Genomic DNA, 144,179 nt, shown 5'->3' with positions numbered 1-144,179 from the left:
GAAATTAATAATGTAACGGAAGAAACACTGATAGAGAGGGATAAAATGAAATTTTTTAAGTAGCTGAGATCTGGGTCATGTTTCGACAGGTAGAGTATAGCTCGTTAAAAGCAGGAATGAAGTATTTCGCACTTGTTCTTTCTTTTACGTTAGGAAGGAAGTGGTAGGATCTTCTCCCTGTTTCTGCCCGTCCCAGATTCCTTGCCATTCTCTATCGGTGTATTATTTCCTTATTCGACACGGCTCTTGTGCTCCGTATCTCCTTCACTTATCATTTTCGGGTGTTTTGAGCCAATAATGTGCACCTCTCTTTCTAACTGCTTGGTCTGGAGGCAGCAAAACTACACTGGTCTTCAAAATTAAACGAACTGCTATTTCCCCGTCCCGTGTCTAACTCACGATATAATCAGAGAAACTGTTAACAGATGTCGTTCCGACCGTGTTCTGCACAGAAATGGCATTCAGATCAAAGGACAACCACGGCAGCAATGACGTCAGGGCACCTATCAAGCGGGGTAGTGTTTGCAGGGTAGCCCCACATCCCCAATCGCTGTATATACAGTCACAGACGGTGCAGTAAGGCACAGAGTAGACGCCTACAGACCCTATATCTGCATTATCTACATCACACTCCGCAACCAACATAATGGTGTGTGGCGGAGGATACTTTCGGTACCACTATCTGATCCCTCCAACCCTGTTCCACTCTTGACTAGTACGTGAGGAGAATGTTTGTCGGTAAGCCTCTGTATTGGCTTTAATTTCTCCAGTTTTCTCCTCGTGGCCAATGCGCAAGAAGTATGTGGGGTGAAGCAATATGTTGTCCGCTTCCTTCTGAAAAGCGCTGTTCCGAAATTTCAATAGTGGATCTCTCCGTGGATGCATAATTCCTCTCTTGCAGCGCCTGCCAGAGGAGTTTGTGTAGCATATCAGTAACGCTCTCTCGCCAGCTAAACGATTCCCGTGATGAAACGCGCCGCGCTTCGTTGGATCTTCTCTATCAGACCTACCTGACAGGGATCCCATGTAGACGAACGAAGCTTAAGAATCGGGCGAACAAGCGCCTTATCAGCCACTTCTTTCGTGGATGAATTACGTTTCCTTCAGATTCTTCCGATGAATCTAAGTCTGTTGTCTTGCTTTTCCCACTATCTGTTTTAAGTGGTCATACCACTTAATGTCGTTCTGGATAGTTAAGCCAAAATATTTTACGGCAGACGCTGTCTTCAGCTGTTTATCATCAATAGTGTAAATGTAGAGTAGTGGATTTTTTTTCCTATGTACGCGCAGTATGTTACATTTATTTACGTTCAGCGTCAACTGCCAGAGTCTGCACCATTCATCAATTCTCTGCAGGTAGTTCTGCAAATTCTTACTATCTACTGGCTTTGCTACTTTGGTATATATATATATATATATATATATATATATATATATATATATATATATATATATATATATGGTAAACAGTAACGGTCCTACCCCACTCCCGGTGGTACTCCGGATATTACCTTTACATCTGTCGATTAAGTTCCGTGAAGAGCGAGTTCTATCTGCAAGAAAGTCTCAACACCGATACTCCGTATGCTTATATTTTTTCATTAAACGGCAGTGCGGGACGGTGTCAAATGCCTTACTGAAATCAAGGAACTTGGCATCAACCTGAGCGCCGTTGTCCACTGCGCTGTGGATCTCATGGAGGAACAGAGCGAGCTGAGTTTTGCAGGATCTCTGTTTACTGAATCCATGTTCATTTTTATAGAGGAGATGTTCATTGCCCAAAACGTCATAATTCTTGAACACAAAACATGTTCCATAATTCAAGAGTTGACGTCACCGATACAGATCTATAATCTGTTCCTACGGCCCGTCTTAAAAATGGGAATGACCTGTGATTTCTTCCAGTCGCTAGGTACCATTCGTTGCTCAAGCGGTCTACGATAAATTACTGCTACAAGTGGAGCAAGTTCTTTGCTGTCATCTTTGTAGGATCTTATATGTATCTCACCTGGTACTGACGCCTTTCCACTACTAGGTGATTGTGGTTGCTCTTCTGTTCCGAGGTCGGTTATCTCAGTATCTGCCATTTCGGCATTCGTACGACGATTGAAATGAGGGACCGTGTTATGATCCAGGATGAAACAATTTCGGAAGACCGAATTCAGTATTTTGACCTTCCCTCCATTATCTTCAGTTTCGGATCCAGTATGTTTATTGAGTGAATGAAGAGATGTTTTTGACACGCTTACTGATTTTACATACGACCAAAACCTATTAGAGTTTTACTCAGCTCGGTTGACAAAGTTTTACATTCAAGTAATTGAACGCTTCTCTCATTGCTCGTCTTAAGTTCATTTTCTCTTCGTTCAACGTAGTTTACTTCTCTTGAATCTGAGATCAAGTTATCTTTTTTGTTTCTAACACGACTATTAAACCAGGGTTATCTTTCCCATACCTTAAGTCCTTAGTCAGAACATACTTCTCTTGGAATATATTATGCCTTTGAATTTTTTTCCACTTGTTCTCCACATCTTTAGTCATCATCACCGAATATTGGACGCTGACTACTCAGATAGTCTGAAATTTGTATGCTGTCACTCTTGCTAAACAAAAGTATGTTCCTACCTTTCGTAACATTCGTTGACAGGTTGTCATACTTGCTGTCACAGATTTATGATCAATGATACATTCCCTTATGTTAACTGATTCCATAAGTTCAAGTCTGTTTGTTGCCAGGAGGTCTAAGACGTTATCCTTAATAGTTGGTTGAAACGTCCCCTTAGAAAAATTATAAATGACTGTGCTTAAACTGACACACAATATTTTGAGCTCAACGCAATCTGACTTTCAATAATCCCTACAAAAGAATGGCCCTTACTAACAATAACCTATACCTTTTATGAATCACTTACCTCACAAAAATCTTCGTTTCTCAAACTACTGCAATATAGAGAGCGCCACTACTGCCACCTAAATAAAAGATTCAACCTACTGAAGGCACTAACTACTGGTAGGCATAGTTAGCAAATGAAAGATTTTGATAGAGAAAAACAATGTATTTACCTTAATAGTGTTCAAAAGTCATAATATATATATATATATCAGTCCATGATATCCAATATTACAAATTTACTCTTTCTGATGGACACACGTCCAGATCGACCGCTCTCATAATTCCGCTGTCTCTCTCCCCACATCCACCACTGCTAGCGGCTCACCTCCAACTGCGCAACTCTACGCGCTGTTAACAGCCAACTGCCCAACTCAACAATAGCAAATTCCAACAATGCCACCCAGCCACAGACTGCACACAGCACAGCCAGTGATTTTCATACAGAGCGCTACGTGACGGTGGCGTTACCAATATAAGAACCTAAACAGCCTACTAACATGTTTCTCTGACTATCTGTTCAATGTAATTTCCGGGCAAGACATCCAGAACGATCTCACACGAATCCCTATCTCTGGCATCAAGTTTGGTAAGCATGACACTCCCACTCTATATCTCTGAAGTTGATGTCACCTCCTATTACAACGGCTGATTAGGAAAATTGTTAACGATGTTTTACACGTTCTGTCTGAAGCGCGCTAGCATTGGAGCTCCTTATCCAGGTGGTCTATAAAAGCATCCGATTACCATTTTTGACGGAGATTTCATGCTTAGCTTCACCCGATCAGTTCTCAATCTGAATCCGTGATAACCGCGCTCGATTTTAACGAATTATTTACTCCAACGTACGCAACGCCACCACTGGCGACTTCCCTATACTTAAGATAAATTTTCCAACCTGGGCTTAGAATTTCTTTGTCATTGACGGTTCGTTTCAATCAGCATTCTGTTCCTAATTCTATGTGTGCATTATACCTTCAGTAAGTGATACTAGATCTGAAACCTTGGATGCTTCTGCAGTTTACTGAAATCATATTGATCTTCTCTATTTATGATCTGCGACGATGAAAATTCTCTGAGGACTTTATGGCTAATTTATCAGGCAAATTGTCTTTGTTCCCAAGGGAAGGTACTTCTAACCTAAAAGAAGCCCATGTGCACGCTACACTTACTCCGTACCCTAGTAGCCGCCTCATACATGTAGTGTGCGACTGACCAATTAAGGAGAACCCTATAGTTCTGCCCACGACAGTGGAGGAGTCGTCTGAGCGTCCAGTCCACGCCTTCCACTCTGCTCCAAATCAGAGGACCGCGACGCTAGAATTTTTTTTTTTTTTTTTTTTTTTTTTTTTTTTTTTTTTTTTTTAAGCCATCATTGTTCTGACTGGACTCCGGACTGATGCAGCCCGCCACGAATTTCTCTCCTGTTCCAGCCTCTTCATCTCAGAGAACTTCTTGAAACATACTTCCTCAATATTTTCTGGTTGTATTCCAACCTCCATCTTCTCCTAAAGTTTTTGACCTCTCCAGCTCCTTCTAGTAGCATGGAAGTCATTCCCTGATGTCTTAACAGATCTCCTAACATCCTGTCCCTTATTCTTGCCAGTATTTTCCACATATACTTTTTCTCCCCGATTCTGCGAAGAACATCCTCATTTCTTACCTTATCAATCTATCTAATTTTCAACATTCGTCTGTATTACTATATCTCAAATGCTTCGATTCTCTTCTGCTCCGGTTTTCTCTCAGCCCATACAATGCTATGCTATGCTGCAGAAGTACATTCTCAGAAATTTCTTCCTCAAATTAAGGCCTATATTTGATTCATGTTATCATTGATATCCTTTCACCTTGAATTTTAGTTCCACTCCTGAACCTTTCTTTTATTTCCATAATTCCTTCTTCGGTATACAGATTGAACATTTGGGGTGAAAGACACATCCGTGTCTTACACGCTTTTCAATCCGAGCACTTGGTTCTTGGTGGTCCACTCTTATTATTCTCACTTGATTCTTCTACATATTGTATATTGCCCGTCTGTCCCCATTTTTCTTAGAATTTCGAACATCTAGCACCGTTTTACATTGTCGAACCCTTTTTGCAGGTCATCAGACCCTATGAACGTGTCTTGAGTTTTTTTTACTCTTGGTTCATTACCAATCGCAACGTCAGAATTGCCTCTCTGGTGCCTTTACCGTTCCTAAAGCCAAACTGATCGTCATCTAACACATCCTCGATTTTTTCCATTTTTCTGTATATTGTTCTTGTAAGTATCTTTGACGCATGAGCTGTTAAGATGATTGTGCGATAATTCTGGCACTTGTCAGCTCTTGCAGTCTTCAGAATTGTGTGGGTGATATTTTTCCAAAAGTCAGCTGGTATGTCGCTAGACCTATACATTCTACACGACTATATGTGTAGTTGTTTTGTTGCCACTTTCCCCAATGATTTAATAAATTCTGATGGAATGTCACCTATCCCTTCTTTCTTATTTGTTCTTAAGTCCTCCAAAACTCTCTTAAATTCCGATTCTAATAATGGATCCCCTATATCTTCTAAATCGGGTCCTGTTTCATCTTCTATCACATCAGACAAATCTTACTCCTCATAGAGGCTTTTAATGTACTCTTTCTACGAATGCACTCTCTCCTCTGCATTTAACAGTGGAATTCCCTTTGCACTCTTAATGTTAGCATTCTTGCTTTCAATTTCACCGAAAGTAGTCCTGACTTTCCTGTGTGCTGACTATGTCCTTCCGACAGTCATTTCTTTTCCGATTACTGCACGTTTTTCATGAAGCCATTAAGTCTTAGAATCCCTGCACTTCCTATTAATTTCATTCGTCAGCACCTTGTATTTCTGAATTCCTAAATTTCTGTATTCCTATATTTCCATGAATATTTTTGTACTTTCTGAAGCATTCTTCTTTTACCCATGGTTTCTTCGCAGTTACCTTCTTTGTGAGTATGTTTTTCTTTCCAACTTCTGTGATTGCTGTTATTAGATATGTCCCTTCTTCTTCAACTGCACTGCCTACTGAGCTACTCCTTATTGCTGTATCTATAGCCTTAGAGTACTACAAGCGTGTGTCGTCATTCCTTGATACTTCCGTATCCCACTTCTTTTCGTATTGATTCTTCCTGACTAATCTCTTAAACTTCAGCCTACTCTTCATCATTACTACTCTGTGACCTGAGTCTATACCTGTTTCTGGGTACCCCTTACAATTCAGTATCTGATTTCGGAATTTCTGTCTGACCATTATGTAAACTAACTGAAATCTTCCCATATCACCTTCTCCTCTTGTGATTCTTGAACAGAGTATTCGCTATCACTAACTGAAATTTACTACAGAACTCAATTAGACTTTTTCCTCTCTCATTCCTTGTCCCAAGCCCATATTCTGTGTAATGTTTTATTCTACTTGTTCCAGTACAACTATACTTCAGTTCCCCATGACTATTAGATTTTCATCTCCCTTTACGTCCTGTATTACCCTTTCAATATGCTCACATACTTTCTCTATCTCGTCACCTTCAGGTGAACTATCGTTGTCAATGTTGGTTTCCCGCCGATTCTTATAAGCACACTCTTATCACTGAACTGTTCGCAGTAAACACCCTCTGCCCCACCTTCCTATTCATAACGAATCCTACGCTCGTTACACCATTTTCTGCTGCCGTTGATATTACCCTATACTTATGTGACCAGAAATCCTTGTCTTCTCTCCATTTCGCTTTACTGACCCCTGCTATATCTAGATTGAGCCTTTGCATTTTCCTTTTCAGATTTTCTAGCTTCCCTACCATGTTCACGCTTCTGACATGCCACTCCCCGACTCGTAGAACGTTATCCTTTACCTGGTTATTCAGTCTTTTTCTCATGGTCACCTCCCCCTTGAGAGTCCCCTTCCAGATATCCGACTGAGGGCTATTCCAGAATCTTTTGCCACTGGAGAGATCATCACGACACTTTTTCAATTCCAGGCCACATATACTTTAGGTACGGGTTTTTTGTATCTAGTGCAGTGGTTTCCATTGCCTTCTACAACCTCATGCCGTTGATCATTGGTGATTGTTCCACCTTTAGAAGCAATTTCCCACCCCAAGGACAAGGGAGAGCCCTTTCCGTCTGTCTGCTCCTCCGCCACCTTTGACAAGGCCGTTGGCAGAATAATGGTGATTTCTTAAGCCGGAAGTCTTCCTCCGCCAGTGCTGATTATTAATCGAAATTGAACCGGTGGCTGGTGTCGAAGCTGGGACCGAGAACATTTTCATTACTAATCGCAGACGGTACGCCTGGATCACAGGTGAAAACCCAACCATGCCTACGATGTTACATATAAACAACTTAGCCTGCATCCAGCATACGATGCCAGTTGTCTTCACGCAATCAGCCGAAAGGAGCTGAGGATGGCCTCAGAACGCAAGCGGCAGGCGTCATTCGTGCCGACATGTGCTACTGCATGCACCCGGTTGCAACCACTGCACTCAATAGTCACCGGCAGCGCCTCCTCCACATCACGGACGAAACCCTCACGGCAAACATACCGAGTGCACACTGGCAATGTTTCCCGCGTTGCCTGCTATGTCTTTGAAGGGCTCCATCATCCGCCTAACATTGGAGCTCCCTATGACAAGCAGAGCCACCCTCTGCACTTAGGGACCGATGACCGTAGCAGTCTGGTCCATTCCATCCCACGAACAAACCAACCTCTGCACTTGTTCGTACTGGGCAGGAAAATCGGTCACTGGCCCAACAGGAGAGTCATCCCGTGCTGGTTCAGAGTTATTATCACCTCGTATATGTTGCTAAGACGTAGAGAGCCAGCGGCGCGGCCTGGTCCCTCTTTGACCTGCCGTCCAGTGACACACGAAACCACCACTGACCGCCACCAACTCTCGAATGAGGACGGACCGGTCAGATGTTGAATATCAAAAGATGCAGGGACACCTGGGTCATCAGGGAGTTCCGACGGCAGCGAAGGTGTCGCAGGTTTTGTCACCAACACCCCGATGTCGCCGCAACTTTGAGCATTTGCCAAAAGCTCGTCGACGTTAGCCAACCCAAATTTCAGCTGTTTAAGGACAGCAGCCGATTCTCCTTGTGTCCGCTCACGACAAAAAAAAGTCCCTAAGCATATCGTAGTATGTAAAAAATGGATACAAGGTCTCAAACCACGCACTGTCTGAAGCGCCTTGCCACAATTCGCGCGGCTGCCCCCTTCGGATGTTCGAGTTCTCCCTTGGGCGTATGTTGATCTTAGCGTAAGTTACTTTAAGTTAGATTAAGTGGTGTGTAAGCCTAGGGACCGGTGACCTCAGCAGTTTGGCCCCATGGGAACTTACCACAAATTTCGAAGGTCTCACATGCCGCTACTGCGTTTGGAATGTAAGCAGAATATAACGCGGAGAATAAAGCAACAATAAAAACTATTCTGCAGATTTGTCCTTACACCCTGTTTCTTAAACAGAAACAAATTTCTCTACTGAAGTGGATGTATCTATAGTTACCTGTTACTAGAAACTCTGTTTACCCAAAAGCTACTGCACGAGGTAAGTATGCCAACGTGAAGGCACGGATCGAAACTATATGCTGTGTATGAGCATGAGATTTGAACTTAGTGGCGTGACGTGGAGCTTCTGGCGGCGGGAAAATTACACTAGGAAACAGGTTTACATAAGGATATACTCCAAGATTCACGCACAAACAAAAACTTGGAGCAATTTGCTAACCACTAGTCTACAAAGTAGAAAACAATCTTTTGCAGACGCACGTGAAAAAGAAAAAACAGAAACTAAAATAAATTACTGTGTGTCAGACAGTTGCTGCAAGCGACGTTACGTCTCAGTGACACATCACGCGAAAGTTACTTAAGTTTTGCGCACCAGTACATTAAATATATAGTCTCGGTGACAGGATACTTCCGTCACGCAGAGCTTCCTTTTTCCCTCTTCCATTGTCTTCCAGATCTTTGAAATCCACAACGTATGGACAAGGGTTTCTAAAATTGGAGTAAAATTGAAGTGTTTCGTTATTTCGTAAACTTTTTAAATATTATCCTGTAGTTGATCGTATTATAGGCCCCCGTAATTTTCTGTTCCGCAAAACAGTTATTTGCTGCATCAAATTCAGAACTTGGTACGTGTCGCACATACCTGCTCTAAACCTAATTTAATGAGGTATTAAATATGACTCGATGGTAACCAGTAATCTATTGACAATCATTCTCTCCAACAGTTTATACACATGCCAGGTTAATGATATAGGTCCATAACTTTTCAGGATCACCGTGAAAAGTTTATGCATAAGGTCTGAAAAAGGTTATCACTAGGCTTTTCCTCCAGGTTTTCGGTAATTTATCTGATTTCGTGCATTTGTTCAAGGACTTCACCACCCATTTCCTTGCTGTGCTACCAAATGTTTTGATTTGCTTATCTCCATGTCGTCAAGAATTTTAACTTTACCACTTTTTCACTTATTTACTAGTTTTTCAAGATTCTCTATGTCAGATGGCTTTGATAGATCTTTTGCACTTGTTCAGCTTCCTTCTCGAATTTCTTTTTCCAATTTATGACGTTTGTGTTATCGCTTTCGTTGGATCAGAGGCGAAGCGTTTAAGGAGTGACAAGACGTTTAAGGTGTTTTATTCTGCATTAAGGATCAGAAATTTTATCCATCCTTCCTTGTGTCAGGAATACTAGAGACGGTATTTTGAGCTTTTGTGATGGTTACTTGGCTGAAGGGATCTTGTTCACAGAGATCATAAGATTCCTGTAGCAGCTTTGGGAGCAAATCCTGGTATGTACACTGATCAGCCAGAACATTATAACCACCTGCTTAATAGCCGGTGTGTCCAGCTTTGGCGTGGATAACGGCAACGCGTCGTCGCATGAAGCAGTGAGGCTTTGGCAGTTTGCTGGACGGAGCTGTCGCCGCATCCGGACAGGCAAGTCACCTAATCTCCGTAACAGTTTACGGGGGCGACGAGCTCTGACGCCACCTCCCATCACATCCCAGATGTGTTCGATCGATTTCAGAGCTAGCAAACTGGGGGCGCAGCACATCATTTGGAACTCACCACTGCGTTCCTCGAGCCACTCCATCGCACACCTAGTCTTGTAACATGGTGCATTATCTCGTTGAAAAACACCACTGGCGTCAGTAAGGGGTGTACGTAGACTGCAACCAGAAAGCGACATTCCTCGGCTCCCATGAATGCCCTCGTGAATGTTCTCGAGAGCATAATGTAGCCGCGGCCAACCTGTTTCCGTCTCGCAGTACATATATCAAGTGGCTGTTCCCCTGGAAGACGACGGATTCGCAACTTCCCGTCGGCTTGATGAAGAAGATACCGGGACTCATAAGACCCGGCAACACTCTGCCACTGTCCAACGACCAGTACCGAACGTTCAGTGTTCACTTCTATCATAGTTGCCGATGCCATGGTGTTAACATAGGCACATGCTGAGATCGTCGGCTGCAGAGGCCCCTTCATTCGGTGCATTGGGTGTTCAGACAGACGTGTTTTCTGCCCGGCCTTAAAGTCTGATGTTGCACTGAAGAGTCAAAGAAACCGGTGCACCTGCCTAATATCGTGCAGGGTCCCCCGCCGCCGCGAGCATGCAGAAGTGCTGCAACACGATGTGGCATGGACTCGTCTAATATCTGAAGTGTTGCTGGACGGAACTGACACCAAGAATCCTGCAGGGCTATCCATCAATATGTAAGAGTACGAAGGGGTGGGGATCTCTTCTGAAAAGCACGTTACAAGGCATGCCAGATATGCCCAACAACGTTCACTCTGGGGAGTTTGGTTGCCAGCAGGATTGTTTATACTCAGAAGAGTGTTCCTGGAGCCACTCTGAAGCAATTCTGGACGAGTGGGGTGTCACATCGCCTTGCTGAAATTGCCCAAGTCCGCCGGAATGCACAACTGGCTTGAATGGAAGCAGATGATCAGACAGGATACTTACGTATATACATTCGACCATTTCACGAGTATACCGTGAATATCACGAATCCGGTAAAACATCAGATCTCCGAAATCGCTGCGGCTGGAAAAAGATCCTGCAAGAACGGGGCCAACAAGTAATGTAGAGAATCGTTCAACTTGACAGAAGTGGAATGCTTCGGCAAATTGCTGCACACTTCAGAGCTGGGCCATCAGAAAGTGCCAACGTATGAACCATTCATCGAAACATCATCGATATCGGCTTTCAGAGGCGAAGGCCCACTCGTGTACCCTTGATGACTGCAGGACACAAAGCTTTACGCCTCATCTGTGCTCGTCAACACCGACATTGATGACTGTAAATATGTTTCCCAGTACTGTCAGAGTCAGGAGTCCCATATCACTCCAACTGCACAGTATCTACACCATTACAGAGCCTCCACCAGTTTGAACAGTCCCCTGATGACGTGCAGGGTCCATGGATGTATGAGGTTGTCTCCATAGCCGTACATACTCTCGATACAATGTGAAACGAGACTCGTCCAACCGGGCAACATGTTTACAGTCATCATCCAGCCACAGACTGCACACAGCACAGCCAATGATTTTCATACAGAGCGCTAGGTGGCGGTGGCGTTACCAATGTAAGAACCTAAACAGCCTGCTTACAATATCTCTATACTGGAATACGCGTGCCTAAACCAGTTTCTTTGGCGCTTCAGTGTAGTTCAGCCACGGTTCGCCGCCTGTCCTATTTTAACAGTCTGCCCACCCTTGGACGACCAACATCTCTAATGACGGCTGGCCACCCAACCCCACGACGTCTGGACATGGATTCACCTCGGTTTCGCCACGTGTTGGAGACACCACACCATCTACATCTGCATCTACATCTACATGTACATGGATACTATGCAAATCACATTTTAGTGCCTGGCAGAGGGTTCATCAAACCACCTTCACAATTCTCTATTATTCCAATCTCTTATAGAGCACGGAAAGAATGAAGACCTGTATCTTTCCGTACGAGCTCTGATTTCCCTTTTTTCGTGGTGATCGTTCCTCCCAATGTAGGTCGGTGTCAAGAAAATATTTTCGCATTCGGAGGAGAAAGTTGGTGATTGGAATTTCGTGAGAAGATTCCATCGCAACGAGAAACGCCTCTCTTTTAACGATTTCCAGCCCACATCCTGTATCATTTCTGTGACACTCTCTCCCATATTTCGCGATAATACAAAACGTGCTGCCTTTCTTTGAACTTTTTCTATGTACTCCGTCAGTTCCATGTGGTAAGGACCCCACACCACGCAGCAGTATTCTAAAAGAGTACGGACAAACGTAGTGTAGGCGGTCTCCTTAGTATGTCTGTTACATTTTCTAAGTGTCCTGCCAATAAAACGCAGTCTTTGGTTAGCCTTGCCCACAAAATTTTCTATGTGCTCCTTCAAATTTAAGTTGTTCGTAATTGTAATTTCTAGACTCCTCGAACAACCGACAAGTCGTGCAGTTCCCGAAATGCCGGGCCGAGCTTCTGTGTCATCACAATCTGCCCTCGGTCAAATTCAGATAGATGGCGCGCCTTCCATACTCCACACTAAAGCTGTGTATAAAAGAAAGAACGGCCATCCTTTTTCCCTGCGTTTGCCACCGCCCACACTTCAGGATTGGCTGAAACCGTCTCACGTGACATTACCAGTCATTGTGGGCCCAAGCGTTATGTGTGAGGCATAGGAAATGTTGTGTATCTTCGAAGTTATAAGTAGAATAATGCCTCACTGCCGTGCTTTTGGCTGTTGGTTTCGAAGCGAAAAGAGAGGAAAACTGTACATAATTCCTTCGGACGGAGAGATGCAACAAGAAGGAGAATATTTTGAGCAATGGGAAAGGTTGGAGGAACTCGACTTAACCATTCAGTTAATTTTATTCATTTCGGGGGTTTTGACTTTGTCTCGTTTTTACATTTCCATTTGAACAGCAAAAAAGTCCGAAGAGCTAATAGGATGATTTAATGGTAACTTAATTACAAAATATAAATCTTGGAGATATAACTGCCACTGTTATCACATAAAACGAAAATAGTGAATGGTACCGTAAGACCTTATCATGACTGGTAAAAAATTTGACCTGACTGACTGTACTTATATTTACTATGCTCAAAATAATAAATTGTACTTTGTTCCACACAATGTAATGTGAAAAAAAGAAAAAAATGCACTAACCAAATACCGACCTTACGACATTTCATCCAGGAGACTACTATCATTGTTGCAACCTGGATGCTAATATACATTACCTTAATACAAATACAGTTGTTACTATCGTACAGCCTACTTTCGATTGTAAAGCATGTGTAACCATAAAGGCACGTTCATCAATTCTATTTACAAAGGTACCACGCGTGTATATTTGAATCCAGTGCCTGATTTCTTGTAACAAAGAGACATAGGGCGAATTTTCGTAGTACCGAGTAGCAGGAACAAGAAGTAAGTCGATGCAGAGCTTTAAATTAGTGACGGATTTTTCCTTGCACTTGCGAACTATTATATGTTTCCTTTTATCCTGGTGACTATTGTATAGCACCAATTTAACGCTAATTACAAAAATTAATTATGGATAGCAGTGAAAAAGCTTTGTTTCATGCTTGCCACAGCAAATGCTTTTCTACTCATTTAGTTTAAATTTGTTGAGGGCTTTTTTTTTAGTGCACTTCTTTAGCATACACGGCTAAATATGCTGCAGAAGTCAATGTATGACCAATGGTGCAGTGGGCCCAAAATGGCAGCCACTGGCATTGAACAGCGTAGAAAGAAGCAAGGGTTGGTGAAGAAACAGTCAAAAGGCTGTAGTGTTAATATATGCAGGCATTCCTGCTCAGTTGCTACTTCAGTCATGTTTATCATAAAGATAGGAATAAATATTGGAAACTGAACGTTTGTTGTTATTTTCGACCGGACATGTTCTATCAATTTGTATTAGACATCATCTAGTGGTTTTTATGTCCCTCATTATTTGCGTATGTCCAACGGCTCGGGTGTAAACACTAGATGAACACAGTACAAGTTTAAGTATGTGACACAGTTTGGCGTTTCACTGAACATATGGTTTTTCGCTGTACATTGCACTTGGCCTTGCTGCTGGAGTTAACCCACACGAAGTGTTAAGGAATGTAATCCAGTGAAGTTCTTAGATTTGATGCACAGTTAATCGGAAACTTAAAATGTGTTAATCTAAGGCTTATGCAAAGCCAATGAGTACACTAAATCAAAAGGTAACGTAAGAACTTCTGATGATGGTTAATACGATCAAGAGAAGTTCAGTTGGAAACAATAACAGACCCTCAGTTGCAAAAAATACGTGATATTTATTCTTTTCTACACTGATGAGCCAAAACATTATGACCACCTGCTTATTAGCTTGCTTATCGGTTTTTGGAGCGATATACCTCACTGACTCTACGTATCAGGGATCCGACTGTTTGTTGGTGGGTTGGGGGAGGTATGTGGCGTTAGCTGTACACGAACAGGTTATGTAACTCGTATAAAAAACGGACCGCTGACTTCTGTACGCGGTGATGGCGTCCGATAGCGACCCAGATGGGTTCCACTGGATTTACATCAGCGAACTTCGTCGCCGGGACATCAGCGTGAGTTCACGATAATGCCCCCAAAACCACTGTAGCAAGGTTCTGGCTCAGAGACACGGCCAGTTATACTGCTGAAAGATGACATCGCCGTCGGGAAAGACATCAAACATGAAGGGACGCAGGTGGTTCGCAGCCCTCAGTATGTCTTCGATTACTACCAAAGGTCTAATGCAAGCGCATAGCATAATAGTGCTCCCACCAGCCTTCATCCGTAGCGCACTGCACATTTCGAGCCGTCGTTCACCTCGATGACGGCGTTTTGGAGACGACCATCGACCTAGTGTAGCAAAAATGTGACTCACCCGAAGAGACGACACGTTTCCATTGATCGATGGTCGAATCCCAATGGTCCCGTGTCCACTGCAATCGTAATTGACGACGTCGGTGGATGAACATTTTAACACATAGACGTGGTCTGCTGAACGTTCACGCTCTTTGTGCGTGTAAAGATCCCACAGATCACCTTCTATTCTACTTTACAGAACAGGCAAGGCCTCCGAACCTCACGTTCTGTGAAGATTCGTTCACGTCCAGCCTTTCAGCGCCTAATGGTAGTTTTACAGTCCTTCTACCTCCTTCAGTAAATGCTCACGACAGTAGCACGTGAACATTCGAGCATCTTTGCCATTTTAGAGATACTCGTTCACAGACTCTGCGCAGTAATAATTTGCCCTGTAGCAGCGTCTCTTATCTCAACGGATTTTCCCATTTGCAGCCCATATATTCGCTAGGTTGATCCCCCGTCCACCTTTCCTCCGCTGACATACTCTTGTTGTCGCGTCACGTGGACGCAACGGCATCAAACGGCAGCAAACGTCGCGGGGACAGCGGTCATAATGTTTTGGCTTACATTATAGCTTAAAGTCTGTTAATACTTCGTTCTCTTTATAGCTGTGACCTTTTAAGTGCTACGTTCGTAAAACAGTGAGTTGTGGGACACGTGTGCATTTACCTTCGAGATAGTGTGCTAAGTAGCTTCTGTTTAAAGTGGTGTCATAAGTTGACAGTGGCTTCATCGTCAAGTTCTTCTGGAGAATTATAGGATTTGTGTTTATGTTAACCGTAATTTCTGCGTTTCACACTGCTCATTTCCTGCTACGCCTTAAATTTGCTTTTCACGTTCTAGAGTCATTATTTTGTTAAGCGGTGGAGCTACATTTAGTATGTTCTTACCACGTAGTCCACTTATAGTAACTTTACAGTCTATTCAAACGAATGGAAGTTGGCACTCCGGTGTGTACTAACAGTGTTTAGAACCTCGGTAACCGCCATACTTTAATTCAGCGGAACCGGTTCGCGGAGTTATGAACGGCTGTTGTGGTGGTACTGCAGTTTCGGCGAGGATTCCTGTTCGTTGCTTTGTATCTTAAGCCAACTTAACACTTTCAACGTACACGATGTCATGTGGTAGGCATCCTAAATCCAATGAAATCAAAAGTAATCTGCAAAAGCTGGACTACAACGTATCCAATCGTATTAGTGAGTTCATTTACTGACGTCGTCCTATATGACACGAGTCTATTAGGCTCAGGCTGGCGATTCGTTAAATTTAAATTTTTGTTGATGCATTTGAATCTATATGCATGGGAGAAATGCTTTGTGTGTATTCATTTCAGCGAAATTAAATTTCGTTGCTATGAACGAACCGACAAGTTCAAAAATGGTTCAAATGGCTCTGAGCCCTGTGGGACTTAACATCTGTGGCCATCAGTCGCCTACAACTTAGAACTACTTAAACCTAACTAACTTAAGGACACCACACACATTCATGCCCGAGGCAGGATTCAAACCTGCGACCGTAGCAGTCGCGCTGTTCCGGACTGAGCGCGTAGAACCGCAAGACCATCGCGGCCGGCGAACCTACAAGTCTGTACTTATTGACAATGCATAGCAATTTCCAAAATGCTACGACAGAACAGTACACAGAGAAATATAAGTCGACAAAGTAGTAAGTACCCGACGGCATTAACGAGAAATCTCGTGGAATAGTTACCACTGGAACTGATATGTGGAAACTCTGATGATAAATAACGTGAACTTCATCGATAGCTAAATGTTCATTTTAATTTCATGGCCTTCCGCCATCAAAGAAATCTGAAGGCAATCTAGTCTGTCAGTTGGACCGTAGCATGGGAGCAACGAGCGAAGGTTGTCAAATAAAAAACACAGAACGCTCAGGCGCTTGTTCCACTACGTGGAATATCAACATTCTAAATGTAGTGTAGACATTAAAATAAACAAATAAGTACATATGTGGAAGAAAGTATGCTATATGAAATTATATGCAATCAATTATAATGCAATTTTTAACTTAACAAGGCATTGTGAACGAATGGAATTTTTCGAGCGTTACATTATTATTTAATCTTATGACTAAAATCTGTGACACATGTTTCACATTTGCGGAAAAGTAATCATCTTACACGAGTCGATGGATACATGAATCACCTCTAACCACTTTGTATTTCAACTATTGACTCAAATCGTATGCAGAAGCACAGTGAGAGTAAATAGGGATTTACATCGATCAATTTGCCTCCTCATGAAACTTGGTTAGCGAGGAATAAATCTGAATTAACATAATTGGAATTTTAAGGTTCCATTGATTTGGACGACACTATAGAGAGATTAATAATTATGATGGTCAAAAACGCTTAGATTCAGGTGAGACTTACTGAATTAATTATGGTAGAGGTAAAAAATAATATTATTGAAGACTGATCTCCGATCTGATCTAAAAATAAGGCGAACATACGTTGTCGTCATCATCTCTCTTTAAGAGAAGCTGGTGAAAAGTAGCAATGAGACCGAAAGAAAGGGCTGCGTAGGCCACCTACGTATAGTTTCCCCACGTTCATTTTGCAATCGAGGAGCCTGTCCGGAGCATTGTAAACGACAGGAACGAGAATTGTGTGTTCTGTGCCGCGGTCCCACGATTCACACGGAGCTGTTATCAGCCTAGGGATCTTCGTCTACGAAATCTGCAAGGTTGGGTCGTTGAGATCTTGCCGTGATGAAGCCAGAAACCAGACTTCTGGAGAAAGCTTCAGTTTGTTGATTCGTTGCCGGCAAGCAAGAGGTGTTATGAGGCATCGCCTGTTTATACAGTCGTAAACTATCACAACAAGCTTTAATAGTCTAATACACCACGCCAGAAGACGATAATAACAAAATCACACCGAGAACTGGTGTACATTCACGATCTGAAGTGAATAAAAGACCTGTAGAATTAAAAATCAGATCGGTTTCTCTATCAGAAAGTATCTTAGTATTGTTCAAAACTATGTAGTTTGCCGCATCTGCAGTGGACTCTCTTCGTCCATCATAGCAATAATCAGGAAAATACTATAACCCTCTTTATTTATCTATTTATTTTCTTTGTTCACTTTACAGGATGTCCTTCCCATGTTTGATGTCAATAACAAGTTCATCATTTGATACCATAAATCCCCCTTGGCGCAGATTTGTTCCATTTTTTAATACTTCCGGAAGTGGTCGGAGTCCTGTAATTGTCTACCTGTGCTTTTAGTACTTCTCCCTTCATGGAGAACTTTATTTTTGAGGCACCAAAGCGAAGTTCTGCTCCTGGTTTCCTGTGCAGGAAATTCATGGTTTCTCTACTATAGTTCTTCCGTTAGTGTGAGAAAACGACGTTCTGTATCAGAGAACAGCTTCCGAAGTCTTTTTTAAAAACATTCTCATATTAGCCTTAAAGAACTTCCAAGTTGTTGGGTGAAGTATTAATTGGGCAATGTGGCGTCTTCAAACGGGAGAACTCAGCGACAAAGAGCCAAAATATCACATCAATGAATGTCTTATTTCGGTTTTATTGTTTTATAATGCATTCACGTGAGAGTAGTGATTACGAGAATTGCATGATACACTGAGCGCAGCCAACTAAAGCAGGCCATTTATGAGCATGTTCTGGCAATGCCTGATACTAATGGGATGCTGAGTTCGATCTTTCAGCGACCTATCATAACAAGTAAACAAAAGCACGAACGTTGCGTACTACGCGGACAAAATTAAAATATGTTAAACATTCACATTTCGATTACGCTCGCTTGTTAATTGGGCCTTTTACTTTCAGTATAAAGACTAGAGAGGCTATCGAGACAGACTAGCGGCTCACCATGGTTACCGGCTTTCGTTGCCTCGGCAGCCGGCACACGAACAGCCACACAACGTAATGACCTTTTCAATCCAGCAGCGGACGCCGCCAGAGCACTGACACGTCACAAAGGCAGCGTAGACCAATAAAAGAATATCTTAAGCTACAATCAAGGAAGAATATCAGCTCACTTCCTCTACATTCCCAACATTCAATCGTACTATGTATTTTTTATTTCATGCTCCCGACATTCAATCATCGTACATTTTTTCTGTTTGCTGTTGTTAAGGAACTATACCGTCAGGAGAGGAGAAAGCATATTAAAGTTGCACTGGCAAGTAGTATTGTGTAACTTAATGAAGACCAGTGGTAATAGTAACTGAAATGTTGATAGGGTGTTTTATAAGACGGACCCATACACAACGCAGAAAAATTTTACACTACTGGCCATTAAAATTGCTACACCACGAAGATGACGTGCTACAGACGCGAAATTTAACCAACAGGAAGAAGATGCTGTTATACGCAAATGATTAGCTTTTCAGAGCATTCACACAAGGTTGGCGCCGGTGGCGACACCTACACTGTACTGACATAAGGAAAGTTTCCAACCGATATCTCATACACAAACAGCAGTTGACCGGAGTTGCCTGGTGAAACGTTGTTGTGATGCCTCGTGTAAGACAAGAAATGCGTACCATCACGTTTCCGATTATTAAGATTATAGGGTAGGCCAATGTCTACTAAATATGAGCTCTAAATTGCATGCCTTAAGAGTTATGGACACTTGTTCAGTAGAAAAGTGTGTTTCACAGAAGCGATGTTCAACAGGCGCTCGTAGCTATTAAGATATTCATTTTGGGAGCTCATGTTTACCATACTTGTTTTGGTCCGTAATAAAACCTCTGACAGTTGTCTGTCCGAAAATCTTAACAACAGCAGTTCCGGTACATCTATTCCACAGGCAGATGTATCAGAACGATTTTTGATTATAACTTTCAAATTGGTCGTTTCCTGGTAGTAGTCCTTTACCTGTGAATGATACGTTTATCCCTCCCCACAATCCCTGAAAGTTAGTACGAACATCACGAAATTACCATGTCTGTAAACGTTGTGACATACTACTGGTCTATCGGGGCACTATCTTCCACCCAACCATATTCTGAGTGAACCAACGTTAAGGACAACGAATGGAAATACTGTTCTATTGCCCTGCATACTCGGACTGTCATCCAGGGGCGATATGTACCTGTAGCCATCAGCATCATCGAAATGATCAATAGTTTACTTCTATTGAAAACCTTAGCTTTGCTATCACGATTTCTTTCAGAATCTACATCTACATTTAAACTCCGCAAGCCACCCAACGGTGTTTGGCGTAGGGCACTTTACGTGCCACTGTCATTACATCGCTTTTCTGTTCCAGTCGCGTATGGTTCGCGGGAAGAACGACTGTCTCAAAGCCTCCGTGCGCGCTCGAATCTCTCTAATTTTACATTCGTGATCTCCTCGGGACGTATAAGTAGGGGGAAGAAATATATTCGATACCTCATCCAGAAAGGCATCCTCTCAAAACCTGGCGAGCAAGCTACACCGCGATGCAGAGCGCCTCTCTTGCAGAGTCTGCCACTTGAGTTTGCTAAACATCTCCGTAACGCTATCACGCTTACCAAATAACCCTGTGACGAAACGCGCCGCTCTTCTTTGGATCTTCTCTATATCCTCCCGTCAACCCGATCTGGTACGGATCCCATACTGATGAGCAATACTCAAGTATACGTCGATCGAGTGTTTTGTAAGCCACCACCTTTGTTGATGGACTACATTTTCTAAGGACTCTCCCAGTGAATCTCAACCTGGTACCCGCCTTACCAACAATTAATTTTATATAATTATTCCACTTCAAATCGTTCCGCATGCACACTCCCAGATATTTTACAGAAGTAACTGCTGCCAGTGTTTGTTGCGCTATCATATAATCATACAATAAAGGATCCTTCTTTCTATGTATTCGCAATACATTACATTTGTTGTTAAGGGTCAGTTGCCACTCCCTGCACCAAGTCCCTATCCGCTGCAGATCTTCCTGTATTTCGCTACAATTTTCTAATGCTGCAACTTCTCTGTATACTACAGCTTCATCCGCGAAAAGCCGCATGGAACTTCCGACACTATCTACTAGGTCATTTATATATATTGTGAAAAGCAATGGTCCCATAACACTCCCCTGTGGCACGCCAGAGGTTACTTTAACGTCTGTAGACGTCTCTCCATTTACAACAACATGCTGTGTTCTGTTTGCTAAAAACACTTCAATCCAGCCACGCAGCTGGTCTGATATTCCGTAGGCTCTTACTTTGTTTATCAGGCGACAGTGCGGAACTGCACCGAACGCCTTCAGGAAGTCAAGGAAAATAGCATCTACCTGGGAGCCTGTATCTAATTTTTTCTGGGTCTCATATACAAATAAAGCGAGATAGGTCTCACACGATCGCTGTTTGCGAAATCCATGTTGGTTCCTATAGAGTAGATTCTGGGTTTCCAAAAACGACATGATACTCGAGCAAAATACAAGTTCTAAAATTTTACAACAGATCGACGTCAGAGATATGGGTCTATAGTTTTGCGCATCTGATCGACGACCCTTCTTGAAGACTGGGACTCTAGAGACTTGCGGTACACGGCTGTTAGAAGGGGGCAAGTTCTTTCACGTACTCTGTGTAGAATCGAACTGATATCCCTTCAGGTCCAGTGGAGTTTCCTCTGTTGAGTGATTCCAGTTGCTTTTCTACGCCTTGGACACTTATTTCGATGTCAGCCATTTTTTTCGTTTGTGCAAGGATTTAGAGAAGGAACTGCAGTGCGGTCTTCCTCTGTAAAACAACTTTGGAAAAAGGTGTTTAGTATTTGAGCTTTACACGTGTCAACCTCCGTTTCAATGCCATCATCATCCCGGAGTGTCTGGATATGCTGTTTCGAGCCACTTAATGATTTAACGTAAGACCAGAACTTCCTAGGATTTTCTGTCAAGTCGGTACATAGAGTTTTACTTTAGAATTCACTGAACGATTCACGCATAGCCCTCCTTACGCTAACTTTGACATCGTTTAGCTTCTGTTTGTCTGAGAGGTTTTGGCTGCGTTTAAACTTGGAGTGAAGCTCTCTTTGCTTTCGCAGTAGTTTCCTAACTTTGTTGTTGTACCACGATGGGTTTTTCCCGTCCCTCACTGTTTTACTCGGCACATAGCTGTCTAAAACGCATTTTACGATTGCCTTGAACTTTTTACATAAACGCTCAACATTGTCAGTGTCTTAAGAGAAATTTTCGTTTTGGTCTGTTAGTTAGTGTGAAATCTGCCTTCTATTACTCTTGCTAAACAGATAAAACTTCCTCCCTTTTCTTATATTCCTATTTGCTTCCATATTCAGGGATGCTGCAACGGCCTTATGATCACTGATTCCCTGTTCTGCACGTACAGAGTCGAAAAGTTCGGGTCTGTTTGTTATCAGTAGGTCCAAGATGTCATCTCCACGAGTCGGTTCTCTGTTTACTTGCTCGAGGTAATTTTCGGATAGTGCACTCAGTATAATGTCACTCCATGCTCTGTCCCTACCACCCGTCCTAAACATCTGAGTGTCCAGTCTGTATCTGGTAAATTGAAATCTCCACCTAAGACTATAATATGCTGAGAAAATTTATGTGAAATGTATTCCAAATTTTCTCTCAGTTGTTCTGCCACTAGTGCTGCTGAGTCGGGAGGTCGGTAAAAGGAACCAATTATTAACCTAGCTCGGTTGTTGAGCGTAACCTCCACCCATAATAATTCACAGGAAATATCCACTTCTACTTCACTATAGGATAAACTACTACTAACAGCGACAAACACGCCACCACCGGTTGCATGCAATCTATCCTTTCTAAACACCGTCTGTGCCTTTGTAAAAACTTCGGCAGAATTTATCTCTGGCTTCAACCAGCTTTCTGTACCTATAACGATTTCAGCTTCGGTGCTTTCTATCAGCGCTTGAAGTTCCGGCACTTTACCAATGCAGCTTCGACAGTTTACAATTACAATACCGATTGCTGCTTGGTCCCCGCAAGTCCGGACTTTGCCCCGCACCCTTTGAGGCTGTTGCCCTTTCTGTACTTGCCCCAGGCCATCTAACCTAAAAAACCGCCCAGGCCACTCCACACAACCCCTGCTACTCGTGTAGCTGCTTGCTGCGTGTAGTGGACTCCTGACCTATCCAGTGGAATCCGAAACCCCACCACCCTATGGCGCAAGTCGAGGAATCTGCAGCCCACACGGTCGCAGAACCGTCTCAGCCTCTGATTCAGACCCTCCACTCGGCTCTGTACCAAGGGTTCGCAGTCAGTCCTCTCGACGATGCTGCAGATGGTGAGATCTACTTTCATCCCGCTAGCGAGACTGGCAGTCTTCACCAAATCAGATAGCCGCCGGAAGCCAGAGAGGATTTCCTCCGATACATAGCGACACACGTCATTGGTGCCGACATGATCGACCACCTGCAGATCGGTGCACCGTGTACCCTTCATGGCATCCGGAAGGACCCTTTCCACATCTGGAATGACTCCCCCCGGTATGCACTCGGAGTGCACATTGGTTTTCTTCCCCTCTCTTGCTGCCATATCCCTAAGGAGCCCCATTACGCGCCTGACGTTGGAGCTCCCAACTACCAGTAAGCCCACCCTCTGCGACCGCCCGGATCTTGCAGACTGAGGGGCAACCTCTGGAACAGGACAAGCAGCCATGCCCGGCCGAAGATCAGTATCAACCTGAGACAGAGCCTGAAATCGGTTCGTCAGACAACCTGGAGAGGCCTTCCGTTCAGCCCTCCGGAATGTCTTTCGCCCCCTGTCACACCTCGAGACGACCTCCCATTCTACCGCAGGTGAGGGATCAGCCTCAATGCGGGCAATATTCCGGGCAGCCACAGACGTAGTCAGATCGGGGGATGCGTGGGACGAGCTGGCCGTCCCCAACAAACCCCCATCCGGACCCCCACAGTGATGCCCATTGGCAACAGCCTCAAGCTGTGTGACCGAAGCCAACTCTGCCTGAAGCTGGGAGCGATGGGATGCCAACTCAGCCTGCATCCGAACACAGCAGTTGCTGTCCCTATCCATGCCAAAAACTGTTGTGCAAAGAAAGTTTGAACTAAACTACAGAGAGCACAAACAAATCGACACAAAATTTTACGGTTATTAAAATACAAGATTGCCTAGTAAATGCAGTAATGCTTCTCCTTGCGCACTGCTGACACACTGCTCGGCGGCGGAAGGAGACTAAGCGATTTTACACTATTCAGGTACTAAAACTCTCGAATACTATAATAAGCCCCAAATTTATGAATTAAATAATGCAAGTAGCAAAAACACGCAAATAAATTAAGAATGTCTGTCGTTACTTTCGTTTGTGTGTAGCACTGCGTTTAATTACCCAAAACTTCTTCCTACTAAATCTCTTATCACTTGTTTGTGTATAAACTTCGCGGCATCGCATTTTGGTTATCAGTCGCCATTTTGCTCAAACGTCGAATAGCCAACCGCTGTGACCGAGCGGTTCTAGGCGCTTCAGTCCGGAACCGCGCTGCTGCTACGGTCGCAGGTTCGAATCCTGCCTTGGGCAGGATGTGTGTAATGTCCTTAGGTTAGTTAGCCTTAAGTAGTCTTAGGGGACTGATGACCTCAGATGTTAAGTCCCATAGTGCTTACAGCCATTTGAACAATTTTTAAAATGTCGAATACCTTTCGAAAATCTTGGAAGACTGAATTCAGCATTTGATCTGCGCCTGCTACTCGCAAAACATCTCGTGCGAGTTGTGTTTAGCACTAGTGTATGTTCCTAATATGTGCAAATTTTTATTTGTAGGTTTCCAGTAACGCCATAATATCTGTGTTCAGAATATTGTCTAGAATCCTGCAATAGAAAAACATTAGAGATACAGATTTGTAGTGCATTGCATCGTTTTTTTACCCTTTTTACAAGCAAGGGGTGACCTCCGCTCTTCTCTGGTCATGCGCGAATATTCGTTACAGTGAAAGCTCTACCTAAATACGGCCAGCAGGGTATTCAACGCAAAAACTAATGGGAATTCTATCAGGCCAGTGCCTTGTTTGCTTTTTGTACTATTAAACAATTTTCAGTACAAAGGGTGTCTATATCAATATCATCCATCTGTGCGTTTGTGCGATGGTCAAACAGCGGGACTCTAGTAGAATCCTTACGTGTCGATTCATTTTTCGTTGTTCAGACTAACTCATAAAAAGCTGATCAGTGCAATAGCGAAATCATGACACACGTCAATACGCACACGTCAATACACACACTGACGGTAATAGCAAGTGTTACACTACGAAGCACCAGCGCGATAGTATCACAGAAAGACCAGGCGACAGTTTTAGCTTGTTATGGCCACGCGCATCGCACCACACAAAGTACGATATTTCTTGGTGGGTCTTCGTTCACTGGGGCAGGAGTGCTGACTATTGCACCAGTTTGGAGCTTTTATGAATCACACTTTGATGTAATATAGTGAGATACATATCAAGTCGCGCATTGCGTTTTTTCGTTTCAGATGAGCTTCACCGAGCTAGCGGGTGTTTATAAAATAGTCACTGTCTCAGGCTGCTCTCCACATGGTAACTTCATGTGTTAAATGTGGATGTTTTTCCTACTTAATTCTTCGTCTATAGCAAGTATGACCAGAAATTTACTTCAATGATACGCTTCTTATATCTCAAGTTTTTTTACACTCAGCTTATCTCACTTTAAATTTTTTTTTTTTAAATTTCAAGTACAATATTATTTTTCTAGTGTGACTTTGAGACACTGTACAGAAAGCATATGAAGTCAGTTCATTTCAGTGTGTGAGCGCAGCCATCAGAATTTAATTGTTTATTTCGTTATTCAATTATAATAACTGGCAATTTAGATTGCCAACCCTGACAAACATGCCAAGTGGCACGGAATCCATATTAGATTTTTAAATGAACGAGCTCATGTAATGCATTGTACCTTGTATGTATGGGACAAATTGTACTTGCGTGTTCCTTTCGAATGTATCTCCTGTAACTGATTCTCAGACCGTAAGGTAAGTTTGATGCTGATGGAGTTAGTCCAAGATCTTCAGGCGGCGGAGAAGAATGACCTAATTTATTAAATTGGTCATACAGCAGAGACTTTCAATTGTTAAGCATAAATGGGCCATGGATATCAATATACGTTTTTGAAGTTTACATATTCGATTTAGATGCTTTTTCTTACGCTTCCAGATAGTGAATTTATCTTTAATGTTCAGAAAGCCTTTACTGCCAAAAGATTTCCGCCTCTCCCTGCCGGTCTGTTCTGTGTAAAATTTCTCTTCCCATCATTTTTCTGCTCTGACTGCATTATCGTTTAAAACTGTGTTTAAAACTGACGGTACATTTCTGGACATTAATAATGATTTTAATCTTGCATGGATGCGAAACTTGTACTTCACAGGATGGAGGATGACTTACATATGTTACATACTTTGGTATTGTTATGAGTGTCAGATGATGAGGTTTCTGCCTTGGAATATTTTGCGTAAATAAAATTCAAGTAGTGTATCAACAGATTGTGTCATAGCGCCTGCTGAAACATGTATTAATTTCCCGCACATTCAGTCGAAAGAGTGACATTGTGGCTATATATAGTAATGTACTGACTATTATGTGTTTGCAGTTCATTCATGAAGCAGCTGATGTTTTATGTAAAAAAAAAGATTTGATTTATTTTCATTGTTTGAAAGTGCAAGTGATGGGTTTGTAACTGATGTGCTCTTTTGCTTCTCTTATTGACTACTTGCAACGTATCTTAATGCAAATAGACACTGCAACTTTCGATCTGGATTAGTCTGTCTTACAGAAAGAAGGCCTCTTCCAGTATGTGACGCCCATAACTGTAGTAGCGATGCCATCATACTGAACACAGCCTTTAAGAGAATTAGTCAATAATAATTTCCAGAACACAGACTGTCTGCATCCTTGATCTGCAACTCGCAGACTCGTTCTGCGGCAACGCTTACCTTACAGACAGACATAAAAAACATGAAATTGATTTGCCACCATCTTTTGCCACCTCATGAGGGTAAGTGCGGAATATTGTATTCAGGTTAGGAGATTCTATCAGCGACTGTTGTGGTTTATTCATTCATATTATTCCCAAAATCACTTGCAACGTATTCAGGGCATTGCAGAGGTGTCGTTCGGGTCAAATATCATCTGCGTTTATGTTCAACCGTGGTTTCTCGCGGTGTTCTCATATCTTTGTCCAGCCCCTGTATCTATTTGCGCTGAGCTGAGCGGAAGCTGATGTAACGATACTCATCCCCAACTATAAGAAGTCTAATGCTCGCGTGGACTAGTTTCAAAGATAATCTTGCTTCCAGAGGATCGATAACAGAAACAGTTCTCCGTTTATTTAAATAAGTCGATCAGCTGTCGATTTGAAAAAGTAGTGGAAGTAAAGCTGTATCCTTAAATTTGTGTTCCAAATCTTTTTATTTCTTGTGAAATGTTAGAGTTACGAGAGGTGTGTGCACATGAAGAAACCTTAGACTTTTCCGATATGCCGCCCGCTGTAAGTATGGCAAGCCAGGATGTAGAAGGGAGTGGAAACATTCGTCGTTCGTCCTCTGAGTATCTGTACAGGGACTCGACGATGTCGTCACTCACGTAAGAAGCAATTGTACGTTTTAACTGCGTTTCAGAAGAGCGCCTATCAGAAGTGCCAGCCTACTCGGCCTCGAGACGCCTGCTGGGTAGGCCTCCCACCGCGCACAGGTATACATAAGGCGCGGCGCGCAGGCGCCCGCTGACACACTCCGCCCTGCGCCGCTACCGCCATGACCACCGCCGTGCTCTTCGCCTTCCTGCTGGCTGCTGCCGCCACCGCCGCCTCTGCCGCTCCCAGAGGTCCGGAGCAGCTCGTCACCAAACTGCGTGAGTTCCCCTTCTCACTCTCATACTGCACACAACACTAAACTGTGATTGCAGAAAGGAGCATTCTGTAACTGGAGAAGCCAATGATCTTGTTTCGTTATATGCACAGTACAGACTAGATCACATTTTCTGTACATTTTATGACCGGTTTCGGCCGCAAAAGGCCATCTTCAGATTTGCAACTGAAATACAGAACGGTTGCTACCGCTGGCGTCAGCTCATATGCGTCGTTACAACTGAAACGGTGCTGTATTTTACTTGAAAACCTGAAGATGGTTTAATCGGCCGAAACTCGTCATACGATTGACATAAAACATGATTTAAACTATCTTCTTCTTCCTTTCTTTCTAGGTTAAACCCTGTTTTATTCGATACCTCTCTGACTACCCTCAGTTTGTCACTTCATCTTTTCCTTGGATGACCAAGATTTCCTTTACCGGCTGATGATTTTTTTTACGATTTTCGCAACCTTCCATTCATTCACGCTGTTTAATTGTCCGCTTATTCACGTTTCTCTTACGTATCCACTCATTAGTGGAGTCTCCTTCACATCCTCTTCTAATTCTTTCACTTATCCCTCAACCTTCCAATGTCTTCCTTGTAATCCTTGGCAGAATTTTCATTTCCCTGGTTTCCAAAAGTCTCTTTGTTTTTTACATTTACGGTCTTGCCTCAACTGTGTATATCATAACTGGTCTAACTCTTGCTTTGCATGTTCTTGCTTTTGCATCTTTTCCTCGTACGCTTGTTTTTCCGGACAGCATCATTTAAACACCCTGTCACTTTGTTTGCTTTAGCTACTTGTTCTCCAACTTCCTTTTCGACTTTTCCTTTGCTGGACTGTTCAATACCAAGTTATTCAAATATCGTTACTTGCTGAATAATTTTCCCTTCGCTTTCAGTTAGCCGGCCATGGTGGCCGAGCGGTTCTAGGCGCCTCAGTCTGGAACCGCGCGACCTCTACGGTCGCAGGTTCGAGTCCTGCCTCGGGCATGAATGTGTGCGATGTCCTTAGGCTAGTTAGGTTTAAGTAGTTCTAAATTGTAGGGAACTGATGACCTCAGCTGTTAAAGCCCATAGTGCTCAGAGTCATTTTAACCATTCACTTTCAGTTTGCATGTAACTGGTTCCACAGATGTGGTTGGACATTTGATTTTATGAGTGGATATGATCATATTTACGTTTTTGACTGCCACGTTAAGTGTATGTAAAAGTTTCTGCAGGGTATCTTCACTGTTTTCCAGCAGAACCGTGTCGTCAGAATTCCAAATGATTTTCATTTCTGCGCCCCCCTTTTCATAATGACTACCAGCCAATACCTCATCACCTTGTCGATCATTATATTTAAAGATGACGGGCTCAAAGAGTCACCTACTCTAATACCACCATTAACTGCTCTGCAGCTAGTTAGACTGGGACCAGTTTGATTTAGACTATATTGCACATAAACAATCAATTCCTGTGGACTGGACTGGAGAACTCTGCATCTACTTAGATTCGCAATGAAGAAAATTATTTTAAATAGAGAAAAATTAGGATGCATTATGTCAAAGTTTCACCGATTCAACATGTTATTTACCCATAATTACCTCTACACCTACACGAGTTTCCAAATTTAAGCTTGAAACTTGCAACACCAGCACAAATCCTTCATTCAATGAAACTCCGACAAGTTGTGATGACTTTGTCACTGAAGAGCATTTGAAATTTTTAGGTAGTGACTCTGAATGTAAAAATTTAATCAATGGTATAGTTTTGTTTTAGACCTTCAGGTAACTTTATACTAAAGTATTCGTTATTACATGTTCCTCGGCATTTTTACTTTCCATTATACGTGTTTTATAATAAAATAAGTTAGCCGTGACCGTAGGTAATACAAAATTTCTCTTGGATGTATCTTTATCCATTTACACTATGTGGTCAAAAGTATCCAGACACCGCCAAAAACATACGTTTTTCATAATAAGTGCACGGTACTGCCACCTACTGCCAGGTACTCCGTATCAGTGGCCTCAATAATGATTAGACATCGTGAGAGAGCAGAATGGGGCGCTCCGCGGAACTCACGGACGTCGAACGTGGTCAGGTCACTGGGTGTCACTTGTGACATACGTCTGTGAGCGAGATATCCGCTCTCGTAAACATCCCTAGGTCCACTGTTCCCGATGTGGTAGTGAAGTGGAAACGTGAAGGGATACGTACAGCACAAAAGCGTACAGGCCGACCTCGTTTGTTGACTCACAGAGATAGACGACAGTTAAAGATCCTCGTAATGTGTAATAAGCAGACATCTATCCAGACCACCACACAGGAATTCCAAACTGCATCAGGGTCCACTGCAAGTCTATGATAGTTAGGCGGGAGGCCAGAAAATTCGGATTTCATGGTCGAGTGGCTCTCATAAGCCACACGTCACACCGGTAAATGACAAATGACGCCTCGCTGGGTGTTAAGAGCGTAAACATTGGACGGTTGAACAGTGGAAAAACGTTGTGTGGAGTGACGAATCACGGTACACAAGGTAGCGATCCGATGGCAGGGTGTAGGTATGGCGATTGCCCGATGAACGTCATCATCAGCGTGTGTAGTGCCAACAGTAAAATTCGGAGGCAGTGGTCTTATGGTGTGCTCTTGTTTTTCATTGAGGAGGCTTGCACCCCTTATTGTTTTACGTGGTACTATCACAGCACAGGCCAACATTATTGTTTTAACAATCTTGTTGCTTCCCACTATTGAAGAGTAATTCAGGTATGGCGATTGCATCTTTCAATACGATCGAGCATCTGCTCATAATGCACGGGCTGTGGCGGAATGGTTACACGACAATAACATCCCTATAATGGACGGGCCTACACAGAGTCCTGACCTGATTCCTATAGAATACTTTTGGGATAATTGGCACCCCTACTTAGTGCCAGGCCTCACCGACCAACATCGATACCTGTCCTCAGCGCAGCACTCCGTGAAGAATGGGCTGCCATTCCCGAAGAAACCTTCCAGCACCTGACTGAACGTATACTTGCGAGAGTGGAAGCTATCATCAAGGCTAAGGGTGGGCCAACATCAAACTGAATTCCAGCATCACTGATGGAGAGCGGCACGAACTTGCAAGTCATTTTCAGCCAGGATACTTTTGATCACATAGTGCATGTATCTCGTTGTGTGATCCATATACTATACTACACCACTACACCACCGAATGTGGTTTTATACAAAGATACTATGATTTCGGGTCTTGTCGGCATGAAGAGAATTTCGAAGGATGTTAATACATCTCCAGTCTTGTCTGTAAATAAAGGAGCTACAGTTGAAAGTAGGGCCTCATTGCTGCCGCGAAGCAACGTAGTCTTCGACGTGTGGTATTTTCTTCCAGCAGTGTATATCCACATATATGTCCCTTCGCTTTTTAAACAACTTATCGATTTCTGGCTGTTCAATACACAATGTTAGATTGTTTTATGTGGGGCTGTCGATCGGATATATGTCTAAAAAGTTCCGTGTATTCTCATGGACATTGTGGTATGTGATAAATCTACCATCTGAGTGTAACACGACAAACACTTCTTTCATTTGAATCTGATTGTTAGTTTTTCCTACATGCGTTGCAAAATATCCGCAATTAGGTCTCAAATACCTGAAGTTTCTGACGTACGCACAGATGAAAAAAATGTCTGTCAAGTACAATTAACACATGGCTAATACCTTTTTCCACTACATAACAGTCGCGGTCTATGTATAAAATTAAAATAAAACAAAGTAAAAGTTACGTTTGATGGATACAAGGATCACATACGGTGATGTGTTCAAGCACATAATACATTCTTAGTTTCGTTTGCAAGATGAATTTCTAAAAATTTGCTTCGACACACAGCTACGCTGAGTCACTAGATCCTCTAGCTTGTAGCGTAAAATGGCAATGATAAGACCTTCAGAACAGCACGCGATTGCAGACGTTTTGCTTCACGGATGTTTAATGGTTGATTAACACGTTTTACAGTGAGTCTTAACCACGGATAAGCGGTAATCTTGTAACAGTATTACATACCTCAACAGCTCATGGCTTGTTCCGCAAGCTACTGTACAGTGCGTAACGGAGGGTATTTCGCACCACTGTTAGCTATTTTCTGTTATTATTTTCGCGCATTGGGCGATGAAAAATTGACTATTTACATTCCTCTGTAAGCGCCCTAATAACTCACCTTGTTCTCAAAATCCGTACGATGGAGGCATCGCAGTTATCACAAAGTCTTCCTTGAATACCGTTACCCTAAATACAGTTATCATTTTCTTAGGGTCTTTGTCCCACTTCACCGCAGGGTCGACCTTGTTACTGTAGATTCGGCGCTGTTAGTGCGGAGGGTGGACGGATGAGCTTCCTGTCGCCACGCCGTACCTCCCGGGACGGGATTAGTGTGCCCCAGCTGTCTGCGTCTAGTGTAAGCCATGAAAGAGTGTGAAAGTTTTCAAATGTCTGCGAGGCGTGTAACTGAGGTGGGACATACGGACCATCCCGGTATTCACCCAGTGGAAAAACCGCGTAAAAATCACGCCCAGGCTGGCCGGTACATGTGGCCTCGTCGTTAATCCGCCGAGCGGATTAGATCGGGGGCCGGCGCGCCTACCCGAGTCCAGGGAGCACCGCGTTAGCGCCCTTGGCTAACCTGGCGGGTCGTTTATCTAAATACAATATCTGATCAAAAGTATTCGTACACCAACATTTATATGGAGTGTGTCCGCCCTTCGCCTTTACGGCGGTTTGAGCTCTGCTAGGAACATTTTCGATATGTGAATATCTCTCTCAAGAGCCGAAACTAGACATGATAGTGATGCTGGACGCTTAGGTCTAGAGCCAAGTCGAAGTTCTGACTCAAGCCTTTCATTGGGTTCAGGTAGGCACTCTGAGCAGCCCAGTCCGTTTTCAGGAATGTTTTTGTCCACAAATCATTGGCTCACAGACGTTGCTGTATGACGGAGTGTATTGTCATGTTGATACAAATAATCGTCGTCTCTCATCTTTTTCTCTACTGTACGCAGTTACATTGCTGTAAAATGAGATTCTACCGCATTTAGGTTTTCCTTAAGCGCAATAAGGGGACTACACTCTAACCACAAAAAACATCTTTGTACCATAAACCTATCTCCTCCATGCTTCACTGCAGGCACCACACATTGTGGCAGGTGACGTTCACCAGACATACGCCAAACCCACATCATTCCATCTCATTGCCACTGGTCATAGGGTGATTCATCACTCCAGTTCAGCCGCTTCCAATCGTCCACCGTCCTGCGACATCGCTCTTTATACCACTTCGTGCGTCGTCTGGCACTGACTAAGGCAACGTGTGCCTTACGAGGAGCCACTCAACCATTGTACTCTATTCTTTTTTAATGTCTGTCCACAATCGTTGTGCTATCTATACGTCTAGTAGCACTTTGGAACTCACGAGTGATTCCTTCCATCGAATTTAATCGATCTGTACAATCATATTCCTTAATGCTCGACGATCCCTGTCCACCAGTACAAGACGTCTGCCGGGTCTCAGTATCGCTTTGGTAGTTCCTTAGCGTATCCACTTCACAGTCACTTCACCAACTGTCGACTTGGACAGCTTCAAACTGGGTAAAATGTCTCTGATGTATTTGTTACTCAGATGACATCCTATGACTAGTCCACGTTGAAAGTCACTGAGCTCTCCAGACCGAACTGTTCTGTTATCATTGCTTTTCTACTGGCAACACGTACTCCCAGCCTGTTTCTACTCTGGAGGGTCCAACTCCCGTGACATTTGGTGCTCAGTTCCCGAGACATAGCTGTGTCCAGATACTTTTTATCAGATTATTCTCAACGTGGTTTCATCAGAACACCGTCGCTCTTCCTCCAGAGATTTTGATGTAAATTCCCCGAGCAATTCTTTACATTTTCGTATGGGCTGTGTCGACCTGCTAGGTTCTATCAGTGCATTTCTTAATTCTTTCAATGTCTGCTTTTATGCCTACTTAAAGGGGACGCCAAACACTGGAGCAAAACTCTACAGGTGAAAAGTATTTAAACCGACAAACTCTAAAGTCATTTTTTCCTATGAGAAGTATTTAAACCTGTGGAGGCCGTATTATGCTCTTCAGTTGTTAGAGGTCCGTACTACGGTCTTCAGTTGTTAAAGGGCGTATTACGCTCTTCACTTGTACGCAACTGCTGTCCACCAGTGTAGTAGTGCATTGTCTCTGTTTACTAATGGAGTGAGTACACTGACATGCTTGGTGCGTACTACGTAGCGCACCACAACGGAAGAGCTGCACAGCGGGTTTATCAACAACAATATCCTAATCGCCGTATCCCGCATCATACGACCTTTGCTGCTGTGTACCAAGGTCTGCGTGAGACCATGTCATTTAGCAGATTACCTGGACATGGACACCGTCGCACGGTAAGAACGTTGCAATTTGAGGAAGCTGTCCTGCTGCATTTGTGGAGCGCGATCCTTCAATCAGCAGTCGTGCAATTGCACGTAACATGGGGACGAATCAGACGAATGTAAGAACAGTCCTTCGGGAGCAATTGTTACGTCCATTTCACTTACAGCGTCTCCACAACCTGGAACCAGTTGATTATCCACCCAGAGCACAGTTTCCGCAGTGGTACCTGGGACACTGTGAAATGCATCCCACATTTCCATCCTCTGTGTTGTTTACCGATGAAGCAACGTTCGGGCGTGATGGAGTCTTCAACATGCACAATTCGCATGTTTGGAGTGAGGATAACCCACATGCCACAGTCACTAGCGCTCATCAAGTGCGGTTCTTCGTTAATGTGTGGGTCAGTGTTGTTGGGGGCCGTATCCTCTACCTAGGCCATTAAATGGCAGGCACTATTACAATTTTCTCACCAGAGCATTGCCAGAATTGCTGGAAGACGTCCCGCTCCCTATAAGACAACGCATGTGGTTCCAACATGACGGAGCGCCGGCACATTTCAGTCATCGTGTGCGTCGATTCCTGGACCGGCGGTTCCCAGAAACGTGGACTGGCAGAGGTGGTCCTGTACCATGGCCTGCTTGATCCCCAGATATGTCCATGTGGACGTTTTTGTTGGTTTAATTAATTTCTCACCAGAGAAATCTTTCTCTACCGGTTTAAATACTGCTCATACGAAAAAATGACATTAGAGAAAAATATTTGTGTTGATGTCCCCTACAACCTCCCAGAGTTTGTCGGTTTATATACTTTTGACCCTGTGTAATTGGTCCCACATGCTTCTTGTACGCGATCTCCTTCACAGATGCACTGCACATTCCAAGAACCCTAGCAACAAATCTTTCTTTTTCTGTCACTAATACTGATTTCACGTATTCATCCTGTTCAATAGCAATTTTTAGTATGAGCCTAAATATTTAAAAGACGTGACGTACTCTGGACGTTTGCCACTGTTGTTGCAACCGGATACCATCGGTGTCACCCTCTCTGTTCATGGTGCTGATTTGATTCTTGTCCTGCAACACTCATCTGCAAAGTAGACTGTCACATCAATGAAATGGCTGCGTCTGCTTATTTTCAGCCTCCTGGTTCAAGACTTGCAGCGGGAATGATCCCAATCTGAATGAGTGCATCAGGCAGATGATTATGGAGACAGTCCGCAAATCAAAGGATGGTGAGTATAGAATTCCTCTTTACCTGTAATTGCAGTTTATAAATTTGTTGTGTCTGTAATGGGAACTGTGTAACTGAAGCGATATTTTATTTCCAACAGATCTGGGAAAAAATTTTTATACGTTCCTCTTACTAATGTAATTTACCAAAACGTCGAAATTATCTCATTTTGCTAGTGCTAGATTTATTGGAAGTTACTAACACAAGGGTTCTTTTAGAGATGGTAACAGTGCGTTATATGATCTGGAAGCTGACTATATAGGAATGAGTTAAGCTTACGAAACTTGGAGTACCTAACTGATGCATGTATAACTAAGACGGTTAGAGTTGTAACTGCTGTTCTTGTTCACACAAAAATTAAGTGCGATATATACGTTAATGTTTCCCAAACAAGCTTTTGATTTTTTGTAAGCACTGCAGTGATACTAAGAGTTGGAATCTTAACTTGATGAGTCTCAATATAAAACAAGTGCCACACTGTAATTTGTACTTATCATAGGCATGTACACCAAAACACGCCAAAGATGATATCTTTACATCTCTCAGCAAAATGTACAAGTGTGAGTTAAGAAAACTTTTATCTTTACAGTGCCTGAGGCACACGCCAGGATCGGTCGTAAGACTATAGAAAGTAACTTGACCTTGTTTTTAGTGAGTTTGACATCAGCATAAATAACCCTCTCATAGATAGTTGAGGATATCCCAAATTGAAGCAGAAAATAGTGGTGATTTGTTCTACTGAAAAATTAAGTTCTTCTCCTGAATTAACTTTCGAGCCATTTAAATCTTAAAAAGATGTAGTAGATATTCACAGAAGCTTTTTTGAAATAGTTATATATTCATTCCATGAATCGGTTTTGGAGCCTTTATAGGATCATCTTCAGATGGTTTTCCAGAAGTTAGATAGCTGTTAAGCATAACGCTGGGTACTGGCTTATGACAGTATGGGCGGGGTTTTGTTGTTAGTTTCCATCTGTCTGCTTCCATTGTGATGACCAATTTGTATCACATCATACACTTTTACTCAATATGTATGCAATATACAGCATGATAACGAAACTTTGCCAGCATCCAGCATGCGCTATACAACAGTTGTATAGCACGTGGTGTGGGACTTAGGACGAACGTATCCGTTACGAAAGTGCGTCGTAATTTGGCATTAACGCGCTGTGGCAGCAAACGACTTTACGTTCCCAATCAACGATGGAATTCTTCTGGATGACAACGCGCCATGTCACTGGGGCACAATAGTTCGCGACTGGTTTGAAGAGCATTCTGGACAATTAGTGCGAATGATTGCCCACTCACATCGCCCGATATGAATTCCGTCGAACATTTATGGAACATAATCGAGAGGTCAGTTCGGGCACAAAATCCTATTACCGGCATCAATTTCGAAATCCCGACCGGATAAGGAGGTAGTATTCAGTGGTTCTGCATGGGAGTTCCGTCGGCTTCATGAGTCCATGTCACATCGACTTGCCGCGCTACTCCGGCCAAGAGGAGGTCCGATACGACATTTGTCACCCCAGTGTATGTCCGCCTTACAGAAATCATCTTTGAATAGCAGCTTTGTTAGCCAATATGGGTGGCGTCTGCAGCCATCTACGAATTCACCTCTTACCCTTTCTTGTTTTGATCTTCCTTCCCGTGGCTATAAATATTTAAAAAATTCAGGCTCTAAATTGCGTCTCGCTGTAGCTACTGCCTCCGTTTTCCCCACATAGTATTCAGCTGCCTGCAGAATATACAAAGTAAGTCGTTTAGATTGATTGCATGAGTTACAAATACACCCTCATTCTTTCCGTACATTGTCCGTGATTTGAATGGGGGGAATGACTAGAGGAGCACAGCTGTGAAGAGAGGGACCAACGCGGCAGGCCGTTGCGACACCAGCGCCACACCAGCTGGGCAGCGCTCGCTGGCCTCAACTCTCAAGGCTAACCACCTCGCCAGGCGACTCGTACACCTGGTCCCATCGAGTTTTACGACTGTTTTCAGCAATATCGTCTACAGTCTTTAATGGAAACGCATAGCCCTACAAATCTAAGTTTGTGCCTGAGGGGCCGAACTGCATCTTCGAAAGATCTGAAGAATATTATGCCTAGGACTTAGTTCCTCGCCGGCATCTCGTGGTCGTGCGGTAGCGTTCTCGCTTCCCACGCCCGGGTTCCCGGGTTCGATTCCCGGCGGGGTCAGGGATTTTCTCTGCCTCGTGATGGCTGGGTGTTGTGTGATGTCCTTAGGTTAGTTAGATTTAAGTAATTCTAAGTTCTAGGGGACTGATGACCATAGATGTTAAGTCCCATAGTGCTCAGAGCCATTTGAACTTAGTTCCTCACTCTTTCGGGTTCTTTATAAACAAAAGTTTTATAACAGTAAACTCGACAATGTACTGCATGTCACTTAGTATTGCGCCCACTTCGAAACCCATTTTACTATTAAGTACCGACGTTCAATGTACACTGGTGTGAAAAAGAAGTAACTTTCGCATATGTATCACTGATAAGTAACACAGTTCTATAAAACTTGGAACATACATAGAAAGAACTGCTCCAGTATAGTACAAAAGATAACTGGAGGAAATATGCAGTGAGATGGATAGGAAATGACGCTCGTATTCAAAGAGACAGTAACCACAGTTCTGCGTTTTAATTACTGTATAGTCTGCAGTTCTGTTTTCTTTCGTGTGGTTAGCGATTATTACTGTTGCGGTCATATGCTTGCTGAGTTGGAGACTCTTCGCTCAAAGCTCCGGGGGATGCTGGCTTGATGCAGACTGAGGCTGTTGCCAATGGGCATCACTATAAGGGAGGGGAGGGGAGGGGGGACGGCAAACATGTTGTTCTGATGTCCAGCAGATCCCACGTATCCCCTACTGTGAGCGTCCCGGTTACAGCATGCACTGAGGATGGCTCCTCGCCCGCCGTCGAATGGGAAGTCGTTTCGAAGTGTAGCAGGCAACGAAAGATTTGTGTGTGTGTGTGTGTGTGTGTGTGTGTGTGTGTGTGGGGAGGGGGGGGGGGGGAATCGAAAGACTTCTGCGGAAGGGGGGATTGAAAGACCACCCTGGTTCGTCTAACCAACGGGTTTCAGGAGCTATCTGGGGCTGACAGACATCCTGAGCCAGATGCAATCGCTCGCCCTGTTTCAGAGAAAGTCTCTCGGCCTGGGCATTCACTGAGGGGTGGGATTACTGATGGTTGGGAGTTCCAATATCAGGCGAGCAATGAGGCCCCTTAGAGATACGGCTGCAATCTCGTGTGCACCCTGTGTGCATGCTGGGTGGAGGTATTTCAGATGTGGAGCAGGTGCTTCTGGAAGCCTTGAAGAGCACAGGGTGCAGCCTGCTGCAGGTGGTGGCTCATGACGATAGCAATGATGTGTATCTCTTCGGATCGGAAGAGCTCCTGTCTGGTTTCGGGCGGTTAGCTGAAGTGTTCAAGACTGCCAGGCTTGCTCACCAAATGAGGCAGAGCTCAGCACTGTTGACAAAATCTATTGCACATCTTTGGTACAGAGCCGAGTACAGGGCCTGAATCAGAGGCTTATGCTGTTCTGCGACCGTGTAGTAGACTACAGATTTCTCGACTTGCACCATAGAGTGGTGGTGTTCCGGGATCCGCTTCATACATCAGGGGCACACTACACTACACACAGGAGGCTGCGAGGGGTAGCGGGGCCTTTGTGGAGGGGATTTGGCGGCTCTTTTAAGTTAGAGGGTCTCGGGAAACTACAGAAATGCCGTCAGTCTAAAAGGGTGCAGGGAAAATACAGGAAAAGGGTAGTCATAATAACAATCAGTACCGTAACTGTAAATCATCGTAGCTGCCTTGGGAAAGAACCAGAGGTCCAAGCGCTAATACAAAGCACAACAGGTGCCGTAAGCTGGCTAGAGATTGAAATAAGTTCATTCGAAATTTTTACGAAAGACCTAACGGCTTTCAGGAAAGATAGATTGAATACAGTTGGAGCCGGCGTGTGTGTTTCTGCTAGAGGTAATTTACCCTCTAGCGAAATTGAAACAGTTAGTTCCTGCGAGTTTGTTCGAGTAGAGGCTATATTGACAACCGAAATAAATTAATAATTGGTTCCTTTTACCATCTCCCAGATTCATATGTCACGTTGCTGAGCAGTTCAAAGAAAAACTATCATCTCAAACAGGTACTCCGTTAATACAATTATAGTCGGTGGTGATTTCAACCCACACTCGATTTGTTGTCGAAACAACACGTTCATCGCCGGTTGTAGGTATAAAATAGTCCGAAATTATATTAAATGCTTTATCGGAAAATTATTTTGAGCAATTAGTTCAGGAGCCCAATCGAAGTGTAAATAGTTGCGAAAACAGTTGACCTTCAAGCAACAAATAATTCTGAGCAAATAGGGAGCATCATGACGTATATAGGGATTAGTGATCATAAGGTCGTTGCAAGAAGACTGCCCACGGCAAGATCGAAATCCACCATAAATAAACGCAAAATACATCTATTTGAAAAGACAGATAAATATTCGCTTCACCTCTCCCCAAGGATCAGTCTCCACACATTTCTAACTATGTAAGCTCGAAACGTAGCACGCATTTCAATGAGAGATGCATTTAATAGCTCCCACGTCGAAACTCTTTCTCGAAATCTGACAGAAAATCCAAAGAGATTCTGGTCGTATGTAAGATACATTAGTGGCAATACACAATCAATACCTTCAATGCGACTGCAGTGGTAATATCACCGATGACAGTGTCACTAAAATGAAGATATTAAAAATAGTTTTCCAAAATTCCTCCACAAAAGAAAACGAAGTAAATGTTACAGAATTTGGATCAGGAACAGCTGCATACATGATAATCTTAAAAGTAGATATCCACAGTGGAGATAAACAGCTTAAGCCACTTAATAGAGCAACTCTTCCAGTCGAGATAGTATAGTAATTAGGTTCTTTCAGAATATGCTCACTCAATAGCCCCATACCTAGCAATCATATACAACCGCTCACTCGACGAACGAACAGTGCCAAAACACTGGAAAGTTGCACCCGTCACGCCAACACTCAAGAAGGGAAACAGGAGTGCGAAAATAAATCCGTTGCATTTCGTCACACGATAAATAACGTACTCTTAAAGGCTGTCGATTCAACTAAACATCTAGGAATTAGAATTTCGATCAACTGAAATTGGAACGATCACACAAATGATGTTAGACAAAGGCAAACGAAAGACTGCATTTTATTGGTAGAACACTTAGAAGATGCAAAAGACCTACTAAAGATACTGACAACTCGCTTGTCCGTCTTCTGCTAGAGTATTACTGTCCGTTATGAGAGCCTTACCGGATACGATTGCCTGAGGACATCGGAAAAGTGCAATGAATGGTAACTAGTTTTTCGTTATCGCGAAATACTCGAGAGAGTGTTAAAGGTATGATAAGCGAGCAGAGGTGGCACTCATTAAAACAAAGGCGTTGTTCTTTGCGGCGTGATCTTTTCAGCAAATTTCAATCATCAAATATCTCTTCTGAATTTGAAAATATTGTGCTGTCGCCTATCTATATCAGGAGAAATAAGAGAAACCAGAGCTCGTACAAGAAGCTTAAGTCTTCTGTTCCTTCCGTGCGTTCTTCGACACGTAGTCTGGTGTGATTCGAAGAAACTTGTACTGGGCACTTAAATGTGGATTTCAGAGTAGCTATATACACACACCAAAAAGGGTTTTGCATCACCTCGGTTCCGAGGGTTCCGGAACCGGTACGGAAAATTGGAATAGAGGTCAACATAAATATCATTTCCGCCCTTTTTACTGCTCATGAAAACCACACATTGCATGTTGTACGACCATACAGCGAAACCTTCGGAGGTGGTGGTCCAGATTGCTGTACACACCGGTACCTCTAATACCCAGTAGCCCGTCCTCTTTCATTGATGAATGCCTGTATTCGTCGTGGCATACTATTCACTAGTGCATCAAGGCATTGTTGGTCCAGATTGTCCCACTCCTCAACGGCGATTCGGCGTAGATCCCTCAGAGTGGTTGATGGGTCACGTCGTCCATAAACAGCCCTTTTCAATCTATGCCTCGCATGTTCGATAGGGTTCATGTCTGGAGAACATGCTGGCCCCTCTAGTCGAGCGATGTCGTTATCCTGAAGGAAGTTATTCACAAGATGTGCACGACTGGGGCGCGAATTGTTGTCCATGAAGACGAATGTCTCGCCAATATGCTGCCGATATGATTGCACTATCGGTCGGAGGATGGTACTCACGTATCGTACAGCTGTTACGGCGCCTTCCATGATCAGCGGGGTACGTCCGGCCCACGTAATGCCACCCCAAAACAGCAGTGAACATCCACCTTGCTACTCTCACTGGGCAGTGTGTCTAAGGCGTTCAGCCTGTCCGGGTTTTCTCCAAACACGTCTCCGACGATTGTCTGGTTGAAGGCATATGCGACACTCAACGGTGAAGAGAACGTGATGCCAATCCTGAGTGGTCCATTCGGCACTTTGTTGGGGCCCATCTCTTTCCCGCTGCATGGTGCTGTGGTTGCAAAGATGGACCTCACCATGGACGTCAGGAATGAAGTTGTGCATCATGCAGCCAATTGCACACAGTTTGAGTCGTAACACGACGTCCCGTGGCTGCACAAAAAGCATTATTCAATATGGTGGCGTTGCATGTCATCGACAGTACCTGGAGACGTCTGGACACTTCCCTCGTTGAGAGCCCTTCCTGGCACAAAGTAACAATGCGAACTCGATCGAACAGCGGTATTGATCCTCTAGGCATGGTTGAGCTACAGACAACACGAGCCGTGTACCTCCTTCCTTGTGGAACGACTGGAACTGATCGGCTGTCGGACCCCGTCCGTCTAGTAGGCCCTGTTCATGCATTGCTGTTTACATCTTAGGGTGGGTTTAGTGATATCTCTGAACAGTCAAAGGGACTCAGTCTGTGATACAATACGTACAGTCAACGTCTGTCTTCTGAAGTTTTGGGAACCAGAGCGATGCAAAACTTTTTTGATGTATGTAGGTCTAGATGTAAATGTAGATGTAGACAATAATTACAATGAAGTCACGGAGATTCGTGGTGATCCCCTGGACATAACAAAAAACGGAACATGCTCTGCATCCTGCCCACACGCTGGCCACAATGTTGGTAAGGGGTTCTTGTGGCAGGGCGTGCCATCCCTCCACCAGTGTGGCTCACAACTGCTGGATGGTCTTTGGTGCATGTGAACATGCTCCATTGCGTCTTCCCAACACACTCCTTGTGTTCTCGATGGGACTTAAGTAGGGGGAACGCACAGGCTAATCCACCCTCTCGTTACAAGAACTCCTACGGCTGCGGCTTCCAAAAAAATGAAGTCAAGGCCGAATACACTCTCGAAAAGACGCACAAGGAAAAGGAGTACAGCGTTACAAAATGTTGACCAGTGATTGTACTGTATTCGAAGTTTTGGACGTCAGTACGGCCATGGAACATTTCGTTCCTCCACACCCAACCGGTCAAATTCAACAGTGTTCCTGGGTGTATTGCGTGTTTCCAATCTCTCGCCATATGAGGGTACGTCCAGACCCTCTACTCAGACGGAATCTTGTCTCATCCGACAAGATCACGCGACCCCATATCTCGTTAGTCCAGTCCGTGTGCTCCGGGCACCATCGCAATCGTTGGCGCCTAAGTGCGGGAACCAAAGGAACACAACACACTTGTCATCGTACAAAGAGACCACCACTGAGGAGCTGAGACTGCGTGACTTGCAGTCCCGGGCATGATGGGAATTAGTATGGGCATGTATGGTTCGGCTTAGCGACGAAGCCCACTTTCATTTAGATGGATTCGTCAATAAGCAAAATTGGCGCATCTGGGGGACTGAACGTCCGCATTTCGCGATCGAGAAGTCTTTTCACCCTCTACGGGTGACAGTGTGGTGTGCAATGCCCAGTCATAGGATCATCGGTGCCATATTCCTTGATGGCACTGTCACTACCAAACGGTACATGAAGATTTTGGAAGATGATGTCATCCCTATTATCCAAAATGACACTGATTACTACAAGATCTGGCTCATGCAAGACGGAAAATGGTTCAAATGACTCTCAGCACCATGGAACTTAACATCTGAGGTCATCAGTCCCCTAGAACTTAAACCTAACTAACCTAAAAACATCACACACATCCATGCCCGAGGCAGGATTCGAACCTGCGACCGTATCAGTTGCGTGGTTCCAGACTGAAGCGCTCGGCCATCGCAGCCGGCTGCAAGACGGAGCTAGACCCTACGGAAGCAGTAGAGTTTTTGATCCCCTGCAAGAGAACTTTAGGAACCGCATTTTGGCCCAGGTGTAGCCAGAGGCCACTGACTCTGGCCTCGATTCGCTGCCATATTCTCAGGATCTGAACACATCCGACTCTTTTCTTGTGGTGCTATATTAAAGACAATGTGTACAGAAATAACCTCAAAACCATTGCCCAGCTGAAAAAAACCGTTAATGAAGTCATCAACAGCATCGATTTCCGACACTTCATCGGGTCATGATGAATTTCGCCATTCGTCTGCGCCATATCATTGCCACTGATGGTAGGCATGCCGAACATGTCGTGACCTAAATCCGAATATGTGTAGTGACGTTTACATGTTGAATAAAGAGTCTGCACGCCGTAGTTTGTAACTAATTTTATTTTTTTGTATATAGTTCAATAATTGTCACTCCGTAAGAAGGTAAGGTAGATGGTAGCCAGCATGTCCCTCGGCTGTTACCGGAAAGCAGCCTGTGTCGAATCAGTGCTACTGAGCGGCCGGATACGCGAACGATTCGCTGGCAGTGGCGGTGGCGCGGTGGCCCAGTCCGCGACGCGACAGGTGAGTGGGTCAGGGAGACCGCGTGTCGGACAGCGAAAGTACCCGCAAACCGTGCCGAATCCGGACCGCAGGTATCCTGTGGTGGCGAGGTCGAAAGTGAAATGGAGAAAGCAATAAAAATGTGACAAAGAGCTGCAGCTAGGCATCCAAACGAATCTAGAAGAGCTCCAAAAGACTTAGTTCTGGAAACATTTTCCTTGAAAATTGCAATCGTAAGCTGTTCTTACTAAAATGCTGCTTTGAGTGTATATATTACTACGACTGTTTCTAATCCGACGTTATTGGATTTGACTGCTGAGAAGAACAGCTAGCCCTTGACGTCGTGTGTTATGCTGTTTATAGCATTGTAAGTTGCAGAGTGAGGGACAGAAAAGTGAGGCAGCAATTGACAAAAGACTGAGACAGTGTGGCGGCTGATTCGCTATGTTATTCCATCTTTACAGTGAGAAATCGGTACACTGAGTTAACAGGGACACCAACGAGAATTTTGAGAATAAATTAAAGTTCACAGATATTAAACAAAAACTTTTAGGTTTGCCGATGATATTGTAGTTTTGTCAGAGACAGAAAGGGATTTGGACACTCAGTTAGATGGAATGGAGAGTCTTGATAAGGTGTTCTCAGGTGAAAATCGAGAAAATTAAAACAAGAGAAAAAGAGTGTAGCCGACTTAACTCACGTGTTTATGGAGGAATTAGATACAGAAAAAGACATTAAAAGAAGTAGACGAGTTTTGCTATTGCGAAGGAAAATATAGCTGATGATGACAGAAGGAGATTTAAAATGTAGACTGACCACAGCAAGAAATACTTTTCTCACAAATTGACGTTTATCATCAATTCATACAAATTTAAATCATATGAAGTCTTTCCTGAAAGTATTTGTGGAGTGTGATCTTGTATCTCAGTGAAAGGTGGAGGACAAACCTACCAGACATGAAGAGTATAGAAGTCTTTGAAATGTGGTGCCAGAAAACAGTACTGAAGTTTATATAGACTCATCAGTAACTAACAAAGAGGTACTAAATGTGACTGGTGTGAAACGAACTTTATCATACAATTTGACTAAAAGAAGAAGTAGTCAAAAGAACACATCCTGACGCAACAAGAAATAGTTAACTTGGTAATGGAGGGCAGCGAATTGTAGAGAGAGACACCAAGGCTTGGATACAGTACGCAGTTTAAAACGAGTATGCCGGCCTATGTGGCCGAGCGGTTCTAGGCGCTACAGTCTCGAACCGCGCCACAGCTACTGTCGCAGGTTCGAATCCTGCCTCGGGCATGGGTGTGTGATGTCCTTAGTTTAGTTAGGTTTAAGTAGTTCTAAGTTATAGGGGACTGATGATCTCAGCAGTTACGTCCCATAGTGCTCAGAGCCATTTGAACCATTTTCAAACGGGTATAGGTCGCAATAGTTACGTAGATGATGAGATTCGTATAGGATAACTAACGCGAAGTACTGTATCAACTCAGTCTTTCGACTGAGGACTACCACACGGGACTGTCCGTTTGCAAAGTACTTATTCTTATTTAACACTCGTAGATTTTAGGTTCTTGTTTCGTTGCATTATGACATTTAATGTGGCAACATCCGAACCAAATAATTATCTTTTGCTGGAAGAAATAAGTTTACGATGATATGCTGTCCACATTTACACTTGAGTGTCCCTCTGTTACAGTACCAGTTTTTAGGCAGTCATTGCCTAGTCCGAAGAAAGTTTTGGGGACTAAAGATGAAATTTTTAATAGTTACAGTAAACAGGATACTATTGCTTCCGTTCTGCTTGACGCGCTCTTTCATTACCGAAATTTTGGTCCCTATCCAGTCGTGGATAAACAGCTCTCTGACACTCTAAAGCCATTGCTATTGAATATTACCGACAAAATACGCCAGCGGAAAAGTGCTCCTAACGGAGCACAAGAAGTGCAAATATGACATTGCCTATTTAAAAGACTCTGACTGAAAAGTGGGGTACCAGCTGCCTCATTTTAGCTTCCTGAGCACCTTCAAAAATTTTCCCAAAAGACTTACCATGCAAATATATTCGCTCTCTTTCTCAAATACAGCTCCCTCTAAATCTCACAAGTTCCACCAACTGTAACTCGCTGACTTTCATTAGCTCATCGCTGTAAGTCGCACCATACCCATCCACCCCCACTGGCCCACTATCATTTATTCAGCTCAAATGGTTCAAATGATTCTAAGCACTATGGGACTTAAGATCTGAGGTCATCAGTCCCCTAGACTTAGAACTACTTAAACCTAACTAACCTAAGGATATCGCACACATCCATGCCCGAGGCAGAATTCGAACCTGCGACCGTAGGAGCAGCCTAGTTCCAGACTGCCGCCGTCTCATTCATTCCTTCTCATTTCTGCAGTCTCTTCTCACTTTCACCACCTCATCTCTCTTCCTCGTTGTCACTGTCACAGACTGTCTCTCATTATCATTCACTCTCAACCATATCCACTTTCTCCTTTTCTTTATTCCTGTCACACTGGCACTGTCTCCTTAATTCTTTTCCTGGCATTGGTCTGTCACTGTCACCTATGTGCCACTGTCATTGTGCTTTCTCTTTCTCTTACGTTTCCATTGTCCTCCTCGTTCTTTCTATACCCCAACCACTGTCAGACTATTTTCCAGTATTTATTACTTCTGCTTCTTTCCCACGGCTACAGTCTCCTTCTCTCTCAGCACAAAAAAAACGCAAACTAGTCTGTGTGCCAAAATTTTTGGTAAATTTTTAAAGGAGCTGAGGAAGGTAGAATGAGGCAGCTGGTACCCTACTTTTCAGTCATGTAAATAAATAAGCACATATTTGCATTTTTTGTGCTCTTATACGAATATATTTCCCCTGGTTGCCTTCTTTTCCCTGGTACAGCAGGGCATGTCCCTCATATTACACGAAACGTATTGGTCAGTAAAATATTCATAATTTACTTACGTGATACTGAAACAACACAGTACTAATTCTACGCGTCAGACAGAATTTGTCGGGCAGAAAATTTTACTCGTTTCGGTACTTCAGTATGGGATTCCCAGAATCCTTATGATGATAAGAGGTACACTTTTCATCGTGTTTCTCCGTGCTATGTTTTCGCTTCACACCGGATTTTACTCACGTATTTTTCATGTGCAAGTAGGGTACCTTTGAACCTTTGTATGACGGAAACGGGTAATGTATCAGTCAGATTTTCAAAGCTGGTCGAGCTGAGAGCTTAGGAATATACCGTAAAAATTGCACTAATTTTGTGTAAATTGCCGTCCCACAATTACATAGAATGAGACGTGAATATTTATGACCGAAGGCGATCTTTATTACATTTTCTGTGCAGTTTTATTCTTGATAAACCAAACATTTTTGTTCAGATTCCTGTTGATACTACATATAGCAGTTACATCCCAGCTTGTGGTTTCCAATTTGCGATTTTTTTTCATTCCACCTCTGTAAGAGATACTATTTTTCCTCTTGATTTCATCCAAATATGTCCGGTATGTTACTGAGCCCTCGCCATTAGACATGCGTTGAAGTGTGTAGCTACAATGAAACGACTACCAAATTTAAACGGCCAACACGACGACACAGTCGAGATTATCTGGAACCTCCTGTGGTGAGACATTTCGGGTAAAGCCGCCACCTCGCCGGTGGACTCCGAGCACGAGGTGAAAGCCTCGGGCGGTCTCCCAGCTGTGGTTGGTCGCCAGTCCATGGCCGGCAGTGTGGCTGAGAGCATTGCCTGCGGTGCGGTGGAGTACCACTCAGACGTGTCAAGGCGAACGTGTTCCCTGCGTTGCGACACAAAGTGGAGACTCCCTAACACCAGGCACCACGGTTTACAGCGCATACAAAGTATCGCAGTCGTTTCTCGCTTCATCAGGCTATCATGTTGTGAGCTGAGGTGACTAACACATTTTGTACAAACTAAAGAATTCTTCAAGAGTTGGCAGGCAAATGATAGGTGACACGAGTTTGCAATAGTCTCTTACAACTTAGCCAATACGACCTTAAGGCAAAACAGTGGTAGATGTTAAATATCTGTCAGGGTGCTTTCAGATCGCAATGGCCAGTTGGTAGCATAAGGACTGCTCTCATTCGGATTTAATGCGTTCACGTAGTTGCCACGTTAGTAAGTGAGTTCGTTAGTGCGGATATCTGTTAAGTAGTTGTACTCATTAGCCAGAATCTGTAAATATAAACATAAACGCCTAATATCTCCTCGGAATAGTGGAACCCGCTTCTTGAAATGATTAGCGATATTTTATACAGAAGTTATCTCCTGCATTAAAATGTTAGTCGCAGCTGCTGTAGCCATATTTGAGAGAAATAAGACAGTTTCGTAGCTTGTCAGGGAGTGCGGAGGTATTTTAGGATAAGAGACATTTGTGGCAGAAGCTACTATAACGTTAATTACCTGCGTAGAACGCTTGACGTCGTCACGTCGTCTAGGATCGACGCTAGGAAACGGAGTCAGCAAATGAGAATCGAAGGAATGAGATATGACACAAAATAACTGCAGACATTGGCTGAAAGCCGGAATTTATTGAAATTAATGTGGAAAGTTGTCCGTCCCTGGTAGCTGAATGGTCAGCGCGACGGAATGTCATACCTAACGGCCCGGGTTCGATTTCCAGCTGGATCGGAGGTTTTCTCCCCTCAGGGACTGGATGTTGTGTTGGCCTTCTCATCCTCATTTCATCCCCATCGACACCCAAGCCACCGAAGTGTCGTCTACTAGAACGACTTGCACCAGGTGACCTGTCTACCGGACGGGAAGCCCTAGCCACGCGGCATTTTAATGGGGAAAGTTGAAAATCTACGGCAAACCGGGAGTCGAACCCAGGTCTGCTGGCTTACTAGGCAGATACTCTAACCACGAAACCATGCGCACTCGTCATCATTCCAAATGCACGGGCTACCCTAGCATACCTCCCGCCACACCAAAATTCTCAAGTTAACCACACTACTAGCGTAATGCTCCTTGCCCATGATCTTCACTAGTCGCGGCATTTTACCGATTCCCGTAAGAGTTCGAGCCCCGCGTACATCTGCATGTACTACATACATAGAGAGAGAATGAGAACCTCTGACTCCTGTCACGAGCTTCCCGCCAGTGTGTCTCCATTTATACTCAGCAGGCGTCGAGGTCGCCTGCGAATCCGGCAACAGCTCTTTCCAGAGCGAGAATGTTAACAATTAATCCCTATTGACATAAAATTGTTAACAGTAATTAAAATACAGATATTGAACCTAGGGATTTTGTGTCCTGTGTCAGACTTAGTGGACGACTGTGAGTCCCGTATCAAATACAATAGCAGTTTCGCAATAGCAGCGCCACCTCGCTAGGTAGACATAAATCTAAGTCTACAAGATGTCCCAGCTTCCGCAGTCTAATGAAACTGATCTACAATTTTACTCGGGCAGTCTCTCACCCTTTACATTTTTACTCTGTGAGTTCCTGGGTGAAACGTGTTTGTAAGAGTGTCGCCTCTGCATTTACGTGGCAGAAGGACTCTAGCAGACCCAACTGTGCATACTATTTCCATATTTTTGTAGCCCTGAAGAAAAACATTCGTGCTCCTCGATTTACTTCGAACGAAGAGATGGGAGCCTGGGTACAATCGTGTTTGAGAAGGCAACAGCAAACATTTTTTTCGTAAAGGCGTTGACTGTCTTCACTCACAGTGGCGTAAATGTATTAACAGTTACGGTGATGACTTTTGAATTAATGAATAGTTAACTCACTGTTTTCCCATATGTGTCTCATTTGACAGCTCCTTTACAAGCTCTTAGTGTACTTAGAACCTCATTTTACTCTTCCACTTAAGATAAATCCACTGCGGTAACAGAAGTCATCCGATAGCGATCTGGCCGTATCCGCGTAGAGTTGTCAGTACTAACAGACAAGCAACACTGACTGAAATAACCACAGAAATCCTTGTTGAACATACGACGATCGTGTCCGTTAGGGCAGTGGGGTGAAATGTGGCGTCATCGGGCTGCGGTAGCACACGACCGACGTGGTTCGAATGGTTCAAGTGGCTCTAAGCACTATGGGACATAACATCTGAGGTCATCAGTCCCCTAGACTTAGAACTACTTAAACCCAACTAACCTGAGGACATGACACACACCCATGCCCAAGGCAGGATTCGAATCTGCGACCGTAGCAGCAGCGCGGTTCCGGACTAAAGCGCTTAGAACCGCTCGGCCACAGCGGCCGGCCCGACGTGAGTGCTTTTGCTAACATCACAACATCCCCTTGCAACGCCACTCCCAGGCTCGCAACCATATCGGCTGGACCCGACGACTGGAAAATGGTGGACAGGTCAGATGATTCCCGATTTCAGAGCTGATGGTAGGGTTCGAGTTTGGCGCAGTTCCCACAAAGCCATTGACACAATTGTCAACAAGCCACTGTGCAAGCAGGTGGGGTTCACATGGAATAGAATGAGCCTTCTGGTTCAACTGAACCGATCATTGATGGGAAACGGCTGTTTTGCAGACCATTTAAAGCCATTCCTAGAGTTCATGTTCCCAGAAAACGATGGAATTTTTATGTATGACAATGAACCATGTCACAGGCTCACAACTGTTCGCGAGTGATTTGAGGAACATTCTGTACAATTCGAGCGAATGATTTGGCCACCCATATCGCCCGACATGAAGTCGAAAGAGAGTGATGCTCTAGGTGATTAAGGGTATGAAGAGAGTAAACATCAAAGGTCATCAGTCCGAAATCTCTGTGTACCTCATCTGGCTGCTCATAGAGTTAATCCTATGTGCATGTGTGGAAAAGCGCCCGTAACGTTTGCGTAACGTGTTTCATAGCGGAACTTTGATATCAGATAGGTATTCACCTAGTGAGATGTGGTAAACCGCCTAAAAACCACACCGGAGCTTGGCGGATTACCAGCCCTCGTCGTTCATCTGCGAGTAGGCTTCTATGCGAGTCATTATCGCCTTACCGAGTCCCGGTTAACATGGGCCGATATCCGGGCTGATAAAAGACAATGACCTGCTCTATTTTTCTAACAGTTAGGAAGATAAATAGGTACAGGGCACACAATGGAACAGTAGTAGGAAATATTTCATTATCTGGTGTCTCATTCGTTTTCAGCAGCTTCAATATCTTCGTAACACGCGATACTTACAATATTAACAACATGCATAGTGTGGAGATCAAACGATTATACCCTACAAGCGCTCTAGCTGCTCAAGTGCACATTTAAACGTGAAATCTCAAATTTAGTCTTTCTTATTGTCGTATTTAGTTCAAGAGGATTTTTTTTTTTCTACACAGTATGGGATTTTCCGCACGACTAAAATATTCTACGATTTTCTGAAAGATCTTTTGCTAAGGGCTGATCGTTCGAACGTAGACGTTCCAGTTCATGTTTAGGATTCCCTAACTCTCGGCTCGGTTTCATTTTGATCTTAATCGCGAGGTTCGTCGCTAATCCTGTGAGGCAGACTTTCAGCTTCTGTAAAGTGCACGTAGCGAGTTCGAATCTCGCCTGGAACATAAGTGTGGCACATAAACTTGCCGTTGCTGAGTGTATACTTGCTTGCTGAATATTTACTCATTTTTATAGGAATACGTCTTCGAATGCAATGCCCAGTATAATGCAAGCGTGAATGAAGAATTTTCCACTATTATTTGAATTTTTTACATTCAACTGGCCTATTTCAAACCGTGTATCATTTTTAAGCGAACACTGTACATATAGCTTTGTACATAACCATTTTGCGTTAACGCGGGGTGCAATGCTCGCTTACGATTGACCTAACAAACGTAACTGGTCAATTGCAAATATAAATAATAACTTCACAGCCCGCTTTCATGGAGACTATGAGAAGTATAATATTCTCAAAACAGGGAATCCACCCGGCGGATGGCGACATATATCTGTCCTGCCTCATTCGTGGTTCTCATATGCTGGGAAATGATGTTTACACGTTGCACCTCTGTGGTTATTTTCGACACCGGAACTGCTCCTGTCTACGGAGGTTTCTAATTCTGAGAAGGAGAGTGGTGAGCACACATAATATACTTACCTTGCTCTCAAATGCCGTAGGTATTCCTGAATTGGGTGCCCCTGCCAGTGACCCGTTCCTAGTACGAGAGATGCTGCTGGAGTACCAGCAGGGCGACGTGGAGGGCAAGGTGCTGATCAAGAACTCTCTCGTCCACGGCCTCAGCGACGTCATCGTGAAAGAGGTCAGGTACGTGCAAAACGCCTTCGCACTTACGTTACGACAAAAGGTTTCCATTTACATTTCCTCGTGAAAACAAAGCTACTGAATCGAAGACATCGAAGGCTTGGCATATTTCTAGTGAAACACATGTCATCTTCTCAGTCACTTCCTTTTTACGTGATTTACAGACAACCTCCACTTTTTCTTTCGTCTGTCAGGTCCCATTTTCTCTTATTTATATTTTACAATGAAAGATAGAGTTACTCTGTCCGAACCTTGCTGACCTTACTACATTGTCTCTTGTTTTCCACTAAGGAACACATATTTCACCAAAAACTCCGACATATTATCTTATAAATATTCTAGTTTTGAATTATGTTGTCATCTTCAGATACGTCACAGCTGCTTGTAGCCCATAGACGTCCTCTCGACTAACAAACATGAGAGACTGTCAGACTTCAATCTAAAACGATTAAGGGTATTGTTCTTAGTAAAAACAATTGCACAATGTTAAGCCTGCTATCTTAGGAGAAAAAGGTTGTTGATCCACAGCCCACCGAACACGTCAGACGTGTTCAGTACAAATGTTCGCACATGCAATGAACGGAGAACGCTACTCACGATGATGGTCGCAAGATGTACCCCTTCAGCAGTCATTCGGCACTTGTACCACAGACCATACACTATTTGATCAAACTTAACTGGACACCTATTAGTGGACATAAGTACGCGCTGCATCCATTCTTCGTCTTCATAGCGTCTTGAATTCGGCTGGTGACTCAACATTCAGAGGGGTGTCTGAATGTCTCAGGAGATATGGCAGCCCATTCATCCTCATGAGCCGCATCCGAAGGTAGTGTTTCGGGAGCTCGGATATGTAGCCAAGTCGACGTTGTAACTCGTCCCAAAGGTGTTCTATTGGGTTCAGGTCGGGACTCTGCAAACTGCATCTCTATGGTGAGAAGTAAAACATTTTGTAAATTGCGTTCATATCCATATGCATTTTGCGTTTCCTTGACCTGGAAAAACTTCCCCATATTGTAACACCATCTCCTACGCACGTCACTGTTGGCAGCAGACATTATGGTGGGTAAGACTATCCCGACATTGGCCAAACCCAAACTCTACATCTACATGGATATTCTGCAAATCACATTTAAGTGCCTGGCAGAGGGTTCATCGAACCCCTTCACAGTTCTCTATTACTTGAATCTCTTACAGCGTGCGGAAAGAGCGAACACCCGTATCTTTCCGTAAGAGCTCTTATATCCCTTATGTTAACATCGTGATCGTTTCTCCCTATATAGATTGGTGTCAACAAAATATTTTCGCATTCGGAGGAAAAAGTTGGTGATCGGAATTTCGTGAGAAGATTCCGTCGCAACGAAAAACGCCTATGTTTTAATGATGTCTACCTCAAATCTTGTATAGTTTCAGTGACACTCTCTCCCCTATTTCGCGATAATACAAAATGTGCTGGCGTTCTTTAAACTTTTTCGATGTACTCCGTCAATCCTATTTGGTAAGGATCCCACACCGCGCAGCAGTATTCTAAAAGAGGACGGACAAGCGTAATGTAGGCAGTCTCCTTAGTAGATCTGTTACATTTTCTAAGCGTCCCGCCAATAAAACGCAGTCTTTGGCTAGCCTTCCCCACAACATTTTCTTTGCGGTCCTTCAATTTAAGATGTTCGTAATTGTAATTCCTAGGTATTTACTTGAATTTACGCCCTTTCGATTTGATTGATTTATCGTGGAACCGAAGTTTAACGGATTCCTTTCAGCACTCATGTGGATGACGTCACACTTTTCGTTATTTAGGGTCAACTGCCAGTTTTCGCACCATACAGATATCTTTTCTATATCATTTTGAAATTTGTGTTGATCTTCTGATGCCCTTTTTAGTCCATAAACCTTCGCACTTTCGTTACGACAAAAGGTTTCCATTTACATTTCCTCGTGAAAACAAATCTACTGCATCGAAGGCTTGGCATATTTCTAGTGAAACACATGTCATATTCTCAGTCATTTCCTTTTTACGTAATTTACAGACAATCTTCACTTTTTCTTTCGTCTGTCAGCTTCATCTGCGAACAACCTAAGACGGCTGCTTAAAATGTCTCCCAAATCGTTTATATAGATAAGGAACAGCAAAGGGCCTATAACACTACCTTGGGGAACGCCAGAAATCACTTCTGTGTTACTCGATTACTTTCCGTCAATTACTTCGAACCGTGACCTCTCCGACAGGAAATAACGAATTCAGTCATATAACTGAGACGGTGTATGGATGCAGAGTCTCGCGGCGATAACATTGAAAAAATGTTCTCGCGTTTCCAACTCCGTCAATTGCTTAAAACTACACGAGCTTTCGGCCAAGCACTCTTTGGCCATTGTCAAGTGGTATGACTGCCAGTGGGCTGTTGGTGCGCCCTTATATACGCTAGCTGCCGGCTGTGACGTCACTGGTGCCAGTGACATTGCCATATATGGCATATTTTGAGTAGGCGTTCGATTTGCCCTCTTCAACCATGCGATCGTTGGATTCCATGCAGCCCTGAGCTGCAAGCCACCGTCTCTATTTAGGGTGTTTGCGGTAATTTTTATTTCAATAGATTCCTTTATTAAACTGTCCCAGTTAAGCAATTGTCGCGGTTGGAAACCCCAGAACATTTTATTCAACTGAGACGATATTCGATAAGCACGCAATTTCGCTATAAGCCGCTTGTTTGGTACTGTGTCAAAAGCCTTCCGGAAATTCAGAATACGGAATCAATCTGAAATCCCTTGCCAATAGCACTGAACACTGCATGCGCTTAAAGAGCTAGTTGTGTTTCCACAAGAACGAGGTTTTCTAAATCCCTGTTGACTGTGTGTCAATAGACCGTTCTCTTCGAGGTAAACCATCCTACAATTGGACTGCCATAGGACGCAGGGTTTTTCATCGGTTCATATCACTCATATCCAGCCATCTGTGATCCAGTGGCATCGGTCTTTACGCCGCTTCAAGCATCGCTTAGCAACAGCTACAGAAATGTATCGCGTATGAGGATCTGTTCGATCACTGTACCGCATTCTTTTTAACTTCCTACGAGCAGTAACTGTGCTACCTGAACTGCTGGTACCACTTTGGAACTCACGGGTGATTCCTTAAGCTGATTCAGTGCAGTTTTTACACCACCCTTCTCAGTCCTCGGCATCTCCCCGTCCATCAGTACATGGGATCTGTCTGGTGTTGGTTTGGCTGTAGTTGTTCCGTCGTGTTACTGCTTCATAGTCACTTCACCAACAGTCAACTTGAGCATCTTTAGAAGGGGTGAAATGTCCCTGATGGATTTTTACTCATATGACATTCAGTGACCACGGCAGGTTCCAAATCATTCAGCGCCCCTGACCGATGCTTCTCTACTTCCTTCCTCCTTTTATACTGGGGTGTCTGACACTTGTGACGTATTACTTATGAGTATCGGAATAGTTTTAACCAAACTGTACAGTAACGGCACATCATAATAGCGCCTGTCTTCCGCCTCTGTTCCTTCCATTGCAAAGCAGCACAAATCGGTCATAGACGGGCATCGTAGCCCTTTGCCAAATTTTTAATCTTTAATCTCTGATTATAATTTGTCGTCAACGTCTATAAATAACCGAACCACCAACATTTTACAAGCTCTCTCTTAGTTTGGTGTATCTTCAGCCGTTCCGTCGCAGCTCGTCCGTTGCAATATGTACCTAAGCCATTCGTCCAAATTCTCATCTTCAGCTGTCTTCCCTCACAGCAACGACGACTTAACTTATCTCAAAGACACAGTAGCACTTTATGCAAAGGTGACGTAAAGTCGCCAGTTTACAGCTATGCGATTTGAGGTAGCAGTGCTGTGTTAACTACCGCAGTGTCAACGGAGTTATGTTTATCTGAGTAACTGCATATTCGTCAGTTTCCTTATAATTTGTTATTTCAACACCATGATGCTGTAAAGTGTCTCAAAAACAAAAACTCATTTCGTGGTTTATGATTCGCTGTCTTAAAGACAGTATTCGCCAAATGTGGAAAGAAGTAACGTAAGTGCTAACCAAAGACGCTTCTTTTAATGGGCGTGCTGAAAACCTGTTTTCCTGGAGAGCGTAATAGGCGAGAGTTCTGCCTGCGAGTAATGACCTTGCAGTCACCAGCCATGACCTGTACGTAAATGAGCACATCACATAGTAATACAGGCTTGGGTTGGACTGCAGCCTTTACACTTTTTGCAGAAGTGTTATTATCACATTCAAGATAGCATAAAGCTGACATTTTTATGATGTTATTCGGAAGAAAGAACGTGACCAACACCTTGTTATACGTCTGGCACTAAACGTATTTCGTGTGAAACAACAATACCCTTTCCTTTACGTAAAGCATTTTGTTTGGCATTTATGACAGCACACTTAAAACAGTAGGACAATTCTGCAAAATTTATCTTTCCTTCAGATCTTTATACTGTGTCAGAAAGAGTGTCCCACTGGACACAAAGTTTATACTATAACAGTTTTTCCTGACGTCTTGGAATCCATCGTTGCAGGTTCACTTTGCAACACGTGAAACAAAACACTTGCTTGTATACATATGAGGACGTGCTGAAAAATAGTGCCTGTGTTCACGATGTTTTAGGTCTCCCTCACTTTCTGCAATTAGTGCTATATCATAGGAAAGTTACAGCATGTCTACCTTATCTCGGTAAATTGTTACCCATATGTTTACTTTCTCTCTCATCCTGTCGATTGCCTTCTGTATGTACAGATTAAATAAGTAAGGGGATAGGTAACAACTTTGTCGTAGCCATTTTTGAATGCTAGCTGTTTCTTCTTTATTACTACAGCGAACTATTCCAATTTCTCGTGTGTAGGTTCAATAAATTAGTTTCTCTCTGTAAAGCTGATTCCTGATTGGTAAAGGATACTGACTAATACATTCCAGTTGACATTGTCAAATACTTCTCAAGATCTGCAAATGCTTTAAATGTATTCTTACTGTTATTCAGTTGTTTCTCTATCACTTGCCACAGGGCCCATAGCTTTTCCAAAATCGTGCTGGTCTTCAGATACGTATCCCTTTATTTGTTATCCTGACAATACTGTCGGTGACTACTTTCGATGCATTGCATATTTTCAATACATGACACACCAGGCTCAATTTTCACTGTTGTTCACACGTCCTTGCATCTGGTTTTTTTCGTAGTGGTACCATTATGTATTTAACAACGTCTTCTGGTAAATATACAGACCCGCAAATATCACACACCAGCCGCAAAGTGCCATCTTCGCTTTGTTACCCATATTTTTAAATAATTCTCCTTGTATACGATTAACACCCGGATCCTTCCTTTCTCTAAGATCCTGCAGTGCTTTCTCACAATCCTCTTTCCCATAATCCTCTTCCTTAGTAGAAGCTCCTACATCATCCAGCTCTACTCCTTCTTCCTTTTCGATAGTCAGATTGCTGTTGTCACCACTGCATAACTGATCTAGGCATTCCTTCCATCGCTACACTGTAATTTCCTCATCATATAGTAACGTTCGATCTTTGTCCTTAATGCTCACTCTTTTTCCCTTTCTTGTTTCGAAGAATTTCTTTACATCTCTGCAAGTCATGTCAGTTCATCCTGTCTTCATCCTATCATCTATATATTCACAAATTTCTTTTAAATGCCTTTTTTATCTTGTTTTGCCCTCTTATTGATCTTGTTCCTTAAGCTCTTGCATTACTGCATTCCTTCTTCAGCCTTCGAGTTTTTAGACTGTCATCTATCTTTGATTATATTCATGACTTCCTGACTTATCCATTCTTTCCTATTCTCCCATTTCTTCTTCCCTAAATCACTTATGCTGATTTTTAAATGCAATTTTTTTTATTTTACTCTATTTCTTTTCTACCCCTAAATGTTCTCCTGGTATCCTCAATGGTATCGTTTGTTCGTACTGTGTACTCATTTTTGCAGATTCATCTTTAAGCTTAGATACCTCTCACCGTTTTCATCTTTAATCCTTTGAGTTTATGCTACCCTTCACCTGATTCTTGAAGCTTTCTCTTACCACTGTGTCTATTTGTGCCCTTCGTGTATCCTCTGGAGCTTTCCACACATGTCTCCTCCTCGGAAATTGCTGGAATGTAGTATTCGTTACGATTCATTTATATCGCACAATGAACTCTACAAATGTCTCTACTTTTTCATCTCTTTGTCCCAAGCCGTATGTACCAATTGTATTTCCTTCAGTTCTTTCTACTACTGTTGCATTACGATCTCCAAATAAATTAAGGTTCTCTTCGCACTTTATTTTCTCTTTCATTTCACTTAGCTCCTTATAAAATTTTTCCACCATTTCATCTTCCTCCTCTGTTGTTGGAATATAGACTTGAATTATCACAGTATCCTTTGATTTAGTTTCAGTTCTTACTTTAATTAGTCGTGCCTTGTATTACACGAATCCCTTGATTCTGCTTTTCAGTTTCTTAAGTAAGATTATGCCCATTCCACCATGTATCCTGGTGTATTGTCTGCTGTGCCAGAATGGATCATTCGATAATTTCCACTCCAGAAGTCTCTAGGTTGTGGTCAGGTTGGGGGTGTGACATTGACACATCCATGAATAAACCTCCGAAAGGTACCACTAATAAATCCCCCCCCCCCCCTCTTCGGTGTGATCTCAGAGGGGTGTGATATTGACACATGCCTGAATAAAACTCCGAAAAGGTACCACTAATAAATCCCCCCCCCCCCCCCCCCCCACTTCGGTAACATCCTAAGTGCCACCTGACTGCCATTGCTGAGTACTTCAAAAATGCACCTCTACAGAGACACACTGTGACAAGAATGCTAGGCGTCTTCAAGCGGGTTATGGGAGTGCTCTGGCACCTGATAGTAGGATAGTAGGCAGGGGAATCAGATGGATGACAGGGGGCCGCCTTCCAGCAGGCACGTCTGTCTCTCATCACAATTTGTCTCTGTACACGCACATTTTTAAGGAAGACGGGTGGCACTAAGAGGGTTGTCGAACTGTGAGGTCTTAGAGGCGCCCTATGCTGTTTAACTCACTCGTGTGTCAATGTTGAACACCTCTGAGACCACGTCAAGGTAGTTGTGAAACAAACACACTTTGCTGCTTCAGATCGCATTCAAATATCGTAAACTGCTTTTTATCGGTCCTAGTGGTTTCGCCCTGAGCACCATGCCAAGAACTCCGGTCGCACTGCCCTCCATAGGGGTGAGATAACGTTCAAGGGGATTGCTGCGCCACTAAATCCTTAGTGAAAGGTTATATCGTCCGGAGGGTGCCAGCAGTGCGGCATTGTCAAGGGTTGTTAAGAACCTCGTCCTGTTGCACATCACACTGCAAACTGTCGTCTTCGAGCGCGATATGTGCGCTAACAAACTCTCCAAGAAAAGGGGGTTTATTGAAGTTCTTTATCATCACCTGAGGGCTTTTCGTGTCGATTCCCCGTAGCACGGTGCCCGTAGTACTTTCCTCGGACACCCGTGGGTGAACTGCATTTTTTCAACGCAGGGTGTCGCTGTTCTTACCTCCATCTCATAGACCTCAAAAGAAGGGGTAAATGTGGGCAAGAGGGTGAGACACGTCCACTATAGTAGGAGTAATCCATCGAACTACAGACCTATATCATTGACGTCCGTTTGCAGTAGGGTTTTGGAGCATATACTGTATTCAAACATTATGAATCACCTCGAACGGAACGATCTATTGATACGTAATCAGCATGGCTTCAGAAAACATCGTTCTTGTGCAACGCAGCTAGCTCTTTATTCGCACGAAGTAATGGCCGCTATCGGCAGGGCATCTCAACTTGATTTCATATTTCTAGATTTCTGGAAAGCTTTTGACACCGCTCCTCACAAGCGACTTCTAATCCAGCTGCGGGCCTATGGGCTATCGTCTCAGTTGTGCTACTGAATTCGTGATTTCCTGTCAGGAAGGTCGCAGTTCGTAGTAATAGACGGCAAATCATCGAGTAAAACTGAAGTGATATCAGGTGTTCCCCAGGGAAGCGTCCTGGGACCTCTGCTGTTCCTGATCTATGTAAATGACCTGGGTGACAATCTGAGCAGTTCTCTTAGGATGCTCGCAGATGATGCTGTAATTTACCGTCTAGTAAGGTCCTACGAAGACCAGTACCAGTTGCAAAGCGATTTAGAAAAGATTGCTGTATGGTGTGGCAGGTGGCAGATGACGCTAAATAACGAAAAGTGTAAGGTGATCCACATGAGTTCCAAAAGAAATCCTTTGGAATTCGATTACTCGATAAATAGTACAATTCTCAAGGCTGTCAATTCACTAAGTACCTGGGTGTTAAAATCACGAACAACTTCAGTTAGAAAGAGCACACAAATAATATTGTGGGAAAAAGCGAGCCAAAGGTTGCGTTTCATTGGCAGGACACTTAGAAGATGCAACAAGTCCACTAAAGAGACAGCTTACACTACACTCGTTCGTCCTCTGTAAGGATATTGCTGCGCGGTGTGGGATCGTTACAAGGTGGGATTGACGGAGGACATCGAAAGGGTGCAAAAAAGGGCAGCTCGTTTTGTATTATCACGTAATAGGGGAGAAAGTGTGGCAGATATGACACGCGAGTTGGGATGGAAGTCATTAAAGCAAAGACGTTTTTCGTCGCGGCGAGATCTATTTACGAAATTTCAGTCAACAACTTTCTCTTCCGAATGCGAAAATATTTTGTTGAGCTCAACCTACATAGGTAGGAATGATCATCAGAATAAAATAAGAGAAATCAGAGCTCGAACAGAAAGGTTTAGGTGTTCTTTTTCCCAGCGCGCTGTTCGGGAGTGGTATGGTAGAGAGATAGTAAGATTGTGGTTCGATGAACCCTCCGCCAAGCACTTAAATGTGAATTGCAGAGTAATCATGTAGATGTAGATGTAGATGTAGATGTAGATGGCGCTGGACAGAATTTTGCTGAAATTTGGTGTCATTGTGACATCATTACCTCACATGGACTTCTGAACTCCGGCCTTTCTTTCGCATGTGTCGATTACCTTGTTGTTTGAAGCGTAGCTAAGCCTGAGGTGAGATCGCAGAGCACCACGCTTTTGCAGAATCGCAGAGCAATGTTGTTGGCACCTTTGAGTCAAGGTTAAAGCTTCTACTTCGCAGTGTGAGACAACTACGGCGTTTAGAAAATGTGATCCTTTAATTGTGTTTTACAGTGTATGTTGTCAGTGCTAAAAGCACCAATAAACGCCTTGTATTTGTTTTTCTCTTATAAATACAACGCTTGTATTCAATAGTGACTTCAGAATGGAGGAGATAACCTATTCCTTGCAAGTCATAGTAAACAGTTTATCCGCTACCAAATGTACCGGACACCAGCCTCTCCTGCAAGCAGGCAGAGAAGTCCGATTTGCTGGTTCAAGGACAAATGATATTACTGCCATTGCTCAGAAGGCTGCTCTTCCCTCGACTTCTCCCATCTCCCCTCCTCCTGTCCCACGTATTAGTTCTTCAAATACAAGCATAAATTACATAATATCTTTCATTGTTACAATCTTATCAAGCACTTTACTTCTGTATCAGATCTTTCTTCAGTCATTTGACCATTTCAGATCTTTCCTCAATCATTTGTCCATTAATTTAATCTTTATAGTCTTACTTCACACTGTCAGTAAAGTTGTTTATCCACTGCACAAAAACAAACTTATGGTTATCTATATGCCTTCTTCCCCAGCACCAGCTGCTATGTAAACAAACTACCGAATAAATGGTGGGTTTATGTCGCACCATTGAAGCACAACATTAAGCATTTTGTTTGTTTTGTTACAGGATGAACCTGAATGATGGCGCAAAATTCCGTTTTGAGGCCGACGTGATATTCAAGCGTTTACTCCTCGAGGGAGAGTACAAGGGACAAGGCAAAATCATCACCTTCCCTATTGATGGCAAGGGTGTCTACAACAACTCGATGAGTAAGTATCTCACTCCATTCACAAACAAATTGCTCACATACAGGGTGCAACAGTTAGAACTGTAGATATTTTTATTGGTGACTGAGAACAGTGCACTGAACAACTTTACATCAGTATTTACCATATTTTCAGATTAATAATTATTGATATTAAGAGTAGTATGTTTTTGGGTTGGTTAGTACCTCCAGGTACACGTGGCAAGAGCAAGGCATTAATTCTTATTTTGCGCATTCTTATTTTGCCTTGGGCAGGTGGTCAGGTATTGAAGTGTGGATACGTGGACACAAGGGTAATCGTCTTAGTGATGCAGTTACTACTGCACAGGAAACATCAGGCAGTAAATTATGTTACATGTTTGTGGGAAGACTTCAGTGCAGAGAAAAAACAGCCAACATGCTGATGTGTGTTAACATTAAGGTACGACAATCTATTGGTTATGACCTGTAGACTAAAACTGAAGAAACTCCAAAAATGTGAGAAATTAAGGAGATGGGACCTGGATAAACTGACTAAACCAGAGGTTGTACAGAGCTTCAGGGAGGGCATAAGGGAACAATTGACAGGAATCGGGGAAAGAAATACAGTAGAAGAAAAATGGGTAGCTTTGAGGGATGAAGTAGTGAAGGCAGCAGACGATCAAGTAGGTAAAAAGACGAGGGCTAGTAGAATTCCTTGGGTAACAGAAGAAATATTGAATTTAACTGATGAAGAAGTACAAAAATGCAGTAAATGAAGCAGGCAGAAAGGAATAAAAACGTCTCAAAAATGAGATGGACAGGAAGTGCAAAATGGCTAAGCAGGGATGGTTAGATGACAAATGTAAGGATGTAGAGGCTTATCTCATTAGGGGTAAGATAGATACTGCCTACAGGAATTAAAGAGACCTTTGGAGGTAACAGAAACACTTGTATGAACATCAAGAGCTCAGATGGAAACCCAGTTCTACGCAAAGAAGGGAAAGCAGAAAGGTGGAAGGAGTATATATAGGGTCTATACAAGGGTGATGCACTTGAGGACAATATTATAGAAATGGAACAGGATGTAGATGAAGAAGAAATGGGAGATAAGATATTGCGTGAAGAGTTTGGCACAGTACTGAAAGACCTGAGTCGAAACAAGGCCCCCGGAGTAGACAACATTCCATTGGAACTACTGACGGCCTTGGGAGAGTCAGTCCTGACAAAACTCTACCATCTGGTGAGCAAGACGTATGAAACTGGCGAAAAACCTTCAGATTTCAAGAAAAATATAATAATTCCAATCCCAAAGAAAGCAGGTGTTGACAGATGTGAAAATTACCGAACAATTAGTTTAATAAGCCACAGCTGCAAATTACTAACACGAATTCTTTACAGACGAATGGAAAAACTAGTAGAAGCCGACCTCGGGGAAGATCAGTTTGGATTCCGTAGAAACACTGGCACACGTGAGGCAATACTGACCTTACGACTTATCTCAGAAGAAAGATTAAGGAAAGGCAAATCTAAGTTTCTAGCTTTTGTAGACTTAGACAAAGCTTTTGACAATGTTGACTGGAGTACTCTCTTTCAAATTCTAAAGGTGGCAGGGGTAAAATACAGGGAGCGAGGAGCTATTTACAATTTGTACAGAAACCAGATGGAAGTTGTAAGAGTCGAGGGACATGAAAGGGAAGCAGTGGTCGGGAAGGGAGTAAGACAGGGTTGTAGCCTCTCCCCGATGTTATTCAATCTGTATATTGAGCAAGCAGTAAAGGAAACAAAAGAAAAATTCGGAGTAGGTATTAAAATCCATGGAGAAGAAATAGAAACTTTGAGGTTAGCCGATGAATTGTAATTCTGTCAGAGACAGCAAAAGCCTTGGAAGAGCAGTTGAATGGAATGGACAGTGTCTTGAAAGGGGGATATAATACGAACATCAACCAAAGCAAAACGAGGATAATGGAATGTAGTCGAATTAAGTCGGGTGATGCTGAGGGAATTATATTAGGAAATGAGACACTTAAAGTAGTAAAGGAGTTTTGCTATTTGGGGAGCAAAATAACTGATGATGGTCGAAGTAGAGAGGATATAAAATGTAGACTGGTAATGGCAAGGAAAGCGTTTCTGAAGAAGAGAAATTTCTTAACATCGAGTATAGATTTAAGTGTCAGGAAGTCATTTCTGAAAGTATTTGTATGGAGTGTAGCCATGTATGGAAGCGAAACATGGAAACATTGAAAGGGGGATATAATACGAACATCAACCAAAGCAAAACGAGGATAATGGAATGTAGTCGAATTAAGTGGGGTGATGCTGAGGGAATTATATTAGGAAATGAGACACTTAAAGTAGTAAAGGAGTTTTGCTATTTGGGGAGCAAAATAACTGATGATGGTCGAAGTAGAGAGGATATAAAATGTAGACTGGTAATGGCAAGGAAAGCGTTTCTGAAGAAGAGAAATTTCTTAACATCGAGTATAGATTTAAGTGTCAGGAAGTCATTTCTGAAAGTATTTGTATGGAGTGTAGCCATGTATGGAAGCGAAACATGGACGATAAATAGTTTGGACAAGAAGAGAATAGAAGCTTTCGAAATGTGGTGCTACAGAAGAATGCTGAAGATTAGATGGGTAGATCACACAACTAACGAGGAAGTATTGAATAGGACTGGGGAGACGAGAAGTTTGTGGCAAAACTTGACCAGAAGAAGGGATCGGTTGGTAGGACATGTTCTGAGGCATCAAGGGATCACAAGTTTGGTACTGGAGGGCAGCGTGGAGGGTAAAAATCGTAGAGGGAGACCAAGAGATGAATACACTAAGCAGATTCAGAAGGATGTAGGTTGCAGTAGGTACTGGGAGATGAAGAAGCTTGCACAGGATAGAGTAGCATGGAGAGCTGCATCAAACCAATCTCAGGACTGAAGACCGCAACAACAACAACAACATATAAAATACCCGCACCTATAGACGTTACACCTTGGTTATTACAAATACGACTCAAAAATTTACACAATTAGGTTATTGGTAGAAAAAAAAGAGTCTGAAGACAGTGGCTGGAGACAGATACTCTGTTATGATGTAATGGACATCTAAACAGCCGGCTGCTGTGGCCGAGCGGTTCTAGACCCTTCAGTCCGGAACCACACTGCTGCTACGGTCGCAGGTTCGAATCCTGCCTCAGGCATAGATGTGTGTGATGTCCTTAGGTTAGTTAAGTTTAAGTAGTCCTAAGTCTAGGGGACTGATGACCTCGGATGTTAAGTCCCATAGTGCTTAGAGCCATTTGAACCATTTGAACACCTAAGCAGGATTATAAGTTCTTATGTAGAGACAACTTGGAGAGGATATGAAGCTGTTGACGGGAAGGTAGAGCTCACGTCGTTCTTGAATCTTAACGTTCGATTGAGCGGATATCCTATTGTTCAAAAATGTTCAAATGTGTGTGAAATCTTATGGAACTTAACTGCTAAGGTCATCAGTCCCTAAGCTTACACACCACGTAACCTAAATTATCCTAAGGACAAACAAACACACCCATGCCCGAGGGAGGACTCGAACCTCCGCCGGGACCAGCCGCTCAACCCATGACTGCTGTGCCTTAGTCCGCTCGGCAGATATCCCTTTACTGTTGGCAGACTAAAGTAGCTGGGTGTATTCTTTGAAAGTCCATACTGATAGAATCTATGAGGTTGGGTAGGTATTGTAGAGTGGAAATGGAAAACGTTCTAAGTGCCGTTTCTTTTTTCACAAAACACAATTTTCTACTTTTGTGTTCTCGATAGTCTGTTTGATGTCTCTAGATTTGTTCCAAGTGTCAAATCACGGAGAAAATGTTTCAAACATTCGTTACAAGTTGACGCACGGTGCTTGTGCAAGCAGTGCTTCCCAATGGAGTTCCAAGTGTCACATGCCATTAGCTACTCTAATTACCCAGATACGGTTTGAAGATATAACACGTAAGTTTATGGTGAATGGGGACAGTATTTTGAGCTGTGATAGAGGTTTTGCAGTTATAGAGAAACGAAAACCTTTGTTCTGCAAGATGTACACAAGATTATTGACTGAAGGCTATATAGCCACTCCAAGAAATTCCACTACATAAAAGTGAGTCTTTGATTTCACTATTATCAATGTAGGCTTGTGGTATTTCCAAATCCAATGTGATCAAAGTGTCACATACTTATCCATCCCGAATAGCTATATAAAAATCTTGATTTTGAAGTAGGAAAATGGAAAAATATCGATCTACTGAAAAGAGGAAAGACCATGGCATCTGTATACCATACCGTATTTCATCTGAAAGACCAGCCATGTTTATCAGCTGCAGAACAGAAAGACTTGTTGACGATGTTGCCATCTCTTCCTCCATCGCACAAGGAGTTTTACGACAACATCTGATACCAAGAATGGAGTTCTGTATATAATAGAGGTCTATTGAGAGGATTTTTGTGAATTTAATTTTGTTACACTCTTATAAAAATAACATATTTAAAGGAAATGATAATTAGTTATTATTGACTACATTTTTACTTGTTAAAATATTAAAGGCGTATTTCTGTACTTATATTAACATAAATAAAACGTAGTTATGAGATGAGTTTGGTGAAAAATCAAGACCTCTTGCAACTATATCTTTCTCCACGTGTAATTGATTTATCAGTTTCTATCGCTTGGTTCCTGGGCATAGGTACAGGTCATGCAGACTTTTGACAGTAATATAGATAGTCATTCCCGCAGGAATTAATGGAGTCTCGTATGGAATGAGCAGCAACTTCTCAAAGGGCATTTGTTAAGTATAGCCAAAGTTATTATGAAAATAATGAAGAGAAGTAGAAACAAGAGCTATGGCTTGCTTAAAATCAAAACTGTGAATGTAAAAGTAGCACAAAAAGTTAACATGTGCTCCTATGTTAAAACCATAATTACACATCATGGCCAAAAGAAGGAACCCATCAGAGGCGAATTAGCCTCTGGTAATATTTCAAGCAGTTCACATTACTTCACAATGTACAGAGCTTCACACTCGTCTGGTGTTACTGCATTTCTACTGTGAAAAAACCTACTTTTGGCTATGACATTTGTACATGTCGGAAGATTTTAAAGTTTGACGTGTGCTGAAGCCAGATCTTTTGCACTGCCACTTGAAAATGGTCCAAAGGCTGAAACTTCAATTGTGAAATAAATAATTTCTGTAGTCAATGGTGAATATTATATCCTTCAAGAAATTCTACATGATTGTGAACCCCGACCATAAGAAGTTACCTTCAGATGTATTTGTTTTAGAGATAAGAAAAATAGTTTATCTTCATTTTTTTCTCATTTATTAACACATTACATAATTGTGTTTGGGGAAAAAGATATATTCTCACAATAGAAGTCTGTATTGTAAGAATTACACCTGGTGCTGATTTAGAATTTCATATAAACATATTTGAATAATTTCATATTTTAATGATTTTTTCTCATGCTATATAATCATTTATTTTGCTTTCATTACTAAAACTTTTCCCAGATTATAATGCAAAACATTCTTAATATCTTGATTAAAGCTTCCCTCTGCATAGCCTGCAATGATTTAAAATTAATATTCAAAGTAGTCAGATTCATGAGACATAAATAATCCATCATAATTCGTTGAACATATTTAGGGTAATTTATTGTAATTTAACTATAAATAAAAATTATATTGAAGATGTCATTTTATTGCATTATATTTTCGAAGAAATTAATCAGGTTAATGTGTCTGGGAATAATATAATTTCACATTAACAATGCAGCAATATGATATTTTACAATGTTTACTCAGTTTAGTGTTTTGCCCTCAAGTAAAATCCAGCAAGAGACTAGTCTACATCAAATTCAAGGAAAATGTTTCATATAAAGTAATAATTTCATTATATCCCCATATACACCAACTTCATCAACGTGTCCAAAATGAAATTTTCACTCAGCAGCAGAGTGTGCACTGATATGAAACTCCAAACCAAGAGTTGAACTCGGGACCCTTGCCTTTTGTTGGAGAGTGCTTTACTGACTGAGCTAAGCAAACCCGACTCACGACCCACCCTCACATCTTTACTTCCGCCATCACCTCATCTCTTACATTCCAAACTTCACATAAGGACTACTGCAAAACTTGGACACTCCTGGAAGAAGAGATATTCTGGAGAGGTGGCTTCGCCACAGGGAACTTTGTGTTCTGTGGGAAAGCGAAAGTCCAAAAGGTAGAAAGTGAGGTACCAGCGGAAGTAAAAGTGTGAGGGAGGGTCATGAATCGTGCTTGGAGAGCTCAGTCAATAGACCACATGCCACCGAAAGCCAAAGGTCCTGAGTTCGAGTCTCGGTCCGACACACAATTTTAATCTGTCACGGTGTTTCTCCATCAATGTTAATGTACATAATTGTCAAAATCATCCGTTCACCTACCTCTCATACTTTTTTTTCATTGTGATATCTTTGCTGATTTTGAACTGACTGCCTCTATATGCCTTACAGCATGTCATGTCGCATGGTTTACTCTTCACGTGGTGTTGTGTTTTTATAGTCTTTCTTTATGCTTTCTGCCAGATACACTTTTAGTTCGTAGATCATTTTATCATTAATTAATTATCCCTATCCCACTTGACCACTTAATTTGTTAAGTTTCCTTTCACAACAAATAACAAGCGATCATCTGAGCAGTGTTGTCATTAAGAAAGAAATATCCCAAGCATTGTCAGGGAATATATCATTATTAGTCACCTCTCCATAATAATTTTATTGGTTGATTAAAATTTGTTTTAGACGTTTGAAACCATTGCTATTAATTTCATGTTTTAATGCACCCTTCAGGAAACCTCTTAAAGATACCCTATAACCAAATGAATAACTCTCACCTCTTCTATTAGTCAGAGATCTAATGTGCTCACCACGTTTTTGAAGAAGAAGAAGCCCGCATCTCGTGGTCGTGCGGTAGCGTTCTCGCTTCCCGCACCCGGGTTCCCGGGTTCGATTCCCGGCGGGGTCAGGGATTTTCTCTGCCTCGTGATGGCTGGGTGTTGTGTGTTGTCCTTAGGTTAGTTAGGTTTACGTAGTTCTAAGTTCTAGGCGACTGATGACCATAGATGTTAAGTCCCATAGTGCTCAGAGCCGTTTTGAAGACGAAGCAAATAACAATTGGATTTATTCTTCATTTATTACTAGTCACATGAGAAATCAGACTAATGTAGACACTCTGTTCTGTATGCATTCAGCCAACATGTATGTCGCAATAACTGTTTGCGTTTGAGATATTTTATTCACATCACCAATTGATCATAGAAATAAGTTTGAAGCTACCTTGTGAACTAATAGTACTTTCTGACTTGCAGCTGATGTTGTGGGCACGATCAACGTGACTGGAGAGTACTACCAGAAGGCTGGGCGTCCATTCTTGAAGCTGACTCGCTTCTCCTTCCTGCCAGAGGTGGGAACCATGAAGATGTACGCCTCTAACCTCTTCGCAGGGAACGACGAGCTCAGTGAGTAATTTATGCATAAATGCAACTACTAAAGAAGGCAGCATTAACAAATTTCGACTAAAACAGTGTCCACATATGCCTCCTACCATTATATCGTTATTTGTAAGTCTCATAAGCGTTGTTAAAGTAGCAAACTATTACAATAGAGTTTTGAAGGACTCTGGTTTAGCGATAGAAAGGAAGAGACGCTGGATGATCGGTATTAAGCACTGAATGAAAATTCTTAGAACCAGAACAGCAGTGTTGATGGTTGACTTTCATTGATGTCAACTCAGCAATTATCACTGCGATGTAAACTAAGTGTGAGAGAAATGAATCAATACACTTGATCAGAAATTTTAAATCATAGGCGTGAACTATAAAGCAATGAGAATGGTGAAGATATCTGGATTACAAACAGATAGGAAGAGAGAGAGGATGCTCGGCATTAGTCACTGAATGAAAATTCTTAGAATCCACATAGCAGTTAATGGTTCGCTTTTACTGACATCAATTGTAACCAAAAACGTCTCAGCAGTATACAGGGCGAGTCACTAACTATTACCACCAAGAATAATTCCGAATGTATGATAGGAGCAGAAACGTTTGTGGAACAACAGCTGCATGGGATAACAGGGGCCATAATATGCCATTGGTTTTCTGTTGCTAGGTGGGGTCGCTTCAGAGATATGGAGGCAAACTTTTTTTTAATGGGTTGCTATAGTTTGGTACTTATATGCTAGTAACGACTATCGAGACGAATCCAATTATGTGTAACAGTAAGATCTTTGAACGACTACGAAGGTCACAAAGGTGGCATGAACGTCCATATACGGAAGGTGTTCGAAGTGATGACCATTGGTATCAATGCAGTGCTGCAATCTTCTTATCATGGATTGACTGGTATTCCTTGTCACATCGGTACTTATGGAAGCACATGATCTGACAATTCTCTCTCGCTTATCTTCAGGTGTAGTTGGAACGTCTTTATAAGCAATGTCTTTTACGAATCACCACAAGAAAATATCCAAAGGCGTTAGGTATGGAGAACGAGCCGCCCATGACACATCTCCTCCGCGCCCAATCCAACAATTAGGGACTTGTCTTTGCAACTCATTCCTAGCCATCAGCGAAAAATGTGCTGGACACCCATCGTGTTGATACCACATTCTGTTCCTTGTTCCTAAAGGTATTTCTTCCAATAACAGACAATGTTTCTGCCAGGAATGTGGCGTATTTCCTACCATTAAGAAGGTGTTCCTTCGATGAAATAGGGGCCTATAATTCTGTCCTCCACAATCCCACACCATACATTCACTGACACTGTGTTTGGTGTGCAACTTGCCGCAGCCAACATGGATTTTCAGTAGCCCAATAATGCATGTTATTCAAACTGACATTTCCATGGTTCGTGAATGTAGCCTCGTCAGCAAATAAAATCAAATTAATAAATGTTTCATCCCTTTCAATATGAAGTTGAGCCTGTCGGCAGAATTTAATGCGACGCATACAATCCGTACCAGTTATTTCATGTTGGAGACTGATATGGTAAGGATGATATTTATGGCGATGCAGAACACGAACAACACTACTCTGGCTCATGCCTGATTCCCTTGTGATTTGACGCTAACTAACACAAGGATCACGAACAACAGTGACAAGAGTGCCAATTTCCATTTCCCCGTTAGTAACTTTCTCTTGCTGTATATGTTTCCGATGCGTTAAAGATCCAGTTGTTCTCAACTTATCATACACACATTTAAATGTACGACGTGTATGGTGAGTACGTTGAGGATATCTTTCAGCGTATAACTCTCTAGCTCTCACTGAATTCCGTTGGCATTCTCTGCAGATGACAAGCATATCAACTTGTTCTTCGAAGGGATACATCATTCATATTCGTTTGATTCGAAGATACTGGTCTTACCGTCCCCATTAGTATTGTATTACGAAACCGTCGAATGGTGTTTAGTTGTCAATGACACGTTAGATTGATACGTCGTATTCAACGAATATTTATCATTCGTACGATGTACGAGAGAGAATTGTCAGAGCATGTGCTTCGATAAGTGCCGAAGTGATACAGAATGCCACTCAAACCATGATAAGAACATTGCAGCACTGAACTGATTGCAATGGTCATCATCATCACTTCGAACACCTTCTGTAAATGGGCGTTCATGCCACGTTTTTGACCTTCGTTGACTTTCAAAGACCTAACTGTTACATACCATTGGATTCATCTCGATAGCCGTTATCAGAAAATAAGTATCAAACTATAGCATCCATTAAAAAAAGTGTTGCCCTTCATATCTCCGTCGAGACCCCACGTAGCAACGAAAATCCAACGTCATATTATTGGCCCTGTTGTCTCACGCAACATTTGTCCCACAAACTTTTCAGCTATTATCATACTCTCTGAGCTATTCTAGGTGGCAGTATTTAGTGATTCACCCTGTAGACTAGAAAAAGGTGATGTCTTTCTGTATGAAAGGAAAATATTGGATAAATGTTTTAAAGAAACTGAAAGGAAAATTTCTCTTTTACCAATTTCTGAAAAAGAAAAAGAAAGACACTTAAGTAATTGAAGTATCAGTTGGTATAATAGCCTTTTCGAAAATTCTGAAGATAAAAATCAGTTGGGAAAATACAGTATATATGGAAGAGCATTGAAGAGAGTAGTCGATGGTATCATTGTGGAAACTAATAGCCAAAATAAAACAGCTGCTATAAGTATACTCTCTTTCAAATTCTAAAGGTGGCAAGGGGAAAAATACAGGGAGCGAAATGCTATTTACAATTTGTACAGAAAGCAGATGGCAGTTATAAGAGTCGAGGGAGATGAAAGGGCAGAATCGGTTAAGAAGGGAGTGAGACAGGGTTGTAGCTTGTCCCCAATGTTATTCAATCTGTATATTGAGCAAGCAGTAAAGGAAACAATAGAAAAATTCGGAGTAGGTATTAAAATCCATGGAGAAGAAATAAAAACTTTGAGGTTCGCCGACGACATTGTAATTCTGTCAGAGAAAGCAATGGACTAGGAAGGGCAGTTGAATGGAATCGACAGTGTCTTGAAAGGAGAGTATAAGATGAACATAAACAAAAGCAAAACGAGGATAATGGAATGTAGTCGAATTAAGTGGGGTGATGCTGAGGGAATTAGATTAAGAAATGAGACACTTAAAGTAGTAAAGGAGTTTTGCTATTTGGGGAGCAAACTAACTGATGATGGTCGAAGTAGAGAGGATATAAAATGTAGACTGGCAATGGCAAGGAAAGCGTTTCTGAAGAAGAGAAGTTTGTTAACATCGAGTACTGATTTAAGTGTCAGGAAGTCTTTTCTGAAAGTATTTGTATGGAGTGTAGCCATGTATGGAAGTGAAACATGGACGATAAATAGTTTGGACAAGAAGAGAATAGAAGCTTTCGAAATGTGGTGCTACAGAAGAATGCTGAAGATTAGATGGGTAGATCACATAACTAACGAGGAAGTATTGAATAGGACTGGGGAGACAAGAAGTTTGTGGCAAAACTTGACCAGAAGAACGGATCGGTTGGTAGGGCATGTTCTGAGGCATCAAGGGATCACAAGTTTGGTACTGGAGGGCAGCGTGGAGGGTAAATCGTAGAGGGAGACCAAGAGATGAATACACTAAGCAGATTCAGAAGGATGTAGGCTGCAGTAGGTACTGGGCGCTGAAGAAGCTTGCCAAGGGTAGAGTAGCATGGAGAGCTTCATGAAACCAGTCTCTGGACTGAGAACCACAACAACAACATGAGTACATGTATGATTTTGTCAAACCATAATTAGCTATGTACGCTAGAAGGATAATTTCTGATACTGGAGACACAGAAATCAGTAAACTGGAATAGCCTAGATAATTAAATTTGTTGCTTTTCTACATTATAATACTTTGTGGTATTTTTCTCTCATGCCGAAACTTATTCATTGTTTAGACAAAAATGTGTGACATGATGAGTCAACTACGAAAGTCGCATAGACATCTTGTTAAACGATCATGATTAACTGTAACAGTTTAATCTGATCCCTCCTCATTTACTTATTATCTTGAAAAACTCATTGTAAAAGTTGAACTTTATTCTGAGAATGACAATGAAATTCAAAAAATACCATTTCGAAATAAGCATATCTATATTAGGTTTTATTGAATGTAACTTGTCCTAGGAAACATAAAGCCTTGTAGCTATTTCCTAATGTGGAAAGGGATATTAAAAGTCTGCAAGGAAAGTCAAATAAATCTGAAAGCTAATAAAAAATCTTTTGTCTTTAATAATTTCTCCTACATCACAGACAAGCTGTTGAACAGAAGTAACTAATACAACACAATTTTTTACTGGTCAGTATGTATCCAAGGACAGTTTATAATGAAATGTATACAAAAATCATATAAATTATATCCTCCAATCATAATATTTCTTAAAAATGTGTAGATCATATTTTCAATGATTTTTAGTGTGAACTGAACACCAAACAGAAAGTTACAATTCCTCTTTGAGCTGTCTCCGCTTGCTGTTGCAAAGTAACACTCAGGTAACTCATTACATGATTTTCAAATGTGGAGAAATAGGCAGGATGTTCACCTTCTGTACAGTACAAGGTGATTCATCATTATATGGTAACCCATAATGTGAAAACTTCTGGGGGTAAATAATTGGGAATACCAGTTCTCCCAAAAAATCACTTTAGACCTGACTTTGTAATGTTCCCGTATTTGGTCATTCTGTGGCTCTCATCATTGCAGTTCAGCATACAATACTGAAATACCCTCCATAATAAACAAATTAGAGTTGGAACTACTCTGTAGCATTGAAAAAATCAGAACCATGGAGACAACATGAGACATGATTCCAACTCTTCTTGCAAATTTACCACTTCCCAGCTGGTAATTTCAAGCAGCTTTTATATTTTGTTATTATCATTAACCTATGAATACAATGAAGTAATCATTAAATTAAGTTATCTAGAGTATAGTCACTAATGTTTCTGGCCATTTAAATGCCTTACCACTCCCAGTACAGTTGATAATAAATTATGACATCCAGCAGCACTGATTTATAAAATATTTTTAGCGACACATTGATCCTGCTAAATTGTGGTGTAAACCTATAGTTAAAAAGATTACATTTCATGATGTGTAGCTGGTGACATTTAATAATCATAATGGTACTTGACACAGATACAGTATGACATGGAATACCATAAGGATAATAAATAAGAAAGGTAACAAGGAATTTAAGAATGATTTGCAGAATAACCAAACCTCACACACTTGCAGAAAACAAAATTAAATGTATTCTATAACATAGACTTTGTCTTAAATAATTAAAGTCTGTGAAAAAATTAAATGACATAAACATTAGATTACAAACTGAATCAGAATAACATAGAGAACAAGGTGAACACTTTTTAAAGTGAGGGAACACTACTGGCTATATGATTAAATCGTATTACAAATTGTGCTACAGAACTGTAAATGATGTCATTATCATACAAAAGTTTCTACTTTACAAAGTAGTAAGGAACATTAGAGTTTAACGCCAGACTGATTATGAGGTCATTAGAGACAGAACAGAATGGGAAGAATTGGAAGGACACTATATGGTCTCTTAGGACATATCCTCAAATATTCCACACTTAATTTATGATCATGGCAAACATAAATTTGAATAACCAGACATGAATTTGAACTGGTGTTAACTGAATGTGTGTCAAGTGAGTTAAATAATGCACCTACTCACCCAGTCAAGAAAAATTCAAGGTCCTCAAGAAACAAAAGTATGAACAGATTAAGAGAAAGTAAAGAATCATGAGAATAAATAAATTGCATGATAGTGAATAGTACAGTAATTTGGGAGTTCGTTGTCTGCAAATTACAGACATTTTAAGTAACCTTTTTCTTGTCAGTGACAGATACTTTTACATCAAATACATCGTTAAAGCAATCTGAAGTTTATGAAAAGAATATTCCAAAATAAGTTGCATAAAATTCATATATGTATTACAAGAACTATTTGATATTATAAATTCGTTTAAAACAATTTTTCAAGGACAAAACATGTAACTGACAAAATATTTAAATCTTGTAGATCTGAAATTTGTAACATATTTAATACTTGTACCGTTAATGTCTTCATAAAACTAGTCTGCCAATTAGGTATATAACATATTCTCAGAAAGAAAGACTATTTCCAAACATCTTTAGATTCATATTATTTTGAGTATTTTTTTAAGATCATGTACAAAATGGTTTAGAAGTTTAGTTGCTCATTCTCATTGAGTTCATGATGTACCACTCAAACCAAACTGGTATTTTCCCATTTAGGTTGTTTGTTATTTTAATTTTTTCTTTGCTTCAGAACTGGTTTGAGCTTTTTAAGCCGTTATGAAGTACTTAGCTACAAAAAGAAGATGTTGTTGTTGTTGTGGTCTTCAGTCCAGACACTGCTTTGATGCAGCTCTCCATGCTACTCTATCCTTGGCAAGCTTCTTCATCTCCCAGTACCTACTGCAACCTACATCCTTCTGAATTTGCTTAGTGCATTCATCTATTGGTCTCCCTCTACGTTTTTTGCCCTCCACACTGCCCTCCAATACTAAATTGGTGATCCCTTGATGCCTCAGAACATGTCCTACCAACCGATCCCTTCTTCTGGTCAAGTTGTGCCACAAACTTCTCTTCTCCCCAACCCTATTCAACACTTCCTCATTAGTTATGTGATCTACCCATCTAATCTTCAGCATTCTTGTGTAGCACCACATTTCGAAAGCTTCTATTCTCTCCTTGTCAAAACTATTTATCGTCCATGTTTCACTTCCATACATGGCTACACTCCATACAAATACTTTCAGAAATGACTTCCTGACACTTAAATTTATACTCGATGTTAACAAATTTCTCTTCTTCAGAAACGCTTTCCTTGCCATTGCCAGTCTACATTTTATATCCTCTCTACTTCGACCATCATCAGTTAGTTTGCTCCCCAAATAGCAAAACTCCTTTACTACTTTAAGTGTCTCATTTCTTAATCTAATTCCCTCAGCATCACCCCACTTAATTCGACTACATTCCATTATCCTCGTTTTGCTTTTGTTGATGTTCATATTATATCCTCCTTTCAAGACACCGTCCAGTCCATTCAACTGTTCTTCCAAGTCCTTTGCTGTCTCTGACAGAATTACAATGTCATCGGCGAACCTCAAAGTTTTTATTTCTTCTCCGTGGATTTTAATACCTACTCCGAACTTTTCTTTTGTTTCCTTTACCACTTGCTCAATATACAGATTGAATAACATCGGGGAGAGGATACAACCCTGTCTCACTCCCTTCCCAACCACTGCTTCCCTTTCATGTTCCTCGACTCTTATAACTGCCATCTGGTTTCTGTACAAATTGTAAATAGCTCTTCGCTCCCTGTATTTTACCCCTGACACCTTTAGAATTTGAAAGAGAGTATTCCAGTCAACATTGTCAAAAGCTTTCTCTAAGTCTACAAATGCTAGAAACGTAGGTTTGCCTTTCCTTAATCTTTCCTCTAAGATAAGTCGTAAGGTCAGTATTGCCTCACGTGTTCCAGTATTTCTACGGAATCCAAACTGATCTTCCCCGAGGTCGGCTTTTACTAGTTTTTCCATTCGTCTGTAAAGAATTCGTTTTAGTATTTTGCAGCTGTGACTTATTAAACTGATAGTTCGGTAATTTTCACATCTGTCAGCACCTGCTTTCTTTGGAAGATGTAAATATAAAAATGGTAGCTTAATCATATGATACACTTACAGTTGTGTTAGTTTGCAGATATATCTGTTCTTGATGTTTTGATTATTTGTGCATATCAGAAGTTACACAGTGTGTATATATATATTACTCACTTTATGTACAGAAACAAACTACCAAAACTTCAAGAGCAGTTAAATTCGTAAGCCAAAACGAATGAAGCACATAATGTGAACATATTGTCATTTTTATAGATGAGGTGCCCTTTTCTAATTGCACACAAGATAAAGCTAAAAAAATCTAAAGCAATTGTGAAACACAGAATAATTTGAAACAAGAACAATCTAAGTGGGAAAATGCAGCATTCACATAGTAAATTTAAAGCTATGGTAGCCACAGTTAAGAAGGTGTTATACCAAGCTATCTCTATTAGGCTTGACATGTTAGAAGTCTAAAAGTATTAACAGATACTTGAAGATAAAAAGAATGTCGTTACATTTTGGCAGGAGTAAATTCTTTCAACATTTCTGTGCTTATCACATGGCATCATAACCAATCATTATAATCCAAGAAATAGCTTGTACTCAGTATTTTGGATCTCAGTTTATTACAGCCCGTATTAGAAAATCCATACTCTGGGCTAATCTCAGACGTATTTCCAAAACGCATGATTCCTCTTATAGTAGCTTTAGAACTGATGTAATTTTTGTTTATGAACGTGCTACTCACAAGAACATTAGAAAACTATTTTATGGAGAAACGTCAGTTATAAACATAATATTTTTAAAATATAGAAGAACCAATTGCTGGAACTTGCAGGTCTGTTTCCTCTGATGGAGTAAAAGGAACCTTAATAACACATGGCATTCCAGACGACATCAAGAGTTTCACAGAAGTTCATAAAGGGCTGATACACATCAACAGCGAACCTCTTGTGAGATTTATAATGGAGTTTCAGACGAAATACAAAACTTTCTGTAGTTTAACTTCTTCTGCTCCTCTTTTCGTATCACCACATGAGCTGTTTATACGAATATGTAGAACAGTTTCGTAATGTATTTTATTATGGTTACTGCTCTGTATGCAATTTTATGTGCCAATTTTTCATAATTTAAAATCATGTTTTGGGCTGAAATAAAATGTGCATAGTTGACGCCTTCCCACACACCACAGATTTTTCTTGATGGTACCTAAGAAATAAACGTTGTTCGCGAATATTTAGAAGAAACTTCTCGCGTAATTCCTTGGGCAAAACAACAGCAAAAAATGTATTACGTGGGAAGTATCTCCTAATTGTGTTGGTAGTAAGATGGAGACCTTGTATAAGATGTATACCATGTATCTTTACCATAATGTATTGCTCACTGATGAGAAAACAAATACACTGGTAAGTCAAAACATCATGAACACTGACCACCGCGATGTTGGATGCCGCCTGAGGCGTTGCGGACATGTTACGGGGAAACGAAACTATGTAAAAGGACCAGACGCGGACGAGGGATCCCTAGCCAAGATATGGGCTGCAAATGCGGAAATACATTGAGATAGGCGACTTTGACATAGGCCAGATGATTATTACAATGAGTGTGTGAACGAATATCTCCTAAACGGTGAAGGTGGTCGAGTGTTCACGTTCGAGTGTTCACGTGCTACTGTCGTGAGCGTCTACGGAAAGAGTTAGAAGGACAGTGAAATTATCACTGGGTGCTAAATGGTTGGGCTACATGAATCCTCAGAGAACGGGGAATCTGCTCTATAAAGTATGACAGCTGCAGTGAACACAGGACCATAGGGATTCGACCGTCGACCAATAGAAATGTGTCGGCTGTACGGGTGAATCGCATGTTTGCTACACTACATCGATGGTTGTCTCCTCAGAGGCCGTCATCGAGGTGAAAGGTGGTTCGAAACGTGCAGCGCACCACAGGCAAAGGCAAAAGCGATATTACGCAGTGGAAGACATTCTCCTGCGCTTGTACGGGATCTGTGGTGGTAGTCGATGACACACTGACAGTTGCAAACCACCTGCAACCCTTGACATCTTCCCCGACGGCTATGTCATCTTTCAGAAGCATAATTGTCCTCGTCATGCAGCTACAATGGTTAGTAGAGCATTGTAGTGAACTCTCGTTGATGTCTCGGCAACCAAATTCGCCTGATATAATTTCTATGGAACCCACCTTGCTCGCTATCAGACGCTTTCACCGCGTACGCAAATCAGTGACCCGTTATTTTCGCGAATTACAAGGTTTGTGCGTGGATATCTAATGCCGCTCTCCTCTGCGAACCTACCAACAAACTATCAGATCCCTTACACGCAGAATTAGTGATGCATTTAGTTCCAAGGATGGACATACAAACTACTAAGCAGGTGGTCACAATGTTTTGGCTCATCAGTGTAGACAAGATGGCCTCATAATCTCTCAGAACACCCAACCATGAGGAGGTGACAACCTTCATGGTACGATTGTTGCCAATGATTAACTCTTGATTATACCCAAAGGAAAGGTTGGAATTACGTACCACCACCTGATCGGCCTATATATTCCATGGTATGAACGGACCAATTTACTAAACTCTACCTGTACTACTGGAAAGTGTGCCCCCCAGCACATCCCCAAAATTTTTAGTTCACCAATGATGGTTCCCCAGAACAGTTTCATTGATTGTCGATTTTTCCAAAAAAAACCTTTCCCGAAGACATTGTATTGAGCATGGATGTCCAGCACATTTTTTGCTGTTTTTTGTCTAAGGAATTACGCGAGAAGTTTCTTCTAAATATTCGCGAACAACGTTTATTTCTTGATCATAATTCACTGGACTTCTGTTTGTAGGGACACATGAATAGTGTGGTGTTCACAAATGACACCAAGGATTCTGAGAAGTATATCCATAACGCTTTTGCAGCCGTACGTGGGTCTCATGTAACTTCACTAGTCCTCTTTATGACACCGCTATGCATGCGTTCCTGTTTTGGTGGTGACTCCAAGAATATCTTTTGATATTGAAATTGTAGATCTTGTACTGCAGTTGTATTTCATTCACTAATAACGCAATGGAAGATATATTCACATTAACATTTTTGTTTTGATCCTATAATCAAGTTACGAGGCTTATTCCAATGTTTAGAAACAATCCATCGTAATTCAAGTATACATTCCTATGAAATCCATTTTTTCAGTTACGATTGCTTAATAATGAAAAATATTTCTCCAAACTGACAATTTTTTGTGACTCTCACTACATCCTCCCTTCTATTCGTTTATTTTTTATTGCTTCTGGGCAATTCTTGAGATGAAGAACCTTAAATTATTTAAGTGACTGAACTTGCAGTTTCCTTAGAAGCGGAACACTGCGTGGAATGGACGGATGTTGGGAAGATTGAATTATGCTTCATTCATAAACGATTGAATTACGACTACCACATTGCATGAACTCTTTTGATAGGAATTCTTGGCATTCGTCTAGCGTGTACGTTTTCTAACTGTTCGCCGGCTGCGGTGGCCGAGCGGTTCTAGGAGCTGCAGTCTGGAATCGTGCGACTGCTACAGTCGCAGGTTCGAATCCTGCCTCGGGCATGGATGTATGTGATGTCCTTAGGTTAGTTAGGTTTAAGTGGTTCTAAGTTCTAGGGAACTGATGACCTCAGATGTTAAGTCCCATAATGCTCAGAGCCATTTGAACCATTTTTCTAACAGTTCACAAGCCAATACCAGAACGCTACTATTCTGAGAGGGAATGATTACACATGATATCAGTACCAACGTCACGCACTTCAATACAGTTCGCTACACAGAACTCCTGAACCGTGGGAGGAGGTGCGATCGTAACCCACTGGGCTTGTATTAAGGAGTTCAGTGGTTCTAATTACCATCCATACAGCCAGCTTAATACTTTTCAATGAAGGGCACGGCCGATTTAACTGCGCGTCCTTCCTCAATGCGAGTTTGCTCTTCGTCTCTAATCATCTCGTCGTCCATGATGTGTTCACTCTAGTCCCACTTCCTTTCGCCAATACACTAGATGACGAAGTAACAGTCAGGAAGCCGTTATCTAGTTTTCTCTGCCATCGACATTTTGTGTTAGAAACTTAAACGTTAATGAAACAACGTGTTGCCATCTGGGATCTAAACAAAGGTTACATTTAGGATGCTACCGAGAATCTAAGTGTATAATGTGACACATTCAGTTAAAGCAAACTCTAAGTAAATATAAAGTTATTCATGATAAAGTTTGACTTTTTATAATTATGTTGTTTGTGTCATAATCAGCAACAGCAACTATATGAGATCCACTGCTGGGTGAAGACTAGATACTTCCTTGAATAAAGGCCATCAGCAGTATGCATCAAACGTCACCCTGCATGTTTCCTAATTCAATGTGCCCACCATCCATTAGATCGCGTTCTTTTGTTATCTCCTGAGACTCAGCAAAGAACTTCCGTCGTCTACCATCCACTCGTCTGACGACCTGTCGCGTCCATTTCCTTTTTTTTTTTTTCATTACAATCACAGTTACGTGTTCCACACCATTCTGTTTGCTGACCCTGTCTCCCATAGTAGTATTCAGCATGCATCTTCCCTTTGCCAAATAGGCAACCGTCCCTAGGTTCTCTTTGTTTTATGTTATAAGGGTTCATATTTCACTGACATAAGAGAAATCCGGTGACGTCCACTGGTAATAAATTTTCCACGCACAGAAAATGTAGTTTTGAATATTCCATTTGGTGTAACAAAATCACTCCGGTCCATTTTCACCGTGCTGTTTGCCGCTGAAACCAGAGTGAAACCCCTGGCAATAAAAACTGATCTCTTGTATGTCATCTCCTTAAACTGATAGGAAAAACTATTTTTCACAAATGCATCTATTTGTTTAACAAATTCATTTAAATATAACAGTAAGCTTTCTCCTTAATTTCAGGAGACACCGTACGTAAGATTGTAATTGTCCGTGGTGTGCACTCTGCCTGCGATGGTGTACTCAACGATGAACCTGGGTGCACGAATGGCAAAACGTCATTTTTTCGGATGAATTCAGGTTATGTTTACAGCATCATGATGGTCGCATCCGTGTTTGGCGACATCACGGTGAACGCACATTGGAAACGTGTATTTGTCATCGCCATACTGGCGTATGGAGGTGCCATTGGTTACACGTCTCGGTCACCTCTTGTTCGCATTGGCGGAACTTTGAACAGGGTAATTGCATTTCCGATGTGTTACGACCCGTGGATCTACCCTTCATTCGACACCTGCGAAACCCTACATTTCAGCAGGATAATGCACGAACGCTTGTTGGAGGTCTTGTACGGGCCTTTCCGGATACAGAAAATGTTCGACTGCTGCCCTGGTCAGCGCATTCTCCAGATCTCTCACCGATTGAAAACGTCTGGTCAATGGTGGCCGAGCAATTGGCTCATCACAATACGCCAGTCACTACTCTTGATGAACTGTGGTGTCGTATTGAAGCTGCATGGGTAGCTGCACCTGTACACGCCATCGAAGCTCTATTTGACTCAATGCCCAGGCGCATCAAGGTCGTTATTACGGCCACAGGTGGTTGTTCTGGGTACTGATTTCTCAGGATCTATGCACCCAAATTGCGTAAAAATGTAATCACATGTCAGTTCTAGTATAATATATTTGTCCAATGAATACCCATTTATCATCTGCATTTCTTCTTGGTGTAGCCTTAATGCGTTCGTATTCAATTATGCCGACCGTTAATCTGGATGATAAGATTGGCTGGAAAGTGATTTATTGAGCTGCGAGGAGCTGGAGGTTCTCTGTCCCCTACTGTTCTTCCTCGTATGCGTGATCTTGCAAGGACAGTAGGGAATATTTACGTCACAGCAAGCAGGAACGGGAAAACGGGCGTAAGAGAACTACAAGTATGGTATGAGCAATGCTTTCGACCAATAGCTGGTGAAAATAACTTGATTCTGCTTGATTCCTGGTCTGCGTATAAACATCAAAATAGTCTAGAGCAAACTTCCCCTCCTGAGAAGTGTGTGACATGGCAATCCGTACCATCTGGACCACTGAACAAATTCAGCTTCTGGATGTTTTTTTTCCATGCCTATAAAACATTATCGCGCTACGTGCTGCTACGCTTTAAAGGATAACCATTTCCACGATAAGCTCCACGACAAACTGTTTCGCATTCGGTTGTTTGCCATAATATTCCATCAGTACTCATCACCCCTTATACCATAATGATTCCATTTCCATTCTTTAAGGGTGTATACCTAGCTGAACATCGTACACGGTTTCTGTCTTTCCAAGGTGTCCGTCTTCGATCTTGATCGTGCGTAACTTTGTGATCACTGTGGCGTGATAGTATTCATTCGATATACATGGTGTAAGCTAATGGTTTGTTTTGAACATTACTTGAATGTCGACGACTTCCATTTTGTGAAGCGTAATATATGTATCGCATAGAAAATTGATCTCAGCACCTCCCAGACACTTATTTTCTGTCGCACTCCTGATACACTAACTGAGTCATTATCAGCCAATATTTTTCCTGTTATAGCTCTTAACACAACACTTAAGTGAGTCTTACCAAACACCAAACTTGCAGCCTCCCTCGCAAGAGTTTCCTTGTGAGACTTCTTTAACACAGAAAAAAGTCCAAAAAATTCCTTTGGTTGTCATGTTTAAGTTCGACTACCTTTTAAACCAAACTTACAATTACCGCAAAGGTTTTGATGAAGCAGGTCACGGGTTTCTTGTCGTTTGAAGCTTTGCGCCGCGCGGGGTACCCATGCGGTCTGTGGGCGCCTTGCCACGGTTCGCGCGGCTCCCCTCTCGGCGGTTCGAGTCCTCCCTGGGGCATGGGTGTGTGTGTTGTCGTTAGTGTAAGTTAGTTTAAGTTAGATTAAGTAGTGTGTAAGCCTAGGGACCAATGACCTTAGCAGATTGGTCCCATGGGAACTTACCAAATGGTTCAAATGGCTCTGAGCACTATGGGACTTAACTTCTGAGGTTATCAGTCCCCTAAAATTTAGACCTACTTAAACCTAACTAACCTAAGGACATCACACACATCCATGCCCGAGGCAGGACTCGAACCTGCTTCCGTAGAGGTATCGCGGTTCCAGACTATAGCGCCTAGAACCGCTCGACTACCCTGGCCGGCGATAACTTACCACGGATCAATGTAACTTTGCTTCAGACGGTGCTGTAGCTGCCACTGCGTGTTTCGTACAGCCACAGCCACTTTTTTGCACGGCAGTTTTCTGTGTGTGTTCCAGACAAGGCGGCTCTGGCGTTCGCCAACGAGTTTTGGCCGGTGCTCTACAAGGAGCTGCTGCCGTACGCGGACGAGGCCTGGGACAAGGTGATGCGCAACGAGGGCAACAAGGTGCTCGCCGCCATCCCGTTCGACGTCCTCTTCCCTGACAAGTAGGCGGCCGCTGCCGGCGACGTCTGCACAGCCACAACCCCACCGCCAGGCTGACGTCTTCTGTCTGGAATCAACGCCACACAATCAGCAAAATGCATGCACTATCACAAAAACTCTACTCCCACACAGGAACACCAGTGCCAGTCATATTGCTGTAAATGGGGGCACAAAGTGATATCCAAAAGGTATCGCGCAAAGCCCCTCAGCAAGAGTTCTGTGACCTCGGTAGTAACTTCAGTGTAACATGTTTGTGACACCTTCTCATACTAGAGGATTCATCCAACCATACGCATTGAGCCCTCTATTGCCACCGGCTTTTTATACCGTTGTAATGTATGAAAGTACGATAGAAGTTGTAATGACATATGCCAGTGATGTACGACTACCAAATTATATGGTAACCAGAATCGCAGCTTGTCATATGGTAATGGCACATTACCACAGTAAAAGAAAATTAATTTTGTCTGTTTAAACTAGTGTAGTTACAGATTTGTATATTTGAACGCATATATAATTCTGTTATACCACCATTACACTGTCAAGAAAAATCACACGTGCAGCAGACATCTGTATCATTGTACTCAGTAATAAATGCACTTGCATCTAAAATGTTTTTATTAAAATTTCTAATTGTACAACACGTGCACCTGTCGCCAAGTTCTGCAACACTTGCCACTGACGTGGCGCTCGATCCGCACCTAGCCAGTTTGAATTATAGTGGTGGAGGATTTTTCCGTGAGTAACTGGACCAGCATGCTGAGCAAAGGTGGTGCGTCACAGCCGTTGACCATCCGCTTATGAGCAAGTACCTAGGGTTCTCATTTTTAGTACCAAGCCCGTGTACTCTCGTAACTCTGTCTTCTACTCCTTCCCCTACTACAGCATTCCATTCACCCACAATTATCAGATTTTCATCTTCCTTCTCACATTGAGCAACCTTTTCAGTTTCCTCACAGACGTTTCCTGTTTTTTTTTCTTTTTTTGAAGCTCCGCCTTAGCCAAGAAACAATGTATTTCTTTCTATTTATCTAGGCACGTTTGACACCAGTATGTCATCTTATGTGGCTCTCGATTTATTTCTGTAAAACATCATACAAAGCTCGTTCTTGTTTTTCTGTTTCGGGACCAAACTCTATAACATGTGCATTTTGTTTGATTAGTTTTGACTGCTCGCCTGGACTTACATTTTTTTGTGAAAATGGATTTTTACAGATCGACTTCTTTTTATGCCTATTTATGGTTTTTACTCTGGTCAAAGAAAACCATCATCACGACCGGGAGAGTGGTGTGCTTGGTGTGCTAACCACACGCCCCTCATATCCGCATCCTCACCTGAGGATGACAGCTGTCGGATGCTCCCGATGGGCCACTTGTTGCCTGAAGACGGAGTGCATGGTTTTAAGAGCACGACAACTGCAAAGAAATTTGCTTATTTTTTAAATACTTTTTCCCGAAGCAAATATTTACATTCCCACAATCATAGAGAGGTGCTGTGTTATTCTCGCCACTCTCTTTTTCATTGTCTTGTTTCTATCCAGAGTAATTTTGAGTGTTTGATGAAATCTATTGTGGTGTTTCTGCTGGAGAAAAACTTATGTGATGTGATGTGTGCGTGTGTGTGTGTGTTTGCGCATGGCATTGGAGAGAGAGAGCTAAAAAATGGGGAAGAAAATTAAGAAGGTTATGTTTTATTGTATATTTGAGGGTTTTGAATACTATGTGGGAAAGTGTCTTTGTATAATTCATTGACTGTTTCGAACAGTATTTTGTTGCACAGTGTTGTATTTTCAGCCAAGACTTTCTTTCTTCATATCACTGCTTTGCGTAAGTGTTAGTTCTTCTCCCTTGTGGGTTTTTGAAGTTCTTGAGACTAGTCTCAGTGTTGCTTATGTCGTAGTTTTCTTGTGTGAGACGATCTGCAAAAGCAGAGAGTGTACTGTCACGTTTTAAGGCTCTGAGATATACAGAACATCTAGTTTTAAAATATTTGCATGTTTGGCTTATGTTCGATGCCTGGCATGCACTACAGGTTAACTGGTAAATTACAGCTTACGGAAATTCGTCCGTGGCGATGTTCCTAACATTGAGATTTTTCTATACTGTGCTGTTTGTGCGGAATGATATTTGTAGATCTTGTTTCGTGAGAATCTTTCCCACCCGTTGGGTATTTTTGTTGCTGTATGTTAATATGGCATGTTGCGTTCTTTGAAACCTGTTCCTAGCTCCCTGTGATCTCTGAATCTGTCGTGTTTTTGTGTTCCTGGTTTTTTTTGTGGCTTGTAATTTATTCGTGGTTTTTTCGTTTGTAATTTGCGTTTTTATTTTGTTGTTCGTGTATTTATTATTTGTGTGCTGCACCAAATCTCTTCGGCTTTGTTGTGTACTGTGTTTAGTTCCTGTGTATAGTTGAAGTTTTCCAGCCTGTGTAGCATGTACCTGAAACTTGAAAGTTTGTGTGTCAGTGGGTGATTGGAATGGTTGTGAGTGGTTGTACTTGTGGCTAAGGGATTTCCTGATTGTTCCAAAATTATGTTTCTTGTTGTTCCGTGTGTGGTGATTTCTAGCAAATAAAGTTGAATGACTATTTCTGTCTCAACACTGAATTTCATTTTCGAGTGAACTACGTTTATTTCATTATGTAGTTACCTTTCCTGTTTGGAAAAGTCAATGTAAACGCCTGCAGCGCAAGTAGCAAAAAGAAAACAGAAATTCTTTAGTTAAAACAAGAACTTCATTTCTTACATGCCGGAAAATGTCACCTCAGTGTTCAGTTACAAAAAACACACCTTAGTTAATCTTATAAGAACATCAGTATATTTCTATAATATCATGCAAGAGATGCAATCATACACAGAAACACTAACGAATACTAAGAAAGAAACACAAAACAAAAAACTGAAGCGCAATAGGAAACCCACCACACCAATGAGTAAAGAAGAGAGGATGTGCCGCAAAACAAATTCCATGACTGATCTCTCAATTTAACTGACATATAAGTAGAAAAAAAAAGGAGAATTGCTTTACAAGTGGCCCAGACAAAGCATAGACACAAATATGCCATAAAAAACTTTAAACCTGATTGCAGAAACAGAATGCATAATAACACAAGAAGTATAGTTGGATAACTCAAATTTCAGTCTGTTTGACAAGGGAACTCATAGTAGAAGAGATAAAACACATAACCAACAACAACAAGACTTACATCAACTCAAAAACGAAAACAGCGGAATAAAACATATCCAGAAAAGCAAACAAAACACTACAAGAACATAAAGAAATCATCAACAAGGCAGATAAAGAAAATACCCTAGTATATATTAGTGAAATAGAATACGTCAACAAAGTGAAAGGATTCATAGAAGGAAACATCATTAAAATAAGTATATATGAGGAATGAAGGTTCGAATCCCGATCTTGGTACAAATTTTGATTCGTCACTTCATCCTGTGTACATGCAACATATATCTTTGTGACTTGAAAAGGTCTGTGCAACCATATAGTTCCATTTTACCATTAAGTTAATCGATTATTCCACTATGAGGTAGCTAAGAATCATGCAGAACCTGCAGTAATAATTTGTGGCACTCAACCAAAATTGTTTGTCTACACACAGGTCTGCAACACATTTTGAGAAACAATACCCTCATTACCAGATGCTAAATCTTAGTTAGTGATGAGAGCATTGACTTTCTAAACATGTTGTTGACCTATGTGTAGGGCAAAAATTACGGTTGACTGTTATCAATAATTACTGTAAAAACATAACCATTACCTAACATCTGCAATGGATAATATTAAACATATGACACTAAAGAATATCAAAGCACCCAACCTATACAGACTGAAACGTCCCCTTAGAAAAATTATACATGACTGTGCTTAAACTGACACACAATAGTTTTTAGCGCAACGCAATCTGACTTTCAATAATCCCTAGAAGAGAATGGCCCTGACTAACATTAACCTATATGTTTCACAAATCACTTACCTCACAAAAATCTTCGTTACTCGAACTACTGCAATACAGCGAGCGCCACTACTGCCAGCTAACTAAAAGATTCAAACTATGAAAGTCACTAACTACTGATAGGCACAGTTAGCAAATGAAAGATTTTAATAGAGAACAAACAATGTATTTACCTTTATAGTCATAATATATATATCAGTTCATGACACCAATTCTTACAAATTTCAAAACTCCGCCATCTCTCTCCCCACGTCCACCACCGCTGGCGGCTCACCTCCAACTGCGCAACGCTACGTGCTTTTAGCATCCAGCTGCCGCTGCCCGACACTACATTGGCAGACAACAATGAAAACTAGCCACAGACTGCGCACAGCACAGCCAATGATTTTTCATACAGAGCGCTATGTGGCGTTACCAATAAGAAAACCTAAACAGCCTACTTACAAGACTACCAAAAATACACAAACTGCCTCATTATAATGGTAAATAACTTAAAAATGCACAAATTCACCACATAACTAGACACACACAGATACATTATTACAGAAATTTGACAATTTCTCATCAGTGGGAACATACAAAACACCAACAAACATATAGAAAAAACAATGGACAAACATAACACCAACAGCACACCTTGCAATTATATCCTATGACATCACATCCATTTACATAAATGTGCCAGGAAGAGACAAAACCAGCATTATTAAAGAACAACTGTACGAACAAGCGAACACTACAAATGCTCATATAGATAAAATTAAAGTCATCCTAAATTTTATAGCATAACAGATCTACTTCCCTTTCAACAAGGAGCTCTATTTACAAAAAGAAGTCCGACAATGGGCCCTCCCATCAGTGGTATTTTTACAAATATATTTCTAAATTGCAGAGAAAATAAAATATTCAGTGGAATTATACATCCAAAGCAATACAAGGTTATAAGTTGGTACCGTTATCTGGACATCTTTGGTTTGGTAGTTGAAACATACACCAGATAAAACAACTACACAGTACCATAAACAATGCCTATTCTTAGTGACATGGATAAAAAACAGCAAGTTAATCCAGTTGCAGAAATGATCAAGAATAACACTGTGAATATGCTGAATAACTGTTTGTTGTGCTATTAGTGATTAATAATTTGTCAGCAAAAATAGTAATGCTACAAGTAAATGAAAGAAAGAACATTACTATTTAAGCAGATGAGGATGTGCAACATGTTGACCACTTTCGAAAAATTTGGAGTCAGTATGCAAGACGCAATATGTAGGTTCCCGGCTTCATAGGTAGTCCAAGTCAACACACGATACATCAGATGCGGTGTGATTTACATTACAGTATTTCGTAATGAGGAGCTGTTCAGATTAGATGTCTTTGGATCTCAGAAAATAAGCTCCCGCTATTCCTGAGTACTTAATTTCATGAAACACCTGGCCAGAGCAATAAGGGATGATACCAGTGACGGTAATATGTTGGTAATAGCTATAGCTTGCTTGTCAGGAGTCCAATAAGGTGACATTTTATGCCTGAAGAGAATAATAGGGACGGAAAGTAGTAACAAAAAGTCTAGAGGTTTAAATGTTCAGCTATACCTTCAAATAATTCGGACTTGCGGATAGCAGTTGTAATCAACTTCCTCTGCAAGATTTGAACATGTTTGGGACACTAAGGGAATTTGCTGTAATCACTTAACTTACATTCATTTGTGTTCTTTTGCATAGCATTTACATTTCAGTAGCTGTCATATAACAACTACATACGTTTTTAGATAAAAAATATAAACGAATAATTTGTTGCAGATTATCCATAATATAGTAAGCTCTAACTAATAAGTAAATAAGTCCTTGGTACAGTTATTGTATATGGCCTTCCAGTTGAGAAGTAACTGCTTGTATCAAAGTAACTGCGAACATTTGATACCATTTCAGGGTTTGAGAGACATTTATTTTAATAAGATGATGGCCACCTGTTAAATGTGTTCATTTACTAGGTTGACTTTTTATACTTGATGGAGTGATGTACTAGCTAAGAACTTTTTTAGAGGTTGAGCAAAATAGTTATGTAGCAACACAAGTTTTTTCTGACTTTCTTTCTGCCCAAACCTCGACTGGGGCCAAACTCTTTGAATGCCTTCTTACCAGGTTGGCCACGAAAAACAGAAGCAACTCGTCTCATTTACGTTTGAGGCTACAGGTATCTTCACACGTCGCTTTCTCCGGCAGACGGCTAGATAATGTCACTGGCCGCTCACAAAAAAGCTCTCATCATGCAGTTTTAATAGGAAGAAAATCCTGCCTTCGTCCTATAAAAAGGGAGAGTCGCCGATTAAAATTGGTGCTATGGACATGGATCCATGTAAAATTGATCACAGTATTATTTTTTCTGAAAATTGCCTCACTTAGACAGCCCATTCGTGACGGCAGCATCTTAGATGTTGTAGTAACTAACAGATACCCAGTTTTTCGAATCAATTAATGTGCAATAGGGTATTAGTAAATAAGGCATTTGTAGAATCACTGAGAAGAGATTCTAAGAAGAGTGTTAACAAAGGCAGAAAAATATTTTTACTCTGAACCTGTGACAGTAATCGGGTAGAGATCGTCTGTGCAGTCAACACGAACTGTATACGAAAATGTGAAAGATGAATGGATAACGTCAGTATCTATATTACAAAGTTGTTCCGAAAGCGAAGAGAGCTTTATCACAGATTTATTCGAAGTTAAAATCATGCTTACAAAACGGGCGTAAGAAGAGATGTGATACAAACTGTAATACATCCCTCAAAAATAATAGTAATAAACATGACTGAAATTGCGAATTAATCATCCGAATACTACTTGTTCGGAAAGTGGGACACATCACAATCACACTGACGACAGCAAGAGTACAATGAAAACATGGATAAGTAGCATTTTTGATTCTGGATAAAATAAAAACTCCAATTTTCGAATAAAATACTGTTACCTGTATAGGCGCATAAGTTTTGGTGAAATCAGGCACAGAGGTCGTCGTTGAAGAGCGGAAAAGTTCGCTGATGCTGGACCATAATAATAAGGGATGCAATGTAATGTATGATTTAAATTACAACAGGAACAGTAATCGGACTTCGCACAAAGGAATTTAGGCTGCAGTTTCGACTTGTGAATATGCAAATGTGCATGCAATAGCGCCCTGAAGGAAAGGGATCGTGACGTCAGCAAATCATTTGCTTCCAACGTATTTAGATGGCTGAAACGTAACGAAATACCCGATACATGATCAGTAAAGGATTATTGAAGGGTGTTAATTAATTTCATAGTAAATAAAACCGTACTAAGCTCAAATAATAGTATAATTTGTAGCTAAGCTACATACAAGAAAGTAACTCGTCTTTACATCGTGACAGTCAGAAGACAAAAGGTAACAAGAAGAAGACTAGTGGTGTCTCATTTCTTCTTAAACGTAAGATGATCCTCATTCATGAAAAGATATTATTTTACATCAAAGATATACGTTATATTTTAACATAACGCTTCAATTACTGATATAGGAATTTATTACGATGCTTCCTGTAATCGCACCGACAATGTCTTCGTTCGCCTCCAGTTACATTACTCCTGGGATGATCATTAGATAAAGTGTTTGTATAGATTAGTAGCAACTACACAGTCACAGTTGGCTGAGTAAAAGGGTTTCCGCCTCAGACAAAGATATAATTGTTGGTACATAATAACTTTCCGTTTGGAGTAAATAGTTTCAGAGAAAAACGAAAGATGTGATTGTCTTACGGTGACATTTAAGTAGCCAAGGTAATCATTACAGATTACTCAACGATTTAGAAAGGTATTTTCCCCTCCCCCTTCCCCACTTGAATCGCTAACTTACAATAACATGACATGTTAGTATTTATAAAACACTCGAGGAAAAAATCGCGCGGCAGCAAGAAGGAGCTGTGCGACATAAACGAAAGTTGAGTAGGCGTGTTTCAGCATCTGAAAGATGATGTCTATTCATATTATGCCCCAATCGCGTAAGAGTGATGCTAGTAGTGCCACTATGAGGATACAAATCAGGTTTGCCTTAAATACACGCTGTAACGGTCATGAGGGTTGGTTAGCTCTGAGATTTGACGTGGTGAGTTGATGTCAGTCAAGAATGCCTTTAAGGCCCCATAGACGTCATTATCAACACCTCATTGAGTTTAAACGACGTCGTGCAATAAGGCTGCGAGAAGCTGAATGTTTCTTCTGCAGTACCGCAGAAAGACTTCCGAGGAACGCAGCTACTGTACATGACTGCTAGTAACGGTGGTCACGGAAGGTGTTGTAGGTTCCAGACGGCCACGTGGAACTACCAAGAGGGAAGACCGTGGTGTTTGGTGCGTGGCTCTGCCCCATCGTTCGGCATCTGCAGCAGCTATTCATGCAGCAGTTGGCACCTCAGTGACACAATGAGCTGTTACAAATCGGTTGCTTCAAAGACAAATCCGACCCAAACGTCCTGTTGCGTGCATTCCACTGACCCCAAACCACCACCACTTGCGACTTCAGTGGTGTGAAGCGAGGCCTCACCGGAGAGTTGGGTGGTGGTCTGCAGTGTTTTCTGATAAAAGCTGATTCTGGCTCGGTGCCAATGATGACCGTGTGTTGGTTAGAAGGCGGCCAGTAAAGGCCACGTGCAACCAACGCGTCTGCATGCTAGGCACCCTGGATACACGCCTGGAGTTGAGGTCTGGGGTACGATTTCTTATGACAGCAGGAGCACGCTCGTCGTTATCCCACGCACTATGAGTAGACATTTGTGCATTCAACATTCTCAAAGTAGCAACGGTTATTAATGTACCAGCATTTCTCATTTACAATGGCTTATCTCGCGCTTACATTAACAAGCGACCTTGCAAAGTTTATCACTTAAACATGTTACGTAGACAAATGTATTCCCAACGTTTCATTACTATATATTAATTATTTTTTGGTGTTGCTATTTTTGTCCGTCAATATATTTTGCTTTCAAATCATGTTGTCCTTGTACTAAGCTTTCTCTCTACAGTTCCAGAGGTACCTGCAACTAATCACTTAATGCTCAAACATCAGAACAGACTGCTCAAATACTGTAGAGTCTAGACATTAAGATATGCATATCTCTTCCCCACTTTCACTAAACACAAACAGGGTAATCTCCATGTTGTAGTATCATCTCTCTCTCTCTCTCTCTCTCTATTTTTTTTTTTTTTAAAGTGAGAAGTGGTCGTCGTTTCTACCTCATTCATCACCATTTAACGTGTAAGTCCTTTCTCTTACAGCACGCGGTCAAGGCTGTTTTCGTACAAATGCTACAGTGCCTTTTGATTCATTCTCCTTACAACTAATATTTATATACATATATGCATCAATAAATGTTTAAGTAGCTTTGGCACTGCAGTACCTGGTAGTTAATTCTTTCCATGTATACGGGATGATTGCAGTTAAACTGACTGTGCTCCAATGCTAAAGTGGAGGCTGTATACATCGCAGCATGCTGAATCATCTTAGTTGTTCGTTAATCGGTGCACTCGTTGTGCCGGTCGCTGCAGCCGAGCGTTTCTAGGCAATTCAGTCCGGAACGGCACTACTGCTACGGTCGCAGGTTCGAATCCTGCCTCGGGCATAGATGTGTGTGATATCCTTAGGTTAGTTAGGTTTAATTAGTTCTAAGTCTAGGGGACTGATGACCAGCGATGTTAAGTCCCATAGAGCTTAGAGCCTCTTTTTTTTCTTTTTAGCTCGTGGAGAATGCTAAAAACAACGAGGTGAAAACATGGCACTGTAAGGAGTCAGAACGTGGTGTGAGTGCAGAAAAAGGGGGGCGGGGCGAACGATCAAACACACGTTTATTAGGATATGACCATAAGTTACAATCTATGTCCAATATGCTGTCTCGACTTAGCAACATACTGCATCCTTGACAGAGAATACTCATAAGTTGCTCGCAGCATATTTGGTCTAATCAGAGCATTATGTTGTTGTATGCTATCCTTCAGATCAGGAAAGGTCCAGATACATCGCTGATAGACATGATCTTTGAGATATCCCCAGAAGTCACATGGATTTAGGTCGGGGGATCTGAAGGGTGACACATCTTGAAGTTGGCTAGAGATCATGTCGTCGTTACCGAAGGTTTCCTGAAGCAAATCTGTCACCTGGCAAGTGACGCCTCATCTTGCATGAAAATGGTGGTGTGGACATAGTAGAACTGTTGCAAAGCTGGAATCCCATGTTGCACAAAGAGGTCCTTTAATGTGCAGTTGCCACTGTACGCCTAACAGGCCAGCGAGGTATTGTCTTCTCAAAGAAAAACGGACGAGAGTGAAGGAAGTTATGGAACCACACCACACAGTCACATTAACTGAGAGCAGTGGATGTTGCTGCACAACATGTGGCAGAGTAGAACCCCATATGCGACAGTTCTGTGCATTCACAGCACTGTGCACAGTAAAATGTGCCTCGTCTGTCCAAAGAATACTCCCCAGCCCACGTCATTCAAATGGCCAAATGACGGCGTTTGCAGCCGATTTTGGGGCTTATTTTGGTGCACGTTCTACATCTTGTAGGGATACCACTGTAAAATGCACAACAATCTCTTTTGAACTGTTGACTATGGGAAAGACACTTTCTGTGACACAGCTCGAGTACTGGCTGCTGAATCTGAAGCATATGCTCCACTGTTGGCTATAGTTAAAGGAATTTCAACTGCTGTGGAAATGCACCATCTCTCTTTCTCTGTTGCACCACCTAATTCACCTGCTTCTTCAAATTTCTTTATAATGTACTTTAGTGCATTTATTGACATGGGGCCTCTTCACGGCTGTTTCTGTCGACGATATTCCCGCAGTGCAGCGCTGCTATTGCCGCTGTTCTGGTATAACACGGCCTTTCTTCTCAATCGTCATTGCTTTTCATATGGAAAACTTCAACCTTCTTAACTCTGTACACCAACAGTCACTTTACAAAAGGAATCAACGTGAGAAACAACATACCGACGCCAAAACAGGATACATTTCAAATTCTGACTGCTTACAGCGCCATATTTTCACCTGGTGGCATAAAATGGAACTATTATTTTTTCAGCATACTCCACGAACGCTCCGATTAGTGAACATACCTAGAATGTTGCAGCATCCTGCGATGAATACAGCCCGCACTGCAGTTTCAGAACACCATGATTTTAATTCTAACCAACCACTATAATTAGTAAATTAGGATTAAATTCATCCAGATAGTATCACCTTAAACTCTCCCCTTCTAGTGAATGTCCAGGTACTGAGAGGATCACTCTCATAGTATTACTCACTCCCAACAGATTCTTTGCATTTATAAGGCGCTAAAGTTGCCACTGACATCAATGTTTAAATCAGTTCCGGCAGAGGTTCGAGTCCTCCCTCGGGCGTGGGTGTGTGTGTTTGCCCTTAGGATAGTTTAGGTTAAGTAGTGTGTAAGCTTAGGGACTGATGACCTTAGCAGTTAAGTCCCATAAGATTCCAAACATTAAAAAAAAGAAAGAATCAGTCTTTAGATCACAACAGTAATCACATATAAGTACAGACATCACCAATAATATAAATAAGACCAATCAATTATGCAATAATTTTTTAAGATCCTGGTGGGCATATAATCCTTTAGTTTTATTGGTTTTCGGGTAGGCCAGGTTGTAACTTCATTCACGCAGAAGTCTCACTATTTTATGAGGTTCCGTGTACAGACGTCGCCATTTATATTTTCTTGTGCGAAGAAGAGAAGATTTTGTATGAGCTTTTAAAAGAATACATTCTGCTACTTGATATTTTTGCATTTTACAAAATCTTTCAGCGTAGTAGATCCTTCTCAAACGTGAGTGCTCCGTGAGTATGACTAAGACCTGTCTTATTTTTTTGTCGCAGAAACACTCATCTCTCTGAAAATGTGTAAATGTACCTGTCCATTCATTCTTTCCTCTTGTCTTGCTTATTAGTTCAGCTGAGTTAATTGTGCGTTGTACAGTGGCAAATTGTGCACAATCTGCACTAAAACCTCTTCATTCCATGCATTCTGTTGGATGACTCTGCACATATGCTCATAAGAACCTCTTTAACTCACGAAAAATACTATTCTTTTCTGGATCAAATTGAGATATTAGTATCTCTAACTTCATATTCACGTAGCAAAGTTTTCCAAACTCGCCAAGTTACATAGAAAGGCGATAGGCTTGCCATATCTCTGTATATAATCGTTTACTATTCTTTTAGTGATTGGGCCTGCTACTGTAGACTTTGTACCATACAGTTTAACATACTTTGTGAAATTATCATACAGTACTACCACATACTTAACTCCACATTTAGTTGAGAGTAACTCAAATACTGTCCGCACAGGTCGTGAAGGCCCAACGGTACCGCCCGGCCGCTGTATCATTCTCAGCCCTTAGGCGTCACCGGTTGCGGATGTGGAGGGGCATGTGGTCAGCACAAAGCTCTCATGGCCATTGTCAGTTTTCGTGAGTGGTGCCGCTACTTCTCAGTCAAGTAGCTCCTCAATCGGCCTCACAAGTGCTCAGTGCAGCCCGCTAGCCAACAGCACTCGGAAGACACAGACAGTGACCTATCCAAGTGCCAGGCAAGTCCGACAGCTCTTACCTTCCGTGATCTGACGGGAACCAGTGTCACCACTGCGGCAAGATAGTTGGCAGCGGCGAGTAAAGGTCCTGCAGCATCAACTGAAACACTCCGTATTGCTTTTCACGGTATGATCGGATGTAACTGTGTATAACAGTATTTGTTTGTGGGTGTTTCCATTAGACACATGAGGCATGTTTTAACTAGCTGTCTTAGGAAAACAGCAGAACAAACTGACATTGCTTACACACTTAGATGCAGTGTAACACCCCGACACCTCATGTGTGTACCAAATTAAGGCATTTCCACATGACACTGGAATACAAACACAGAACACGTTAGATCGAGCATTGTATGTACAGAATAGACAATCATTTTACAATCTGTAATGTTGTTTTAATTTATCTGTAGGATTTTATGAAAACAGTGTTTTAGCTTACATCAATACTGGCCATTATTCTGCAAATCAGCAATGTTCCTGCAGATATCTAAATAATATTGTTGGTAATTACAGTCCTTCATCAGTAATACAAAGTAGTCAGTGGTTTGTTCTGTAAGTTCTGTGTGCTCTGATAAACCATGTGATAAAAATGATAGAGCATCTGCCACTAAGTTATCTTTTCCTGATATGTGTATGACCTCAAAATTGTACTCTTGTAAAAACAATGAAATGTGGATAGAGAAGTTTACACGACACGAGAAAGTTCAGTGCCTTATGGCCACAGAAGATCTTGATTTTTTTTCATAAAAACAACAATTGAACTTTTTAAAGGCGCCAACTATAGCTAGAGTTTCCAAATTAGTAGTATAGAATGCATCCTCACATTCTCACAATGTGTAGCTAGCAAAACTAACGATGAATATCTTACTTGTTATTTTCATTAGTCACTAGTAAAAACTCTTTGGTAATATTGGGATGATGTAAAATATCAGAAATAAATAAACAGTTTTTATTGCATCAAAGTTTCTTTTGTAGTCTCTTGTCCACATCAAAGGTTCATTGCTTTTCAACATACTTAACAAAGCCATGCTACATAAATGCTGATTTGTCAAGATCCATGGAAAAAAAGAAAACAAACAAAAAAATGTCTGACGCTGCCTTTTCCGTGATGGAATGTGGAAAATTCTTTATAGCCGTGATTTTGTGTGGGACTGATGTTATTACTGCAGAAAATGTTATGTGGTCTAGAAATTTAATTTTGTCCCTCACAAATTTTGACTTCTGTAGACTTGCTTAAATACTCTTTCTGAAAAGTTGTATAATGTCCTTGCCACCAAATCTACATGCTCTTCCTGTATGAATAGCTGCTAATAAATGATAAGTGTATAATGTGACTCCGTCTAGTAATACAGGACCTAAGATAGTGTCCGAGCCAGTAATAAACACACTTGAATGTACACTTAAACTGAATGGCAGTACCCAAAATCGGTATCTTCTTCCTCCAAAGATAAAGGAAGTATACTTCATGGATGCCTTGGCGATGTTTATCTGCCAGTATGAAAATCTCAAATCTATATGGTATATGACTGGTGGTTGGACAAACCATAGGATAAATTACTTCACTTTTAGCACACGATTCAGTCTCGTGAGTCAATGTGTTTACACCATCTATCGCTGCATCAGCGGATTCCCTCTCATGGTATTCAGCTCTATCTCATAAAGCATTTCGGATTCCATTTCATTCGATTTCTCGGTTTTTATCGTTACACGTAAAGTGAATGAAACCACGTAAGTGAAATCACATAATCCAGGTAAGTATCAGCACACAAATAATTAACATTGCTGAGCAAGAATGTTCAGGAAATACGACATTATAGAGGTGAAACAACCAAGAAATAATCCAGGTAAGTATCAGCACACAAATAATTACTATTGCTGAGCAAGAATGTTCTGGAAATACGACGTCATAGAGATGAAACAACCAAGAAACACTGCGCCATTTTGTGCTCTCACGATGTAGAGTCCGCCGCCCTGCACAAATTAAGCTGACACTATTGTTGAAGCTAATTACTACAGAAATCTGAATTTCTGTCTACCAAACAAAATTTGGCCCTGATTGGGAACAAATTTCATTTAAATTCAGCCTACGCACCGACTAAGGCCCTTACCTTCTTTTTATGACGTAGTGGAAACAGGCAGTCAAATATATTTTTAGCAATTTGGTTCTTCCCGTTGACTTCTCTGGCTTTATAAAATATTTTTTTGTATTTTTCTCTGGATTCTTTCGTAGTTCATTTGATCGTTAGTTTTCAGTGTTCAGAAAATTAGTGTTCATGAAACAAATGGACGAAAAGTTACAACAGAGTTACGACAATGAAGTTCACACAATCTACATACAATTTACGAAAGTTCTGACATAATGTCATCATTGTACTGTATCTCCCAAATAATAATAATAAATAAAACAAATTGCAAATGCAGCCTCCGAATACTAGTTGTTCAAGTAGTGGGACACATCACATTGATAATAGCAGGAATAAATTGAAAACATGGATAAGTTGACAAAAGTATTGCCTCTATTAAGGCCGAACTTGAGTGTGACAGTGAAGCTATCTGGTGGCGCATAACAGGTCTAAGTGAACCAAGTTAATTGTTGGCCACTCGGTTCTGCTGTGACAGTCATTCAAAGAAAGTCTAAGATCAGTGGCGCGTAAATACCCAGATCATGCAACATTAGTTGGAGGCCACTTTAACCTACCGAGTATCGACTGAGACGTTTATACATTTATTGTAAGGTGTACAGACAGACAGTCGTTCGAAGTACTTTTGAACACCTTTTCTGAAAATTGGCTTGAGCAGCTAGTTCGGCAGCACACACTCAATGGTAACATCTTAGATCCTGTAACTACAAATAGAACGGACCTTATCGATAACGACGGTGTAGAAACAGGGATTAGTGATCACGATGTCATTACAGCAATTATCTTTACGAACGTTAATAAATCAGTTAAGAAGGCTAGGAGAGTGTTTCTGCTAGAAAGAGTAGATAAGCAGTTAATAGCATCTCACTTAGACAGTGAACTGATATCACTTTGTTTCAGTAAGATAGTCGTAGAGGAATTGTAGGCAAAGATTAGATCGTGGTCTGGAGAATTATATGCCTAGTAAGTGGATTAAACACGGAAAAGACCTACCATGATTTAATAACGAGATTCTGAAAATACTGAGAAAGCAGAGGCTGCTGCACTCGCGATTTAAAAGAGAACGCTCAAATGACGACAAGTAGAGGTTAGTAAAGATTCGTGTTGATGTGAAAAGATCAATACGTGAAGCATACAACTACTACCACCGTCATACCGTAGCAAAAGATCTGGTGGAGTACATGAGAAAATCGTGGTCCTATATAAAACCGCTATGCGGGTCTAAGGCTCCCATCCAGATACTTGTTGACCAGTCTGGTGTGGCAGTTGAAGACAACAAAACAAAACCGGGAGTTTTAAATTTCAAGAAATCGTTCATGCTGTACAATCGGTTAAACGTATCAACATTTCACCGTCCAAGAAACCTCCATATGGAATACATTGTAATAAGCACCCCTTGCGTAGAGAAACAACTGAAAGAGTTGAAGAAAATGAGTCAACAGGTCCGCATGGAATCCCAATTTGGTTTTTCAAAGAGTTCTCTACGGCATTGGCTCCTTATCTAGCTTGCATTTATTGCGAATCTATCGCCCTGCGCAAAGTCCTAAGTGACTGAAAGAAAGCGCAGACGACCACTGTATATGCGAAGGGCAAAAGACCGTACATTCGGATTTATAGACCAATATTCCTAACTGCAGTTTCCGCAGAATCCTTGAACGTATTTTCAGTTCGAATACAATACATTTTCTTGAGACCGAGGAGCTTATGTCACGAATCAGCACGGTTTCACAAAGCATCACTAGTGAAAATGTCAGCTTGTACTTTTCTCACGTGGTATACTGCGAACTATAGATGAAGGGCAACACGCAGATTATGTTCTTCTACACTTTCGTAAATCGTTTGACACGGTGCCCTATTGCAGGTTGTTAAAGAAGATACGAGCACATGGAATAGGTTCACAGATACATGAATGGTTCAAAGGTTTCGTAAGTTGTCTTCGACGGCTAGTGTTCATCAGACACAATAGTACCGTCAGGAGTGCCCAAAGGAAGAGTGAAAGTGATAGGACTTCTGTTATTCTCTATATTCATAAATGATTTGGAGGACAGGGTGGACAGCAATCTGCAGCTGTTTTCTGACGATGCTTTGGTGTACGGAAGATGTCGAAGTTGAGTGTCTGTAGTAGGATACAAGATAGCTTAGCCAAAATTTCTATTTGGTGCGATGAATGGCACCTTGCTATAAATGTGGAAAAATGTAAGTTCATTCGGATGAGTAGGAAAACCAGAACCGTAATATTCGGATAGGCATTAGTAGCGTTCTGTTTGACACAGTCACGTAGTTTAAATACCTGGGTGTAACGTTGCAAAGCGATACGAAACAGAACGCACAAGTGAGGATTGTGGTACGGAAGGCGAATGGTCGACTTCGATTTATTGGGAGAGTTATGGGAAAAAAGGAAGACATCGAAGCAATTCAGAGACGGGCTCCTGGATTTGTTTCTGACAGGTTCGAACAAAACGCAAGTGTTATGGAGACTAACCCCTGGAGGGGATTGCAACTGGAACAGGAAAGTAAATGTTTGTACTGGTACGGTGAACCATCTGCCATGCACTGTACGGTGGATTGCGGAGTATCTATGTAGATGTACGAGTAGATGTAGACGCAGAAGTAGGGTTTTTGATGTTGGTAGAATTAAAACTGCTACTGTCGACGACAACCCTCTTACCTGTGTAATTAAGTTCTGGTGAAATTGTACACAGAGCTCGTGGCTGAAGAGCGGAAAAGTTAGGCTATACTGCAACATGATAATATGAGATGCAATGCAATAAACGATTTACATTACAGTAGCAACAGTAATCGGACTTCGTACAAAAGAATTTGGGCTACAGGTTCGACTTGTGAAATGCGTGCGACAGCGCGCTGATGGTGTGCTGTCACGTCACCAATCGCTTCCAACGTATTTAGAGGTATTTGAAGAAGTGCATTTAGCACGGGGTACCGTATTAACGAATCTAGAGATAGTAGGGGAAGATGAACTGGATAAGGATTTTGCAGCAGATTACACAATGCCGGGAGATTCTGTCAGATGGTCCGCACTGAGAGGTAAAGTAGCACATTTAGAAGGGCAAGACAGAGAAGTCGTGGAGAACCTCGCCCCCCTCCCTTAGTGGCTGTATTGCCAACAGCAGAAGGCTAATTTCAGTAGCACTGTGTACTGGAGCATAGCGAAAAAAAAGACAATGGCATAACTTTCAGCGTAGGTAACGTGTCTAGTGAAGAAGAAAATGCTTGACATGTGACTGTCAGAGAGAGCTCATTAATTTCTAATAGCAAGCCCAAGTAATACTATAATTTACAAATAAATTACATATGACAAAGTAACACATCTTTACATCATACATTTCATCAGACTAAAGGTAACACGGAGACTTATCGCGTCTCCTTTATCTTTAAACGTAATTCCTTAATAGATATTCTTTTACATCAATGACATAATTTCTATTTGAACATAACGATTCGATTTCTGATATTTGGACGTATAACATATCGATCAATGAAATCTAAAGTAAAACATTCCTGACCGATACTAAGAACTTTTATTCCATCGAAAACTCAGTAAACGCATAAAATCATCTATTCACTCTCCCAATGATAACAGTCTACTGACACTGAAACGGCAATGAGAGCCGGCTCAAATAATGAATTGCGTGTTTCGAAACTGTTTCACTACACAAGATCATAAAACATCCTTTCAATCATCGCACGAATACCAAAATGGTATATGCTGAGAAAGGTGATTTCGGGATGTAAGATCAACTAAAAATGCTCAAAAGAGTACTACACGTGACATTTTATACAAATTGTGTGAAAGAACTTGTTCCTCATCTAGCAGTTCGACGTATCATGCTGGAGCAACGAAGGGTGCCAAGTGATTGGAAAAAAGCGCAGGTCACTCAAGTGGTTCAAATGGCTCTGAGATCTATGGGACTTAACGTCTGAGGTAATCAGTCTCCTAGAACTTAGAACTACTTAAACCTAACGAACCTAAGGACATCACACACATCCATGCCCGAGGCAGGTTCAAATGGTTCAAATGGCTCTGAGCACTATGGGACTAAACATCTGAGGTCATCAGTCCCCTAGAACGTAGAACTACTTAAACCTAACTAACCTAAGGACATCACACACATCCATGCTCGAGGCAGAATTCGAACCTGCGACCGTAGCAGTCGCGCGGTTCGTGACTGACGAGCCTAGAACCGCTCGGCCACCGCGGCCGGCTGCCCGAGGCAGGATTCGAACCTGCGACAATAGCAGCAGCGCAGCTCCGGAGAAGGTCATTCAAAACCGGCCGTCGTACAGATGGACATAATTATCGACGTGTATCCCTGACAACTGTAACAGCATTACCATACACATTTTATACTCGCGTGCTGTTATCATTTTGCGGAAGAAAAGGCTTCTTTTGGAATCAACACAGAATTCGCAGTTTCTTGTGTAACTCAGCTCCCTCGTTTCACCCACGACACGTAGAGGGCAGAAGAAAACCGTATCCAGCTTAACGACATGCCTCTTTACTTCCGGAATCCATTCGGTGGAGATAGGTACTGATACATAGTGTATGAAACACTAGCTTTGCGAATAACGGAGCAGGTTTGTGACTGGATTTAGAACTACCTAGCATTAAATCAAATAGTCGATCTTAACGGCGTGAACTCGTTAGATGTAAAAGTAACTTCGAGACTAGCCCAGTTTAATACGTATGCAAATGATGAGGAAAACCTAGGAAACTCCGTGAATCTGCCCCTGAATGATGCTGTTGCATATAGACACGTTGCGGAGCCAGAAAAATGCAGGAAGACCTCCAGAGGAGTGACAATATATGTTTGGAATGGCAGTTGATTCTCAACTTGCGCATAATTTCTGTTCTATGAGAGTAATAGCAATAAACCACTGGAAACTATAACAGCCACCTGCTTTCAGGTATCATGCGGAGAGTAGACTAGATGTAAATGCAGATGTAGAATTGCCCATCCACAGCTGCAGCTGTACGGAATACGATGGTGGATGCATGGTGTACCAAAAAGATTTTCCGCTTCCCGTGACATTGCGAACGGACCAAGTGCCGAGAGATTTTGTTTCATTTTATCCTCGCGGTCATTATGCACAATATATATTATATTTAGTCCTACATGCCTTGTTTCAGAGCGTGCAAACCCAATTTTGAAAGTAACGATTTCCACAATCTAGAGCGCCTTTCTTTTGGTTTCTCCCGGTGGCGTTGTTTGAGTTATTCTGTGACGCTCTCACGCAAAACTAAACAAACTGGTGAAGTAGCGCTTAGCTTTTACTTTCATATATATGACTGACACTGCGTCAGTTGTTGGGTGCAATCTCTAAGTTATATTAGTCTTGAAGAATCAAGTTTGCCAAGGCGTCCATTAATTCTTTTTATTACTAATATCGGTTCCCTGTCACTTTTTATTACCATCTGAGGCAACATCTCAATGCTGTAAAAAGCATGTACATTGTACATCTAATAATGTCCAAGATTCGATGACGACAGCGTAGATCTGACGAAACTGGTAACAGTACTAAAAAGAATTACTAGTGAACTTGATTCTTCAAGAATAATACTTTACCTGCATTTTCTTAACTTTTCCGCTTTTCCTCTAATCTAACTTGAAAATACTCGAGAACTGCTCGAATGAAGCGTCTCCAAGTTGCCGACTTGCTCGGTGAGTTACACTTCCTTCAGATCCTCCTGAAGCATGCCAGATTGGCGTACTCTGTCTCCAAAGCTACTGTAGTGTTAATTTCACCTTAGAACGGCAGAAAAATCTTGCACTGGGTATTTCATGGTTATGACTCATGCCAGTGACTGACAAATCGACGTTCATCTATCCATACATGGTGTTCCATAACCACCGCCAAGAAGGAGAGCCTTTAGGGCTGTGGAATGAGTCACATCAAGCAACAACAGGCACATGCAGCCTTCTTTTGTATAGCATGCTAACAACCAATTACGACTACTCCTGGTCTAATACTGGCAATTATAGGAACATATTAAACGCAAGATTTAGATGGAGCGAAGTTTAGGCTCGATGTTGCGCAAGAATGAGCTTATTTTGCAATAGCATGTATTAACAAACATATATTATCATCAAAGCACATTTGACATCAACAGAAATATCTGACAGTTAGCATCACACAAACAGTATTATGCTAAAAAATATCCCTACTTAAAAATTGGCACAGCACAAATAATATTAAATAAATAAACTTGTCGTAAGCAGCTAGAATGAATTTAAACTCTGATCTTATTTAACCCTGGTGACATACAAGCAGAGACTAATCAACAAATGTAAACAATTTACAATGTCATCCCATAGTAACTTTATAATTGAGCAAACACAATAACACTGAACATAAAAAGAAAAAATCACAAGAGTTGCCTTTGCTACTAAGAACTTCCACCAGTTACTACTGTCACAGAGCTATCAGATATACTGACAGTGGAGCACACCATATCACAGTAAAACATACAATTGTGTACAGTTGTTGCCGCACTCTCTGTGTTCCGGTGTGACGTCAAGTGCCGGCACAACGATCAAGAAGGGAAGGGCAGGGAAGGCCGTGAGGCGACGTCAGCCAATAGTACGCTGACGGACCCGTCTCTGGGACGACGCAGAGACAGGAGCGGCATCGAGGCCAGTCCGCGGTCCGAGTTCAAGTCGAGCCGACCTGCGAACGCTACAGCACTGACTTATGAATTGTATTGCTTCACTTGTATTACGAATTGTATATACTGAAGACTTTGCTTATCTTTGTCTGTCGCCCTTTGCTTGAGACACGTCTTTATCTTACAAAGTTAAGTATTGTTGTATTTCCTTTTGTAATAAACTCCATTAATACAATTTGTTTGTATTGTTATCTACCGATCCGAGGAAGCAGCTTTCCTAGGCACCCTATATTAGACAATTGGACAGAACACAACACTCAGCGTAAATACAAAACACAGTACAGAAAACTCTCTCTTATGCCCTCACGGCCACACAGTGCAATGTACAGAGTGATCAAAATGTCAGTGTAAATTTGAAAACTGAATAAATCACGGAATAATGTAGATAGAGAAGTAAAAATTGACACACATGCTTGGAATGACATGGGGTTTTATTAGAACCAAAAAAAAATACTAAAGTTCACAAAATGTCCGACAGATGGCGCTTCATCTGATCAGAATAGCAATAATTAGCATTACAAAGTAAGACAAAGCAAAGATGATGTTCTTTACAGGACATGCTCAATATGTCCACCATGATTCCTCAACAATAGCTGTAGTCGAGGAATAATGTTGTGAACAGCACTGCAAAGTGTATCCGGAGTTACGGTGAGGCATTGGCGTCGGATGTTGTCTTTCACGATCCCCAGAGATGTCGGTCGATCACGATACACTTGCGACTTCAGGTAACCCCAAAGCCAATAATCGCACGGACTGAGGTCTGGGGACCTGGGAGCCCAATCATGACGAAAGTAGCGGCTGAGCACACGATCATCACCAAACGACGCGCGCAAAAGATCTTCCACGCGTCTAGCAATTTTGGGGTGGAGCGCCATCCTGAATCAACCTCGTACGTTCCAGCAGGTGTTTGTCAGCCAGGCTGGGGATCATGCGATTCTGTAACATATCGGCGTACCTCTCACCAGTCGCGATAGCAGTTTTGCTGTCCAGCGCCATCTGTCGGACATTATGTGAACTTTGTTTTTTTTTCTTTTGTTCTAATAAAACACTATGTCATTCCAAGCATGTGTGTCAATTTTTACCTCCCTATCTACATTATTCCGTGGTTTATTAAGTTTTCAAATTTATCCTGACTTTTTGTCACCCGGTATATTTCACAACTTGTAACGGCTAGACGGTATTGGAAATCACAACACCAGCCCCTGGCTATCTCCAATGCGCTCAGTAGACACAGCACAATAAACTTTAGTCTGATAACCTGTGAGCTGCCCACCAATCAGTGTGAATGATGAAAGATCAATCCTAGTCCTCTATATAATACAGCAATGCTTAAACTCCGCCGTTTCTCATTTATGGCTGTGGCTGTTGTCGTCTTCCGGACACCTGGAATAAACACTGTGAAATCTCCTAGTAGGCGATGTCCAGGTACAGCTTAGCTACACCCCGTATTGACTGTTCTGGCACAACAGCTCCCCACGTTCCTTACTGTTCCTCTTTTCGTCCAATTGCCAGCTGCCATTGCCACGCCACGCTACTGGAGGACGTCCCAAGAGATGGTGGCGCCGAAGATCGATCATCTCACGAGCCCTCTGGTAGAGTTCGGCACCAGCCGGCTTGAGTGGCCGAGCGGTTCTAGGCGCTACAGTGTGGAACCGCTTGACCGCTAATCCTGCCTCGGGCATGGATGTGTGTGGTGTCCTTAGTTTAGTTAGGTTTAAGTAGTTCTAAGTTCTAGGGAACTGATGATCTCATAAGTTAAGTCCCATAGTGCTCAGAGCCATTTTTTAGAGTGCGCCACCACAAATCGCCAGAAATATCAACCTCGGCAGTGGTACGTGCAAATGTGCCGTTTCGGACGGCACAAAATACGAATAGGGACCATTATCAAGGCTAGATACGGTGTTGCACAGTGTTAGTAAGATACTGAAAAAACATTCAAGACGGTATTAAAAAAAAAGTAAGAGGAACATAAAACGTTAAATTCACAAGTAATATTGTAAATGTGGCAGTTTCTTTACCCATCAACATAATCACTCCAATATATAGTTCTTAATTTTAAGCTAGAATGCCATTTAGACTAGCATCTTATTGGCAGTAATGCTTTTGCCTGGTCTGATCTCTTCTGAGAAAACAACTCTGTTCTGGTGCATGTCGTAGGAGCAAGGACCACTGCTGAATAATCTAAGTCATGTTCCCAAATGCTCTTGATACATAATATTGGTTGGCGCAAATTTTGAGTCTATTTTCAGTTGTTGTTGTTGTTGTTGTGGTCTTCAGTCCTGAGACTGGTTTGATGCAGCTCTCCATGCTACTCTATCCTGTGCAAGCTTCTTCATCTCCCAGTACCTACTGCAACCTACATCCTTCTGAATCTGCTTAGTGTACTCATCTCTCGGTCTCCCTCTACGATTTTTACCTTCCACACTGCCCTCCAATGCTAAATTTGTGATCCCTTGATGCCTCAAAACATGTCCTACCAACCGATCCCTTCTTCTAGTCAAGTTGTGCCATAAACTTCTCTTCTCCCCAATCCTATTCAATACCTCCTCATTAGTTACGTGATCTATCCACCTTATCTTCAGTATTCTTCTGTAGCACCACATTTCGAAAGCTTCTATTCTCTTCTTGTCCAAACTAGTTATCGTCCATGTTTCACTTCCATACATGGCTACACTCCAAACAAATATTTTCAGAAATGACTTCCTGACACTTAAATCTATATTCGATGTTAACAAATTTCTCTTCTTCAGAAACGCTTTCCTTGCCATTGCCAGTCTACATTTTATATCCTCTCTACTTCGACCATCATCAGTTATTTTACTTCCTAAATAGCAAAACTCCTTTACTACTTTAAGTGTCTCATTTCCTAATCTAATTCCCTCAGCATCACCCGATTTAATTGGACTACATTCCATTATCCTCGTTTTGCTTTTGTTGATGTTCATCTTATATCCTCCTTTCAAGACACTGTCCATTCCGTTCAACTGCTCTTCCAAGTCCTTTGCCGTCTCTGACAGAATTACAATGTCATCGGCGAACCTCAAAGTTTTTACTTCGTCTCCATGAATTTTAATACCTACTCCAAATTTTTCTTTTGTTTCCTTTACTGCTTGCTCAATATACAGATTGAATAACATCGGGGAGAGGCTACAACCCTGTCTCACTCCTTTCCCAACCACTGCTTCCCTTTCATGCCCCTCGACTCTTATGACTGCCATCTGGTTTACGAAACTGAAAACCCAAGCATAAAAATAATGAAAACTAACTTAGTTTGTGGCTTATAGAAAAAAAAGATCATTCATATCACAGTTACAATTGTAGCTTCACACATCCTGCCCCTTACTGGATGAAGATCAAGCTGCTAATTTGTGTTACTCAACGCTGGTAAGTACCTAACTGCTGATTCTCCAAGTCAGAATGTGAATTTACCAACGACGCCTAAAACGTTTTTCTTAAACGACCAGAGTTCTGCTCGCGAATGCAGTGGCTGGAAAATTGATACATATCAGAAATCCTTCATAAGTAATGATGGGTAAAATAAGCAGATGTGAACTAGCAAGGGAAAGATCTTAAGGTAATCATGGGATAAACATTCTATGTCCTAAATAATCAAACTGTAATGGCGCTACCAAAAACGTATGCATAAGCACCTTGCATTACAGTTCATTAAACACAGACGAGGTTCATTTGGTAAGATGACTTCAATACAATAAGGCATATGAGGTAATATATTAGCTACTGGAGGGATGGGACGTCCTTTCTCCAAAACTGTACAGAGCAGTCATAATTGCACAAAGCGAAACGCATACTGAGAGAATTTTGTTCAGGACAAACTACGCATCCTTGTGAGATCAGCAGTTTACTACAACTCTTACTGGATAGACCAAATTATATTTATGGTCATCAGGGGACTAATTCCGTGGTGCGTCTTGCTGCAATTACACTCCAGTTCGGAGTAGCTACTTCACAGTGCAAGCGTGCAGAGTGGTTGTATCAACATGGACAGGTATTGTAGCTTGTTACTAATATTATTCAGGAGGCAGAAAGAGTCGACACTAGTGACAGAGAAGGGTTGTAATTATACACAAAATAAAATGATGAGAAGTAAATCATAGGTGGAGTGATACTACACAAAAAGGAACAAGAATTTCGTATATATGTCACAATGATTTAGCAAAGATAAAAGCTCCAGAGAGCTTGATAATAAAAGACATGTTGATACCATTATTCGACCGAAGAAATGCGTTCGACATTGCGGAATACTGCAAGATTTTCGAAATACTCAGGGAAATAATAAGTTACAGGGAAGAATGGACAAAATAGACAAATACGAGAACCAAGGGGGAAACGCTAGAATGGGAAACACAAGAACGAAGGGTTCGGATTAGAGAGAGTATAAGACAGGAATGTGGTATTTCACCTATGTTATACGTCGAAGAAGCAATGGTGGAAATACAAGAAAGATTCAGAGACTAGGATTAAAGTACAAGGTGAAAAGATATCAGTAATAAGATTCGCTGACGGCATTTATATCCTCGGGGAAAGCGAGGAAAAGTCGCAGGCTATATTAAATGGAATGAACAACATGATGAGTATGAGTTTACGTCAGTAAACCGAAGAAAGACGCAAGTAATAAGGAGTAGCAGGAGTGAGATTAACGGTAGACTTAACATGAAAACTAGGACCATGAAGTAGACGCAGTTATGGAATTATGCTACCTATAAATCAAAATAACACTTAGCGGCCGAAGCATGGAGGATATAAAAAGCATTTCAACACAAGCAAAGAGTGCCATCCGGTTCAAAAGAAGTTTGTTAGCATTAAAGATCGTTCTTAATTTCAGGAAGACATTTTTTGAGAATGTACATTTCGAGCATAGCATTGTACGAGCGACGAGGACAAGGAAGAGTCGAATCGAAGCGTTTGATATATGAAACTAAGAGTGTTGCAAATTAGGTAGATTGACAGAATAAGAAATGGGAAGGTTCTCCGCAGAATCGGCGTGGAGAAGAACATACAGGAAGGATGGCAAGAAGGGGCAGGATGACGGTGTTTTAAGACTGTTATGACCCGAACTACAAGCCCTGCCGTCTGATATATCCGTCAGTCAACGATGGCCGCGGGACGGCCTAAACACCAAGGCGAAGCCAGCATGGAAGTACTTCGGCAGTCTCCAAGAGATGTAGCTAGCGGCGGCGTGCGGCCTTAATTTTTGAGTGTGTGTATGAACTGCCACCAGTCGCACAGAAGTGTGGTATTATTCAGCATGAGAAGGCGATGGAGCCGCGTCAACAAGCAATACCACAGAGTCACTGTACAATCAGATGACAAAAGTCATGCTATAGCGATAAGCAACTTATACAAATGGTGGCAATATTGCAAACACGAGGTACAAAAGGACAGTGCCCTTGGTGGAGGTGTTATATGTACTCAGGTCTTCTGATACGATTACGGCCGCACGAAGGGAATTGCAGTTGGAGCTACACGCATGGGACATTTCATTCCGGAAATCGTTTGGGAATTCAGTATTCCTAGACTCACATTTTCAAGAGAGTGCTGAGAATAACAAGTTTGAGGCATTACCTCTCATCACGGAAAACGCAGTGGCCGGCTGCCTCCACTTAATGATCGAGAGCAGTGGCGTTTGCGTAGAATTGTCATTGCTAACAGACAAGCAGAATTGCATGCAGTAGACGCAGAAATCAATGTGGGACGTACGACGAACGCATCCGTTAGAACAGGATAATGGAATGTAGTCGAAGTAAGTTGGGCGGCGCTGACGGAATTAGATTAGGAAATGAGATACTTAAAGTAGTAAATGTGTTTTGCTACTTTGGGAGTAAAATAACTGATGATGGTCGAAGTAGAGAGTATATAAAATGTAGACTGGCAATGGCAAGGAATGCGTTTCTGAACAAGAGAAATTTGTTCACATCAAGTATAGATTTAAGTGTGAGGATGTCGTTTCTGAAAGTATTTGTATGGAGTGTAGCTATGTATGGAAGTGAAACATGGACGATAAATACATTGGACAAGAAGAGAAGAGAAGCTTTCGAAATGTGGTGCTACAGAAGAATGCTGAAGATTAGATGGGTAGATCACATAACTAATGAGGAGGTACTGAATAGAATTGGGAAGAAGAGAAATTTGTGTCACAACTTGACTAGAAGAAGAGATCGGTTGGTAGGACATGTTCTGAGGCATCAAGGGATCACCAGTTTAGTATTGGAGGACAGCGCGGAGGGTAACAATCGTAGACGAGACCACGAGATGAGTTCACTAAGCAGATTCAGAAGGTCAGAAGGATGTAGGTTGCAGTAGGTACTGTGAGATGAAGAAGCTTGCACAGGATAGAGTAGCATGGAGAGCTGCATCAAACCAGTCTCTGCACTGAAGACCACAACAACAACAACAACAGGTTATGGCAGTAAACAAAAAAATACATGCCTTTAATATGTAATAGTTAGATCTTAAAGACATGTGTTAGTCTTGTGTATCTACTTCGGACTGTCTTAACAAAAAATGGTTCAAATGGCTCTGAGCACTATGGGACTTAACTTCTAAGGTCATCAGTCCCCTAGAACTTAGAACTACTTAAACCTAACTAACCTAAGGACATCACACACATCCATGACCGAGGCAGGATTCGAACCTGCGACCGCAGCGGTCGCGCTATTCCAGACCGTAGCGCCTAGAACCGCTCGGCCACCGCGGCCGGCGGACTGTCTTAACAGAAATGAGATAATAATGATCTAACAACTTGTAACAGTGTACCTGATAATGGAATAAAACCAGAAACCTAGATAGTACAGAAGATAAATACAGTAATACACAGTCTAATGGCGGTTTATTCTTTTAAAAAGAGGAATTAGTGGCGGTCGGCATCAAGTTAGTGAGAAGACTTACTACGTAAAAAAATAAGAAGAAGAAGAAGAAGAAGAAGAAGAAGAAGAAAAGAGATCACAACAAATATTACGACGAGCATTTTCAATAACACTATGAAAATATCTTGAAATGCCAACACTAAGAAAACTTCACTACTTCTCTTGTACAGAAGCGCATTTCAAGATTTGCAAGGAAACTCTCAGATGAAACACAGTAAGTGTGACGTCTTATTTTAAAAACTACCAAACAAACGACCACGTATAAACATTAGGATATAATTCGAGAAAAATATTTTTACAAAAAGCACTGGATTCAAAATAGTTTAAAAATGGTTTAAATGGCTCTGAGCACTATGGGACTCAACTGCTGTGGTCATTAGTCCCCTAGAACTTAGAACTACTTAAACCTAACTAACCTAAGGACATCACACACATCCAAGCCCGAGGCAGGATTCGAACCTGCGACCGTAGCAGTCGCACGGTTCCGGACTGCGCGCCTAGAACCGCGAGACCACCGCGGCCGGCGTTCAAAATAGTCATCGGTTTATTGTCCATTAATACAAGCTACAGTGTGAATACGTGTTTGCAACATAAGAGAACGCTAGGGAGAATGTCGAAAAAGAAAGTGTTATTAATTAGGGTAACAGGAAAACGTATTTAGTTCGTTATATTTCATCTTTATTTAGTTCACTAAAAAAGTGAAATACAGTACTCAAACACATCATGAGCCAGATCAAAAGGAAACCTCATATTTGTCCGCTCTCACATAGAATTTATACCTAAACTGCCGTGCACCGATTGTTTGGCAATCGCGTCTTTTGGGACGGTGACTTAAAACAGACCCCGTCCGACATAGAAAATAAACAGTGTACCTACCTACTACCAACTTGCCTTCAATTACCTGCCACACTAAATTAATAACAGTTGATGATAAGGATTCACTACAATAAAAGACAATCGCTATTTATTAGTTTGGAGAAACTAATAAATTCGGGAGATGCCTGTTTTACAACTGTATGTATAAATAATGAAAATCCACCCTAGTTGCTAGTAAAAACTTCGTTAAGTCCATTTTCAAGAGGAACCGAAACTGCCATTGTTAATGCGTAATAAGGGAGTATATAAATATTTTCCATGACAGGAGATCAATAAACTTAGATATCTACTGTATAACAACAGAGATAATGTATAACTTACCTTGTGCTCCAGAGAGTCAGCGTCAAACTATTAACAAAACAGTAAAAAATCAGCTGTTTTTAAAAAGTTACGGGCGGAACGACATCCAGAGAGAAATTGGTAATGATTATAAAATTGTACAATTCAAGAGATTAAAAGTATTGGCATGCTTTAACTTTAAGAAGACATGTTGGAAACTTCAATTATATGTTTTATAAGATTGACAGTAATTTTTAGATGTAATTATAGTGTAAAATAATTGCACGGGACTGGGCGTGGAAGTCCAGTATCAAGTTACGTACTCTAGCGTACGAAAGGAAAAGCACAGGGAGCTATAGTGGACACTAACGTAGCTTGTACGCATCGCTGGCCACATGCAAAAGCGTCTTTACAAACACCTAGGTATATGTACGAACCTACGGAGCATCTTCCACGCGAGTTGTCGATAACGGAGTGACAAATGTCCAAGAAACTGGTGTCTCTTGATGAGCACTGCCCGCTGAACGTCTTCTCCTCTTTTTTTTTTTTTTATCAGATAGGCTTAAATTTATATTTCATGTAGGTAATTAAATAAATGTTGTGGAAGCCATTATCCACCAGGGTAAGGTGCACTACACCGTAATAACGTTCCTACGCATTCGCTGCATCTTCCCACAGTCCTATATCCTCGTTATAATTGAGTAGTTGCGTATCAGTTCAGTGATGTTGTCGACAACATTATAATATGTGCCAGTACACAAGGCAGGGAATGAGCGTTTTTCTGCTAGATGGCAACAGCGGAGATGTTGCACCAATATATTCCAAAAAATTTCTCCATAAAAATATTCCGCGTAGTTCGACTTTCGCAGAAAGGAAGAGAATATTATGAGAGACTTAGAAGTTACAAGCAGGTATCTCGTCTTACGTCTGGCTCTTTTCCTGTAGCGACAATAAACAGCAAAACTTCCTGCCGGTGAAAAATGTGTGCCAGACCGAGACTCGAATTCGAGACCTTTCCTTTTGCTGGCAAGTGCACTATCAACTGAGCTATCGAAGCACGACTCGCAACGCGTCCTCACAGCTTCAATTCCGCCAGTACCTCGTCTCCTACCTTCCAAACGTCACAGAAACTCTCCTGCGAATCTAGCAGCCTGGCGGAATCGTAGCTGTGAGGAGGCGTCGCGAGTCGTACTTGGGTAGTTCAATCGACGCCGTCGCGACAGCTCAGCATCTTCGGTCAGAGGATTTAGCTATCCTCTGTAATAAAAAAACTGAGAGAACGGATCAACGAACAACCTGAAAGGGTGTTGTCGGACGTCCGCCACGAACAAATTCAGCGAACAATACTGAACAAAATGAGATCATCAAAAAAAAAAAAAAAAAAAAAAAAAAAAAAAAAAAAAAAAAAGGAGTGTTAGCGGCCCTATGTAATAAACAAGCGTCACGGAATGTCCACCGCGGAACAAACAGCACGCATAATAACGTACAAAATGAGATTTAAAAACAATCGGTATAACACTTGCCTACGAAAGGCAAAGATCCCGAGTTCGCGTCTCGGCTCGATCCACAGTTTTCATCTGCCATGAAATTTCATATTAGAGCACACTCTGCTGCAGAGTGAAACTTTCATTCTATAAACAGCAAAGTCAGCTTTTACCTGCTTGTTACATTTTTTTTAATTTTCTGAGATATTTATTATAAACGTGTTTGGCCTTCTGAATACTGCATCACTTATTCAGAATTTCTGTCGGGAATCTGGCGTCAATAACGGATGCCCGCAGTCCGCACTTGGTTTGAATGATTGCTTTTGAAAAGGACATCCACCCACACTCGCCAAACGGCACAACCACTGGACACATTTCATCCTGAGGTGTAGAATGGTACTTCAGCGTCGCTCTTCAGCTGTGACTATTATTATGTAGGACTGAGAGAATTTATTAATTTAGTGAACACACTTACTAATTTAGTGAACACACAATGTTACAGAGATATTAATCCAAAGCGAGTCGCGGACGCTACAAGAGAAGAATTGCACATAACAATATGGTTTAATGCTAATATTCCATTAGTGTATGTTCGTAGAGGAGGCTGCTAACGTATTGTTTCCTCCTATACATACGAGGGTTGGAACTTAAATACTGGCAACTACTTATTCACAATCGATACAAAAGAGTTACATGTTTGCACCCGTTACTGTCCTTCAAAGTAGTCACCAGCGTTGGGTAGAGCCCGTTGCCAGCGATGTGGAAGCCGTAGTATACCGTTAGCAGAGTCTGTTCTGTTGATGGTGCGAATCTAGCGGTCTAATGTTATGGTGATACTCGTTTACGATTGTGATGGCGTTACCCGAACGCATAACGTTCCTGAACGGCAGACTGGTTTGACAGTAATATGGGTGTGATCACCGACAACGGACTCACTTCAAGGTAAGTTTCAACAGTTATTTCCACTCATTAAATCGTGGCAGCGCGGGATTAGCCGAGCGGTCTTAGGCGCTGCAGTCATGGACTCTGTTGCTGGTCCCGGCGGAGGTTCGAGTCCTCCCTCGGGCATGGGTGTGTGTGTTTGTCCTTAGGATAATTTAGGTTAAGTAGTGTGTAAGCTTAGGGACTGATGACCTTAACAGTTAAGTTCCATAAAAAAAATTATAAATTAAATCGTGGGACAAAACAATAACATCGGCGAATCCTTCCAGTCCCACAGACCCCAACTGCGAACTTCCAAATAAGATTTACGTAATTAAAAATGATTAGTTTACAGGCCTCCATTTGTGCCATTAATACTTAAGTGCTGTCCTTAGGTTAGTTAGATTTAAGTAGTTCTACGTTCTAGGGGACTGATGACCTGAGCAGTTCAGTCCCATAGTGCTCAGAGCCATTTTAACCGTATTTGATAAGCAAGTCACAGTGGAAATCATTAAAATAAAAGCTTTCTTTGTTCCGGCGAAATCTTTTCTCGAAGCACAGAAGGTGCTTAGAACCATTTTCAGAATATTTCTCCATCTTTCCACTTTCAAATGCCACGTAGGAAAAAAAGAACACCCAAACCTGTCCGTGCAAGATCCACTATCTCCCATTCCATGAAGACTGTCATATCTCTCTATGTAGGTGAGGGTAAAAACAAAATAATTTGTTATTCATGGCAGAAACGTAGTAATTGAAATTTCGAGAAAAGATTTCGCCGGAACAAAGAAAGCTTTTATTTTAATGATTTCCACCGTGACTTGCTTATCAAATACGGTTCAAATGGCTCTGAGCACTATGGGACTGAACTGCTCAGGTCATCAGTCCCCTAGAACGTAGAACTACTTAAATCTAACTAACCTAAGGACAGCACACACATCCATGCCCGGGGCAGTATAGGAACCTACGACCGTAGCAGTCGCGCGGTTCCGAACTGTAGCGACTAGAACAGCTCGGCCACCCCGTCCGGCCCTTGTTTATTAAATACGCACTCTCTTCTGTTTCGTGATAACGCAAAAATGAACTTTTTCGATGTCCTCCGACAATCCTGCCTGATACGGAAACCATACCGCGCAGCGACGCTCCAGAAAAAACAGAAAAGCGACCGTAGGCACTGTCTATGGTTAATTTTATGCGTCTTCAATGTATTCTGCCAATAACGAAGGTCAAAGTTGTTCGTGATAGTACGGCCTAGGTATTTAGGCTAGTTGATAATCTTTACATCTGTATGACTTAAAAAGTAATTGAAATTTAATGGAACCTTTTTAGTACTCATATAGATGCCCCGTCTAAATCATTTTGCAGTTCTTTTTGATCTTTATTATTTTATTAGATGGCAGGCGGCGGCATCATCTGCAAATGATCTTTGAGGGTTGCTCATATTGTCTCCTAAATCATCTGTAAGCTTAAGAGAGCCGTTAACGCTTCCTTGAGGAAATCCAGATATTTCAATTTCACTAGATGACTTCCTTTAATTACTACGAACTGTGCCTTTCTTACAAGAAATCACAAATCCAGTCGCACAACTGGGACGATACGCCATATGCACGAAATATGATTAGAAGCTGCTTGTTAGGAACTGTGTCAAAATCTGCTGGAAATTTAGAAATAGCTTCCGATCCGCTGCCGACAGGTGTCATTACTTCGTGCGAATAGAGCCAATTGTGTTTTACAAGAGCGACAGTTCTGAACACGTTCATGTTCCGTGTCAATGGATAGTTTCTTCGAGGTACTGTATTTCATATTTTTGGAACACAGTATATATTCCAAAATAGCAGTGACATGGCTCTATAATTTAGTCGATTATCTCTGTTTCCTTTTTTGGGAATGGGTGTGATTTTACAACGTTCCAGTCATCAGGTACGGATATTTCGTCGAAGAACAGGCTGTAAAAGATTGCAAAAATGGTAGCTGTTTGATCAGTACTCCCTGAAAGGAACCTAACTGGTTTACAGTCGGGACCACATTTCCTTTATTAAGTGACGTAAATTGCTTCGTCACACGAAGAGTATCTACTTCCAAATTATTCATATTGATCCTGATTCGAGTCCTGGAATGTTTACTGCATCATATTTGACAGAAGAATTACGGAAAACTGTTTTGCAACTCCATTTTAGTGAAACTGTCGTCGGTAACACTAACACAGCAGTGTCTTTATTATATCTTGCAGGTGGTATACTTCATACATACGACCAGAATCTCTTTGTAATTTTTACCTGATTTCGTAACAGAACTTCATAGTGGTAACGATTAAAAACATTCCGCGTTGAAGCCAGCACCAAGTTCGAGGTTCTGTAAACCGTCTCCAGTCTTGGAGATTTTGCAATCTTTTAGGTCCAGAATGTTTTTTCGTTACGTCGGCAACAGTGTCGTGACCTGCTTTGTGTCTCTTAGAGGATCTGTTCCGTCTCTTGTTAATATACTTCGTATAAAACTCTCTGTTTCCATCAACACAGTTTCTTTGAAATAAGCCACAGTCGGTCAACTCTTAAATAGGATGGGATAAATGCCGACTGTCTATTAGGAATGTGTAAGCGAATTTTTATTTCCTTTTTTAAACAGATATAGTTTGTGTTCATTTTTTTGGGGATTCAGATGCTACGCTATTACAACTCGCTGCAACGACTTTATAGTAACTAAGGGTAGTATCTGTCATGATCCCCTCTATTTGCTAAGGATTTATTGTCGCAGAGATGTCTAAGCTTTCTTGTGGTAGTTATTGTGTTACGTAACTAATTACGGTAGAAAACGCGATCCGAAGAAGCTTTGATGTCCCTATGCACTTCCCGATCCGGTTTCACTCATAAAAACTGACTAGTTTGCCATCCCGGGCCACTTTCTATGTTACGTCAATTTTTTCTTTGCATATTTGATGTAAATAAATTTTTGGGATGAAATGAACTTGTTCTCACCCTACTGTAGCTACCTTATGAACATACAAACACCACAGAAATGATTCCAAATCTTTCAAAGTAAAAGAACTGTAGTGACGATTTGTCAAGTATCTCCCTTTATGAAGTGAAAGCGAACAAATAATTGTTGCTGTTGTAGTATTAGAAGATTATAGAAAATTAGTGGGTTATATTAAAACATATTATGGTCAATATTGGAGGAGAAATATTTTGATGATCAAAGGAACTGGCAATATATTAATGTGTGGACATACATTTAGGAAAAGAGGTGCTATTATGGACTGTGAAAATCTTGCGAAAATCGTTTAGGACATGAGAAACACTAGTCTTGAAAGACTAAAAATAAGTCTTTAATTCAACGAAGATTACGAGTTTCCAGCTGGACAGTATACTTCTCTTAAACGGCGAATCTCCAGACTCACTAACGAACATTCTGGCAATCTTGAAATAGCTGTCTGCCATAGTGTTTGCTCATTACGAACCACGTACTTCCACTGACGGTGTCTCACTATGAGGTACCTAAGACACAACCAGCAGTCACGACCAAAAGTGTAAACTGCTCCAGCACGGTATTATACGTCAACCAGTTGGTACGTGCCGATCCTCGGATATGCAGTTACTCCACTCTTCTATCAGTCCATCTCCTCCTTCCACTTGTCGCTGTCAATCTACTCCTGCCCCCCACCCCCCGTCTGTCCATCTGCTCCTACCCCCTCTAATTCTATTTCCTCCTCCTACCTCTATTCTTCCATATCCTGCTCCCTCCTACCTTTGTCCATCTCTTCCTCTGCCCCGTCTCTGTCCATCTCCTTCTCTTCCTACCTCTCACCTCTCCCTGTTTTTCTCTTCCCTTTCTCCGTCCAGCCCCCTCTACCACCTCTCCCTACCGATTTCCTCCTCTGCATAACATGCATTATTGGGTAACTGAAAATTCATGTTATATGAGACAAGTTGCACACTAAAAACCGTGGTCGGTGAATGTATGGTGTAGGACAGAATTATAGGCTCCTATTTCATCGAAGAAATCTTAATGGTAGCTATTAAACCACATTCCTGCAAAAAACATTACGTCTTTTATTGGAAGAAATACCTTTAGGAGCAAGGAACAGAATGTGGTACCAACACGATAGACGTCTGGCAAATTTTTCGCTTTTGGCTAGAAATGAGTTGCAGAGACAATTCCCTCATCGTTGGATTGGACGCGGAGGAGCTGTGTCGTGGGCGGCTCGTTCTCCAGACTTGACGCTTCTGGATTTTTTCTTGTGGGAATTCGTAAAAGACATTGTTTATAAAGATATTCCAACTACACCTGCAGACGTGCGAGAGAAAATTGTCAGAGCATGTGCTTCGATAAGTGCAGATGAAATAAGGAATATCACTCAATCCATAATAAGAAGATTGCAGCACTGCATTGATACCAATGGTTATCAGTTCGAACACCTTCTGTAAATGAACGTTCACTCCACCTTTGCGACCTTCGTTGACCATCAAAGACCTTACTGTTAGACATCATTGGATCGGTCTCGACAGCCACTACCCGAAAATAAGTACCAAACTATAGCATCCCATTAAAAAAAATTGACCTTCATATCTCTGAAGCGACCCCACCTGGCAACAAAAGCCCAACGTCATATTATGGTCCCCGTTGTCCGATGCAACTTTTGTCCCACAAACTTTTCAGCTCCTACAATATTTTCGGAGATATTCTTGGTGGCAATAGTTACTGGCTCACCCTGCATTTTAGATACATTTAACATATTTCACACGTATTTATACACATATTTCAGCTGTATCTCTAGCGAATTGGCCCTGAAATTTCATTTTAATGCAGCTCAAAGTTTAAGAGGTCATATTTCCTGAACTATGTCAAGTGCAATGATGTAATTTTTCTGGTACACTCAGTATGTCAGTATTGTCATGCCAAATGTGTAAGAGATTAAAAGATAGTGTTTCATGCTGTAGTTTTACTGCATGAACAGCAAAAATGTAGTAAGCGATAAACTAGATAAAATTTTTCCCTTTCATCGTTTTGAGGGGTTCGTCAGCGAGGAAAAGTTTCGTAAAAGTTTGAAATCATGTGTAAAGTTTGATGTAAGTATCTAAGCGCTCTCATTCTCAAATACTGTATGACTAAAACACGGGTATTCGCGAGTGGGGTACTCTGCTGTTTCACACACAAACCCCTCCCCGCCACCAGCTGACCCCCGTCCCTTTGACAGGTAGGTGGGACTTACCCTCACAGATATAAGTAATATGCGTGCCAAGTTTGGTTGAGATTTGTACAGTGACTTAGGAGGAGATGTGAAACACACATATATGCGTATGTGCATCAATTTTTGAAATAGGAATGGATTTAATTCAATGGTCAGCAGTATTGCGCGATTTTGGCTTAACAATGAGTGGCGCATGAAAGGAAGATACCGATTCACCTTTTATTGGTGACAGCATTTTGAGGAGAACACCTCATGTCACGTGCGTTGGTGTCTGCTGCGTCACTTAGTTATGAATTCTCTGGGAAGTAACACGTTATATAATCAGTCGCAAGGTCCAGTGTGCCGAAATCCTGTAAAGTTTGTAAGAGCCAACATGAACTACGCAATTTACATCTACTTCCTTAGTCTGAAAACTACTGAAGTACATGGCAGAGAGTACTTCTCACTGTACCAGATATTAGGCTTCTTCTCGTTAAATTCACTTATCGAACGCGGGAAAAATAATTGCTTAAACGCCTCCGTGCGTGGTGTAATTAGTTTAATCCCATAATCCCGTCTTCGTGGTCCCTGCGATAACAGTACGTAGTGCGTTGTAGTGCATTCCTAGACTCCTCACTTAAATTTCATCCTTAAAGCTTTGTAAGGAGGCTGTCGGGAATAGTTTGCGTCTATCTCTAAGCACCTCCCGGTTTAGATTTTGCCCCCATCTTGGTAACACTCTCCCATGACTCAAACAAATCTGTGGCCATTCGCGCTATTCTAGTGTGTAAAAGCTCAAAATAATTCATTAGTCCAATTTATTATGGTTTCCACACATAAGAGCAATATTCTGGTAATGTCCTTTGTAGACTGATTACAGTTTACTTGTATAGTATCTACAATTACTATTATACTGCGGCTGGGGCACACTTGAATTTATTTCTAGATCTGTTGACGACTCTCCATCTGAGTTAGTATGCCACATTTTTCCTACTACGAATTCCAGTCCAGTTACACATTTTGCTTCATAGTCCATCCATCGTACTTTCGATAATGAGCGTAGACATCGTTGAGTGAGGACAAGAAATACTGCATCTTCCTTACTGCCTTAATCCATGGCTTTCAGGATGCTATGAGAGAGACGCGCAATTTGGGCTTCGCATGATCAAACGGAACAAAAAATATTACATTATAGTAAAAATTCACAACCGAGTAAGCTTGGAACTTTTGCCCCAGAGTTCATAGTTCGTCAACGAGCAAAGGAACAAAGCGGAACCATCGTGCAGCGAATACGTAACCTCAGCCGCAGAGAAAGGACACGCGGCCGTGCTGACGTCACCGAGCACCTGCGTGACCCTCCCAGCCGCGCAAGGCCGTGAACCCGCCGACAGGCGCTGCCGTCGTTTCTTTATGTGACAGCGTTCGCACAAACTTCTCCTGACAGCTTACTCTCGTAACGCCTCCCGCATGACTCCCACATGGAACTTGGTCTAGATATTCATTTCAAAGTCTAATGATCAAAGCTTTTGTAACTACATTTTATAGTCAAGAGTCAGAATACTTCCCGTGTTGTCACTGAGACATACCTGATTACTAATTCTGGGGAGAAGCTAGAGATCAGTTTCAATATTGTTTAGTAGGAAATAAGATAGCCTTACCTTCTAATTCAGATATTGATGTATTAAGGCATTAATATTACTTTTATAGATAGAGTCTTACCTAAGTATTAAAATCAGAAGGCACCTACGACGCACTACTTCAAAACAATAATAAAACAGAAAATGAGGGAACGTAAGAGAATGAAGCCGTACAAGATTCAGTAGCGGAACCACACCTTTTGTGCTCTATGGAAGAAACGGGAAAAGTTATCGTACTGCCACAGAAATAGTGGTGATATAAAAGACAAATTTTTATTACACTGCTACGTTTTGCAACCTAATTATGCAAGTTAACTGTGGACTTTATATGTGGAAGAGTTTTGTCTTGTATACGCTGGAATAACGTCAAATCATAAAATTGTTTCCCTTAGCCGTTTTATTGCCAAAGGATACACACAAAAAGAGGCTGAAGAGTTGCTCTTTCATTTTCTACAAATCACAAATGTTCAGATGAATTAAAATGTGGTCATGCTTGCCTTGTAGATGACCCACATGAAGGACGTCCCAAAGCAGTCACCTGCAACACTCCTACTCCAGTCAGCTACGCTACGGACTGTGGATGTAAATGCCTAACAGTTCAAACATTAAGGGAATTATTTTTGAAATATGAAATAATATCAGAGTGGGAATGTACAACTTTCTATAATAATTTTGGTACACTAACACCAAAATGAAGATGAAAATTTAAACAGTGCAATCATATACAACTGAAACGGAAAAAGCCATTTTAGCTAAGTAAAAAAAGCCAAATAATTGTAAATAATACAGTCGCCAGTCACATAGGCCAAAGGTATTAATAAATCAGTTGATTACTGGAACCGATTTTTTAATTATGCAATGATCGGAAGGATAATAACTGTGTTACTCAGAATCCCGTAGTTCAGTATAAAACAACTTGAATAAGCAAATCATGTAGCTCAGCAGTATGTGCTTCCACGTCAACAAAGAGCGTACCTTCACTTTACAGTTTGCTTGGATTAAAAGATTTAACTCTCCACACTGAACAAATTATTTCTCTGAATAAAATTAGAAACATTATAAAAGAATTATAATACTATGTTGCTAGTGAGTATGAAAGAAAGGCTACTACATCATCCAAGTGAGATTACACGCAAAATAAAATTTGTACCTTCCATCGTTCTGGCCTTCTTGTTTAGAACGACGTTAATAACTATCTCGTTATTTTACACTTATGTCTGGGATTTTGATATTTACGCCTCTTATGATCTTACTTCTTTCTACATATGGGTTTCATCATAACATATGATGTGTGGGGTGATGTGATGACTATGGCAGTATTTTACATGCATCACTGTAAATTCGGCTTCTTGTGTTTGAATCGCCTTACACACTGAAAAAAGTGGTGGGATGCCTCCTAATATCGTATCGGACCTCCTTTTGCCCAGCGTAGTGCAACAACTAGACGTGACGTGAAATCAACAAGTCTTTGGCAGTTCCCTGCAGAAAGATTGAGTCATGCTGTCTCCAGAGCCGTCCATAATAATGAAAGTCTTCACAGTTCAAGATTTTATGCATGACGTATGTCGTATACATGGGACTCATGTCGGACGATCTGTCGCTCGAATTGTCCAGAATGTTCAAACCAATCGCGAACAATATTGGCCCGGTGACATGCCACATTTTCATCCACAAAAATTCCAACGTTGTTTGCGAACATGAAGTCAACGAGTGGCTGAAAATTGTCTGCTAGTAGCCTAACATACACATTTCTCCGCACACACTCGAACCCTACCATCAGCTCTCACCAACTGAAATCGTGACTCATCTGTTCAAGTAACGGTTTCCCCGTCGTCTAGGGTCCCAACGGATACGGTCACGACCCCAGAAGAGGCGCTGCAGGCGATGCCGTGCTGTTAGCAAAGGCACTCGCTTCGGACGCCTGCTGCCCTACCCCATTAACGTCAAATTTCGCCGCACTTCCCTAACGGATACGTTCGTCGTACGTCTCTCATTGATTTCTGCGGTTATTTCATGCAGTCAACTCTACATAAATGCCTGTCTGTTGTCTGTTAGCATTGACAACTCTATGCAAATGCCACTGCTCTCTATCGTTAAGTGAATGCCGCCGGCCACTGCTCTTGTCCGTAGTGAGAGGTAATTCCTGAAATTTGGTATACTCGGCGTATTCTTGACACTGTGGATCTCGGAATACTGAATTCCCTAAAGATTTCCGAAATGGAATGTCCGAAGTGTCTGCTTCCAATTACCATACCGTGTTCAAAGTACGTTAATTCCCGCCGTGTGGCCAGAATCAGGTTGGTAACATTTTCAAGTGAATTACCTAACTACAAATAATAGCTCCACCAATGCACTGCACTTTTATACCTTGCATAGGCGCTACTAATGGCATTTGTATATGTGCATATCGGTAGCCCACGACTCTTATCACCTCAGTGTTGTTTTCGTGTATTCTTACATGAGTATCACAGTCGTTCATGTTCATTAGTAACATAGTCATTGTAATAATTCGAGGAGCATATTTTACTACGTAGCCAATCTATGTTCCTATTGTTACTTCTCACGATATTACTTTCGTAGTACTCATTAAGCACTTGTGTACTGTTTAAGTATTCTTACTCTTTTGCATGCAGTTTCTCTGTATGAGGCAGCTTATAAGTTACTCTCTTATGATGTCTTAGGTTAGAATCATCGCGTAGGAATATCTATGCAGTAAGCATAGTGTATAGTGCACATTATCCTGTAAGATTGTAACACCAAAAACGCAGATAACATATCTTCTGCACCATCCAACATTTTTCGCTGTTTAATATCTGTTGATAACTTGTACTGTAACTTCCTGGCAGATGAAAACTGTGTGCCGGACCGAGACTCGAACTCGGGACCTTTGCCTTTAGTGGGCAAATACTCTACCATCTGAGCTCCCCAAGCACGACTCACGCCCCGTCCTCACAGCTTTACTTCTGCCAGTACCTCGTCTCCCACCTTTCAAACTTTACAGAAGCTCTCCTGCGAACCTTGCAAAACTAGCACTCCAGAAAGAAAGGCTATTGCGGAGATATGGCTTAGCCACAGCCTAGGGGAAGTTTCCAGAATGAGATTTCCACTCTGCAGCGGAGTGTGCGCTGATATGAAACTTCCTGGCAGATTAAAACTGTGTGCCGGACCGAGACTCGTACACGGGTTGGCAGTGCACTTGCCCGCGAAAGGCAAAGGTCCCGAGTTCGAGTCTCGGTCCGGCACACAATTTTACTCTGCCAGGAAGTTTCATATCAGCGCACACTCCGCTGCAGAGTGGAAATCTCATTCTGGAACTTGTACTGTAGTTATAATTCTCAATCTGTAAGCTTTATTACGGATACTATATTTAATATGTAATGGAGGTAAAAGTGTATTTATTTGTGAATTTATATAACTGATAGTAATTATAATGCAAATATTGTAATTTTCTGGATGCTAGCCAACGGAACTTTATTTAAACGTATCGATAGCAACGGCGAAATGGCAGCAGCTGTGCTGTTGTTTGTCTTTGGGTATTGAGAGAGTCTGTTGCGCTGCGAGTAGAGAGGAAACACCGCAGTTTGAGTCACGAAAAAGAGCAGAAGTGTTTGTTGGGTGCTCCCACAGACGCGGTGTGCAACTATGATTCCACCAGTGTAGGACCACCTAATTCGTTACACCGAGAGTATTCACCACGGTCGGAGTGAACAGGGTGAGGAAGTAGCAATTCTAAATATTGCCAGTCCCGTAATAATCCGTGTCTCCGGAGACGGCTCGTGGTTCTCAACCACCAGCAGCAGCAACAGCGGCAGCTCATCATTGTCGTCGGCTACATTCTTCGTTGTCCTCACAGCTGCAACATCCTCAGACTGTTAGCAGACAGACATAGTGTTGTACTGGCTTTACCCAGTTGCATATCTTTCGCAAAGTATGACTAGCTTGAATAATAACCTGCAACAGTTAAAACTTGTAGGGCTCCTGTGTTGTCCTTGTCTTCAGATATTTTTACCAAGCAGAGTCCCTTTCCTTTCCACGCAATCACCGAGTGTCGTGAAAAAATGGAAATTCAGTAACTATTTACTGCCAGTTTTGTTTGTTTGGTAACGACCAGTTTCAGTCTAAATTTTGCTGCTTCAGTAACTGTTCATTCTTGTATTTCATAACGGCAGCTGGACTAATTTGCAACTTTATTAACTTCACTCACTTACAGTAACGTAAAATTTCCCTGGCAAATATCTGGGAGTAGGCATTAGAAGTGATTTAAAATGGAATTATCATATAAAATTAATCGTCGGTAAAGTAGATGTTAGACTGAGATTCATTGGAAGAATCCTAAGGAAATGCAGTCCGAAAACAAAGGAAGTAGGCTACAGTACACTTGTTCGCCCACTGCTTGAGTACTGCTCACCGGTGTGGGATCCGTACCAGATAGGATTGATAGAAGAGACAGAATATCCAACAGAGAATAGCGCGCTTCGTTACAGGATCATTTAGTAATCGCGAAAGCGTTACGGAGGTGACAGATAAACTCCAGTGGAAGACACTGCAACTCCAGTGGAAGAGTCAGCAAGAGAGACGCTCATTAACTCGGTACGGGCTTTTGTTGAAGTTTCGAGAACATACCTTCACCGAGGAGTCAAGCAGTATATTGCTCCCTCCTACGTATATCTCGCGAAGAGACCAAGGGGATAAAATCAGAGAGATTAGAGCCCACACAGAGGCAAACCGACAATCTTTCTTGCGACGAAGAATACGAGACTGGAATAGAAGTGAGAACAGAGGTACTCAAGGTACCCTCCGCCACACACCCGCAGGTGGCTTGCCCAGTATGGATGTAGATGTAATTACTAAAGATGCAGCACAAATTAACGGTGCTTAATTTCGTTTATTCTGTATTTAGCTCAGCGAGTGACTACTGCTGACTCGGCAGGCACTTTATCGTTATGTTAAAAGTAAATCAGTTTCTAATTTGCTTAAAGTAAATTCAATTCAGTCTTTCAGTAATTGAAAGTAAATTGCTTGCTTTTTCCTAATTTTGCGTTACGTTATGCTGAGGTTGCTGAAAGTCATTTTTTACGAAACAAAGTTTCAGTTGCAGTCAGTCATGTATTTAATCAGCAACTTCATTTAACTTCACTTTCAAAATTTGGTATTTCAGGTAAATTAACTGCAAACTTAGTGCTTTGTGAGTAATTTATTTTCTCGTGAACTCTTGTGTTGCGAAAAAAGTGTGACAGCCTTGTATCGCCACACAGTGATTATTCGCTTTATTTTCGTTGCCATTATCTTTATTAAGATTTGGATATTCATTGCCCTAGTGGGCTGGCAACTGTTTAATTATCCCTTTTTTTCCTAATCAGTATTTTTTGTATTAAATACTACGTGGTACGCTTTTCCCCCTTGTGGTTTGTGAACGATTGCACTATATTTCCACCCATATCAAAATTACCATCAGTACCTAGATCAGGTTTAGAATAGATTCTTCCTTCAGAAGGGTCTGTTGTACACTTCCCTCCTACTAACTGGTATTATTCTCCTTCAGTAACGATAGTCTTACTCACTGTAAAATTTCACTAGGCATACGCGATCACAGTCAGTTATATCGCAATCCGGAGGCCGGTTAGGAAGGGAGAGGTTATAACATACCAATACAAGTGTGAGGTCTGTAAACCAAGCTAAGTTTGCCAAGAACAGAACACTGAATGAAAGCCAATAACGATAATAAGAAATTTCAAGTACAATGCAAGTTTGAAATCCAATTGACAGAATGGCATGACTGATAGCAGCTCATGTAACGAACTGTAAGGTGTTCTAGGCTGGATCACAGTTGCCTGCACCGGCCGCGGTGGCCGAGCGGTTCTAGGCGCTTCAGTCTGGAAATGCGGGACCGCTACGGTCGCAGTTTCGAATCCTGCCTCGGGCATGGATGTGTGTGATGTCCTTAGGTTAGTTAGGTTTTAGTAGTTCTAAGTTCTTGGGGACTGATGACCTTAGCAGTTAGGTCCCACAGTGCTCAAAGCCATTTGAACCATTTTGAACAGCTGCCTGCCTGCCGGCTCCAGTGGCTGCGGGTGGCTTGGCGCACGTGACATGACGTACATGCACCTGGTAGTGATTTTAAACTTGAGATGTGCAGTGGTATGTCAGTTTACTGTGCACACCATCGAACTCCTCTTCATTAAATTAACAAATGATTATAATTAAGAGAGAAATAATCAAACGTAATTATATCTAGATGAACAGAAAATTTTATTGGACTAAAGTTTGTGAAAACAGCTTTGTGATGCGAGTGGAGAATCGTAGTATATTTGAATTTTGATTCAAACTATTGATATTAATCCACGCCACCCAGTGGTGAGCACGGAATGCCACTGTCTAGTAGCAGAGCGGTGTTGGCCGCAAAAACAAAAGTCACCGGCGACAAGTACTCCACCCACGCCACTGGGAGGGTTCAGAAAGCTGGCGGAGCTATACTGTGTCCTAATCAAAACACTGCATAGTCTGCAAAAGTCGACACCCCTACAATACAAACTGATGGAGACTCCAAGGTAAGGTAGAAGGGCAGTGCACGATGCCCGCCCCAGGTAGCTCAGTGGTCAGCACAACAGAATGTCAATCCTACCGGCCCGGGTTCATTTCTCGACTGCGTCGGAATTTTCTCCGCTCAGGAACTGGGTATTGTGTTGTCCTAATCATCATCATTTCATCCCCATCGACATGCAATTCGCCGAAGTGAAGTCAAATCGAAAGACTTGCACCCAGCAAACTGTCTACCCGACGGGAGGCCCTAGTCACACGACATTTACATTTAGTACACGATGAAGTTACACATTGTCATAGTTGTTAGGTGCGAGAAAAATCTGTTCGATCTCATTCTGAGTTTGTCTACAGCGAAGCAATGGTTGTAATTTATTATAATACTAAATAGCATTATAAACTCTTAAAGTGGATTGTGTGGCGTCACTGATGTCCAGGTTGTACGACACTTCATTGTTAGATCAGGGTCGTGGGGGAGGGGGGGAGGGGGGGGAGGGGGGGACGGGGGGAGGGGGGATGGTGTAGGGGGGACATTGGGAGCAGTTGGACATGCGGCGAACGTCAGCTCCACATTTATGGCAAATAAGCTTTGCTTTTGTTCAAATTAATTCAATAACGTCTCAGTATTAAAATCGCATAGGAAGTGAATTTGTTTTGTGTCGCCATAATACATTTTGATATGACCATTTAAACAGACCATGCGCGAAGTTTACCAGGTGCGACGTCACCGACAGTTCATGTCAGTAAGTTGGGTGTTTTGACTATTCCAGTGTTTACTACTTCACTGTTGTGATTTTAAAGTTGCTGATGGCCACTTAGATGCGACAGGGAGATTATTTTATAATATTGGTTTCGGGATAATAGTGGATTAGGTAATGTCAGCATTCCCTAAAGTGTCCTTGTGTTGTGGTAGAAGTCCTGCGTGGCAGGCAGCATAGCGTAGTAGAGTTGTGGCAATTTGGCAACGTAAATTGGTTTACGAGTAACTTTTACTTCAGTATCGTTATTGTCGGGTCTAGAGCAAGAGGTCACGGTTGCCTGGGCTCCGTGAATTCTGTTCAAAATACAATATTTGCAACTTTGTGCAACTGATGTAGCGAATGTGCACAAAATTCGAGGACACCGGAACGCAATAATTATTAGCCTTTTAACATATATGTCTGTTTTTCGTTTACAGATGTACGAACTTGCCCCAGAGCGTTGCTGTCATAGCGTACTAGCTGCTACACTGCAGGTAAGAACGGCTGACGATCCGTCCTCACAGCTTTACTTCCGCCAGCACGTCACCTCCCAGCTCCCAAACTTCACAGAAGTTCTCCTGTGAGACTTGCGGGACTAGCACTCCTGCAGATAACGATGTTGTGGAGACATGGCTTACCACAGCCTGTGAATTTGCCCAGGATGAATTTTTCTGTCTTCAGCGGAGTGTACGCTGGTATGAAACTTTCTGGCACATTAACCCCACGGCGGTCGCATGGGTCTGACAGACTCGAGAATTCCAGACATACTCTACGGGAAATAGCTGGTGTGGATGTAGTGACCTGACGTCCGATGGGCCTCTCCCACCCGTCATCCTGTGCAAGCAGAAAAACTCAGCATGACTGCAGTTCTCACCCTGCTGTCCAAGTGTATTTATCTTTGTTGAGTTTTCATCTGCTGGTCCCCCAGACCATCCTTGTCACAGTACGTTTTATTTATTTTTGCCTTCTGAGTATAATATTTCTACCATATCGATTATTGACATTGTTGTTGTTGTGGTCTTCAGCCCTGAGACTGGTTTGATGCAGTTCTCCATGCTACTCTATCCTGTGCAAGCTTCTTCATCTCCCAGTACTAACTGCAACCTACATCCTTCTGAATCTGCTAAGTGTATTCATCTCTTGGTCTCCCTCCACAATTTTTACCCTCCACACTGCCCTCCAATGCTAAATTTGTGATCCCTTCATGCCTCAGAATCTGTCCTACCAACCGGTCCCTTCTTCTTGTCAAGTTGCGCCACAAACTCCTCTTCTCCCAAATTCTATTCATTTACTTATGTGATCTACCCATCTAATCTTCAGCATTCTTCTGTAGCACCACATTTCGAAAGCTTCTATTCTCTTCTTGTCCAAACTATTTATCGTCCATGTTTCACTTCCATACATGACTACACTCAATACAAATACTTTTAGAAACGACTTCCTGACACTTAAATCTATACTCGATGTTAACAAATTTCTCTTCTTCAGAAACGCTTTCCTTATGATTGCCAGTCTACATTTTATATCCTCTCTATTTTGACCATCATCAGTTATTTTGCTACCCAAATAGCAAAACTGATTTACTACTTGAAGTATCTCATTTCCTAATCTAATTCCCTCAGCATCACCCGACTTAATTCGACTACATTCCATTATCCTCGTTTTGCTTTTGTTGACGTTCATCTTATACCCTCCTTTCAAGACACTGTCCATTCCGTTCAACTGCTCTTCCAAGTCCTTTGCTGTCTCTGACAGAATTACAATGTCATCGGTGAACCTCACTCACCAGGTGGTAGAGTTTTGTCAGGACTGGCTCTCCCAAGGCTGTCAGTAGTTCTAATGGAACGTTGTATAGTCCCAGGACCTTGTTTCGACTCGGGTCTTTCAGTGCTCTATCAAACGCTTCATGCAGTATCGTATCTCCCATTTCATCTTCGTCTACATCTCTTCCATTTCCATAATATTGTCCTCAAGTACATCGCCCTTGTATAGATCTTCTATATACTCCTTCCACCTTTCTGCTTTCCCTTCTCTGCTTAGTACTGGGTTACCATCTGAGCTCTTGATATTCATACAAGTGGTTCTCTTTTCTCCAAAGGTCTCTTTAATTTTCCTGTGGCAGTATCTATCTTACCCCTAGTGACATAAGCCTCTACATCCATACATTTGTCCTCTAGCCATCCATCCCTGCTTAGCCATTTTGCACTACCTGTCGATCTCATTTTTGAGACATTTGTTTTCCTTTTTGCCTGCTTCGTTTACTGCATTTTTATATTTTCTCCTTTCATCAATTAAATTCATTATTTCTTCTGTTACCCAGGGATTTCTGCTAGGCCTCGTCTTTTTACCTACTTGATCCTCTGCTGCCTTCACTACTTCATCCCTCAAACCTACCAAGCGAGGTGGCGCAGTGGTTAGACACTGGACTCGCATTCGGGAGGACGACGGTTCAATCCCGCGTCCTGCCATCCTGATTTAGGATTTCCGTGATTTCCCTAAATCACTCCAGGCAAATGCATGGATGGTTCCTCTGAAAGGGTAAGGCCGACTTCCTTCCCCATCCTTCCCTAATCCGATGAGACCGATGACCATGCTGTCTGGTCTCCTTCCCCAAACAACCCTTAAAGCTACCCATTCTTCTTCTACTGTTTTTCTTTCCCCCATTCCTGTCAGTTGTTCCCTTATGCTCTCCCTGACACTCTGTACAACCTCTGGTTATTCAGGTTATCCAGGTCCCTTCTCCTTAAATTCACACCTTTTTGCAGTTTCTTCAGTTTTAATCTACAGTTCATAGCCAATAGATTGTGTTCAGAGTCCACCTCTGCCCCTGGAAATGCCTTACAATTTGAAACCTGGTTCCTAAATCTCTGTCTTACCATTATATAATCGATCTGATCTTACCATTATATAATCTGTCTGATACCTTCTTGTATCTCCAGGATTCTTCCATATATACAATCTTCTTATATGATTCTTGAACCAAGTGTTAGCTTGAAACGTCTCCTTAAAAAAATTATTGAATTACTGTGCTGGTAAATCCCTTACGTTATTTGATTTTCAAACAGCTGATCAAAACTGAACGTACTCAGACATTTCGCTCTTTACCTATTCTGATCAACTCTGAACTGACACACAATATTTTTTAGCGCAACGCAATCTGACTTTCAAAAATCCCTACAATGGCCCTGACTAACAATAACCTACACCTTTCACAAATCACTTACCTCACAAAAATCTTCATTACTCTAACTACTGCAGTACAGCGAGCGCCACTACTGCCAGCTAAATAAAAGATTCAAACTACTGAAGGCACCAACTACTGATGGGCATAGTTACTAAATGAAAAATTTTGATAGAGACAAAACAATGTATTTACCTTAATAGTGTTCAAAAGTCATAATATATATTGCAGTTCATGATATCCAGTCTTACAAATGTACTGTCACTGATGGACACACGTGCAGATCACCCACTCTCAAAATTCCGCCATCTTTCTCCCCACATCCACCACTGCTGGCGGCTCACCTCCAACTGCGCAACGCTACGTGCTATTAACATCCAGCTGCCCAACACTACAATAGCCAACAACAATGCAAACCAGCCACAGACTGCACACAGCACAACCAGTGATTTTCATACAGAGCGCTACGTGGCGTTACCAATAAAAAAAAACTTAAACAACCTACTTACATAGCCCCCATGCTCCTCACAAAAAATTTTACAAATTGTTTTGGGCAGTGGCCAATAATGATTTGATAAAATTTTTCATAATTACAATAACAAAGACATCAAATGCACACACTTATTGATACAATATTGGTCAAAAACTAAAATTTTCTCACCGTCCATAAAGACAATCCTGGACATTTATCACAGTAAAATTGCAGTGATCTTTTTTCTCAAAGTCTAAGCAGTAAAAGAGAATACACATGGAAGTAGTGGATTTCCATGCAGTCTTGAAGAAGTAGTGTTGTCCTTCCAATGGAAAGACAGTGCTGACTCTTGACATGCAGACAGGTAACAACAGAGCAAACCCACAGCAGAGTCAGTGGAAGTTTTGAAGACTTTTGGTAGGTAGATCATCACAGAGCAGACCACAGTAGTCCTGTTAGAGATTATGGTATTGGTGGGCCACCAGAGGAGCAGACCCACTCCAGTCCTTGTAGAAATTATGGTATTGGTGGGCCATCAAAGATCCAGAGCCACTGCAGTCCTTGTAGAAGTAATGGTATTGGTAGGCCATCAAAGATGCAGACCCACTGTAGTCCTCGTAGATATGGCCAGCAGCCATCTGTTGCAACTGGTCAGGTGCACAATCACCATCGAAGAGTCTTGCGGACAATATAGCAAGCCCATAACCACCACCTGTGCACTCACAAAGTTTTTAGAATTGTCCTTAGAACCAGCAATGCTGTTAACCAGTCCCTTTCTGAATTATTAACAGATGTGCAAACACTAACAGTCCTCTTTTTTCACATATTGTGCATATACTATGCCCAACAGAAATGTGTGCAGTGAAATGAATGCTTACAAGTTACTTAATTTGATGAACTGGTATCAATTACAATTTTATAACATGAGAATACAATTACAAAGGTACATAAATCATCATTAAAGAACATAATAATACATATAACATTTGTAGTGATACATGCTTCACAAAAGAATAGAAATAAACATATACATCAGTGTTACAGGAAATATGACATAAATAAATAGATAAAAGATCACAATAACTTTTGAAACATCAAATTCACACATGAGCAACAAAACAGAATAAATAATGTCTAAACATTTTTACTAAGTAAATAACATATTATCAAAAAATTCTACAACATAAATCTTATTAGCTAAACACATAAGACAGGAAAAACACAAATACACACGAGTACACAAACACATAGCAGAATACCACAGGAGGAAAGGACAGGGTTTGTTTTCAGTGTAACATTTGGTACTGCAGTCCAACCCAAAACTTCATTCCATAGATCTTTCGTCTTACTTCAACATCTGTTTCCACTAAAAAAAATCCTATCCAAGCATGCTTTCTGTATTTATATGTTGACATATTTCGTACCTCATTATTTATTTTCCATTATCTTACCTCAATATTTATTTCCAAGAAAATCCTACCTAAATCTGTTGTCCCTAAACCCTACTTTTTTGTTCATATCCTCTTTCAAAATACTTTTTTTGGCCAAACCATTTTCTTATAGCTTCTCAATGCATTTCTTCCAATTCATCACAACTCGTTCTCTCAAATAGCCTATCCCATCTTAAGCTAACTTAAATCTACTGAGCTCAGATGCTAAACTAAGGAACGAGGCAATGCATCAGCACAAAACAATTAACACAAGCAGCAATGACAAAAAATGCAAATTGGCAAAGCAAGCAGCATTATAGAAATTAGCAAAGCAAATACAACTAATATGAGGCAATGAGCAGAAACAAGAAAAATAAATCAGTAGTAAAACTAGCTTAATGGAATGTAAAATTCAGTAGAACTATGCCTGGCAAACAGCAGCAGCAAATGCAAAAACTTATACCTAAACATGACAAAGTTCAAGCGGAAATAATATTACGGTAAAGATGGCCATGTCTAATACCTATGTCAGATCTTAACACTAGAGTGATGAATCACCTTAACTTGCACTACTAAAAAGTTACCTGTCATTGACAAAAATTATGTATGCAATTCCTGTGAGGGGAACTGTCTTTTTGTGCTCCCTCGTTTTTTCAAAGTAGTGATTATTTACGGGATCTGTAGGGGTAAAATAACTATATTAGTACATCTATTAAATTTTATTTTAACCAATACTGCAGGGCAGCTAGAAACTAGATATTAAACAAAATGAGTAAATAAATACATAAAGCAAGCCATATGGCATTTCTGTCAACTAGCAAGACAATAGCAGTGAAATGTTTCTCATCGTTCCATTAGTCATTTTAGTAAATATCATAAATTAAGAGCTCCACAGCGTAATCATATGTTTTCAAGACTGGGCGTGTCGTATTTGCGATGCTTTCTAAAAAGAAATGTCAATAGCGAGGATAAGGGCCTCTGTTTTCTCGACCTGTGCCTCTGAAAGGCACACACTAATGGCTTCTTTTTTTTTTTTTTCAGGTGACTGTCGCGCAGCTGGGTGCCCACGACGCATACATGAACGTGGTCACTTAACTTTCTTACCGAAATATTTACGACACCAGTTTGCACTGCAGTGACAGTCTCATACAAATATTTCACAGGTCGAGAATTTGCGTTGCAAGTCTGCAGAAACAAAATCCTGTAAATATAACAGTGTCCAAAAAATATTCGTCGGCATTGTGATACATTCACGCATTTACACACATTTCATAACTCTTAAAGCACAATTCTTGATTTCCAACATCCTTTTTTCACAAATCAAAGTTCCTAGCCACTATTCACTGCTCCTTACCTTATTAAACATACACATATTCGTCGACACTACTTCAATATTTCATCATAATAAATATGTAGCATAATCAAATTCCTCATATAGCATCAGCTTATTGATCATAAATATACCTCAGCAGCATAATACACATCGTCGTCGTAAAAATAACATCATAACACCTCAGTCAAATCTCAAAAACGTCGTAGCTTTCTGCAATAATGTCAAAACCTAAAAAAAAAATTCTCTGCTCGTTTCAATAGTGTCATCTACCTCCAACGTACTTTAAAAATCATGCTCCCTTACCAAATATGACATTCAAAGCTCTCATAGTATCACAATACTATGAACAGTTCACACAGTGCAGACAAAATACAATTTCATAAGTGTGAAATTATCCAACTGCGTAATTGCGTAAATATCTGTCACTGAAGTAGTAAAAAAAATTTGTTTCTCTCTTATATAATCAGATAGCTGTGTAAGTCTGTGTTAGAGAAATATGGTACCGATGTGTAAAGTTGTATAAGTAAATACCATATTAGCTAGGGCTCCTTGTGCTTGCCAAACACATGGTACACAACATAGGAGTGTACCCCCTGAGGATTAAAGTCATTATAGTCTCAGGTGTTACAGATTACAGCAATGGAATGAAATGTATCACGGAAAACATTTGTATCATTGTAATTCAAAGATCTTTAAACATAATTGTTTTAAGTACAAAATCAGTCACTCAAATGCGTGTCCTGTAGCGCTAAATGTACGTCTTGCTGTAAGATAATTCTGTGGAACTGTCATAGTTATCGTCCTCTGTAAGTAAAGTTCTGCTGAAGGTAATGAACTCACCTCCTCATAAGGAAAACTGAAATGATTTGCGTATAGATATCTTAGTTATTAGGCTTATTGCAGTGATGAAGAAAGTACTGTGCTGTAACGTATTGTTGTGCTACAGAAAAGGCTGTCTCATTGTAGCTATACCACAAAGTTACTACTAAAACATGTTTTATTTTCCAGAAGAATTCAGAAAACTGTGCCGATATAAAGCAGATACAGCACAAAAGCAACAATGTAAATTGTATCACACATTAGTAGCGTCATGATATAATCGTGTGGCTGTCAAAGAAACCAAATGCTAATTCATCTTTAATCCCACAGAAAGTACTTCAAATAAAGAATGTCTTTTCAAGTAAACCAAAATGTTCCATGAAAATCTCATTAGCAACCCTGGTATATGTTGTAAGTAGGTGAGTCTTATAGTCATTACGTGATTGTGCAACTAACAAGCAAGAATGTACAAATAACAACACCGTGTCGCCTGCTCACTATTACAATGCATTCGTAATTTCTGTTTAAATACGTTCTCTTGGTTCTTGACTGGATATTTAATTTTAAAACATAGTTGCACGTTAACAGTTTGTAAGTCTGACAAAGCATACTACAAATGTGAAGTGAAAAGTTTTATGGCAAAGACAAAGTTAAAAAGCAGATTATATTTCAATAAACGGTTTTCCATGTGAAATGTGGTGCAAGCCTTTACTCTTCCTACTATGCAGAGTTCCAGCTTAAACGGAATTATCATGTGGTATATGGTACATCGACAAAGAATGCTCAAATTTTTCTCAAGGTCAGTGTCTATGTTAGTTTTCTCTGAGCCAGCCGGCGCACGTAGCTGCGTGCGTCGTTATTGGCATTAGGAGGCCTAACTTCTACAAATTCACCTTGTCGAGAGGGCCCTGCCCTGTTTGAATCCCGCCAGTTCTGATGCAATTCAGGTCTGTCGTTTCGATCATATCGTCTGTCGTCATGCTGGTAGATTCCATAGTTTCTTTCTTGTCGGTCATGTGGTGGAGAATTTCTCCCTGAATTGTAACTGCGCGCTGGACCGTTGTGTCTGAAGTTATTATATCTCCCTTGATAATAATTATTATGCTTCCCATATTGTCTGTTTCTCTGATTGTCTCTGTGGAAGTCATTACCGCGGAGAGGTGACCTTTCCCAGTAATTATTACTACTCTGCCAACGGTTGTCATACGGGTGGTGTCTGTTTTGGTCACGATTTACGTTGCCAGAATAGCCTTGTCGTGTCTATTTATTATTTCTGTCATCGCAGAGTTGTGTCGGATGTGACCTGTAATTGTTGTGCAGCTGTTTTCGCGTGCCGCGATTGTCAGTGTCAATTTCCAGATCTTGTATGAGTACCTGAAAAGCTTCAATGTCGTCTTTGCAACGTCCTGCCAAAATAATATGTCGTAAATTTTCAGGCAATTTGATTAAGCAAATGCAGATGAGTTCTGAGGGGCTGTAAGGGTTTGACAGGTACTGACTCTTGTGCAACATGTCTTCAAAATATTTCACAGGACTGGAAAATTCAGATTGTTCGACATGTTTCATCATTATGATGCTATGTTTTACTCGGTCTTGTGTAGCTTGAGACCAATATGCTGAGAGGAAGGCATGATAAAATTCTCCTTCACTGTGGCAATCGTGAATGACCGATCGCATTCTTACAGCTGGTTCATTCTTTAAATAGCCACACATAAATTCTAATCTGTGTTCTAATGACCAGTTGGGGGGAAAACAATGAGATAATTGATGGAGCCACGCTTGTAGATGAATGTCGTTGCCAGAATTCTTAAATGTTTTGAATTTACGTGCAGTAATGAACAGCTTATAGTCAAAACCATCGTGTCGGCGAGTCGCATGTCGGTCATTGTTACGTCGTTTCGGCGGTTCCATCTCAAAATTCGGTGTACCCCTTGCCAATTTCTTTCATAATTTCCGAAGTGTCCTGTGTTATTATTTTGTGGTTGTTCTATATTTCTAAGTCCCTCTTCCCGTGTTGGAGAGCGAGTGTCCTCAAAAATATGTAATTCTTGTATTACTTGTGCCAACTGATCTTGTACTTCCCGGATTTCTCTTTTGTGTTGCGTATTAATTTGATTCTGATTTTGTTTGAATTTCTTAATTTGTTCATTCTCTTCTGTGTCAGTGAAGGCTACAGATCTTGTGTCACCAGATCATCATCCACCTTTGTAGATAAGTTAGTGAACTGATCCGAAAGTTCGGCTACTTTCTCCGATAGTGAACGCATTTCCTCAGTGTGTTTTTCTGAACCAAGTTTCAGAGTGTCCATTTGTGTTGAAATCGAATCTACTGTGTCCTTTAAGTTTTCTTGAGTTTTTGCAAGTTGCGTAACCGAATTGTTAGATGTAACTGAGTCAATTTTAGCTAGCAAGGTGTCGTGATTTTCATGAACAATAGTTTGCAGTTCCTTTATGGTTGCTTCGTGATTCTGTAATGCATTTTCAAGACGCGAAAAAATAGGTTGGAAATGCTCACAAATTTGTGTTTTTACGTCATAACAGACTTTTTGACATTTCGATTCGATTTTATGTAACTCAGTAGTTAAATCTTCACGTGTTTGTTCAAGTGTGGTGTCTAACTTTTGAAGCTTTTGTTCCATTGCGTCTAACTGTTGCTGTGTTTGTCTCTGATTTTGTTTCATTTGTTGCATTAATTGCAATAATAATGTATTAGTGTCTGGAATCTGTTACTCTATGCTTTTCGGCAGTGCATTTGCACCGGCAACATTCACATTTTGACGAGCAGCAAATGCGTCTTGGCTTATTTGAGAAAATGGTGAAGACGCAAAACCTGAATCTACAGTATTTGCAAGATTGTGTCGTGTCATTTCGGAATCCTGAGGCGAACTGTGGCCGACCGATCGATCGATAATGTTTCCCTGTTCACTATCGTTTCACTGTCTACACCATTATTTGCAGCCCGCTCGATTTCCCTATTCACAATTACCAAATTACTATTTTGAACATTAGTTAATTCATTACACGGTGGCGCTAAAATACTGCTTTCGTCTTCACTGTCATTTCTCAGTTTACTTTGGAGCCTAGTATTACGTTTTCCACACGCCATTATTGTCACAATATTTCACACGACAACACAGAAAAGCACAATTTGAAGAGCAAAATAAGAAAACACATTAACATAGCACTGAAAATAATATCTAGTTAATTGCAAGCGCAGCTGCGAAATACGTACTGTCTCTGCTGGACACACGTGCAGACCATCCGCTCTCAAAATTCCGCCATCTCTCTCCCCACATCCACCACTGCTGGCGGCTCACCTCCAACTGCGCAACGCTACGCGCTGTTAACATCCAGCTGCCCAACACTACAATAGCCAACAACAATGCAAACCAGCCACAGACTGCACACAGCACAGCCAGTGATTTTCATACAGAGCGCTACGTGGCGTTACCAATAAAAAAAATCTAAACAGCCTACTGTCATTAAGTTATGCTCTGTGCAAAATTCTACAAGACGGCTTCCTCTTTCATTTCTTACCTCCAATCCATGTTCACCTACTACGTTTCCTTCTCTCCCTTTTCCTACTCTCAAATTCCAGTCACCCATGACTATTAAATTTTTGTCTCCCTTCACTACCTGAATAATTTCTTTTATCTCGTCATACATTTCATCAATTTCTTCATCATCTACATTCATGTATTGCATAGCAGGATTCCTAAATAGGCCCTTTGAGGCGCAGGGCAATGTCAGGCCCACGTGGATAGTCATGTTACTTTTCTCACAACACTTTTGTTTGTGCATGGAGATGTCAACATATTTTTCTTTTGCCCTTTTAGGTACAGAGGGCGAACGATTTATATTACCGCCTGAGAACGACGATAGTGTACGACGAATTCACACCATGCTCCTCGATGATCTTCCTGACCTGGGCTTAGGCTACACCTCCAAATTCGAGGGTGAGAATGAATTTGAAAATGAGGGTTTAGAAGGTGTGGCGAGCGACGACTATTTTGAAGCGAGAGAGGAGACATCTGACACGGAACAAGATCATTCCTAGGACGAGGATGACATTGGTGACATACTTCTTGGTCGTGATGGAGAAAGCATATGGACCACGAAAATTCCGCCTGGAAATAGGAGAACCCTGGAAAGGAACATTATTACACATTTACCTGGTTTAAAAAGGCAAGCACAACAAGCTACGACCCCTTTAGCCGGTTGGAATCTTTTCTTTGTGACTGACATAATAAACACTATAGTTCAGTGCACAAAATTCCAAATTAGCACAAAAAAAGATAATTTTTCTCGAGAAAGGGATGCGAAGGATAGAGACGCTGTAGAATTGAGGGCATTTGTGGACGTAATATATATGCGTGGTTTGAAAAAACTGAATCGTACAAACCTCGAGGAAATATGGGCTAACGATAAAACAAGGGAGGATTTTGCCAGAGCAGTGATGAGCATGCAGAAGTTAAGATTTTTATTACAAAATTTACGATTCGATGATAAACGAACTCGTAACGAGAGAGAAAAAGGTGATAAACTACCTTCAATTAGAGAACTTTTTGAAAAAAATAGCTGATATTTTCCGAAAGTGCTGTACTGTTGGGGAATATGCTACAACTGACGAAAAGCTTGTGGCTTTCAGAGGAAGATGCCCTTTCAAACAACATATAACTTCGAAACCCGCCAAGTACCGTGTAAAGATGTTTGCTCTTACCGATGCACGGACCTTTTATACCCTCAATTTGGATATTTATCCTGGGAAACAGCCGCCTGGACCCTTCTCGACTGGCATGTCTCCATACGACCTGGTGATGCGTCTGACAAAGCCTATACACAATACCGGCAGAAATATTACTATGGTAGCTTTTCACTGGCCTAAGAATTTTTGAATAAAAGGTTTTCAATGTTTGGAACGGTAAGAAAAAATAAAAAAGAATTACCACCTGGAATTGCACATAATCAAAATTTGTATTGCACCTAATTCTTGTTTGATGACACAAAAACTCTTATTGCATATCAGGGCAAAACAAATGAAATAGTTATCCGCTTATCTAGTATTTGTCTTGGCGCTGTGATTGAAAGTGAAACAGTCGCCAAAAGGCCGGAAATAATTTCTTTTTACAATGCCACCAAATCTGGTGTTGGCACAGTGGACAGGATATGCTGTTCTGTGAATGTGGCCAGAAATACTCGACTGTGGCCAATGACCGTTTTCTGTTCATTGCTGAATGTTAGTGGAATTAATGCAATGGTAGTGTACACTTCGCAAAAAGAGGGAAAAAAGGCGTACCTTTTTGAAAGAATTTGTTTCTTTGTCTTGTTGCTGAGCAGGTGAAACGGAGGAAATACATGAAAATCTTCCAAGGCAACTGAGATCATCGATTGACAACTTATTTGCAATATTGTATTCACAACCATCGAATGGAGCCAGTTCTAAGACATCGAAGCAAGGAAAGAAACGATGTTACAATTGTTCGAGTAATATTGATAGGAAAACGGACTACCAATGTATTAAATGCCAAAAGTACATTTGCATAAAGGACCATTCCATCTTCGTTTGTAAATATTGTTATAATTACTATTTAGATGTAAATAATAAGTAAAGATTGTTCAAACATAAAGCACTCTATTAAAATTTGTTTCTCATTTATAAACATTGTTTATTAGTATATATTTCCTATAACATTTCTTTATGAATATAATTTGTAAATACATGTATTATACATATTTTTATATTGAGTTTCATTTTATTGTATTCTATAACGATGGTAAACAGATGACATGACTTAGGAGAACTAAATATACAACATTAAACAGTTAAAATGACTGTCGGGTCTGTAAGGCCCGCTGCTGCCGCTCCCGTTACAACGAGGAGCGCGACCTCCGCCGGGTTAAAAGTGCGTGCCAGACTGAGACTCAAGCTCAGGACCTTTGCCTTTCGCGGGCAAGTGCTCCACTAGCTGGTGTCCGTATACTTTTTGACCAGCTAGCGTATGTACAATGCAGGTTACACAGCGCACTACAAGCGGCTAAGAGGGAAGCAAGTCCTTCACTACTGGAATACTGGCTAGTCTTTATGTTTTAATGCCCTGTTTATACAAATGGATTAAACGAACGTTCTAGATTAACGTACGAGTGTTCTATCAATTGGGCATGTAAAATTCCGTTTTATGATCGTTTT

General features: G+C 41.5%; 1 protein-coding gene across 1 annotated transcript; it reads left to right on the top strand.

The window, feature by feature from the left end:
* The first annotated feature begins 27,393 nt into the window (after window positions 1–27,393).
* Window positions 27,394–85,446, top strand: LOC126328376 (uncharacterized). Its single transcript, XM_049996030.1, has 6 exons — window positions 27,394–27,587; window positions 35,140–35,232; window positions 52,169–52,316; window positions 62,115–62,257; window positions 69,569–69,718; window positions 84,686–85,446. Exons 1-6 carry the CDS (start codon window positions 27,491–27,493, stop codon window positions 84,838–84,840), a joined length of 786 nt encoding a protein of 261 aa, XP_049851987.1. The 5' UTR covers window positions 27,394–27,490; the 3' UTR covers window positions 84,841–85,446.
* The last annotated feature ends 58,733 nt before the right edge of the window (window positions 85,447–144,179 follow it).

This window comes from Schistocerca gregaria, chromosome 2 (genome assembly GCF_023897955.1).
Source record: "Schistocerca gregaria isolate iqSchGreg1 chromosome 2, iqSchGreg1.2, whole genome shotgun sequence".
NCBI classification, from domain to species: domain Eukaryota; kingdom Metazoa; phylum Arthropoda; class Insecta; order Orthoptera; family Acrididae; genus Schistocerca; species Schistocerca gregaria.
The sequence above is the reverse complement of the archived record's forward strand: the minus strand, read 5'-3'. Positions and strand labels throughout refer to the sequence as shown.

Coding starts and splice junctions, on each gene's coding strand:
- LOC126328376 (XM_049996030.1), top strand. CDS start 27,491: ATGACCACCGCCGTGCTCTTCGCCTTCCTGCTGGCTGCTGCCGCCACC. Junction 27,588..35,139: donor GCAGCTCGTCACCAAACTGC/GTGAGTTCCCCT, acceptor GCTTATTTTCAG/CCTCCTGGTTCAAGACTTGC. Junction 52,317..62,114: donor GTCATCGTGAAAGAGGTCAG/GTACGTGCAAAA, acceptor GTTTTGTTACAG/GATGAACCTGAATGATGGCG.